This window comes from Gadus morhua, chromosome 4 (assembly GCF_902167405.1).
Source record: "Gadus morhua chromosome 4, gadMor3.0, whole genome shotgun sequence".
Taxonomy (NCBI): Eukaryota; Metazoa; Chordata; class Actinopteri; order Gadiformes; family Gadidae; genus Gadus; species Gadus morhua.
Window position 1 is genome coordinate 21608551 of NC_044051.1, and position 142490 is coordinate 21751040.

At 44.8% G+C, this 142490-nt stretch overlaps 9 protein-coding genes across 15 annotated transcripts in view; 7 read left to right on the forward strand and 2 right to left on the reverse strand.

Annotated features, from left to right (window-relative positions):
* surf2 (surfeit 2) overlaps positions 1–477 on the forward strand; it is a 2694-nt gene extending 2217 nt beyond the window's left edge. Inside the window, exon 6 of the mRNA XM_030353717.1 lies at positions 53–477. Coding sequence (XP_030209577.1) covers positions 53–124 — 72 coding nt within the window. The 3' untranslated portion in view covers positions 125–477. The remainder of the gene's footprint in view (positions 1–52) is intronic.
* Positions 1–2267, reverse strand: part of mzt2b (mitotic spindle organizing protein 2B) — an 8163-nt gene extending 5896 nt beyond the window's left edge. The window contains exon 1 of the mRNA XM_030353719.1: positions 1849–2267. The gene's annotated coding sequence lies outside the window, so the exon portion shown is untranslated. The remainder of the gene's footprint in view (positions 1–1848) is intronic.
* Positions 1392–10356, forward strand: surf4 (surfeit 4). The gene is made up of 6 exons (XM_030353716.1): positions 1392–1618; positions 3271–3457; positions 5596–5672; positions 5779–5822; positions 6046–6232; positions 9545–10356. Exons 1-6 carry the CDS (start codon positions 1571–1573, stop codon positions 9809–9811), a joined length of 810 nt encoding a protein of 269 aa, XP_030209576.1. The 5' UTR covers positions 1392–1570; the 3' UTR covers positions 9812–10356.
* A 13212-nt stretch (positions 10357–23568) lies between these two features.
* Positions 23569–48131, forward strand: ass1 (argininosuccinate synthase 1). Of its 2 annotated transcripts, none has more exons than XM_030354861.1 (15): positions 23569–23708; positions 24222–24381; positions 24997–25065; positions 26072–26260; positions 27615–27671; positions 27783–27857; positions 28236–28306; positions 30123–30153; positions 34953–35043; positions 38488–38572; positions 39713–39777; positions 42764–42895; positions 44456–44612; positions 47157–47222; positions 47780–48131. In XM_030354861.1, the coding sequence occupies exons 2-15, from the start codon at positions 24280–24282 to the stop codon at positions 47826–47828; spliced, it is 1239 nt and encodes a 412-aa protein (XP_030210721.1). In that variant the 5' UTR covers positions 23569–23708; positions 24222–24279; the 3' UTR covers positions 47829–48131. The 2 variants fall into 2 exon arrangements, with proteins under 2 accessions (XP_030210721.1, XP_030210722.1); XM_030354862.1 differs by having other exon boundaries at positions 23576–23708; positions 24259–24381.
* Positions 48132–55959: 7828 nt separating this feature from the next.
* On the forward strand, positions 55960–89561 carry fubp3 (far upstream element (FUSE) binding protein 3). Of its 2 annotated transcripts, none has more exons than XM_030354210.1 (19): positions 55960–56117; positions 63110–63221; positions 74570–74600; positions 74983–75032; positions 75109–75180; positions 75700–75757; positions 76318–76480; positions 77361–77459; positions 78709–78813; positions 78939–79041; positions 80377–80477; positions 82332–82467; positions 85301–85461; positions 86272–86342; positions 86802–86878; positions 87171–87227; positions 87438–87488; positions 87590–87732; positions 87935–89561. In XM_030354210.1, the coding sequence occupies exons 1-19, from the start codon at positions 56025–56027 to the stop codon at positions 87941–87943; spliced, it is 1692 nt and encodes a 563-aa protein (XP_030210070.1). In that variant the 5' UTR covers positions 55960–56024; the 3' UTR covers positions 87944–89561. The 2 variants fall into 2 exon arrangements, with proteins under 2 accessions (XP_030210070.1, XP_030210069.1); XM_030354209.1 differs by having other exon boundaries at positions 55962–56117; positions 74567–74600.
* Positions 89562–93841: 4280 nt separating this feature from the next.
* prdm12a (PR domain containing 12a) lies at positions 93842–98301 on the forward strand. Its single transcript, XM_030355573.1, has 5 exons — positions 93842–94166; positions 95692–95882; positions 96477–96632; positions 96965–97079; positions 97189–98301. Exons 1-5 carry the CDS (start codon positions 93947–93949, stop codon positions 97740–97742), a joined length of 1236 nt encoding a protein of 411 aa, XP_030211433.1. The 5' UTR covers positions 93842–93946; the 3' UTR covers positions 97743–98301.
* Positions 98302–99235: 934 nt separating this feature from the next.
* Positions 99236–101980, forward strand: exosc2 (exosome component 2). The gene is made up of 9 exons (XM_030353115.1): positions 99236–99421; positions 99668–99769; positions 99863–99908; positions 100033–100122; positions 100307–100372; positions 100507–100575; positions 100930–101106; positions 101522–101650; positions 101784–101980. The coding sequence occupies exons 1-9, from the start codon at positions 99294–99296 to the stop codon at positions 101862–101864; spliced, it is 888 nt and encodes a 295-aa protein (XP_030208975.1). The 5' UTR covers positions 99236–99293; the 3' UTR covers positions 101865–101980.
* Positions 101981–102049: 69 nt separating this feature from the next.
* abl1 (c-abl oncogene 1, non-receptor tyrosine kinase) lies at positions 102050–130867 on the forward strand. Of its 3 annotated transcripts, XM_030353113.1 has the most exons (12): positions 102050–102866; positions 103715–103998; positions 118438–118602; positions 119831–120126; positions 122731–123003; positions 124330–124414; positions 124910–125087; positions 126096–126280; positions 126386–126538; positions 126788–126877; positions 127000–127122; positions 127833–130867. In XM_030353113.1, exons 2-12 carry the CDS (start codon positions 103872–103874, stop codon positions 129431–129433), a joined length of 3276 nt encoding a protein of 1091 aa, XP_030208973.1. In that variant the 5' UTR covers positions 102050–102866; positions 103715–103871; the 3' UTR covers positions 129434–130867. The 3 variants fall into 3 exon arrangements, with proteins under 3 accessions (XP_030208973.1, XP_030208972.1, XP_030208974.1); XM_030353112.1 differs by having other exon boundaries at positions 102050–103998; XM_030353114.1 differs by lacking the exons at positions 102050–102866; positions 103715–103998 and adding an exon at positions 114140–115063.
* Positions 130868–131006: 139 nt separating this feature from the next.
* rab14l (RAB14, member RAS oncogene family, like) lies at positions 131007–141961 on the reverse strand. Of its 3 annotated transcripts, none has more exons than XM_030353116.1 (8): positions 141695–141961; positions 137623–137681; positions 137247–137300; positions 135571–135748; positions 135382–135448; positions 133552–133639; positions 133298–133328; positions 131007–133104 (listed from the first exon to the last, which is right to left on the reverse strand). In XM_030353116.1, exons 2-8 carry the CDS (start codon positions 137672–137674, stop codon positions 132927–132929), a joined length of 648 nt encoding a protein of 215 aa, XP_030208976.1. In that variant the 5' UTR covers positions 137675–137681; positions 141695–141961; the 3' UTR covers positions 131007–132926. The 3 variants fall into 3 exon arrangements, with proteins under 3 accessions (XP_030208976.1, XP_030208979.1, XP_030208978.1); XM_030353119.1 differs by lacking the exon at positions 141695–141961 and adding an exon at positions 141391–141676; XM_030353118.1 differs by lacking the exon at positions 141695–141961 and adding an exon at positions 141224–141676.
* Positions 141962–142490: the final 529 nt, after the last annotated feature.

Here is a 142490-nt window from a genome sequence, read left to right on the forward strand (position 1 = left end):
ATGTGTTCTGCTCTGGCATCACTTCCTGTTGATATTCTCGTTTCTCCGTTAGGCTCAGAGTGGTGGAGTCCACAAGAAATTCAAAAATAACAACTGGAAAAAAAAGAAGAGCACTGTACCTTGAAACGAAACTGTTTGGGCCGTGTCCAGATACTTTTGACTTCTTAGGATAATCACTTGGAAATCTGCATCGAATGGGACTGGCACAGACATTATGCCAGAACACTTGTGTCTGTAAAGAAGTAGTTTCTATACCCTTCACCAGTTCCATTCCCTTTGTTGGGTCTTTTTGCTACAATCGACCAGGATTGTCCTGCTTATACACAGCAGTGGTTGCAGTAGTGAAAAAAGCTTGAGGCACTTGTTTGTTAAACATGGAACAGGTGTCTGTAATTGATTCGTAATGTTGCATGGGTTTTTTTTGAGTGTAGCTTCATGCAATAAATCTATTTTGCAATAAACAGTCTCTCTCATTGACTCAGTTATATTATGGTACTAGTATCCAATATTACCTTTTAATATTCGTTCTTTGATTCCTAAAAATGAAACGTATTGTTCCATGGACCTGCTAGGTATATAGATAGATGGAGTTGGACCCCAACTGTTAAATACGTTTGATTCTTGAAGGGCTCTGTTTAATTTAAACTATTGACATTGAAACGTGCATTTAAAACATAGGATGAAGTACAACATTGTCTTTGGAACATTGGACCTTAAGCTTTTCCAGTAATGTTTTCACATTAATCCTTAATCTTTTACCCAACTTTTAGATTCATGGCAGAATTGTTCTTTATTGTTTGCAAAGTGATTCAATTTATCCTACAGGTTGTACCAGCAGCTGAAACCCATATTACACTACATCGAGGGAAGGCTTCAGGTGAATATAACCTTACATTTCATTTATTTGAAATCCTGGGTGAATGAGGTGCGCAATCTGGACACACCAATTGTCTGCTCACCAGACAGTTGCATCTCAAAGATAGTTTTAGAATGGGTTTGGGGGCCTGTCCTGAAGACAAAATGATGCTATTGTGGCTGGACACGATCCATCATGAACAGGCCCAGCTTGATTTAGAAACTGATCAATGGTCAAATTTGCATTGATACAATGAAGTTATAAATATATGCTTCGTTTAAAGTAGAGTTTGGTCAAATGCATTTTGTAGAAACACTTTTTTATCTCATGCAATGGGAACTTCCCAAATGTCTTATGTGATAGTATTTATGAATGATAGTTTTCCATTATATTGCTCTCTATAGGTAAATAGGTCGGAAGTAAAGTTCACAACATGGTTACAGGGTAGTCTCATCGCCCCCGTCCATGTTTACAAACACAGAGACAAGTAAACAATCCCCCCATGCCTCATGACAGCCCTGTGTCTCGGCCTACGTGGCATGCAGCGGCTGCAGCACCACTAGGGGGGCTGGAGGTAAACCGCGGGGCATTGTGGGGCGGAGGCGGCCTGCTCCAGAGAGCCCAGATCCTTGAGAGTAAATAACGGGGGCTACGGTGAACGCTGTTTGCAGAAGGAATTTACGGCTGTGTTTTAGGCCTCGACAACTTTACAACATGGGGCAGGAGGACCTTATGAATACAGCCGAAGACGTGGCGGACCAGGTAACTGATTCCCGTCATGTCTATAACTATGAGCGGATATGAGCTAGCTAGCTGAATAACGGTGACTGCTGAAGAGTTGGCTGGACGCAGACCGATTGAAGAGACGTCGAGGCTCAGGACGCGGTTTGGTGTTCAAAAGTTAACAGCTTGTTGCAAATCAATCACACATATCGTTATCTCAAAGGTATGCACGTCAGGGCGTTACATGAGGTGTGTGGGTTGGGTATTACCTTATGCCTTTCTGCCCCTCACTGGGTCGGGAGTACCGTTCACCTATATGCGTGGCAAAGTAGAACGGCCAAGGTTCATGTTTGGTGGTTTACTGTGTGGTGTTCTGCTTACAGGTGAGATGGCTCGACAGCTGTTCACTCTATGCTCCGAGCAGTCTTGTTCAGCTCCAGGGCTGACCATCAGAACCAGTAGTTCTTCTCCTTGTTGGTGTATTATGATCAAATCGATACCCCGCTATTCTGTGAATAGCGAAAAATTGACATTATTAAGGTGTTTGATGTTTCCCCACAATGCCCCCTAACATGTGGCTTGGGTATAAGAATGTATTAATCAAATCAAAGTTTTTGTTTGCCTAACAGTTAACTAATTGAGGTATAACGCCAGATAGAACCGGTCTCTAGGAGAGGCGTCTGTTTGTCCTGACAGTCAGAGTACGATGGGCTCTAAGCTCGAGTAATGAACCTCAATAATCTTATGTAGTGTATGTAGTCTCCTAAAACGTGTTCGTACTGGTTGAACAAAACCTATTTCATGTTGCAGAGCATTAACCATTTCCCAATTCCCACTATATAAGTAAGCTGTGACTGTAGACAACATCTGTTCGTTAATTCAGTACAATTATCGGTTATGAATGAGCTGCCATTGTTTTTGTATATTTACAATAGGTTAAACGTCTTCCTTGGTTTTAGGGAATTGTATGTGCCCATGCTTGCTGTTAAATGCATACTAATGCCCTTTGAAAGCTAATTCCCGAACAACAAGTTCAGCTCTTAGCCGATTGCAACATTTCAGCATGGCCTATTTCTATCTGTCGTTACACCCATATGCATTTTCCTCATTGGCCCGTGGTCCTCCATTCATATTCCACTGCTCTCGAAAGTGGGAGTTGGGGCTGCCTGATAGGCTAGGATAGTTTGTCAATGCTGATGTGGCCTTCTAAGTAGGAGGGCCTGAGCAGGTTATTGTTTGGTGTTTTGTTCTGAAGTTTCAATTACACTGGCTTCTATAATCTGATACAGCCAAGCCTAATCCATTTGCCTAGTTTGGGTCATTCGTAGACTTGTGCTCATATTTTGCCATGATCATCCAGGCCAAGACAAGCTTGAATTGTTGCACAACGGCTGCTGGCTTAGAGGCACACTGAAAGCCGGTCGGGAAAATGCTCTTAATCTGAATTTGATTTCTCATACAATAGTCCCATCTATAGGCTCATTCACACTTTTATAGTATATAGTTATGATCAAACACCATTGATTGTGAACAAATCTTGGTGACCCTTTTAAAAAGTACCTAAAACCACGGTACTCTCTTGCTTCGGTTGTTTCTTGTGCTGCTGCATATTGAGACCTCACAAATTTTTCACTTGCATCCGATAATCTTTTTAGCTGACGGCATGCTTCTACTGTCTTTCTGTCTTCCAGTTTCTGCGTGTAACCAAACAGTACCTGCCGCACCTTGCCCGCCTGTGTCTCATCAGCACCTTCCTGGAGGACGGCATCCGCATGTGGTTCCAGTGGAATGAGCAGCGGGACTACATCGAGGCTACCTGGAGTTGTGGCTACTTCCTGGCCACTTGCTTTGTCTTGATCAACCTCATAGGACAGCTGGGTGAGTAGAATGCCAGGCGGGTACATGGCCATGGAGGGCTGGCCCCGTGGTTCCCACAACAGACCGTACCACATTTTATGTGTGAATGTTTCCCTTCTTCCTTTCAATGCTGCTTTTCCCAGGACCTTGTAGTTGCTCTGGGTACTACAGTGCCACCAACAGATAGCTCTCGCAATGTGCATAATTTTAAATAACTCAACAGACCAACATGAAGACCAATAAATAATGGTTTTATTCCATAACAACTGGCCAGGCTTGGTGGGGTAATATTTATTTTGGGTTCTCTGAGGGTGCACTCACACTAGGCCCATCTGGCCGTGGCCGTTTTCACACCTAACCGTGCTCAAATCTGCCAGTGTGAGTGTGGCCAGTCTGGCCAGGCCAGGCCAATTTGGCCACTTGGGAGAGGTGTGCTGCTACGGTACGGGCCGCTACGGTACAGATGCTAATGAGCCGACACGCGCACACGCATGGCTACGCAACCTGAGCTGGATGACGTATAGTCCATGCAACGACCACGGACATAATAAAGGCGACGAGCCTTCTTTCCCATTAAACGGTAAACATCGCGTCAAGCGGTTCAACTGTTGGTGTGTTCTCTGTGTTGCTGTCCATTGTTGTTAAAACTCTGAATGGCGGCAGACTTTATTATGGTCCGTGCAGCGGACGCTTGGTGATGACGTGATGACGTATGTACAGCAAGAGCCTACCTTGGCCAGGCCACAGTTGCGACCGTGAACGGCCACGGTCAGATGGCCTAGTGCGAGTGCAGGCCAGAGAACAATGGGGCCATTTGAGCACGGTTAGGTGTGAAAACGGCCAACGGCCACGGCCAGATGGCCTAGTGTGAGTGCACCCTGAGACGCTGGCTTCGTACACTTTTAAGTAAATAGAGGGGTGAACTCAATGCCACCTGATATGATGCACTGCTATCGCCCTTTAGACGTCACTTCTTTCAACAGACAACTTTAAGAGTTAAGTGAATAGAAAGTACACTGTAGAAAAGTGCTCATAAACACAGCCCTTGCTTTTAATGTGAAGAACTGGATACTTTAACCCGTTCTTCATACAGATCAAGTGTATCAAGTATTTCTTTGGAAACGGATATTTATATCTGCACTTTCAGATAAGACCCTGTTTCAAACTGGCACCTTCAGTAATCTGATCACTTCTGACAAGCTAAAAATACAGTTGAGAACCAACCCAGACCAGCTAGGTCAACAAACCCACATTCAGTCCAACACTCGATCAGACTCCCATAGGACCACTCTTCTTTTGCTGTTATGGAGTCACACTTGAATGTGCTGGCGGTGCTTTATGAAGGTGACAATAGGGGAACTTGATTTTCTTCATAGTACTACAGCCAGTTTTTGTGCTTTGATTTACAGTGATAGCATCATCAGGAAACTGGTAGCCTGGTCCTACCAGACTCTCGTACTTCATTTAATTTGCACATAGAGTCTGGACCTACTCAATTGACAAACGTTAACTCACTTGAAGGCGGGTCTGTTGAAGTTTAAAACTATTGGATCTGACAAGCGCCACTCTGTATCTGCCATAACCAATCGCAAACGTTTGGCCGGGAATCGCGTTGCATGCAGGCTGTAAACAAACCAAACACCCTGCGTAAAGATGTCCGTCAACAGAGCTGACTTTAACATCATTGATCTCAGCCACTCTCTCTGTTCGCTGATTGGACACAGAAAATTTAGATCTAGAAAACCCACTAACATACCGCAGACCCAGACCTAGTACTGAAGGAAAATTCAAATTGAGCTGAAGTACTAGGAAACTGGGTCATGAAATGTAGTTCATCATGATCTGTCCCTACCACATGGGGGAACAAGTCCTCCATTGTGGAGACCTATAAACTGTAGACATGTGTGTGTATTCTTTAGCAAAACGTTTTCACTAGCTCATGTTACGGTACATTTGCATGGATTTACTTTAGTACAACCTTTTACTTCTATTTCACTGTATCCATTCAAAATGGTGGAGTATCACCTATCCCCAAGCCTTCCCATAATGCCTTCAGATGTTTGAGCCTATTATGTGTTGTAAGCTAAAAGCATTATTGTGACACAGCCTTGTTCATTGGACATCATCAACCCTATACCTTCCTCTGTCTGCTTCTACAGGTGGCTGTGTTCTTATCCTAAGTAGAAACTTTGTGCAATACGCCTGCTTTGGATTATTTAGCATCATAGCACTACAGGTAAGATGAAGATAATTAGTATTAGCAAATGCGTACATATAAAAATTCATGCCAAAATTCAGAGCAAAAATTGTAATTTGTTATTCAATCTTCTTTTGTACCCCAGACTGTTGCATATAGCATTTTATGGGATCTCAAATTTTTGATGAGGTAAGTTTTTTACTAACTAAGTTCATTGCAAAGCCTTGTATATAAATCTAATATTGTTTTTATAAGAATATTTTGCATTGATCAGTGCATTAATTTGTTTCCACATAACCACTCCTGCATATTTACATTAGGTAAAGAACCAAACAGCCTTTGTATACAAGCTGGCACATATCTCCTGTTGTCTGACTATCTGGTGGGACATGTCCCTTGACTTGTCGTTCAGGAACCTAGCACTAGGGGGCGGCCTGCTCCTACTGCTGGCGGAGTCTCGTTCGGAAGGGAAGAGCATGTTTGCGGGAGTGCCTTCCATGGGGGAGAGCTCCCCGAAGCAGTACATGCAGCTGGGAGGCCGAGTGCTGCTGGTGCTCATGTTCATGACTCTGCTGCACTTTGATGCCAATTTCTTCTCTGTGAGTATTAGCCTCACACATTCACACCAAAAACACAGCGTAGCTTAGCTTATAACCAGTTATTAGTCTACTTGAATGTACCTGCGTCCTGGTAGAAGACTAAAATTCGTGAAGATATTATACATTCACCGTGTACTGAGGGACCTGAAAGGAGCAGATCATAATAAGTGTTGTGAGGACATTTGGGACTGCTTACGATGACGTCTCTGAAAAGGCTCCATTAGGGAGAACCTTTCAAGAGGTTAATCGAATTTCGATTTCGATTTTAGCGACAAACGATCAAAAAACATATATAATCGATTTTTTCTTTGACCCTATATTTTATGTTTTATAGAAAGTGCAGAACAGCTGGATACATATCTGTACATTATTTTAGTTTTGAACATTTCCTTTTTGAACATTTTGTGTTTTTTCTTTAAGGCTAAAATACAAAGGTCTCAGTTACTAAATGTTTTTGGGAGAGACATTCTGAATAAATGCATCATATTTTCAAACTCAAAAACAATCTTGACCAAAATAATCGTGACTATGATTTTGTCCATAATCGAGCAGCCCTAGGATTCCTCATTACACCAATTATGGTACTTGGGTGTACGAGAGCAATGCTAATAGCCTTATCCAGGGCCGTAGCACCAAATCCTGGGCCCCTATACTATAGGTACTGATGGGCCCCCCTGCGCCAGGTTGTTGAGGGGGGGGGGGGGGGGGGGGGGGGGTCCGGAGCGATTGTTGACGGGGGGGGGGGGGGGAGGGGACTGGCCAAAAGGTGGTCATGGATCCCCCCTCTGCCTTGGGCCCCCCCACAACTGTTCCCTTTGTCCCCGCAGTCCGACGGCCCTGGCCTTATCTATCTTCACTAGTTCAGTCTACTAGGGCCCATGTACTAGGGGTGTAACGATTCATGTATTCGTATTGAGCCGAATCAGTACGGACGGTTCGGTGCATGGATTTACACGTAGAACACACGGTAAAGAATTAAATAAAACTGGCATGCAAATTAATTAATGTAATGCAGAACTAATGTTGCAGAACTAATGTTAGATACGCGAGTTCTTCAGGGACAACTAATGGCGCGTTTCCACCGGAGGGTGCGGGTCGAATCAGTGCGGCACAGATCGTGTTTCCACCGCCACGGGTGGGCGTGACCCGGACTGAGCCGCATTGAGCCGTACTCGTCTCGCTGTACTCCTCCGTTGGGGTACTGAGACGCGTGAAAGGGTGCCGGCAAGTTCGAGCTACAGACGCTGTCCGTTGATTGGTCAACACAATCGCACTTCCCTGGAATAATAACAAACACACTATCCGTGAGGTGTTTTTGGAACATGGCGAAAGCTTAGTTTATTGAAGAACATGTCGCACAAAAGTTTGTCGTACTTCTTGGTGTCATATATTGATCTTTTTTCATTGTGCGCGTTCATCTTTTTCCTTGGATTTATTAGCAGGCTACACTGTGTCGGGCTGCTATGAGGTCACAATGCTAACGTATCTGCTGCAGCTATCGCCATCCGGTTTAAACCCCCCCCCCCCCCGCCATAAGGGTACTGTCGGCGATCGAAACGCGAGCCATAACTGAGCTGCTCCGATCCGCACCTTCACTACTCCACCATGCGCCATAAGGGTACTGTCGGCGGTTGAAACGCGGGCCGTAACTGAGCTGCGCCAAAGCGCACCTTCACTACTCCACCAAGCCACACCGACCCGTCCCACACCCTCCGGTGGAAATGCGCTAATTCTGTGTACTTTGCACTTCCATAATTAAGGCATGCTGCATTTTCAGTTTTATAACTGATTGTCTTATTTTGTTAACAACTTACGGATGGAGTCTGGAGATGATGTGGGGTACTTATTGTTTACAGCAGATAACACAGTTCAGGCTGTTGCAGCTAGCTCAGGGGAGACTGTACGGCCATCAAAGTAAGACTGTATGACACTAGGTGGTATAACCTGAGACGTGCACAACAAATAATAATTGCCTTTTTTGTTTTTTCTTTTCCCTTCATTGTACTGAACCGTGATGTCCTAACCGAGGAATGAACCAAACCGTGACTTCAGTTTACCGTTACACCCCTATCATGTACAGATAGCAGACCCATAATCTGGACCTTTTTTTCGTTTAGGGTTGATTGAAGTCTATATTTGGTAAAAAGCCGTCGCACTACGAGGAAAGCCTCTGTTTTTGCGGGTTTGACTTTCCTTAAGGGTTTCACCTTATGAGGTGATAACCTGTCTTAAGCAATCCTGAACCAAAAACTGAATAATAGCTTGAATCAAGGTGGGGTTCTATGATTTCAAACACTGGATATAACTTTTGAGCTTTGATCTTTGGGGAGAATGAAAAGGTGGTGTTTAGGTAGAAATGAGAGTGGAATGTATCTACAAGAGCCTTGGTGTCGGTGCAAGATCCACACAAGTAACATTTTCTCAAACATTTCTTAAGTTCCAACGCAGCGGAGCTTTTTGTTGCACTCTGAAATAAAACTGCTTATGATCGTTTATTGACGCCTCCGCCAGTGTTGCCAGATCGGGACAGATTTCCCGCCCTATCTGTCAATACTGGCAATCCCCATGACGGCAGAGGGAGGGTTATTTTCATTTTGAAATAATCGTTATTATAATGTTTAATTAAACAATATATATTACTTATTAGAATATTACAAATTCTAATCTTATAGACTACAATAATGATATAGTTTTTCTCCTTTTCGGATGGGGTAAAAACTTAACCCCGGCTTCAGTCCTCGGCGGTTAGTATATCCAATCGCACAGCAACTATCTGGCAGATCCTTGATTAGGTTGCTAAAGAATGTTGTTCTTGCCCGCCAGCCAGTCGTCGTGACGTCAAGTGCAAAGTATGAATTGCTAATTGGCTTGCTGGTTATTGCAATTTTTCCCTAGATTTTTTTAGTGCTGGACCTCTCCATATTTGCCCGAGTAAACATGTTGCATGATGGCTGGGATCCAGGGGCGGACTGGCCATCGGGAGGTTCGGGAGATTTCCCGAACGGCCGGACGATTTCAGGCCGAGCCGTCCGGCCGTAATTTTTTATTTTTTTTATTTTAATTTTTTTATTATATATTTTTTTTTTTCGCACTGCTATGATGTCATGATGCTTACGTAGCTGCCGTGGCTATCACCGTCCAGCGAAAACCACACGCAACCATAAGGGTACTGTCGGCGGTGGAAAGATTTAGCTTAACCGAGCTTCCCCGATCCGATCCAAGCCGGGGCGCTGGGTAGAAACGGCCGGGTCCCAGATTTGCACCTGACTATTCCCTAACCAAGGTGCACACCGTCCTCCTGTCTCCCTGCAGATCCTGCAGAACATGGTGGGCACGGCCCTGATCGTCCTGGTGGCGGTGGGGTTCAAGACCAAGCTGGCTGCACTGACCCTGGTGGTGTGGCTGCTGGCCATCAACGTGTACTTCAACGCCTTCTGGACCATCCCCGCCTACAAGCCAATGCACGACTTCCTGAAGTATGACTTCTTCCAGACCACCTCGGTGGTAGGGGGGCTGCTGCTGGTGGTGGCACTGGGCCCGGGCGGGGTCTCAATGGATGAGAAGAAGAAGGAGTGGTAGTCCTACCAGCAGCAGTAGAAGTCATACTAGTAGCAAGCAAAGGGGGGGAGGGGGGCAAGGGGAGAGGATTAACCACCACTCACTGCCCTCCGCTCCCAACCACCACCACCCACTTCCAACTACCACATGGACTGAAATGCCCCCCCCCCCCCTCCTCATCCCCCTTCACAGGGTACAGACTTTTTTTTTCTTTTTCTTTACGTTTTTCTTTATTCATATTTTTACGAGCATATCCTGAACGGCTGTCTCCACCCTGGATCTGAGTTCTACTGCAGTGATCCCGAATTCGTGAGCCCAATCCGTATTTATGCCCACCATTTCTAACAGCTGGCCAGAGTAAAGATCCATTTAAAAAGGTTGTTTATTTAATCATTTGTCAAAGTGCAAGTTGTCTAACTTTGGATGAAGCAGTTTAGAAGAGCGAGGAATAAAGAAACCTTGTTGTATGTCAGAGTGAATATGACATTGTGTTCTGTGAAGGTTGTTCTATGACCTGCCATTGCTAAATTGTGTATTTGTGAATAAAACGGGCAAAGAAAAGAGTAGACATTGGTTTGTTCAATATTTTGATGGTTTGTAGGCTCCTGCGCGAGGTATCGTCGGCACCTTTTTACTGGGGCACATGCCCCAGTACAGGTCTTCAGTGCCCCAGTAAAATTCCAGTGGTCATTATTAAATTAATCTGCAGTAGCACCGCTCTCACTATGGAACCGGCAGCATTCATCAAGCGCATCTCCTGCTGCCTCGGTAGTACTGAGTCGAGCCTGCCACTTACCAGCCAATCAAAAAAAGAAAGGTGCTACATAATAGCCAATCTTACCCAGATACTACTGTATCTGGGTAACGCAACAACCAATGAAAATTCTGGAATCGTTCACCTGATTCTACTGAATGTTTCGTTGTAAACACGGTGGAAACCGTGGGAGCTGAAAACAGCACAGAGAAAGTCATCTTATGTTTTAATGTTACAACAAATTCACAACTTGTTAGACGCAAACAATGAAAACTTGATTGCTGTTAGAGAATGTTGACCACATAATTAGCGTCAGTTTTTCAATACTGAGCGTCTGTAGCATTAATTTGCGTGTGTGCGTGCATGCACGCACATGGAAAATGAACAATGAATGAATAATTGTCTGTTTTCAAAACTTGAGAGCCCTGTTAAAGTATAGCCCTTTGTTTTGTGAAGCTGTCCTGTAAAACTACAAATTAGCCTTCTGAAAAACGATTCAGATGGACATCAGGAAATTCTTCATGAACAGAGGGAAAGAAGGAGTGAGGAGAGCTGAGTAGGACGAGGGAGGTATGATAATTGCCCACATAAACATTAATATTTATCCTAGTCATAGCCAACAATTGCTAGTATGATGTGTTGTGTTCGCAGCATTTGAAAATGTACCTTATAATCTACATAATCATAGCGGGCTATATTAAAAGTCACTAAAAGTCAGTATGAAGGCTTTAGTATTTAAGCTACAAAGAACTGCAGTATTGCCAGGATGACTATAGGACCCTACGGTAAATTCAATAGTTTTATAATTTTCAAAAAACAACTTGTAATAGGTTATCTGACTGGTTTTGCCTTGAAGGGAAGTACATCTCAATTTTGCCTGTTCAGTTTTGTCTATCCTAAAAAAGGTCAGCTTCCTGGTTAAGTAGGAAAGCCTATGAAATGCATGCAGTGAGTATACTTAGGCCTATGTGGATGTTGCTGGCTAGTGAAGAACGAAGAGGAGGAGGGAGGGAGGCTGAGCAGTGCAGGGCCGGGGAGGAGGAGGAGAGAGAAAGGCAAGAATCGGATGAGGACATGATGGGGGCTAGATCAGAATATGGAGGAGGATATCTGTGACCTAGGGGAGATATATTTTTTGTCCATGTCGTTCTGCCATACTTATGCTGTTTCCACACAGCTTGTAAATGTGTATATGTGCATTTTATTTTACAATTTTCTTAGAGTTTGTTAGCCTAAGGCACAACTTCTCCTTAAAAGGGAGCATAATACTGCTTTAGATAAGAAGGTGAGGGTCATAAAGAGGTGAATAAGTATTTCCTGAAATACTTATTTTAAATGTGGATTGAGGTAGAGGTAGCTAAGAATCTGAGTCTTTTTTATTTTAAACGGTTGCAGTAAGAGGATCTTATTGTTTGCAAATCTTTTGAGGTGTGTATGTGTTTAAATAAATATCAATGTACGGTACTCATGAATCTTTGAATCTTTACCTTTACCAGTGCTTTAGCCTAAAGTATGACAGTGACAATAGTGCGGCAAAATGAAAAAAGCTGTTGGGTCTATAGGGCTGCTTAATAGGCACTTTGCACTATTCCTTTGACCATGGACAAACCTATAAACGATATCAGGGACCACAGTATGGAAAGGGTCCAGTGTTTGCTGAAGCTATAGATAAAGTAAAAAAAAAAAAACATCCGCCACCAGGAGAGAAGTTTCAATTTTGATAATGTATATTCATTGTATTCTAGATTTTTTTTGTCTTTTCAAGGTCCACTACAAAAAAAAATATATCCGGCCTTTGTCTTGGCCAACAGGTCGGTTTCTACCCTGTTATTAGAATTCGAAAAAAAATGATGCGTCACAAGTGTGTGAGCACTTGGCCCATCCATCTCAATGCACAAATGATTTTTAGATTAGTTACTTTTGCGACATAAAACAATATTATTCTAAGTCGTTTCTTGCCTGGATATTGTTGGAAAACTATGTTTGAAATTACAAACAGCCGGTGCAACAGGCTGATTAGCTTATTATGTATAACTTTCCTGCATTGGAAGTCTTAATGGTCTTAAGTCTGCATGGTCTAAAACCAAAGCATTGTAATTGCATAAGCACAAAAGCTTTGTAATAAACCATGCTATTTATAGGAAACCCCACAATGCAACACTTAGTATTAACTTCACAAATAAATTGCTAAATGATTGCTGTTGTCAACATTAATAAATAAAAGTATTAGCTAAAACACATGTCTTGCAATGTAGCCACACAAATATTGTCCTCTCTCTGTATCTCAAGATTTTCCAAGTGCTTCTGTTGACATGTGAATACTGTATGTTGCAGGAAGACTGATATATCCTCATTGGAAATATCAATGTCGTTGACATAGTGACGTTGACATTGTTGTGTGAACAATACCCAGACCCAAATGGCCAGCACACTGGGTTCATGGCAGCACTGTTACTGTTAGCAGCATCACACATGTTATCTTTATAAATATCATTTTTTTGTAGAAGTGAATGCTTATTTATTTTTTGTACATTTTATAATTATTGTTTTATAGTATATGGTTCCATACTGCCATCTTTATAAGACATTACGTATTCAAATAATAGTAAAATTATGAGTGATTAAAGACAGAAGCAATGATTTTTATACATAGTGTAACACATTTATATTTTTAGAAACAATTTATATTGTTTTCAGGTTCAATGTTTGCTATGCAAAGAACTTGTTTCCATTTCATGAAAAATGTTTATAAAGTGCAGCTCGTTCAGTTGACCGTTGATTATGGTTTGGCGCTCGGAAGAACAAGGTTGTAGTTTACAATTAGCTCTCGCCTCTTGTAATGTAGAGCTGGCCCCTGAGAGGTCAAAGACATTGCATTCAGATGAGTAGATATAACCATAATATACCATCTCAGAAAAATATAGACCACTGCTAATCAATCAGACAGAACAGTAGCATTTTACAGTTACATTTAGCAGACGCTTTTATCCAAAGTCACACAACAATTCACACACTGACAGCTGAGTCAACCATGCAAGGCGACAGCCAGCTCGTCGGAGAGGTTATGGTTAGGTGTCTTGCTCAGGGACACCTTGATACTTTCTCTCAAACTCGTGCTATTACAGTCTGCTGCTGGATATGTGGTCCTCATCAGAACCAATATCTTCACTGTCTGTTTGATCCTTAAGGAATGAAGTGTATAGCCTATTGTCAATTTAAAACAACCAACCACATATAAATAATACAGTTTAACGTCACCTTTCATGTAGGACCTGTGATTCAATTTCTGACATGTTTTACAATTTCAGGCTCCAGAAAACAGTTGATATCAGTCATATTCTATTAATTCTGTATTCCTTACCTTTCTGATGGTAAGTCACTGGATGGTGCTATGGTGGAGGCTGCTAGGTAGAAGGAATTGAACAGCTTTTAGAGGTCTCCTGCTAGCAGTTGATGTGGATGGTCCTCCTGCTTGGTAACTGTACAATGTGAAGTAAAAAAAAATGCATTGTGCATGTGCCACAAACTGAGAATACATAAATAGCAAAAATTAAGGCACAGGATGATTACAAACTAACGGAAAACAGTTCATACTGTTGTTCGTACTATTATTACTGTTGATAGTACTATTATTACTGTACTCTTCCTTGTTAGTACCTTTATTACAGTTGTTACTATTATTACTGTTGTTAGTACCTTTATTACAGTTGTTACTAGTATTACTGTTGTACTATTATTACTGTTTTGGTGACTATTATTACTGTTAGTGCTATACTGTCATTAGTACTATTATTACTGTTAGTAATAATATTACTGCTGTTAATACTATTATTACTGTTTTTAGTACTATTTTTACTGTAGTACTGTTAGTACTATTATTTCTGTTGTTAGTACTATTGTTGATATTATCACTGTTGTTAGTATTTTGAAAGTACTATTACTACTGTTGTTAGTACTGGTATTAGGGCCTACTATAGAATGAAACAACAGATTTGTGGATACATAGCTATTTTATTTCCATTCTCACTCTCTGTGTTTCCTGAATTTCCAGGATGTTAGGGGTTAAGTGGTTCTCAACCTTTTTTGGAGAGACGCCAAGATCGTTTATTGGCCTGTGGCATGTGCCACCGCGACCACTGACATACCAGAACGGTACCTGCCGTTCTGAAACGGTAACTGCCGTTCTGAAACGGTAACTGCCGTTCTGAAACGGTAACTGCCTTTCAGGTGGAACGGCATGCCGTTCCCAACAATGGTATGTGACACCAGCACGGCCCGCCTCCTCCGTGTAATTTCAAGACAAGCATTGCCTTAAATGTAAAGCTATATATATTTGGTCTTTATTGACGCTATATCACAACATAACGCCGTAAATAAAGCATGGTTCTTGTACCATTTTTAAAGTCAAATTTAAGACTTTTTAAGACCAACACATCCATAGATTAAGACCCAAATTATTTGATAGAAAAGGGAATTTATTGGGTCACTTATACACATCAACCGTAGCCGTAGTTCTAGCAGTAGTAGTAGTAGTAGTACTCTTGCAAAGTTATCTCGGAAGCGCGCGGACACAACGCTACACGAACACATGAACCCACCCATATATATATAGAACCCACAATACCTCGGCTTTCTGGGTTTCTGGTGGCAACACAAAGCCGGTTAACGCCGTCTGATGTGAAGTACTAGCCACGGATGCTGAACTTTTCAGTCCAGTTCCAGTTCTTTCAAATAATACGGGCATCGGTGTAGTCCCGCTAGCTGCCACGGAGTATCGGATATATTTCTGCGACCTCATGTGGGACTCAAGAGCTTTTGCTCCCATGGTCCCTATATGAAAGCCTTTCGGGATAAACGACACCTTGCCTCGTAGTCACCTGCCTTCTCCAACCGCCCCCGAAACATATCCTCCTCAAACCATTTCTCATTGAATTTGCACCGTCCTATCCTGAAAGTAGCGCAAGTTGGCCTAATGATGTCAACCGTCACTAGCTAAAAGTAGCGCCAGCAAGTTAGCCTACTGATGACTGATGTCAACGTTAACGTAACGTAAAACTCCTGAAAATGCCGTAATTAAAAGACGCACTATGTGACCTCTCCTGGAACCGTCACCTTATCGTGGTGGAGAGGTTTGCGTGTCCCTGTGAACCTGAGGGCTGTGTTGTCTGGAGCCTTGTGCTCCTGGTAGGGTCTCTCATGGCAGAGTGGTCTCAGGTGAGGGGCCAGACTAAGAATGGTTCAAAAATCTTCAATGAATAACGGAAGAAGAGGAGATGTGACGCGGCCCGGAGGAAGCCCGGGGCCCCCGTCTGGAGCCAGGCCCAGACGGAGGGCTCGATGGGGAGCGCCTGGTGGCCGGGTTTGCCACGGAGCTGGGTCGGGCACAGCCCGAACAAACTACGTGGCACCCCCCCTCTCTTCATCCCATGGGCCCACCACCTTCAACGCCCACGTGGGCAACGATGGAGACACCTGGAGAGGCATGGTGGGGAGGAACGGCCTCCCTGATCTAAACCCGAGCGGTCGTTTGTTATTGGACTTCTGTGCTAGTCATGGATTATCCATAACAAACACCATGTTCGAACATAAGGGTGCTCATAAGTGTACCTGGTACCAGAGTACCCTAGGCCGAAGATCGATGATCGATTTCGTGATCGTGTCATCTGATCTGAGGCCGCATGTTTTGGACACTCGGGTTAAGAGAGGGGCGGAACTGTCAACCGACCACCATCTGGTTGTGAGTTGGATCAGGGAATGGGGGAAATTTCCGGATAGACCTGGTAAGCCCAAACGAGTAGTGCGGGTGAACTGGGAACGTCTGGAGGAGGCCCCCGTCCTAGGTATCTTCAACTCACACCTCCGGCTGAGTTTTTCTGGAATTCCTGTGGAGGTTGGGGGCATTGAGCCGGAGTGGGCGGTGTTCAAAGCCTCCATTGCTGAAGCTGCGGGGGCTAGCTGTGGCCTCAGGGTCTTAGGCTCCTCAAGGGGCGGTAACCCTCGGACACCGTGGTGGACACCGGTGGTCAGGGAAGCCGTCCGATTGAAGAAGGAGGCCTTCCGGGATATGATATCCTGGAGGACTCCTGTCTCGGTTGCAGGGTACCGACAGGCTCGAAGGGCTGCAGCTGCTGCCGTGTCGGAGGCTAAGCAGCGGGTGTGGGAGAAGTTCGGAGAGGCCATGGAGAAGGACTTTCGGTCAGCACCAAAGTGTTTCTGGAAGACTATCCGGCACCTCAGGAGGGGGAAACGGGGAACCATCCAAGCTGTGTACAGTAAGGATCGGACTCTGTTGACCTCAACTGAGGAGGTTGTCGGACGTTGGAAGGAACACTTTGAGGAACTCCTGAATCCGAATAACACGCCCTCTATGTTGGAGGCAGAGCTCGAGGTTGATGGTGTGTCGTCGTCAATTTCCCTGGTGGAGGTCACTGAGGTAGTCAAACATCACCGCAGTGGCAAAGCCCCAGGGATTGATGAGATCCAGCCAGAAATGCTAAAGGCTCTGGGTGTTGAGGGGCTGTCATGGTTGACACGCCTATTCAATAGGAGTGTGCCAAAATATCGATACTGCGACATATCGCGATATTTCGTCTTGCGGGACGTTATCGATATGCTGACGCCAAATATCGATATTTAAAGGTCCCATGACATGAAAATCTCACTTTATGAGGTTTTCTAACATAAATATGAGTTCCCCTAGCCTGCCTATGGTCCCCCAATTGCTAAAACTTGCGTTTGGTGTAAAACGAGCGTCTCTGCTCGCCTTTGAAAAAACGGAGGCTCAAGTGCGCTGATTTGGAATGTCTGTATTCTTGACGTCATCAGGAATCTCTGCTCCTCCCCTTACTCTGCCTGGCCCGCCCAGAGACGTTGGCCCGCCAATGAGACTCGACAGTGCGAGCGCCACATGTGTGTGTGTTTGTGTGAATACACACACTGTAACGCAAGTGTTTCTTGTCGGTTCTTTGACGTGTCTTGTATTTCCACAACGAGACTGTTGTGGGGGTTATGTTATCTCAGCCATGGTTGAGAAGGAATTGGGAGAAAGGAACTTTGGCTTTGACTGGCTGAAGTACATGAACTGCGTCATGCCGCCGGTTGCCGCGAGGCACCATCGCCCGGCAGCGGGCAGCCGGCAGCAGGCAGCGCGCGGTTCAGTCGACTTCAGGTTGATGTGAAAGTGGAAGAACCAGAGACGTCGCAGAACCCGACAAAGTCGTTTGTGATTCATTATATCGTCTGGAGGCGCACACCGCTTTTGGCCGTGATAATATGTATTAAATGATATAGATTTCTATGTATTATATGATATTATTTAGATACAGAGCTCCAGGACTGTATCGCAAGTGTTGTACACCTCCTTGTTATTTGGATAACCGTTCTGTCGGACTCTCGTCTCTGATATTTCTACAACGAGACTCGTATTGGGGGTTAACTCAGCCAAGGTTGAGAATGAATTGGGGGGAAGGAACTTTGGCTTTGACTCCCTCAAGAACATGAACCACGACATGGAGGAGAAAGGGATTGTTGGCGGCGAATGTTTCCAGCTTGAGACCCGCGGCGCTGAGGGACCACCGCCGGAGGCGGAGGTGCCTAAGCGCTGCCCGGGAACAATCCCTTTCTCCTCCTGGTCGTGGTTCAGTCTACTTCACATTGATGAGGACGTTGAAGAACCAGGAACGTCGGAGAACCCAACGCGGTCGTTTGAGATTCATAATATCGGCTCACACATCTTTTGGCGGTTATAATATATATTATATGATATAGATATCTATGTAGGCTATATGATAATATTTTGATATAGAGCTCCAGGACTCCCGTGTGTTCTAGAATATTTACAGAACACGGCTAAAGGCTGTGTGCGCCTCGCCATTGCGATACATCCACTGTAAACAGAGCGAATGAAACTAAGCAATGAAATGTTTTCTGCATTTATTTTGTTTTCTAATTTTCTGTTACTTTGCATAAAATGTTTTTGTAATAAATTCTGAATTTCTTCAGTGACACAGATATCGTGATGTATCGTGGGTGAAATTTCTTGCAATATATCGATAATCGCAGAATCGCTGTTATCGTGGGTAAAATATCGTGATAGTATCGTATCGTGGGGTACCTAGTGATACCCAGCCCTACTATTCAACATTGCGTGGGAGTCGGGTACAGTGCCAAAGGAGTGGCAAACCGGGGTGGTGGTTCCCCTTTTCAAAAAAGGGGGACCAGAGAGTGTGTGCCAATTCCTGGGGTATCACACTTCTCAGCCTCCCTGGTAAAGTCTACTCCAAGGTGCTGGAAAGGAGGGTTCGGCCGATCGTCGAACCTCAGATTGAAGAGGAACAATGCGGTTTCCGCCCCGGACGTGGAACTACGGACCAGCTCTTCACTCTTGCAAGGATCCTGGAGGGGGCCTGGGAGTATGCCCATCCGGTCTACATGTGTTTTGTGGATCTGGAGAAGGCGTATGACCGACTCCCCCGGGAGAAACTGTGGGAGGTGCTGTGGGAGTATGGGGTAAGGGGGTGTATCCTCAGGGCCACCCAATCTCTGTACTCTCAAAGCGAGAGCTGTGTTCGCGTCCTCGGCAGCAAGTAATACTTGTACTTACATTTCGATATTTCGAAATTTGCGGGAGCCGCTGTTGGTGGTGTCCAGAGCTATAGAGAGAGATTTAGAGAGTTTATTTAGGGAGTTATATCAACCACTCTGGTGGTGTCGGGTCAGCCATCTCTTCTTTGTTCGTTACCAGACTCCGGTTGCATTGTGGGATAGCGTAGTGAACAACCGTTGTATACTGTGGCGGTAGCCTGCCATCGCCCACCTACCTACTTCCGCTCAATTTTCAATTCAAGCAGACCCACAGTACTGGGTCTGCTTAAAGGTTGGGTATGGAATTCTCTTTTTTGGCCATTTTTGCAAAGTTACTTGAAATCCTTATCATAACCCAATTGCAGCAACTGAGTTAGAAGTACTGACATGAAAATTAAACAAGTCAATCATCGGTTGAACGGGCAGGGCTAGAAAAACTCCAGCCAATGATTTCCAGACCCACTGAGTGGCATTGGACAGTAAGTATGTCAATCAAACGGTCGTACTGCGCGACCACTCCCCCGCTCCCCGCGCGACCCCTTCGTGCACGTACCAGAGCCCGTCTACGAAGAGCCTGGGCACTTCCTATACGCCCCATTTTACCGATCTTGGTTGTAGTTCCATCAGACATCCACTGGGGGTGATCGCGGGCGAGTCCAGATTGAATGGGAGTCTTTGGGGCTAGACGGCTAAATATGTCTCTTTCACCTGCTTGTCGTTGAAATATCGCAAATTTTATTGTAGATTCCGCAAGTTCAATATAGATTATAGGTCAAAAGTCAAATGAATGAGTACTTATGTCCTTTCGATTTCTTACAGTTTGGGTCGCTGTTGGCCGTACACGCTAGCATTCTGCTAATGAATGCTGATTGGTCAGGGACGGACTTGCGACTGATTACGACTTGCGACAGAGACTTTCCGTCTAAGTTAATTTTTGCGTACTGTATTTATATTTTCCTGCAGGCCCTTTGATTTTTTATATAGTTATGTATGTTGAAAGTATGGGCATAAATGGAATTTCTTCCATTTCTTGTGTTCAATGTTCAATGTGTTATATACAGGTATTACATGGTAGGTACGGTATGACCACCTTAAATAATACAGTCAATGTCCCGCTCCATATCATTTCATCTGTCATTGTCTATTTTTCGAAAATAAAGATAGTTTAAAAAAGAAATGCCTCGTAAATGTGCAATGATAAACTGCACAGTGGAAACGGATTGTCCGTCTTTTCGTTTCCCAAGGACAGAAAAAGGTAACGTTCTTGTTTGCTCCTGTGTGAATGGTCCTAGGCTAAGTTGATGCAGTGTTAAAATTATGACTCTAATCCAGGTTTCTACTTCAGGAGAAAGAAATAGCTCATAATCGTTACTAAAAAAAAAGATTTATCATAGCACTAGTGAGGATTAAAAAAAACACTCTCTCTATGTAAGTAACATACATATGTAAAACATTCGCGCATTTCTTTTTTTTACATCAGCTCACTAAAACTGTGCAACTAGTGTATTAAGCAAAAAAAAGCCTTACATCCAACAGCTGGTCTTACCGTTGCGGGGAATTGTCGAAGTGCTTAAGAAACTGCCGTAAAGCAGTACCTCTGACAGTATTACAATGTGTGACGTCATCGCATGTTTTTAACGCCTTTTTAGAACAGATACGTGACCTTAAAAAATGCAATATTCAGCTGAGTTTATCATCTTAGCCCCTCCTTTTGAACGCAACTTTCAAATTACTTGACAAAAAATGACATTGTGAGAAAAGTGGATTCTGAGGATAAAACCTCATAGGCTCCCATTCATTCTGGACTCGCCTGCGAGCGCCCCGCGTGGACAGAGATTATTACTGCAACCAGTCCAGAAAACCGGAACTAACCAGCGAGTGCCCATTCTCCTCATATTAGACATGCTCTGCACGTACTCAAAGCTCGTGACCCATAGCAAGCTTCTGTTGTTACCCTGCGGTAGCTACTGGAGCTAGCTAACTAGCTAATGGCTCGCTCTCGCGCATCTGTGTTCGCTCGTGCATGATTGCACGTCCATGTACTTGAAATGGATGGAGTCAGAATCAGCGTTGAAGGAGAAGGGGTAGGACCATTTGAGTTGTGTATTTTCAAAATCTGCTGGCGTTTCGCAAATCCCATACCCCACCTTTAATATGAATGTGTTTCATGGAAACCAGATTTCTGGTTGACTTGCTAAATTTTCAACCGATTTACAAACGGTTTGGTTTATTACAAACGTTATTAACGTGGTTATGATATTGTACCTATTTTAGAACATTATTCTATTTTTAATTATTCTATCAAAAGTATGCAGTGTCATAACTACATCTCTGACGTTTATAACAAACCAAACCGTTTGAAAATTGAGCAAGTTATGGTTATTTACAAATTAGGGCTGGGTATCACTAGGTACCCCACGATACGATACTATCACGATATTTTACCCACGATAACGATAATATCACGATACAGCGATTCTGCGATTATCGATATATTGCAAGAAATTTCACCCACGATACATCACGATATCTGTGTCACTGAAGAAATTCAGAATTTATTACAAAAACATTTTATGCAAAGTAACAGAAAATTAGAAAACAAAATAAATGCAGAAAACATTTCATTGCAGTGGATGTATCGCAATGGCGAGGCGCACACAGCCTTTAGCCGTGTTCTGTAAATATTCTAGAACACACGGGAGTCCTGGAGCTCTATATCAAAATATTATCATATAGCCTACATAGATATCTATATAATATATATTATATCCGCCAAAAGATGTGTGATCCGATATTATGAATCTCAAACGACCGCGTTGGGTTCTCCGACGTTCCTGGTTCTTCAACGTCCTCATCAATGTGAAGTAGACCGAACCACGACAAGGAGGAGAAAGGGATTGTTCCCGGGCAGCGCTTAGGCACCTCCGCCTCCGGCGGTGGTCCCTCAGCAGGTCTCAAGCTGGAGACATTCGCCGCCAACAATCCCTTTCTCCTCCATGTCGTAGTTCATGTTCTTGAGGGAGTCAAAGCCAAAGTTCCTTCCCCCCAATTCATTCTCAACCTTGGCTGAGATAACCCCAAATACGAGTCTCGTTGTAGAAATACCAGAGACGAGAGTCCGACAGAACGGTTATCCAAATAACAAGGAAGTGTACAACACTTGCGATACAGTCCTGGAGCTCTATATCTAAATAATATCATATAATACATAGAAATCTATATCATTTAATACATATTATCACGGCCAAAAGCGGTGTGCGCCTCCAGACGATATAATGAATCACAAACGACTTTGTCGGGTTCTGCGACGTCTCTGGTTCTTCCACTTTCACATCAACCTGAAGTCGACTGAACCGCGCGCTGCCGGCTGCCGGCTGCCCGCTGCCGGGCGATGGTGCCTCGCGGCAACCGGCGGCATGACGCAGTTCATGTACTTCAGCCAGTCAAAGCCAAAGTTCCTTTCTCCCAATTCCTTCTCAACCATGGCTGAGATAACATAACCCCCACAACAGTCTCGTTGTCGAAATACAAGACACGTCAAAGAACCGACAAGAAACACTTGCGTTACAGTGTGTGTATTCACACAAACACACACACATGTGGCGCTCGCACGGTCGAGTCTCATTGGCGGGCCAACGTCTCTGGGCGGGCCAGGCAGAGTAAGGGGAGGAGCTGAGATACCTGATGACGTCAAGAATACAGACATTCCAAATCAGCGCACTTGAGCCTCCGTTTTTTCAAAGGCGAGCAGAACAGCTAGTGCTCGTTTTACACCAAACGCAAGTTTTAGCAATTGGGGGACCATAGGCAGGCTAGGGGAACTCATATTTATGTTAGAAAACCTCATATTTTCATGTCATGGGACCTTTGAATATCGATATTTGGCGTCAGCATATCGATAACGTCCCGCAAGACGAAATATCGCGATATGTCGCAGTATCGATATTTTGGCACACCCCTATTACAAATACATGTACCACTACCAACACAATGTTATGGGTGAGCAGCTTACTGTGGTAAGATGGTCGCCAGTGGTGACGTTCGACTCCATTGGCCAGCAGCGCGGACGAGGCATCTAGTTAATATATATCTATGGTGTCGATAGTCAAGTGTCGATACGTCATCTGTAAGCGCAGGACCCCGAGCCGATCTGGCAGCCGAACACATCTGGTACTCACACCTTCATTCTGAGTGCGTCATTTTAAAATGTATCAAAAACCATCGAAGATTTCATGTAGCCTATGTAAATGTAGGTTGCCTCCAAACGTGCATATCGTGCTACATTTTTCTTGTAGACAAAATTCGCTTTCCACAAATGATCATTCACAATTCATCAAATATATATTTGATCTGTTTATCATGTATCAACGTAATAACTTTACATACACAGACACACGCACACGCGCAATGTAGTGACGCTCTATACGATCGACCAATCATAGTTGAGCTCCGCTCGACCACGCTGTCGCAGGCCACAACTGGTCGCTTTCTCCAGTCTTCACTTTATTGATGCGAAGAGTTCTGTCCTCCACCATCAAGCCCTAGAGAATAATCCGTTTGCGCCGCATCATTTTTCTATCTGTAAGTAGAATTGATTAAGTACCACTTTGTTTCGTATTTTGTCTTTCAACGTATTTCTGATTAAGAGAATATGCAGGATTATATAACAGGAATACGCACTGATTCATTCGAGCGATCTGTTGCGGCCGTCATTAACTTAGAAGAAACCTCTTTCTACATGCGTGGTTCCCCCTATATTGTTCCCCCTATATTGTGCTCTTGCTCTCTGTATAGTTCTGTCGCTCCCTATATCATGCTGTCGCTCCCTATATCATGCTGTCGCTCCCTAGTTCATGCTGTTGTTCCCTATATCATGCTGTTGTTCCCTATATCATGCTGTTGCCCAGTCCTATGAACCAGGCTGGCTGATGCAAACGCCATTTCGTCACCACGATGACTCCCTCACATCCCGATCGAATCCTCACGCATTGGACTTGTTTAAGCATGTTATTTGATATTGTTGCATTATCGTAAAATTACAGATTTGAGTACATAGTTCAATAATCATAATTTTTCCTCCAAAATGCATCCAAGGTGACACTTTTCTCGGCGCATCCCTTGGTTGTGACAGATAGAGATAACACGCAGCATCATGTCGAAGGGGACCGTGGTTCTGGCGTACAGCGGTGGATTGGACACCTCCTGTATTCTGGTGTGGCTCAAGGAGCAGGGCTACGACGTTATTGCCTACTTGGTAAGGTTGGGAAGAGTCTGGCTGTGCAACAGTTGTCTGCGTGAATGTAGGCCTACAGCCGGTGTGTACAACAGGTGTTCGTGTTTGCGTATTTTCCATTGTCACTTTTTCTTTTGACACAAAAAGACACTCGCACACAACCAAAGGATTTATCTCCATAATGCCAGTGCAAAGCTAGCTGGATTTAGGCTTTGCCCTTGAGCTTTCAGAACAGCAAAGCATTGCAGATTTTGGACAGATATTGTTTCCAACTCTTTATTCACACAGCTGTGTGTGAGCGTGTGTTTGCGGGGGGATTTCTTTGCCCGTCAGATTTGACATTGTTGGAGTCAGGAGTGGAGTAGGAAATTATTAGCCACATGTCTGAACCAACAAGCAGAGCCACTGAGACATCCTGCCGCCTGTGTATGTATGTTACAATCATGCTGTACTCAGTTTGAGAGCATAATGACTCTTCTCGGGGGTAACTTGGGTTCAAAATACTATGTCATTTCATATACATGACAGTTCTTTGCTTAATCGATTGACATCAATTGATTGTCTTAAAGCCTACTGCCATGAAAGCTCAATACTCCAGAGTTTGTTAATGTTTATTTTTTTCGCATGTCCTTTCAGGCCAATATTGGACAAGATGAAGACTTTGACGAGGCCCGCTTGAAGGCAGAGAAGCTGGGTGCCAAGAAGGTGGGTGAAGAATACACAAGTGTAATTATGAACAGTTCTCATGGTCGTGTGTGTGTATATGTCAACAATGAATACAAACATTGTTTGTATCTTGTATTGTATCTGTATGAGATATTCTGTCTTGTTGAGATGTAAAAAAGCCCACAATAGATGTATAATAATAACCTATTTCCTTGTTGCACACACCACTCTCATCCCTAGATGAGTGAGCCCTGAACACAGTTTAAAAGAGTTTGTTACACAGTCCCCCCACCCCCCAGAATGCAATTGTCCTTATATCAAAAAAGTTATCAAATGGGGTGGCTATTGAACACACCCCTAAAAATTTACACTTGAAATACTTTTTTTCCCCGAAACATAACAATTCATAACAAAAACATAACAATTCCCATTATAATGTTCCTTAAACACTATAATGTTCATGTTCCTTGAAGATATTTCAATCAGGCAATGATGCTCTCTTCGTGACCAATGCTGGTTCAGGATAGTGTTGTTTATAACGCCCCATTTTGGACATTGTTTATGACGTTGTTTGTAGATGGATAGGTAGGTAGGAACTTCAGGAAATTGCACTTCCAGCATCAGCAAATACCATGTTGCAAATCGAATAGGAGTTCAAAACAAGCATACTCCAAATGTGAAAAAGTACAAAACGCTAAAAATATATATGCAGAAATAATATACAAGAAGAATACTATACAAACCAACATTTAAAATACAATATTACAATATAAGTGAGTGCTTAAACAGTGCATATAAACAGTGCAAGAAAACAGTTGATCAAACAGCCAAGTTGTGTTTGATATTCAGTGTTATGTTATGTAGTGGGTCAGACCTGGAGCTGGTGCTTATGGCGTTGTTTATAAAGGGGGGAGACGCCTGAGCGAGAAGCCTCACCCCTGCCCTCTTGAAAGCCAAAGAAACCAAAAAGTCTCTTTGGACTCAGCTAAGAAATTAGTAAATGGACACAATCCATCCTCAGAGCAGCCCCCTCTCTCTGCCCTAGGTCTTCATCGAGGACCTGCGGGGGGAGTTCGTGGAGGAGTTCATCTGGCCGTCGGTCCAGGCCAACGCCATCTACGAGGACCGGTACCTGCTGGGCACCTCGGTGGCCCGGCCCTGCATCGCCCGCCGCCAGGTGCAGATCGCCCAGCGGGAGGGCGCGCAGTACGTATCCCACGGTGCCACGGGAAAGGTGAGCGCTTCATCCTGGCAGACAAGCACAAATCTGTTGGATAGCAATTCAAGTGGAAGCTTGAAACTCCCACCTCACCCGATGCATCCATGAACAATATAGACCTCTTATTGTTCATGGCTTGGTGATGTTGTATATGAAATGCGCCACGTTATTAAGGTTCTGAGAACCTGCCCTACGGCTTTCCGCTCCCCCCTCCCTACATTTCTCTATAATTTAGAAGATGTGAGAACGGTCACAATCTGGTGGGCGGAGGATGGCAGAGATAAACCTGTGTTTCAGCCTTGTGTGACATAGGATAATTGGCCCTCAGGCTTCCTGCCAGAAAGCTATTTCTGGCAGGAAGTGCTATTGAACTTAACCAAGTAGTTGTCTTGCCTAAACCTGAACAGAACTGTGACTAACAAAAATACAAATAATAAGTTAACTAAGTCTAAGTCCTGTGTTGGCCAATTTATGCACAATAACAATCTCCCTACAGGTACTGACACGATATAAACTACGAAGAGCCCTCTAACAGAAGGGCCCTCTAACAGAAGGGCCCTCTAACAGAAGAGCCCCTTAACAGAAGAGCCCCCTAACAGAAGAGCCCCCCTAGCAGAAGAGCACACTAGCAGAAGAGCACACTAGCAGAAGAGCACACTAGCAGAAGAGCACACTAGCAGAAGAGCCCTCTAACAGAAGAGCCCTCTAACAGAAGAGCCCTCTAACAGAAGACCACCCTAGCAGAATAGCTCTCAAGCAGGAAGGGTTGTCAAACATCTCCTTTGTGCTATGCTATTCAACTAACAGTGACCAATAGCTTACTATGTCTAAGATCATAGAAGACATTTTCAAACTAAGAAAACAGATTTTGGATTGACTGCTTAAAGGCAATTCACTTGAATTCACTTGAAGCAGGGAACACCTTCCCAGAACCTTGTTGGACCTGAAAAGCAAGAGTTTACCGAAATTCCTGTGCCTTTTAATGGAGAGGATTGCAACAGGTGCTTTTTGGGTCGACCTCAAATATTGGAGAATTAACCATCGGCAGAATACTCAAATGAGACGTTGACCTGCTTCAAACATGCCAGGGCGGATGTACGACACAGCTGCATCTCATAACGCGGTAATATTGTTTCGCCTCTAGGGGGAGACCAATACCAACTAATCAAGTTTGCACAGGACCTGTGTTTACTACGGTCTGAGATTAGATCTGCAAATAGCCATAATGCCATCTGTTATAAAATATGCTTAGAAATGCTTTCTAACGGGTCAAAGCACATAGCCATGTAAATGATTGATTGAAAATGAAATGATAATTGATCATCATTGCGATTGTTAAATTAATCAACCTTATTTACATATTTTTCAGGGTAATGACCAGGTCCGCTTTGAGCTCACATGCTACGCCCTTTACCCTGAAGTGAAGGTATGGATCTCTATTTCATGGTGGTTATGCTGATACTTGATCAAAATGTTATCACATGTTGTTGTCGTACACTCATCTTGCTAAAACACCAATATTATTTCCTGTACTTAGATAATTTCCCCTTGGAGGATCCCAGAATTCTTTAACCGGTTCCGTGGAAGAAAGGACTTGATGGAATATGCCAATGTAACTATATTTGGTTGGTATGGAGTGTGTCTGTCCACTCCCAGCATGGGTTCATCTAGTTTCATCCAGCAGAGGGCACTACTGACTCTTAGGTAGAATCTGCTACTTCAGCCTTGCCCTGAACGGACCTTAACTCATTCTGATCATGTGACAAACAAATCGCACAGCTTCTTAGACATAGTGAACCAAATTATTTTTCACTTGAAATTGAAATGAAACATGACATTTTGGTAACATAAAACACCAGGACAAAGAAGTACAGCTGCTGTTTAGTGTGGTTTACAAATACAGACGGTTTGTTTTTATCTGTTTTGAGTCTCACTCACAATTAATCTAGATGGATCTCATCTTCTTGTTCTCGTTTTTGTTGTCTGCTAGGAGCATGACATCCCAGTGCCGGTGACCCCTAAAGCTCCGTGGAGCATGGACGCCAACCTCATGCACATAAGGTGAGAGAGGATTAGATACAACCAGCTCTTTTTCCAGATCAGGGGCCGTATTCACAAAGGATCTTGGGGCTAAAAGTAGGTCTTAACTGGCGAATTTAGGAGTAACTCCTAAAAATAATGGGCGTGTCACTCTTAAATTTAGGACTCCTGACTTTTTTCACTAAGAGCAATTCACAAAGTATTTTAGGCCTAAAAGTAGCACCTAAGTCTAGGAGAGCTTAAAAGTCCTCAAGAGGACTCCTAACTCAGTAAGACCTATTCACAAAGAATCGTAAAATGGCTGCGAGACGAAATGTTAGGGCATTAAACTTGTTGTGGAGTTAGTGCACGATGTAGTAACATCCCAGACTAACAGGAATAATCCGATTAGTCCCGAAATACAATGTTTGGCCACACTACGTTATTGAGCAACAGGGGAAATGCAACTTTGCAATGCCGACGATTTAAAAATATCGCAACCATCAGTCAGCCGTGCCATAATATTTCCTTTGGACATTCAACAATTACACAGGATCAAAGCCAACTCCATGTCAATTGCAGGTATGCCCGGTGTGGTCGGTGCTATTGACGGGACGCACATACAAATAATTGCGCCATCAAAAGACGAGGACGTGTTTGTCAATAGGAAGAAAGTGCATTCCATCAACACGCAGGTTGTTTTTGATGCAAATTTTAACATAGCCTATTGGATGTTGTTGCAAAGTGGCCTGGAGCTACCCATGATTCGCGCATTTTAATGGGGAGCGGTCTGAGGTAGCTTTTTGAGATGTCCTAGTTGGGTGTCACTTCCTGGGTGACAGTGGCTATCCCTGCAAGACGTGGCTCTTGACACCCTACCTCAATCCACAACCGGGAGCACAGTTAAAGTATAACATGTAAGTGACTACGCAGATTACGCTTCGTCCTATGCGTAAAACAAATCGTATTGGCTCTTTGACGCCTTTTATTTATTTAATCCATATTTATTATTGTTTACTGTTTTCCTCCATATATGCTAGAGCACACAAACATAAACGAAATGTTGTGGAGAGAGGAATTGGGCAGATGAAACGTCGGTTTAATGTCCTCCACGGCGAAATACTTCTCACCCCAGAGAGGGCAAGCACAGTCATCACTGTATGTGCCATTCTACACAACTTCTGCAAGCGGAGGAACATTCCACAGCCAGACGATGATGATGATGATGATGATGATGGCGATCAACATGACAATGAATTTGGCCGTGTGGAACCGAGTGGACTGGCATTTAGGGATCACTTTGAATACACATTTTAGGTACCCACCTTGGCACAAAGCAGTCAACACTTGTGTAGTTCATAACATTTATTTGCTTTTTCAATTTTACGTACTTACGTTCTATTGTTTGCTTTCTCTCTCTCTTGAACGTGCAGGCTACAACGTCATTATCGTGGTCTGCACAAAAGTTTCATCATGCGTGTATTCTGCTCACTGCACTATAACTAGTTAATAGGAATTCATTTCTAGCCTAGGCTATTTCCTTGTTTTTCTGTGATTTAGTGGGATCGTCTGAACAACCATCACCGCACTGACCGCTTCTAAACTTGTGCACGAGAATCGACGTAATCCATAGCAACGGCGCGTCACTCTTAGTTCACTCTTAGTAAGAGTAGGTCTCAGCGGCTTTGTGAAAGACGTTGAAGAAAAAACTCCTACGTAAAATGTTTTAGCGCGAGTTAGGAGCACTCCTAGCGGTAAGAGAAAATGCTTTGTGAATACGGCCCCAGATTATTACCCAAATTCTATTTGTATGGTAAGATATTCACATTGTCGGCCTCCAAACTTTGTTTTAAAACAGCTACGAGTCTGGCATCCTGGAGAATCCCAAGGTAAGAGGCTGTTCTGCTGAATAATCATCAAACTATAATAGGAGGAAAATCTGTATGTCTGTCCTTTGGATTTTCTTGACAACCGTTCATCCAATCCCCTCCCTGCCTCCTGGGGAGGTGCGGATGAGGAGCCGAGGAACTCTGTGTTTGTGTGAAGTAGCTTGGTTGAGTGCTCCTCCAGAAAGCAGCGATTCAGGGGGCCGAGCGACTAGTTCAGTAGATTGACCAATTACCGAATGAGTCAACTTTAACTTCTATCCTTTGTTTGTTAATTAAATCAATAATATCAAAAATTAAATCCATTTTGCAACTTTAAAGAATACATTGTATTTAGCGATTACTTTAACAATGAATTGACTTATGCTTATTAAACACAAGTTCCTGACCTCCAATTAATTACGGTTTAATTTAATTACAATACTGACAATTGTGATTCAACCTGACCAGGTTAACTTCATTACTGATGGATAATAGGTACGATATAACTCGTATATCGTACTCACTTGGTGGTCTGCGTGGCTCAGTTCACGTGTTGGCAGCTCCTCCTACCGGCCTCTACCATAATAGTGATGGGTTTCTCTCTGTCTTTCTGTCTCTCTCTCTCTCTCTCTCTGTCTGTCTCTGTCTCTCTCTGACCCTGTCTGTCTCTCTTTCCCTTTCCCTGTGCCTCTCTCTCTGTCTGACTGTCTTGCTCTCTCCCTTTAATTCTTTCATATATATATATATATATATATATATATCTCCTTCCTCATGTCCTCCAGCAGCCATGGTGAACCTACCGGTGCAATTGCTAATGCAGTATTTGCACCAAGCCCGATGTCAAACTGAGCGTGCTCATTTAGCTCGACTTCACAGTCTGATTCTGTTTGTATTTGGGTATCGTTCTCCTTGGCCTGCGCTGTGGTACTTTCTACATCAAGAGAACAACCTGATGCTGCTCCTTGTACACGTCCCTTCACCTTCCAAGTTCCAACCTCTTCACTGTCCTCCAACTCAGTTCCTCTCTCTCTCTCTCTCTCTCTCTCTGTCTCTGTCTCTGTCTGTGTGTGCGATACAGTCAAGCTAAGTGTGATCTGAGTGCGGGTCAGGGGCCAAGGCGGTACACTCTGATCACCCTCCGACAACCTCCACGTCTCAACCCCCACTCCCCCTGTGTCCCTGCGTTTGTGAGTCTGTAAGTCCCTTCGTGCACATTTATGTGTTTTGGTGTGTGTGTGTGTGTATGTGCGCCTAACTGGGGTCTTCTGCGGGCCCTGGGAAGAGCCGGCGACACACAGACACTGACTTGTCATCAGCGACGCTTCGCTTAATTCCCAATTTCATGGGAGCGAGGGGGCGAGTGGGGGTGGGGGGAGGGGGAGGCTCCTCGGGAACCTCTATTGTCTGGGGTCCTTGCTGCGCCGCGGGCTGCGACGTGGGAGGGGAGCCGGTTGATGGTGACACCAGAATGTCAGCAGTAACAGTAAAGTACAAAGGGGGGGGGGGGGGGCTATGGTCTTGGGGGTACTGTGGGCACGGCGGGAAGAGCCACTGTAACTCACAGCCCTCTCTCACTCTCACTCTCACTCTCACTCTCACTCTGTAGCTCTAACCTCATCTGCCCCTATCGCCTCCCTTTTGTGTGTGTGTTTGTGTGTGTGTGTGTGTGTGTGTGTGTGTGTGTGTGTAATTGGTTCCATAGAACACAATAGCGCCGTTGCTGTGGTCTAACGTGTTAAGGTTTAAAAAAACAAAATGTATTTAATTTGAGCATGTTAGTCTTTATAAATAAATAACCCATCACAGCATGTAAGACAAAGATCTACATTAAACAAGCAAACTAACAACGCGAGGCACCTTGAGTGATGTAATTAGACCCCACCGGCTCTAATCCAAATACACAACATGTACGGATCTTATCTCCCTGCGAGGCCCTGAAAGAGGTCATCCTGCCCCTGGCCAGCGTCCTCCTCTGGTTACAGCCTTGAGGCCTTGCTGTGCCCCCACCCCCACCTGAGGCACAATGGGCCCTCTCTGCTGAACGCAGGCGGATAAAGGAATATCTAAATGGCCGCTCACATGTTGGCCACTGGATAAGAGTGCCGTCCTGGTGTTTCGGGTTACAGGCTAAATGCTGCCTCATCCTTCCTGACGGCCTCCAGCCGCCACGGAGCACCGGCCGGTGCAACGGCTCGTATGATATCTGCACCCAGACCAGCGTAAAGCTCAGGTGTTAAAACTAGGCTAACAAACTAATTCTGTTGATTGTCCCTCTCTCTCTGTCCCTCGGCCTCCCTCTCCCCCTGTCTCTCTATGTCTCTCTCTCCGTCCCTCTGCCTCGCTCTTCCCCCTGTCTCTCTGCCTCTCTCCCTCTCCAATATCTTCATCCTCCTCAGGGACCCCCTCCCCAGGGCCCATCCTGACACTTGTGCGGTCATTAAGACGTCTCCTCTGTCTTAATGACCCCCCTCCTGTCCCCTGGACTCCCTTGCTGAACGGCTCATCCTCCTGTTGGGGGGCTGATGCAGGTAGAGGCTGCGTGTGTTGGCCCCGCGGTTAAGGAGCGTAACGACAGCCCCGTTTAGCAACAGGAAGTGAAGCCTTGCTGTTCGGCTGGGGGCCGGGGGGAGTCGCCTGGACGACCGCCCATGGGAGGGAGGGAGGGTGAGAGGTAGTGTGTCACCTGTAGGGGGGAGGGGGTGCGCTGGTGATATGTATGTGCACACGCATATCTGGCCTTTGAACCCTGCAGGGTCTGCGTTCGCCCGTGTCAGGCCTGGCCTCCCCTGGGTCCACCTACCTGCCAATGCGGCTAGAAGTCGCTGCGGCCGGTCTCCTGTAGCCGAGCACCGTGTGTTAAGGCCGGTCAGAGCTAGGTCTCTCTCACTTCCTCCGCCTACATCATGGTGACCAGTGGGCTGTGTATGCTCACATACACTATGGATGTTATTAGGTTATTCATTGGACCTGTTTCCGTGTCATTGAATAAGGTTTGAAGTTTGATGTCACATCTTCATAGGCAGAGGATTGGCCCACCGTTTAGTTAATCTCTTTCTCTCTCCTCTCCATGTGTTTTCATGTTTTATATGTGCTTTTTTGTTGTGTTGCTAGAGGGCTTGATTGAAAGCCATGGTTCCAGAAGTTTCTCAGTGCCTCAGCCCTCCTCCACATTCTATGGGGCACTTTGAGCACAATAATGACGGCAGCAGGAGTAAGCTACTCTGTGCTACGTGATGGTGCACTTCACGCCCCATTTCTCCCCAATGTGTCCACCCACCCCTCCCTTTCACCACCTCCCTCTCCCCCTTTCAGGCCCAGGGAGTCGGGACAGGTCCACCTGCGGGGGGTTAGCATTGAAATGCATTGATATCCTGGAAACAGTACACACACACACACACACACACACACACACACACACACACACACACACACACACACACTTCGAAATGCTAAAGAAAGCAGCATTTGCTGTTGAATCATAATGCGCTAAATGTATTAAAGTAGCCTTATTCCATCCCTGCTAACTGTGAACTGACTTTATAATCCTTTGTGGCTCGTAGTGCTCCAAAGATAATACTGTCATAATGATAATTCTATTAATGCTTTTTAGTTCTTTTAACTTTTTGTTCTTCCAGATCGGAATAACAAACAGGTCTCTGAAAAAAAAAAAAAGAATCACCATGGTGACTGTCACTTAGCAAAATAATCAAAGACGACTGCAGGCCCGAAGCCCACCAGGACGCCTTGTCCTGCATTCAGGTTATCTGATGTTTATTTTCTTCTGAGACTATATGCATCAGAAGGCTTTTCATGGGCATCATTTCCCTGCTGTCCTGTTCTCTCTCATTTGGCATCTCTCGGGGCACTGAGGCAGAAAATAAAGCAGCAGAAAATAAAAAAAATCTGAGTGAGTGCGTGTGATGCTCGCCTGGTCGGCAAATGTGGTGTTTAGTTAAAGGAAGGCGAGTGATTGGCTGCTGGTTTCCTCCTCACTGCGACTGGCTCGCGGCCGCTCGACGATTAGTTATTGTATGATGATTTGGGGCGTCTGGTAAAGCTTTCCATTTAAATGCACCCGGTGGTTATTTTGCATAGTCCCAATAGTTCCCCCCCACACACACCCCCCCACACACACTCACACACCCCTGCAATTTGCCTCAGCTCAGGAGACATTGGCCATCGTCTGGTCCTAATGCCGTGTAATTGTTGTGTTGGGCCGCGTGCTACAAGGGCAGATGCAGCCGCCTTCGCCACACTGCAGTCTGAACCGTGACCTACTGGATCGGCTCTCCCCAGCTCCCTCCAACTGGAAAGATTACAAATGTCTCACGTGTGTCATGGACAAGTAATGGTATACCCCGTTTTGAGGTACGATGTCCATTAGAGGAAAAAAACATTTTTATTTAAATAGGAAACCGAAATGGCAGAGAAACATCCCTCAAATCATCCCAAATCAAACGGTGCGAGAAGCAGCGTGGTTGGTGATGTCGCACATTTCCAGCTTCTCCGGTTCATTGTGCTCAGGTCAGATGTGTTCAGCACTTGTGGTTTTGTCAACATTCTGTTCTGCAGTCTCTCTTTGACGTCCTGCCTCAGCCCGTGGTGAAGGGCCACACAGTGACAATGAAACCAAATGGAGGGGAATGATAGGAAACGTAGATTTTTGTTTTGGTCGTTATTGTTGACGGCAAACGGTCCCTCCTAGTTCCCTTCCTTTTTCATATGTCACCACGCATCCTCCGGTGAATCCCCTGTAAACCACACTCGTTTGTGTTTGTGTGATATCTCGGTGTGTTCAATTGCTTTCTCTCTCTCTTCAGACCCACGCTCCGGTGGACCTGTACCTCATGACCAAGAACCCTGAAGACTCCCCCAACACCCCGGATGTTCTGGAGATAGAGTTCCTCAAAGGTCGGTGATGGGTTCCCATGTTGATGCATTCCCTTCCCTCCACTTTGCATCCTCCTCTTATCTGCAACATCTGTACATTTACTCTGGTTTTTATGACCTTCACATCATCAGTGAGATGTGTGGGCCAGGGAGAGCTGGGCCGTAACTCTTCATCCTGCGGGCACTCTTTGCTGGTTCCTGGTTAACATGAATGGTGAGGGCCTCAGGCCATGCCGCTCTAGTTGTATTTTATCACCCTCGCTGACCACCCAGACTGAACTTCAGACTCTCACAGACATCACTCTGCCTTTAGCCTGGGGGCCACAAAAAGGCCGGAAGCATTAAGTCCAACTAATACACAGAGCCCATTAGATATATGACCACAGGGGCCAGGCCAAATAGTGGAAAGTGTCACATGTTTGCACAGAGAAACTGGCAAGAAACATCCCGGCCTGGGGCGAAGGGCCCAGATGTCCCTTCATCCCGGCCTCCCGGAGCCCGGGGCCAGAGGGGGGCATCATGACCTGAGATGTCCCTTCATCCGAGCCTCCCGGAGCTCGGGGCCAGAGGGGAGCATCATGATGGACACTAGCCCCTCTGATCCGCTGGCTGACTGGCAGCTTGACCAGCTCTAATGGTGACCCAGGAGCTCAGGAGGAGCCCGGCGCTTAATAAACGAGGCTCTCAATAAACCACTGTTTTATTCTGGGTTCTTTAATATGTTAAACTGGGCTCCAACCAAGCAGCCAGGAGGATAAACAGTTGGACTGGCGACGAGGTGTCCCTTTGTAACCGCGCCATGGCGGTAGTTAAACCTTGTCTTGTGTCGGCCGCGTCTATTGCTGGTCCAAGCCGCAGCGTTTTCACACATAGTCTGTGTGCCTTTTATTGAGCACCCGTATGACAAAAGCTGTTTTAGTTGTCCACACAAAGGGCACCGGGCCTACTCCGCCTCCTCCCATGAGCAAGATCACCACAAGAATGTTTCACTTCATTCTCCTCCCATCCACAGGCCCTTTCTCACCAGAGTTTTCTCACTGATTAAAAAAGAATATTAAACGACAGCGCTCTCTCTCTCTCTCTCTCTCTCTCTCTCTCTCTCTCTCTCTCTCTCTCTCTCTCTCTCTCTCTCTCTCTCTCTCTCTCTCTCTCTCTCTCTCTCTCTCTCTCTCTCTCTCTCTCTCAGAAGTGTAGTGGAAAAAGAGACAGAGAGGAAAAATGTAAAGCAGTAATTTTTCCTACAACTGTGTCTGGGCGGCCATTGTCTGCACTGTTTGGCTGCGAGGAGAAGAAGAAGAAAGGGATCACAGGGGAAAGAGTTCTCTGTGGATGACAGAACCCAAGTGATGGAAAGAGAGACAAGTACAAGGACAAAATACCAGCCTCTACGCGATCACACCCACAAACTTAATTTATTTGAACTTTTAATTGAATTATTAACTCTTTGGGAGGGGGGATGTTTTTGAAAACTTACCGCTAAACTGACTGCCCTCTCTCGCTTTGAGAGTAGATCTGTTCCCAGAAAGTCCCGGGATATGAGAAAGGACCGACCACAATGCTGGTGTGCAAATTGCGTGAGCTTGAAAGCTAGCTTATTATCAATGTGAGTGAAGCAGTTGAACAGAGAAACGGTTCGGCTGGTTTACTGTCGGACAGGGGGTCGAACCTGAGTCAGGGTCAGTCGCTTCTATCATCCCCCTCCACCAATTAGCGAGTGCCAACGTGCCGGTGATTGATAAGCACTTCGGTGTAAGTGGCTTAGGAGTGGAAGTGTTGACGAAGTGACCAAGTGGTGGTTTAGTAAAAGGTGTGTGTGTGTGTGTGTTGAGAGTATAGAGATATAGGGATATGGTCTCACTCCCTCTCTCTCTATCTGTATTTGTCCCATAATCTAACAGTGGCGGGAAAGTGCCGACCCTCCCTGCATGAGTGGCTTCAGGCCCCACAAAGCTGGGTGTGTAATTTAATTAGGAAAGGGCCTGTCTGTGATTTCACAGCCTTCCCACAAGCTAGGCCTTTGAATAATATTAGCGCGATTCTCACCGGATAATGTTATAACAGGCTGGCTCTGTGTGTTGTAACGGCCTAGCTCTGTTGTAAGGCCTGGCTCTGTTGTAAGGCCTGGCCCTGTTGTAACGGCCTGGCCCTGTTGTAACGGCCTGGCCCTGTTGTAACGGCCTGGCTCTGTTGTAACGGCCTGGCCCTGTTGTAACGGCCTGGCCCTGTTGTAACGGCCTGGCTCTGTTGTAACGGCCTGGCTCTGTTGTAGCGGCCTGGCTCTGTTGTAAGGCCTGGCCCTGTTGTAACGGCCTGGCCCTGTTGTAACGGCCTGGCCCTGTTGTAACGGCCTGGCCCTGTTGTAACGGCCTGGCCCTGTTGTAACGGCCTGGCCCTGTTGTAACGGCCTGGCTCTGTTGTAACGGCCTGGCTCTGTTGTAGCGGCCTGGCTCTGTTGTAACGAGGGGTCGGCTTAGCTCAGGAGGTAGAGCAGTTGTCTTGTAACCGAAAGGTTGCTATTTCAATCCCCAGCTCCTCCTATTTGAGTGTTGATGTGTCCCTGAGCAAGACACTTAACTCTAACTGCTCCTGACGAGCTGGCTATCGCCTTCCATGGTTGACTCTTCCATCAGTGTGTCAATGTGTGTAGTAACCGATGTAAGTCGCTTTGGATAAAAGCGTATGCTAAATGCCCTAATTGTAACGGCCGGGCCCTTTATAACGGCCTGGCTCTGTTGTAACGACCTGGCCCTGTTGTAAGGCCTGGCTCTGTTGTAACAGCCATGTTCAGTTGTAACAGCCAGGCTGTGGTGTAACGGCTGGGCTCTGTTGTAATGGCCGGGCTGTTGTGTAGCAGCCGGGCTCTGCTGTAACGGCCTGGCTTTCTTGTAACAGCCTGGCTCTGTTGTAACGGCCGGGCTCTGTTACAACAGGTCGCATCACAGAGAGACTGCAGGCAGCAGATTAATCTTAGTTTCTTTACACAGCATTATGCTAAGGAACAGATAGCTGACTGGTGCTGATGCCTCTATCCAGTGATTTAGGGAGATTCATTGAGGGGAAGGTGTGTGTGTGTGTGTGTGTGTGTGTGTGTGTGTGTGTGTGTGTGTGTGTGTGTGTGTGTGTGTGTGTGTGTGTGTGTGTGTGTGTGTGTGTGTGTGTGTGTGTGTGTGGAGTTTTTCTCCCCCGCATGTTTTCATGTGGTCCTTATTCCTTGGCCCTTATCGCATGTAATTGTGAAATACATCGCTTTTTACGCTATGTATAACTAAACACCACACAAAGTTCAATAATTGTATTAGTGTATAGATAAGTTGCATCTAGTTGACCTATTAATTCATGCGATTACATTTTTTTACTTACTAATTATGAGCAAATCAAACTGTTTAATGTCCCATTCAAAGGGTTCTGTGGTGGTCTTTATGAGTATGTGATTTTGTTTGTTTACCGTGGTTCTCTTACTCCTAGGAGTACCCATCAAGGTAACCAACGTAGTTGACGGCAAGGCTAAGGACAGCCCCCTGGAGATCTTCTCCTATCTCAACGAGATCGGGTAAGGCCCGTCGTTCTCGCGCTCTCAGAAACCTTCCCTGCATGATGAAGAACACCAAGCAAGCTCGTTTCCACAGAGAATTGCATTGAAGTCCAGAACGTTTAGGTGCGGTAGGTGAAGTACAGTTAGGTACGGCTCAGTTACGGCTTGCGTTTCCACCACCAAGTGGTAGGTACCCTTATGGTAGGGCGGGGTTTAAGCCGGATGGCGATAGCCACAGCAGCTATGTAAGCATCGTGACATCATAGCAGCCGAACCCAGTATAGCCTGCAAAAAAATAAAAAGAAGAACGCAACACATTAAAACAAAGAGCAACAATGGAGGACGTCCAAGAAGGATGGCAAACTTTTCCGCAACATTTTCCTCAATAAACGAAGCTTTCGCCGTTGTTCAGAAATTCCTGGCAAGTACACATTTTGTTGTTGTGAAAAAGCGAAGCGCACCAAACCTGACCGTACTGCACTGCTCGGTGGGAACGCGCCATTAGAGAAGTTGCCGCTAAGGGGCCACTCACACTAGGGCCGTGCCCCGTGCCCGAGCTCATTTGCATACTAAAGTCTAGAACTTTTGGCAATTGTGACCACAATCATTTTAAACAATGGCGGTAAGCGGTTCCCGAGTGGGTTTACGTTGGTGCGATAGTGAAGTCGAGTGTTTACTTGAAATTTGGGCCGACGACAGCTTTCAGTCGCAGCTGGACACCACGCTTGGTGATGACGTATTTATCGTATTATGACGTATGTATGAAGGAGCAATCGTGCCCAGGCCACGGCCTTTGGGAGCAGTGTGACCACGGGCCGGCGGGGGTAGTGGGGAGGGGGGGAATCGTGCTGAATCTTCCTGCAGCACGGAACAGGCAAACGGCCCTAGTGGGGTGGCCCCTAAGAGAATTTGTTTCTGCGTTTTTTTGCTCCATGTGAAACTGCTTATTTTTCTGTTCCTGAGACTGCCTCCCATAGCCGGCAATGCAAGCGGAGCCACCGTCAGCCCTGATGCATTTCTCCTACTTCTTCCTCTGAAAGTACATGCCCACTTCACAGCTGGGGGTATTCCAACCTGTGTAAAGGTGGACTCACTAAAAGTGATCTATGGATCTATTGTCAATTTAATTTGCATGATTTCTCTCTTTTACCTGAACAGCGGCAAGCACGGCGTGGGTCGGATCGACATTGTGGAGAACCGTTTCATCGGCATGAAGTCCAGAGGTACACATTTCTCCTTTTTCATTAGTTGTCATGTTTCTTGCACACCATTTACCTTTCAATCCAACCAGGCCTTCGCCGACACACCGCGCCGAGGCAGAGTTTACAAACGCCCCGATTGACGTGCGGTGCAAACCTCCGAGCGGTTATATCTTAATCCATTCATTCAACAATTTTCTTTTGAAAAAAATCAAGCCCAGTGCTTTCAGGGGTGCTGTCAGTTAAAGTGTAGCGCGTCCCTCCCGCCCGCATGCAAAGTGGGCTGAGAAGCTGTTGAACACAACATGATGTTGCTCTGGCTGCCGTGCACTCACAAGAAATCACTTTTTCTCTTAAGTCTCACCTGGAAAGCGAAGCACCGAGGTTACTTGCGTTTACTTATGCATGTACACTCGTTGAGAAAACACACACACAAACTCACACTGAGTGATTAATTGTGCATATGCTTCGCTGGATACACACAAATGCACACACAGTTGTTTCACATGTGCGCGCGCACATACACACACGTGTCAGCCACCTCTCAACACAGGCGTCTATCTTGTTGTTTTTCTTCTTATTGTCAGTGCTAGCCGCGGGTGACTCCCATTGCCTCTTTGTCACCTCTCTGCGTGTGTCACACCACTACGCTTACGAGGCCGGGTGGTCGCATGTGCCCCCCCCTCCCCCTTCTGCTACACCACCGCACAGCGCCTTGATTGACAGATTGACTGGCCAACAGACTGGGGCTTGTGGCGCCACTTGGCAGGTAGAAATTGGAAAATGGGTAGACCAATTTTCTCTTCCCTCGATTGGACAAAAGATCGAAGCGCTTTCTCTCTCGCTCTCCACTGAAGCAATCGGAGGAGGAGGAGGAGAACGAGGTGTCCAAGTGGTCGAATAACTCCCGTTCGGTTTATGTGTGTGTCTTTGTTTGTGTCTCTTTTTTTGCCGTGACAATGGCGTTGCCAGAAAGGACGCTGGGTATGTCATGCTGGGGTCGGTGTATTTGTGTCGGGTCAGGTACAGGCTGGCAGTTGGAAATGGTTTTGTCAGAAAGACTACAAAGCCGTCAGCATCCAGCCTGTCAGAGCCCCAACACACGCCCGGAGACATTGATGGAGCCGTAGTGCTTGCTTGCTTGAATCGGAAGAAAACATGAAATTGCTCTCTCTCACTCGCTTTCTCACAACGAAAAGAGGACCTCATCTCCACTCTGATGTCAAACGGCCCAAAATACAGCAAATAGCAGAAGCCGTCAAAGCATGCCCCTGGGGAAAAAAGCTTTCCAGAAGTTACTTCCTGGGAAATCACTTTGCAACTGACTCACCTCCCCCAATTCACAGCATAAAGTGTTCTTCCACGCCGACGCGACAGAACCTACTACCTGCTATGTGAACGTTTTGGCTCTCTCTCCCTCTAAGTATTCCTGTTTATCCTGATCTCTCTTCTGATGTTCTTCTCCTTTTGTTTACCTGGTCTTAATGCAGTGGCGACCTAGTGGACATGCATTAACCCACGTGCTCATGGGCCAATGGGAGTCCCCCTGGCTAGGATTTATTCCTGCTGCTAACTCTCTCCATGGCCTGCAGCCCCGTCCGTCCCACCAGAGACACGGCGACTGCATAAAAGATTAATGCCTCCAAACCCACCAGGGGGGCCGTTGTCTCAGCTTAACTAAGCGCTGCTTTTTAGGCTCACCAGCATTCTGTTTTTGCTTCTTTATTGTTGACTTGTCTCTTGTTGAGCCATTTCTGTCTGACTTAATCCTCATTCAGTTGCAGGGCGTTCTAACAGAGTTATCTGATGGAGCTGTTGTTGTTTCTGTTTTTTCTCCTCAGTGACCCTCCAAACCCCTAACACCCGCCAGCATTCCTAGCTAGCTCAGGTTTACCTTGCAGGCTCTGTATGTGATGACCAGCTTGGCTGAGCTCTGCTCTGCCGCTTGATAGATGAGCGCTCTTGATCAGGAGGTGGCCTTTTTAAGTTAGCTAGTTATTGAGTAAAAGAGGATGAAGATTAGCTTGGATTAATGTTCAATGGTAAACATAACGTCAATCCAGAATGCAGTGGCTGATGGTGAGAGCAGGTTCCGAGCTGAGGGGTTGATGACTTAATCTGTCTCTGGGCATTCTGATCCCCTTTGTTCCTACTCCAGCTGAGTGACAGCTTGATTTTGTTCCTGTTATCTGTCCTTTCTGTCGCTGACTGTCTTTTTTTTTTTCTCCTTCAAAGCCTCCTCCTTCCCATCCAGTGAGGGTAAATTGTAGGGTACTAAGAGCCCTGGTCTGGGCTGCTGGTTGGCAGGACCCCGTACCCCGTCATTAACCCGGGATTCATCCACGTCAGACAGGATGCAGCTGTCAGTCAAACCCTGGCTCGGGGTGGGGGGCCTAATAGAGCTGTCTCTGTCTGGTGCCGTGTGATGGAGGCTTTGGAACCACCGATACCCTCATGAAGTTGATTGTTTTATTTATTTACCAGAGGTCTGACGCTTGTCGCCCTGCTCCACGTCGTCCTCTCACCCCCTCTGTCCCCAGTCTCAAATGCTGCTTCACAACACGGTTCTGATGTACAGAACAGGGTTCTGATCTACTCAGTACATCAGAACCGTGTTCTAATGTTCTCTGTACAGAACAAGGTTCTAATGTTCTCTTTACAGAACAGGGTTCGAATGTTCTCTGTGCAAACCACGGTTCTCATGATCTCTGTACAGAACAGGGTTCTAATGTACTCAGTGCATCAGAACCATGTTCTAATGTTCTCTGTATGAATGAATGAATGAATTATTTTTATTCACATACATCATATGTAGACATTAGAGACAATAAAGAAATGTCTATGCATGTGAACTGGTCCCTAAAGAAGCTACCTAAAGCGTATGCTAGGGGGCCTACTGTGCAGAACAGGGTTCTAATGTTCTCTGTACAGAGCAGGGTTCTAATGTACTGACTACATTATAAACCGGTTCCAATGTCCTGTTCCCCTATACCATGCTCCTCTCCCCCAGGGATCTACGAGACCCCGGGAGGAACCATCCTGTACCAGGCCCACCTGGACATTGAGACCTTCACCATGGATAAGGAGGTGCGCCGCATCAAGCAAGGCCTGGGGATCACCTTCTCTGAGCTCATCTACAACGGTGAGACGCTCCCGCACGGCTCCTGATCAGAATGGATCGCTGATCATAACCACTGAATAGAAGAAGTACTCATGAAATCTGTTGTAAACGTTCTAGTGCTTTTTATCCAAAAATGGCGCAGCGCCCCTGTTTGCTCGCGGTTCTTTACAGAAATACACACCTGAAGAGACCTCAGTAGACACATGCCAGTCACCAGTGTGTGTGAATCACACGTTCAAAGGAGAAAGAGACTCAATGTCTAAATACTACTTCACTTGATCCACAAACACAGGTTCAAGGGTTCCCAAGACGATTTTAGATTTGAAACTTATTGCAACTAATGTAAGGACATAAAAAAAATCAATAGTTCATTTTTGATGATATAATTTATAAGACACAAGTTGTATTGTGAAGAGGAATAACTGAAGATCACAAATTTAAAGATACCTCTGACTCAGATGAGAGCGGACCACATGCAGGAAGTACTCCCTGCTGCGTACTCTGTGCGACTGAGAGAGGTCTGTGTGTGTTTGTGCGTGAGGTGTGTGAGCGTGAGTGTGGGTATTACCTGGCTCAGGTGTCCCACCCCGCCCTCCTGTCCTCCTCCTGCGTTTCATCCCCATAATAGGATCAGCCCCATTAGAGGCTGATTACTGCGACCCTCCAGAGGGTTAGGAGGCATCATAGGAGACTGAGGCTGGCTTGAAGCCGGCCAAGTACCTCCTCTACACACAGACACCTCGGTGGCTCAGAGTAAGGACCAGACATTAGCTTGAGAGTGGAGTTAATATACAAAGAACTCAGAATTCAACCCACATCCGGAACATGTTTGGACGTCCGGTGATGCACTCTAAATAAAAAGGGTTTCCTTCCTCCATTGATAAAGTCCCAACATATCAATCAATGAAATCAGTCCCTCTGCTGCAGATGTGACTCTCTGTAACACAAAGGTCTGACTTCAGATTTTCCATTTTACGGTGAACTTGAGAAAATAGATTAGTTTGCGAGATAGAGTGTTTATATATAATAGAGTGTTTGTGAACCTGGCCAGACGGAGAGGTGGAGGTCACCCATTAGCACAGAGAGGGGGCTCCCCGCTGTGAGGGGAGGGACTGACCCTCTGACACACACACACACACACACACACACACACACACACACACACACACACACACACACACACACACACACACACACACACACACACACACACACACACACACACACACACACACACACACACACACACACACACCATCTGTCTCTAAAGAGCCAATGCAAGTCTCACCTGGACCTGAAAGCCCAGCCCATAGGGCTGAGAGGTCGGGGGGCATATGTCCAATTGATCCGTCGTGACCAATCAAAGAGCTTAGTCTTCCCCTAGGCTAATGGCCGTTTATTTTCATGTTTCAGTGGGACAGGGGTCTTTGAAGTCATTGATTTTCCTTTCCTTGTCATCATGGTCTGTGTGTTTGTTTTTATTTGTTGTGGCATACCTTTAAGTCCTGAAGAACAGAGGAACGGTACATGTAGTAGATTGTTTGTTTCAGCTAACACCTCTACAAACTCTGTCCCACCCAGGTTTCTGGTTCAGTCCAGAGTGTGCGTTTGTGCGCGACTGCATCGCCAGGTCCCAGGAGAACGTGGAGGGCAAGGTCCAGCTGTCTGTCTTCAAGGGCCAGGTGTATATGCTTGGGCGGGAGTCCCCCAAGTCCCTGTACAACGAGGAGCTGGTCAGGTGAGGCTGAGGAAGAGGGCACCATGGCAACGGGCAAAGCGGGGCATGAGCAAGGGTCAGGTGTTGACCTCCTGGACAACTGAAGGATCGCGTGTCGAGGTCTCCCGCAGCAGGATGCCTCACCCTGACTGGTCCTGACGAGCTGGCTGTCGCCCTGCGTGGTTGACTCCGCCGTCGGTGTGTGAATGTGTGAATGAATGGTCGTAAGTCACTTTGGATAAAAGCCTCAGCAAAGTCCCCTAAATGTAAGTAAAAATATAGTCATGACATGGGCGGTGCCTGTGAATAACGGTGCTTTGAGCCGACATCAGTTATCAGTAAGCGCCATTCTGACGGTCCGATCGGTGCTATACCGTTAATGTACGAGGTAGTCGGCGCAGCGTTTTGAAGGTCCTCTAGTGGTCCGCCTGGAGTTTCTGATTGATGCGGTACACAGCAGCAGGGTCCTGCCCACATGTTGACCAGGCGGACGGCATTAGGGTCCTGCCCACATGTTGACCAGGGGGACGGCCGCAGCAGCCGGTCCTCCGCAGGCCGCCCAGTGGAGACCCCACTAGACAAAGACATCAGAGCTCTTTTTCCTGAGGGGGTCGGACCCCTCCGCCACCCCCTCCCCAACCGTGGCCTCATCGCCGGATAACAGTAGGCTGATTCAGGGCTCTGACCCCCAGGCCCTCCAGGCAGGCTCAGCACTGACCGATTAGAGCTCCTCCATATGCCCACGTCTCCCCCATGATGCTCCCACACAGACCCCCGAGTCACGGGGGGGGGGGGGGGGGAGAGAAGAGGACGAGAAAGGGAGGGTGAGGGGGGGGAGAGACAACAAGATAATTTTTTGAAGAGGAAACTGCCACAGTGTCGTGCTAGTCGGCAGGTCAGGCAGAGAGAGGGGGAGCGCCAGGTAAGAGGTCATGGATGCTTTGACTCCCAGCCAAAAAGTGAGTTCAAACCCCTGTGTCCAAGTTAAGTCTACCTGTCGGCATAACCCCTACCCCTACTTGCCTGCGTGCCTTGTTGACATGTAGCTAAATAGATTAGCTTTGGATAAAAGCAACCACTGAAGGCCTGAATAGTAAGCAGGAATATGGCAAGGGAGAGAACCGGTCCAACAATATACCAGAATACATTTCTTATCTGTCTCTCCATCTATATTTCTCTGCCTCCCTTTCTCTAGGTCTCTTTTCCTCCTGTCTCTTTCCCAAGCATTCTCCCGTATCACTTTCACTGATAAACACTTGTTCTCCATCTCTCACGTCGCCTTGTCGGCCGCTAACAGCAGCACACAGGTGTTGTGTTACCGTGCCGCTGCCAGCTCCTCGGGGCCCTGGACAGATGGCCCCGCGGGGGGCTCTACGTGGCTGACCACGGCCCCCCTCCCGGGACCACTCCCCCCGCTCGCACAGCCCCCTGCTTTTAAATTTGAAGATATTTCCATTAAGCATTCAAGCCATTTCCAGAACTCTCTGAATGGAAGCATCGGCTATGTCGGCGCATAGCAATGTTTAAACACACACGCGCGCGCGCGCACACACACACACACACATATATACACACACACACACACACACACACACACACACACACACACACACACACACACACACACACACACACACACACACACACACACACACACACACACACACACACACACACACACACACACACAGTGTATTGTGGCCCTTGCGTGTCCCTGTGTGTATAATGGCAGTAAGGTGTTAGGTAGCGCGTCTTGTGTTGAGAGTTGATGATTTAGTCGTCAATCATTCTTTTCACAAGTGTTTATTCTATGGTTTGTTGGCAATTTTCTCTGTTGCTAAGAGCTATTTCTCTCCTTCTAAGACTGCGTGTGTGCCTCGCACTGGTCGAGAGAGCCTAGGTGGCTGTGAGCGAGGGAGCACTGCAGGTAGAAACTGCTGTAATTATAGAGCACAAACAGTCTTTTGTGAGACACTCACACTCATTTAGAGTAGAGGAAATCACAGCGGCGCACACACACATAAAGCCAAGGACACGCTGGGCAAACATGCACAGGCAACAGTTTGAGGCAGAATTCTTTAAAGAAATAAAATGTCGGGTAACAAAATGTACCTCCTTTTTTTCCTTCGTTTTTTATGGGGGGGGTTGTTCTTAATCTGGTGTCGATACAATAGCGTTGTTTTGAAGGTGTGTGTGTGTGTGTGTGTGTGTGTGTGTGTGTGTGTGTGTGTGTGTGTGTGTGTGTGTGTGTGTGTGTGTGTGTGTGTGTGTGTGTGTGTGTGTGTGTGTGTGTGTGTGTGTGGTGCATATCTTCGTCTGTATTGATTCCTTATTATTTATGCGGAAATGCCCGCTAACCACGGCATTCACAAATTTATTGATACAAATATTTTCTTCTAAAGGTCACCTTTTCAACGATTCAATTTTCCAAGCAGTTGATCCATACTCCCTCACTCTTTATCCCTGTTTACTCTGCACCGTTTTATCAGTAAATCCACTGCACATCCGTCTCTTGCCAAGTGTGTATTATTGTCTTGAACGGGTGTCCTCTGTCCTTCCTTGCAGCATGGACGTACAGGGAGACTACGACCCATGTGACGCCTCAGGGTTCATCAAGATCAACGCTGTCCGGTAAGAACTCGGCCCAAGCATTGTTTCATTAGATGACATTGATTAAAGCAAAATGTAAAGTACGAAGGGTTTTCAAAATGGAAAAGAATAACACTAAGATCCTTTCATCAAAGTATTTCTTTCATACTATGTACCAGTGTTCAGTCTTACCCAGACTGATTGTTTTGTTCTCGAGCGTGGGGTCATATCTGACACAAACGCATCCAGTCACCATTTTAAATCAAATCAAAAAAATCAAATAAATGTAAGGCTAAAATGTGTAAGACTTAAAATCAACATAACCTACCACAACATATCGTGGGGAGTGGAACATGTCTTGAAATTAATAGTGCAATGGCAGCGGATCAGGAAGTGTCAGAGTTGTCGGATATCAGGAGTTAATAGTCCTAAAAAGTCTGGGTTTCAGGCTAAATTCCCATTATCTTCCTGCAAGACTCATAACCCTCTACCCCTGTCGTAAATGGCATGTATTCAGTGCAAGTCGCTGTCAATGCAAGCATGTGTTAAGCTCCTAAATGGTTAAACACTGACACGCTCTTCTTGTTTCTGTTGTTCAGGCTGAGAGAGCACCACCGTCTGCAGGGGCTGTCCGGAAGCAAGAAATGAAGACCTGCTGTGGACCTCTGCTGTGTCTCTTCAGCAGCAGGGCTCCAGACTTATGTCTTTAGCATCCCTGTTTACTCTAACGCCCACCTAGGTGCCTATATGTCAGAGATCACAGGTAGTTCTATCGTTTTTAGGATTTAACATTTCCTTTTAATAGAGCATTGATACTTGCATTTGATGTGGGGAAATGTTCCATTTGTAGAGTCATTTCTTGTATTGCTTGGGGAGTAATCACTACATAAGAAAAATGACTCTCACTTACTACTCTGTTGCCATCAATAAACTAGATGCCAATATGTTGCAGCTCTTCGTCCTTTTCCTGTAACACACACACACACACACACACACACACACACACACACACACACACACACACACACACACACACACACACACACACCGTTGCTGCTAACACTTTATCATCACCCCATCGATGATGTGTGTTGGTGATTCATCTTTGTGTGGCTGAGCACCCTGGGTCTGTGGTTACCGACGGCCGCTTGTTTAACTCTGGGGACAACAGCGAGCCAGAGGTAAGGGAACACCGGGGCACCATCTTGGTTCTGACATTTTTAATATGGAGATGAAGGCTGTGTGATGGCAAGAGTTTCGCATTAATCAAAGTCTGGCCAGGGTGGCTTGCTGAGGGTTGCTGGAGCATAAATGATGGCGCTATTTCCCAGCTTAAATGGCACAAGTCAGCCGGAAGAGAAGCCGATTGCGCACATATGTATATTGCCCAACGTGGGGTATCTAGGCGTTAACGAAGGAAGAAACAGGAGTTGCGGGAGACCGGGAGATCTTGTATTTGCAAGGGAACATTCTACCTCATTGTTATGTCTCGGGTCATCTCTGGTGTTGTCACGTGTCCCAGAACGAAGTACTTAACACGGTTTGGTGTTCTTTTAAGTAATGGGGAAAATGGTTTCATCCATTCATTCAACGCAGCAGGAGTCTGAAACATTTCTCTGAGTGGCATTGAACTGCCAACCACAAACCTACGGCGTCAACCTCAGAACCTTTTGTTGAGGAGTGTGTATCTGCTTCCTCACTTCAAAACGCTTCTCTCCATCTGTGAAGTTCAGGACATCGCCTCTGACGATGACCCCCCCCCCCCCCCGGCTGGAGGAGCTGCAGCCCTCCCTGTGGGGGGAGGGGGGGTTGTGTGTAAGAGCTGGGCCTCCTGGTAAAATTGCATAGGCATAGGAGACCCCCTGCCAGGCATAATGGGCATGGAGGGGTCTTCGGACCCTTTCAGTCCCCAACCCCCCAACACAATTATTCTGCAGGCGTCTCATTTTTTTTTTTTTTGCCTGGTCAATTACCAGCCAGCCAGCCCCAGCGTTTACAGGCGTGTGCATACAGGTTACTGGATAATCAGCATCCTAAATTGCCCCATGAATGAAGGGATGGGGGGGTGTTGAGATTAGTCAGTCAAGCTGAAAAGAGAGAGGGGTGGGGCCAGCTATCACTCTCAGCATGCCCAGGTTGTAGGGGGGAGGGTTAAGGTCTATCAACTTTGTTGGGCTTCTGATAAGATATGACCCTGCGGAATGTTGTTGACGGATGTGATCATTGTTTCCCAGTGTTCCTGTCTGTGTGTGTCCCTACATATGCGCTCACGATAGTGACAACATGTCTATTGCCACTGTCGCGATTTCAAATCCATCTTAATTCTTCGTCCTTGCAACTGCGTACGCGAGGCAGCTCATCCATCTCACTTCTGACTTTGCAGCCGCCGCCACCAGTGAAGTCATCAGCACTGCCACCTCCTCCTCCTTCCCCCTGCCTGCCCCGGCAGTCTCCCTCTTCCACTCAGCCAGGTATGAAAGCGGGCAGACACCTGACCAAGGGGATTAATGATCCTTGACCCCCACACATCAATTACCCCTCATTACCTGCTCTGTGGCCCCTCTCAGGAGAGAGCAGTGTAACAATAGTACAACATGAAAGTCAGCCGTGACTCTGAATGGATCTCTAATGGGCTCTGCTTTGTGTGTGTGTGTGTGTGCGTGTCCTCAGGAGCTGTGCTCAGCCAACCTTTCAGTCCCTGTCATTCTCTCACAGCACACGTACAATGGACAATTGTCCACGCTTTGCTTTGCCCTATCGAGTGGAGGAACCGTCGGCTGGAGGAACCTAAGGGCAGCCCAGCGGTGCGGCTCAGAGGAGCTCAGGATGCGTCAAGAAGGAGGTTGGGCAGAGCTTCTGTGCTGTCTTTTGGGCTTATTTTGGGTTCTTGGACTGAAGCCTTTTAATTTTGTCATTCCCCTATTCAGAACAGAATGTCGACTTGTTCAGACAAGCACATCATCTCTATCCCTGATGTCATACCGGGCCGGTTTTATTGGTTCTGTCGAAGTCCAGGGAGGATAAACAGCGGAACACGCAACATGTTGTAGCGGACCTCTGGCAGAAGAAGAGAAGACGGACGCGTCTCAGTTGTCATTCAATCCCCCCGGCCTCGCCGTCTGGTCTCGCCGTCTTACCTGTGGACTTGGGGAAGTTCTCTTGCAGGTCACGTGACCTCTGCTCCACGCCAGACTGCACAATAAGAGACAGAAGTAATGACCATGAGGGGAGGGAAAGGCAAGATGGAGGCGGGGGGCAATTACCAGCAATTAGAAGCCGAAGTGGTGCCCCCATCATCCCTTCATTATGGGGGCTGTGTAACCCAAGCCCAGGGTACCATATGGGGGGGGGGCTATTGTGGTCCCCCACTCCTTGTGTCTGCTCTCCACCCTGGGATCTGGGATCAGACCCCTATATGGGCCGAGGTCTTTCTCTGGAGAGCCGGGCGGGAGGAGGGTCTGAAGTCCTCTGAATTCAGCTTTGACATCCTTAGGTGGGTGGGGGTGTGAATGCATTATTTAGCCTGGGGGGAGGGGGGGGACTTAAGAAGTCAAGATACGTTGTGTCTTAAGATGGTGCCCACGTTAACCTCACATCATCTCCCATCGCAGCGCCAGAATCATGCTTCATGGGTGCAAGGGGATTCAATGCGGCAAAAATACTACTTGCTACTTTTTCCTCTTTACTACGAATGTTTTCACTAGATGCTGCTCCTGCCTCACCCAGCGGGCCAGGGGTTAATGGATTCCTCTTCTGAGGACCGGTCAGGAAGCTAATGGGAACGGGAAGATGATGAGGTCACTCTTACTGGTCAAAGACAAGGGAGGTTTACAATATGTGTGGGTCACTAGACACCAAGTAGATTCCTGTACAATCGGTTCGGTTTGTCTGGCCCGTTCTGGTGGACAGAGCATCTAGGGACTCGTACCTGGAGTCATTACAGAGAGGATCACTGTTGATATAGGGCTAACCACGTAGAATATAACCCACATCTGAAACGGGCCTTGGGATGAGATTTGTTCTGGAAATAGGCAAGTTGCAGATTTTGAAAGTTCACAACCATCTGCACATCCAGAGTTGGTCCAACACACACAATGCCTGCTCTATCAGACTCTTTGGTAACCTGACCTTTTGGTGGAACATGGCCATCTGTGTGTTACTGTAGAAAGGCCAGTGAAATACGCTTTGCCTTCCAGGCTGCAGCTATCATCCATAGATCCAGTGTGTTTGGGTGAGAGTGTGCGTCTGTGTGTGTTCCTTGATGTCGAAGTCAATGTTCTGGTGTCAAAGGACAGCCCGACAGTGATATCCATACGATCCATAGACAGATGGAGGGCCATTACGGTCAAGCCCATGGCTTTGTTTTGCCTGAGCCTGTGATGAAATATTGATGGAAAAATATAAATATTTTGCCTGCTGCTCAGTGGTGCTCGTCTAAAAGGGTTAATGAGTGTGAGGACTTACCTTCCTCCTGTTACCCCAAGACAAAGCCCTACCAGGACTTACATTGACCTGTCGGTAGTCCGGGGCCTCTGAGGACATACGACTAATCGATAGCTTCTTACAATGCCAGATTGCATTACCTATACTCTTCACAGGTCGGTTTGTGTGAATGTACAGGAAGTGCTGGACCACCCTTTTGTTGAAGGTATCCAGCTGGGTAACATAGTTATTCTTTAACATAGAGGCCTTCAGTTGATTATACAGCATGCTGCTGCTACTGTAAATACTCACTAACGACCCACCACAACGGATAACGTAATTATCACTCAACTTGCTGTTTTAGTTGTGCTACGGTCTTGGGATCCAGCTCAATAGCTTTGTTATTTGTGAGCTTTGTTTTATTCTGAAATACATTCACATTTGTTTTCCCACCAATATAATAAAGTGTTTATTGTTCAAAGATGCATACATGTCGAAAAAAATATTATCTGTCCCTTGACAGATTAAACGTACAAATTACTGAACTGAATGCAGCTCCCCCATTTCCACTTTAACATGCAGACTCTGAATGAAAGTGTTGAACGTTGACAGTACATTGATTCAACGTTTGTTTGCTTTAATGCAGGTCTAGGTACATACAACATCTTCTTTGGATCCTTAACATACCAGGTTACTATACCCCCCTCCCACACACATACACACACACACTCCCCCCCGGATCAGTGGTAATACAGCATGTTTATTTCCGATCAATACATTTATCTCCTCTCCTTATCGGAGAGTCTTCCCTTTCACTTTGCCCCTCCCAGGGGTGTGCTGGTTGGGCTTGTTTTGCTGGCGCGCGCACACACACACACACACACACACACACACACACACACACACACACACACACACACACACACACACACACACACACACACACACACACACACACACACACACACACACACACACACACACACACACACACACACACTCATTAAGTCGGTTCGATCTATTGCCTCACTAGGTGGTGAGAGTGGATGAGTGGGCCTATCAGGTTCAGCCGGGTAGCCCAGCCCTCTCATGCCAGCCTCTCAGCAGATTATTTGGGAGATGTAAATGTTTAATGGTACTACTGGTTATTTGGTTGTTGTTGATGTTTGTTGTGATGAATGGTAATGCTGCAAGTCTGGGATTGTCTCTTCCTCTGCACACAAACTACTCAAGAGGGTGTGTGTGTGTGTGTGTGTGTGTGTGTGTGTGTGTGTGTGTGTGTGTGTGTGTGTGTGTGTGTGTGTGTGTGTGTGTGTGTGTGTGTGTGTGTGTGTGTGTGTGTGTGTGTGTATTTATGTGTTCGATGCTTCTTTGGTTTCAGGGCATTCACCGTACACGCAAAAGTAATGAATAGGTCTAGTTATTCAAAAAAATTTGGTGACCAAAGACATGATCGTTCAAACTGTGGTTAGCACCAATATGTTGAGCCATAACAGGGATCACACATATTTTCTTTGCTGTGTACATGTGTCTATGCTATTAGCACAACTCGTGCCAGCAGATTAATGTTGCACTCATGGTAATGTATTTGTTATTCAATTTGACACAAAGCCGTAAATTTCACGGAAGCATTTTACTTCCAAGAGAGTATAACGTTGTATAGCCTTATACTTAAATATTTCAATGGAGAATTTTTTTATCTTTCACTGTAAAATATGTCTTTAGACACGATAATATGCGGCTCTACGGTGCTCCGTTGGGGAAACTGAAACTAGTGAAACTGTTTGATTTGGAGAATGAAAAAAAGATTGCCCGATTAACAATGAATGACTGTGAGATGCTTTCATTTTTGTCATAACCGACACTCAGATTTGAATAGAACCCCTGTGTCATTTCACGATCTCGGCGCGCGGTGGTGACAGCAATGAAATTACACGCAGAGTACACTTGTGTCTACCAGTGCCAGGAAGCCTAGAAACACTCCATTTAACCATTATTTCCTTTCAGGCGCCGATGTTGCCTACGCAGGAGTCGGGCAAAACAGTTTCCAAGGTGAATTGGTGACTCTGGGAGAGGAGGGGCGAGAACGGGACAGGTGGAGAGGGACGCCAGGAGAAAGGAGCGATAAAGAAATAGTAGAGGGGAGGGGGGGGCTAAGAGGGTTAGTGGAGACAGGGAGGGGTCACAGTCCCAGCGGAGAGAGAAAGTGAAAAACATCCGTAATTTTCACGACAGGGTCCCGCATAATTGAGTCATTTAAAGTACGGATACAGAGCTGAATCAAAGCAAAGTGGCAGAACGGAGGAGGAGGTAGCAGGTAGAGGCAGAAAAAATAAAAAAGTAGACTAGGGTGTCGAATTGGACTGTTTTATAAAGGATGAAGGATTCTCTTTGTCTTCTATTTCAGTGTAAACTGTCGTAGGCTATATCTTTCTGCTTTTGATTTCCCTTTCCACTATCCATTTCCCTTCATCCCTTTCAATGGAGAGAATCTACCTTCCCAAATCATCCCTAGAATAAATCTGATGTTTGTATGTATTAATTCTGTTGGCTTTATTATTTTCCAGAAATTGGAGCTCTTCCTTTTAACACACACACACTCACACGGACACACACAGGCACACATGCGCACAGTGAGTCAGAGGAGTTGCAGAACAGGTTGAATACTGACCCCAGGGAGATGACCATGTTGTGAGAGACAATGCCACGTAGAGGAAATGGTATCAATGACATTTGATAACCCACCCTGTCCCACTTGCACGCACGCACACACGCAAGCATACACATTGGCAGTCGTCCAGAGACTCACACCTGTGCAACCTCACTCTGTCAGACTATTTCTGGACACAAGTGGTGAATTTGTGTATGCATGTCTCACCGTTGCCATTTTTTTCTCCTTCAGAATTGTCTTGAAACCCACCCAGGTCTTTGATGATTTCATCATTTCCCCACACAGCCACCTCTCGCTCCGAATACATTTGCTGCCACATGGTTGCAATATGCAACAGGGTGTGTGTAGTGTCTGCTGCTCCAGTCGGGCTACATTAGGGGTTGGCGGGCAGCGGGCCCCCGGCTCCTGCTTAATGTTCCCCTCGTCCTCCTCAGAGGTGATAACATGCCCCCGGGCCGACGCGGCTGGGAAATGGATATCTCTAGGAGTTAATGTCAGACAGAGCACATCGGAGTGGGATGTCAATCCACTTGTCTGGAAGACAGGGTCAACTGCATTAGTGTTGCATGTGGTGGGAAGCTATACGTGGTATATGCATCTAGAATCTCCTGTTTGGATTGATGATGTAAGATTTGTTACAGCCCAAGGTTTGATCAGGGTAATAATTGTGTCTACAATAATCAGAACTGCCCTCTACTTTACATTTTTTATCTGTTTAGTCTATCTATTTGTACTGACCATTTACAATAAAGGCAGAATATTTTGCTAATAATGCATTTTTTGATTAACATATCACTTATGTGACATAAGAGAGATAGTTTGAATGTGTCTCTCTGTTTTAAGTGTTCTCTCTGGGCAACAGATGGGCCGATCACTCTGATTGAGCTTGGGATACATTTTCAGGAACAGGAACAGATTTGCATTAACCATTTGAAAATTTGCAGCAATTTTACTCTCCTCTGTCTAGCTGCCGACATTTTCCAGATGTGGACGAAAAATATGTTTCCACATGTGCAGATAGTGGGAAAGCCAATATATGTATCTATCATGTCCGTCAGGAAGTGTTAGGTATCTTGCGAGAAAGGTTGCTGTATTTGCAAGGGTTCAACACTCACTATTTAATTATGTTTAGGGCACTTTTATTGCAACTTTAATGAATACTTATAGAGAGTTATGTCGAGTGAGCTGTTGAATATGTCCAAGGTTTTAAGTTTAATAGAAGTGAAAACATATAGCATAGGCCCGTGGGTAAATCCAATAGCCAATGATTCTCAGGGACTTCATATCTTATAAAATAACAACCATTAGATATACTCAACTCAACCCAACAAGAACTCAAGTTATCACGGTAGAAAAATAATACATATATAGCTGGCAAACCTTAACAGATAGTCACCTCATACACCACTTAATTAATTGGCAACATTACGTGTTCTGATGTAATACACCTCCAGAATATGGGGGAAAAGGAAGTTCATTGCTGCATTTGGAGATGTGTGCAGGGAAGGTGACTTGCCAGAGCAGCTGTTATTTTCATCTCTTCTTTTTTTGTATAAGATATCTGCATCGAACCATCAATTTTATTTTATAGGCTTCAGTTTTATCATCATGCGCCGCAGACCGCTGAACTCCAGCCTGTCAAGTGGATCCGACTCTCGTCGCTGTATTCCCGCGAGATCGTCCGAGAAGCGACGGCCATGCACGTGTGCTGTTTTTTTTAAAGCGTGATTCTGAGCCGCCTTGTACGGAGGATGATGATGGCGGAGCTGGTGCAGGGACAGGGCCGGGTGGCTCATCCTGGATCCAAAGATGACTTCGCAGAAGCGATACGCCGGATACGACAGGTAACTAATCCACCAATGAGAAATCCTCCGCTTTCTTGCGACGAGACAGACATTTCCTGGATGTTGAAGTGCCTTTAGACCCCCCCCCCCCCCCCCCCCCCCCCCACACACACACACACACACACTGAAAACACTCCTCATGCAAAGCTCGCTAGCAAGCTACATAGCCTACAGCTCCCAGGAAGCAGAGACTATCTCCACTTTGCGGGTTGCTTATTTAAAAACACAGCAGGGAACGCGGTGGTGGGAATGACAACGAGTACAGGAAACTATATAAATCGGGTTGCCGCTATCCCAGTAAACCCATCAGCCGGCCAGCCCGAGTGAAACTTTAACAACACAACACCAGCAACACAGTGCAACCTGTTGTCAGTCCACATAAGTTGGCTGTAGCTTTCAGGAACCCGACATGATGGCTTCTCGTTGAATGCCAAGCTCACTGACGGTTCTGGCGGTTCACCACGACACTCTCCGAATACTGTCGACCCGGAATTAAAGTTAGCTTGAGGGGTGTAAGATGGAGCAGAGCACCCTTGCCAGAGCGCCCTGGTGCTCCTCCGGTGGGGGGACGTGGAGCGCCCTGGTGCTCCTCTGGGCGCCCAGGTGCTCCTCCGGGCGCCCAGGTGCTCCTCCGGGGGGGGGGGGGGGGGGGGGGGGGGGGGCAGAAGGGCACTGGTGCTTCTCCAGTGGAGGGTCGTGGGACAGCTGACCAGTGGGGGGCTTGGTGAGCTGCTACGCGAGCTCATGGCGCACCTTTAAAGTTTGGCAGTTAGCACACACAAAGTGTACACAACTCCCTGAACACATGCCATGAATACTAAGTTCTCGGCTTGAAGTGTCATTCCCTGAATCGCCTTGTCATGTCAGCGTCCCCTTTTGAGATGAGCGACTGATATCTGGGCAAGTGGATCACTAGCAACCAAAGTGCCTTTTTGTTTACTACGGTAGTTTCACTCAAGCCATTACTGTTTGGTTTCAAAGTGCATGTTTACTATATTGAACATGGTGTGTAGTGGCTCCTTACTTCCCCTCTACCCATAAAGTAGGCCTATTTTAAGATGTTTTCCGAGCCACATTATTTCTTTACAACCGGGGATTCTCACATGGCACACATGCATTTTTCAAATGCTTTTCCTGAATTTGTTGTAGAATTCAAATATCAATATCATGTGGCATTATTCGTAACTGGGTTTAAGGGCACTTTGCAATTCTTGCTATTAGGTGAGTGCAGCGCTCAACTATTGTTCTTAATAAGTTGTATTCTTTCTTTCTTATTCTCTACAAACTTTGATACCTATCTCCTTCCTAAAATTTTCACCTAGAGACTCCATTCAAATTTTTAAATATTCAGAATAGCTTGGAATCGTGGGCTTTTCAGATTTTTAAGATATTCTACTTTTACAATATTATCTTTTTTCTTAACATGGGAGTCAATGGGAGGCCTCTGGTACTTCAATTGTTTTAAGTCGTAACTAAATCAATTTTCAACCGTTTATCTTCGTTCAAACCATTTAACAGATCTACACACTTGTATCTTCAAACCGTCATATTCTACAGTTGGTCCCATTGAAGCCGTCTGCCCATTCTTAAGCTTAAATAACTTAAGACATCGTATCTCGGTCAAATTTCAACCGTTTACCTTCGTTCAAACCATTTAACAAATCTACACACTTGTATCTTCAATAATACCGAAAAGGAATTTCGATATCATTTAAACTTTATTCCGAATCACACTTTAGTTTCATACCGGCTTCGTTTCAGTTGGTCTCATTGATTTACGTTGACTCTGGAGCGTGATGACGTTCAGCAGTGTGGCCGGATTGGGTGGTTTTTCCTGTCAGATTGGGCTACTTTTGGATGATGTTCAGGCAGTGTTGCCAGATTGGGCAGTTTTTCCCACTCTATTGAGCAACTTTTAATCACGCACCTGCTCGCTATTCTCTTAAACACACAGAGACGGAGAGCAGGGCAATACATTTGACGTTTCAGATTCTTCAGTTCAATTCATTTTACATTTTTAGCAATGCGTTGTGCTTTTCATTCAGCGGTAACTATTTGTTTCCAACCATTTACTTTTTCTTAAAGGTCCCGTGACATGAAAATCTCACTTTTTGAGGTTTTCTAACATAAATATGAGTTCCCCTAGCCTGCCTATGGTCCCCCAGTGGCTAGAACTTGCGTTGGGTGTAAAACGAGCACTAGCTGTTCTGCTCGCCTTTGAAAAAACGGAGGCTCAAGCGCGCTGATTTGGAATGTCTTTATTTAGGACGTCATAAAGCATCTAAGCTCCTCCCCTTACTCTGCCTGGCCCGCCCAGAGACGTTGGCCCGCCAATGAGACACAACCGTGTGTGTGTGTGTGTGTGTGTGTGTGTGTGTGTGTGTGTGAGAATACACGCACTGTAACGCAAGTGTTTCTTGTCGGTTCTTTGAAGTCTCTTGTATTTCCACAACAAGACTGTCGTGGGGGTTATCTGAGCCATGGTTGAGAAGGAATTGGGGGAAAGGAACTTTGGCTTTGACTCGCTGAAGTACATGAACTGCGACATGCCGCCGGTTGCCGTGAGGCACCATCGCCCGGCAGCGGGCAGCCGGCGGCAGGCAGCGCGCGGTTCAGTCTACTACAGGTTGATGTGAAGGTGGAAGAACCAGAGACGTGGCAGAACCCGACAAAGTCGTTTGTGATTCATAATATCGTCTGGAGGCGCACACAGCTTTTGGCCGTAATAATATGTATTATATGATAGAGATATCTATGTATTACATGATATTATTTAGATATAGAGCTCCAGGACTGTAACGCAAGTGTTGTACACTTCCTTGTTATTTGGATAACCGTTCTGCTTTTGGTGTTATGGCGCATAACACATCGGACTCTCGTCTCTGGTATTTCTACAACGAGACTCTTAGTGGGGGTTATCTCAGCCAAGGTTGAGAATGAATTTGGGGGAAGGAACTTTGGCTTTGACTCCCTCAAGAACATGAACCACGACATGGAGGAGAAAGGGATTGTTGGCGGTGAATGTCTCCCGCTTGAGCCCCGCTGAGGAGCCCAAGCGCTGCCCGGCAACAATCCCTTTCTCCTCCTTGTCGCGGTTCAGTCTACTTCACATCAATGGTCGATTTAATGATTCGTTTCCGTGACCCAGTTCGCGTGATTCAGTTCGCCACGAGGAGTTCTTCGCGAATCGTTCGTTCAGTCGAGTTTCCGGTAGCACTAACTCCACTGAGTCTGACTGACTTAGCTGAGAACCGTGCAATGGGGTCCATTCCATGATGCGATTTACCGCTACCGGAAACCAGGCTGAACGAACATACGATTCGTGAACGACCCTTCCCAGTTCAGTCGAGTTTCCGGTGAATCGATTCACCGGAAACTCGACTGAACGTGGAGGAGTCGTTCGCGATTCAGCCTAGTTTCCGGTAACGGTGAATCGCATCATGGAATGCACGCCATTGCACGGTTCTCAGCTGAGTGAGTCAGACTCAGTGGAGTTATGCTGCTATCCATTTGGATGGTACGCTGGTACGAACGACCAGCTTCAGCGAGAACGTGACGTATTTCCCTTGCTCCAGCCTTCCAGTTTGTCATTTGTGTTTCTGTCGAGCCACGAGGGGGAGTAGTAGCAGGCTAGTCATCATTAGCAACATAGCCTCTTTAGCAAACCAGCTTGAAAACACAACTTTACATTGAATTGCATGCAAAGCATGACCGTGCAATGCATAAATTGGTGACCGGATTACAGCAGCAATGAAATCCAGTGTGTAAGAGGATTTAAAAACGACATTAAAACCTCCAACGTGGTACAAAAACAAAGAAAATACATCTCAACCCCCATTAACTATGGGCGCAGCCATCTTCTTTACAAGTTGTACAGCCCTGCTCGCTCTACTTTGAAAGCGACGAGATACTACGAAGAAATACTCCCAGAAAGCTGGGAGATTTGCGACTTTACCACTTTGTACATCCAAATGGATAGCAGCATTAGTGCTACCGGAAACTCGTTCGTTCGTTCAGTCGAGTTTCCGGTGAATCGAATGGTGAACGAGACGACCGAACGAACGAGAGAGATGAACCAGTTCGGTTCGTTCGTCCTAAAGACTCGGTCATTCGAACCGGTTCGCGAACGAACGAGCCAACACTACTTAACATTGATGTGGACGTTGAAGAACCAGGAACGTCGGAGAACCCAACGCGGTCGTTTGAGATTCATAATATCGGCTCACACAGCTTTTGGCTGTGATAATATATATTATATGATATAGATATCTATGTAGGCTATATGATAATATTTAGATATAGAGCTCCAGGACTCCTGTGTGTTCTAGAATATTTACAGAACACGGCTAATGGCTGTGTGCGCCTCGCCATTGCGATACATCCAGTGTAAACAGAGCGCATGGTAGGGTGGCTGCAAGCTGCTCAGGGCCACACCCCCACCCTCCTCCTTGACCCGCCTCGCTCCTCATTTGCATTATTGCTACAGACTAGAGATGCGCGGTTGGCGGTTGCAACCGCGGACTCCGCGGTTAAACCGCGGATCGGGCGGGTGACGTGACAAAAAATAATATTTTAATTAAATTCGGGCGGTTGGCGGTTTAACCAACGAAATTCAAAAATATATACACATTGTTAAATGTCGTTACCTACTTCCAAGCACATTTTGAAATAATCCAATTCTCATCAGGCAGTAAATTGGCCTCTCTGTCTCTCACACACACGCGCTCGCTCGCGCGCGCGCGCTCTCGCTCTCTAACGGAAGCAAAATAGTTTAAATTAAGTGACGATCCGTCCCATGTCGCGTCTCCACAAACCTGCAAGTTATGAGACAGTAGATGAAACTGCCTGGGTTATTTTGTTTCGTATAAGTTATATTTTAAAACAGCCAGTCATTGTAGCCTACCACTCGTGGAATATGGAATTTCAAAGAGATGATGGAGTGATTTGACTCAGAAGTGACATCAGGCATTGGCAGCACGAGATGTGCAGAACAAGTTAAACTTCTAGCTCAGTAACATCAACACCTAAGAAAGAAGGTAAGAAAAATAGTCGGAAAACTTTGATTTGCAAGGCAAGCAGGCAAGTGTTGGGCTTGTTACAGTAGCCTATATAGCCTTCAATGCGGTGACATTTCGGAATGAATAGGCTTGAGTCGGCGTTTCCTTAAAAGGCTATCTTTCATTTTGCAAAAAAAACAACACAGTAGGCTATATTACCATATTAAAATGGTGTACCAAATTGCGTTTTATTACAATGATAAAAAAGTGTAGGCCTACTAGCCTATGGTAAGGTCAGGTTTGCCGATGTGCTTGGCTATTTTAAAGTTTCTCCCTGTGCATCGATCGGAGACGGACGTCACTTCACTGATAATATTCTGCGGATAGGCTACAACATAGCCAATAGGCTTTCATTCTAGGGACTTTATCCTTTAAATATCTTTGCGGCATTGGATCAGTCTCCTTTCAAGAACAGGCAAGAACTTTCTAGCCTCGCGTCAGCAGCGCATATACCTAAAAACAACAGGCGGATGGCGGGCGGGTGCGGTTTTGAAAATTGGTCAAAAAAATTGTTGCGGATGGATGGCGGGCGGATCAAGCGTTTTGTGATGCGGTTGCGGATGAAATAATAGCCCATCCGCGCATCTCTACTACAGACGTCAAAACAGCGCATTTGGGGGAAGCTCAATGTGCGACTGGCTCGGAGTGGCTGTAACTCTGCACCACGGCTGAATTTCGGGAACGTCTTTGAATACTGTTAGTTGCCCACTAATACCTATATTAAAGAATACATAAAATAGCATGTCATGGGACCTTTAAATGGTGTGCATGTTTACATTGTTTACTCCATTTAGACTTTATAACTTTTGTTCAAATCCCTTCACATGATTTAAGCCATTTCACGTTTCTTTATGTCTTCATCTATGGCTTTGTACTACAGCATTCACCGCATTTTCTGCAGGAAATGCATTTTCTAGTTATTAGATGACATGTTTATATACTTCAAACTAGTTGATGGCTAATCGTATAGCTCATTGCACTGTTAATGTTTGTGTTGTGATCACTCTGTTGATCAGAGCTTTATAAATGATGTTATAAATGTGGCTGTTTTTCACCGGTCACATTCTTCACTGCTATCCTGTGTGGTACAATTTCACATGAGGCCTGCCACATTTGTCATGTACTCCATTTGAAATGTGTTTCACGTATTTAAATGCACCTTCGTCCATTCCAGCACTTCAGCAGTATTCTCAAACGGCTCTAATTGGTATCATTGTATCTTTTCCGTTGAAGAAATCTTCAGTCAGATCTCAATTAAGTGTAATTTTCTTGAATATACATTTCAGTGGAAGAGGTTGCTGATTAAAAGAGGAAAACAGGAAAACAGCACAATTAAATATTTAAATGCCATCCATGCTGAAGATACAAGGACAAATTTTGCAACTGCAATTGTATGTAGTGCTCAATTATGGATGAAAATTGTTCTCTAACTAGACTATGATGCACGGAACACAGTTAATTTAAACTGGAGACATTTTCGAATTTGGGGACTTTTAAAACATTACGAATAAATGAAATGGTATGTGGGACATGTTTCTGTCGGTCCAACACTAGTTCTCTTAAAGGAAAGTGACATTCTGTTAACCATAGAAGATAGAAAACTAGTTGGACAAGTTCAACGTGGATTGACTATACAGTCACCGAACCTTAAACGCATTCCAGTTAACGATATGAATGTTGGAAATAATGTGTTCTCAGGATATTTATATTATGGTAGCTCAGAATGGGTCATTTGCTGGGAAGTGGCTTTAAATTTACCAAATTAATACTGCGGCCTCCCCGCTGGCGTTAATCATCAAATCAATGCAAAGTGATAACTTTAATCGTATTTGATGTGTCAAAGGGATATACATTGAAGCAGATGAGTTGCAATATATGACACTTGTCAACACTTGATGCTGCATTACATTTTATTTTCTCTCCCTGTCTCTGCAGATGGCAGCTAAGGTTGGAGGTGATCAGAAGCTGAGTCTTATCAATTCCTCTGCAGTCATAGATCCTTCTCTCTACAGCTATGAAGGCCAAAAGCGCTCATTGGACAATGGAGGTAAACAATCTACATGCCCATTCACAAATAATGTTCTCATAAATCGAGTATTTCTAATTAATTAATTTATTTGAACAAGTAAATGATGACTTGATATCGCCAGAAATATTGCAAAGAAACAACACTTGCAATGTTGCTAACTTGCCACCTCTGGCTACGTAGCAAATCTACGTAGGGTGACCAAAGTGGATGCCACAGCGTTCAGACTAAGAGGAAGTATAAACTAACTTTAACAACATGAGAAGGAGCCGTGACGTGAGATTCAGAGCACACCCCTACTATCCTGACTCCTCCTCAGACCGTTTATTAGCGGACTTTGAGATATTGGTAGACACATCCCTCTGTGATAAATCATGGTTATTTATTGTTTCAAGTCCTGTTGTCCATCACGGTAGATGATCTAATGAGCTCTGTGTACCTTCTACCTTTACCGCCAGGAAATTTGTTTGATCTGTAATTCAGTGGAAAACAAAACTTATTCCCAATTGCATTTAACAATTTGGTTAATGACCTTGCAGCCAACAGGACAGGACTCTAGCAGTACACATTTGTTTATTTTTCTCAATTTGATTGAAGCTCTAAGTTACTCATATTATTCTCCGGTTTATGTTACTCTATTATGTCTGCTTTATGTTACTCTATTGTATTCAAATAATTTTAAGTTATGTGCTTGGAGCTCAGCATTCATGTGAGATGTCTCCTATTCAGAGTATAATTACTAGAGATGTATGCTATATCGGCATTGATATCGATATCGGCCGATGTTCGTCATTTTTTAACCGGCATCGGTCCAATGAGTAAAATTGGGCCGATATCCACAACCGATAGAGGGAGGGGGAGGGGGATTTGGCCATGTGTAAAGGAGGATTATTTATCAACACGGCGGATGCGCGCGCAGAATGATCGCAAAAAGAAAATTAGTTTGACCAGTTGCCATCGTTATTTCCGTGTGGTTGCGGTGTTAATTAGCGATGTTGTCAGCTTACTGTTACATTAAACTGTAATCTGAAAACGCGGTTATATGCTCTAGACCCTATAGTATCTGTGGTATAAAGGCTGGGACGAATTTCGAATTATAAATATGTACACTTAATGATGAAAATATAGACCGTCGCGATTCCCATTGAAACGAATGGCGCGTGATTATTCTTCAAAACGAGAGCTGGTAAATTGTGAAAAGTGAATTAAACTAATCAGACAATGCATTTATATGCTATAGACCCTAGAATATCTGTGGTATAAAGGCTGGGACGAATTTTGAATTACAAATATGTACACTTTATGTTGAAATTATAGACCGTCGCGATTCCAATTGAAACAAATGGCGCGGTAATTATTCTTCAAAATGAGAGCTGGTAAATTGTGAAAAATTAATTAAACTGTAATCAGACATCGTGTTTATATGCTATAGACCCTAGAGTATAGGTTGTTTGGTAAAGGTTGGTTACTTTTGTTTTATTGGTAGCCCTGTAATGCCCTGTTTACACCTACCCGATAGTGGGCCCCGATGGTGCCCGATGGCTAAATCAGCAGCTATCGTTATAACATCGGCAAATAGCGTGGTTGCATCGGGAAACACCGTTACTCTTCCCGGGAACATCGTTAGACAACGGGAAGAAACGGGAAGAAATGCTCAATGATCGGGCAACATCGGCAAAGAACGAACATGTTTGTTAATTTTGGGTCTATCGGGGTAGAATCGGTTACCAGGTGTTGCTATGGGCTAATCGGGAATAGAACGGGAGTATAACGTAAGACATCGCAAATCGTTCGGGAATTTTCCTGGGCACATCGGCTATATTCGTTAATCTTCCGCGCTTTATCGTCTTTATATCGGCAACCTCAACACACGAAAGACCCTCGAGAACCCTAGACTAATAACTAGTGGTGCAACGGTTCACGGGTTTCCCGTGATCCGTACGGATCAACCATCACGGTTCGGGACACAAGTGATCCGCGGATTGGCTGATTAAAAAAAAAGTTGTGCGTAGACGTGATCAGCGCATGTTTAGAGGACAATTCCGGTATTAACAACATCATCAAGTATCGTAGCGAAATACAGTTTCTGTTGTGTTTTATTTGGCGTTCCGTAAATCCCATTGAACCGGAACCGGACGTCTTTAGGTTTGGTTGTAGTCTTTTCGCGTATCAACAGTAAGGCTAGAACCGAGCGAAAAGACTACAACCAACCCCCCTTGCAATGAGCATGAGTCTCCCAACCGAAATCAATGGATTTACAAAATGCCAAATAAAACGCCACAGAAACTGTATTTCGCTACCAAACAAAAAAAAAGAAGATAAGGATGTCTGCATTGCCTCTCCCCAGGCAATGCAGACATCCTGAATTGTAAATCCAGGGTTAGGGATTATTTACTATCCTATCCATGTTAAAAAGAAGAAGGAATAATGGTGCCTCAAATTGCAATTTTTTCAAATATTGACCATGCTTAAAGGAAGCAGGATTATTACCTAATTTTTCACTTTATTTTGTTTTTACACAGTTAAAAGATTTTATTTATTTATTATTTTTTATTTAAAGTCACATTTGTCTCGTTATCTTTATTGTTGTTGTTGATCCGAAAATGATCCGACCCATGACTCAAAAACCGTGATCCGAACCGTGAGCTTTGTGATCCGTTGCACCCCTACTAATAACGATGTGAGTGACCAGATTGTGTTAACGAAGACCCTCAATCTGCCACTTGGGTATAAATAGGGGGTGATGGATGGATGTCCTACTTTTATAATTACAGGGTACTTCGCCCATTTAGAACCGGTGTTCTATTATTATAAAATCGCTATTGTAATATAAATAAATATATAAATAAATATCAGTCTAAACCAGTCTCCCCTTTGCCTTCTCCCGAAATGACGCCAAATGACGCCAAACGCGTCATTTGACGTGTTTGGCGTCATTCGAAATGACGTCAAATGACGCCAAACGCACTTCGGGTGTCTTCCCTGGCATAAATCGTTATGTTATCGTTATAACATCGGGTATGTGTAAATGCTACCCTGATAAATTGACCCGATCATACATTTTTAGCCCGATGTCACCCGAATCACCCCGACTTCCACATCGGTGGTCCATCGGCCATTAGCGGCCATTAGCGGGATGGTGTAAACGGGGCATAACCTTGTTATTTGGAAGTTAAATACGTTCTGAAAATAAAGGAAGACATTCAAAAATTCAGTTTGCATGATTTTCAGACCGAATTAATATCGGGTATCGGCCAAAATTTTCAAATCGGTGCAACCCTAATAATTATTAAGATCCTGTGTACTGAAAGTTCAAGGACAACCCTTCTAGGTGTTTGCACTTATGTGTTGACGATAATGTTGTTCAAAGAATTAAATGTGACATTTGAAGTGAGTTGAGCAGGCTTTTTTCCTCATTTTTTTGTAATGCCATTGAATAATAAGGGGGACATGAATCCCAATATATCAAGAATCGAATTGCAATACTTGCTTTATAGCTAAATCGCAATATTCAATGCCCAATTATCGCAATACTATCGAATCGTCATATTTTTTGGCAATTCCCACCCCTAGTTCTGCGTAGTGGCAGGTCCTCCCCATGCAGTTTGTTTTTTAAGTTGATTTTAATGTGATCTTGCTGTGGCCTGACGCATTAGTGGTGAGGCTGTTTTATCTATATGGTGAACATCAGTCGACGTATCGATATCTATAATTGCTTATGGCCTGGCTCTCAATTTGACCTATTCAGTCCCTCCTACTGTTACCCGTTCCAGGCCTAGTTGGTATACAGAATGCTTGTACCAAACAGGTCTTCAATGTTGTATATTCACAGTTGAAACTTTGGCATTTTATGCACTGGCATAGAACTATACTGAGTATAGATCTTTAGTTCATGAGCATTGTTGCACCCCAACGTCTGAACTTGTACACACTCTTATGGCTGCCAAGGGTCTAGATCACGGCAATTAAATTACAAATTCAGTTGGGACAGATTTCAAACAAAGAAATTTTGCTGGGCAGGACATTTTTAGCACCTGGTAAAAGACAGGTAATGACAAACCTTAAACCAACACAAATGAATGTCTTGAAAATTAGTAATGTTTATTCATCACTTCCCTTGAAACATCTGTGACGGGCACTTATACAAAAAAAAACAACTATTAAAAACAAAACAATAAAGCTTATCTGAATAGAATCTGAGGTAGTAGCAATATATCACTTTAAAAAATTTGGTCTGACATAGGTACAACTCGCATTGCATGAACAAAATGGTGCACAGTGTGAGCAATAACTTGTTACCCTTTTTTAATTAAAATAAATATTTTGGTAATATACCCAGGCAAATCACAAAGTTCATTTAAAAGAATAAACCCATAACAAGTGCTAATGGTAACTTGCCACGGATTGATACAATTCTACTTCTGATGGCTTTGTTACACATCCCACATAATGTGTATTTAGGCTGTAGTAACCCTGCCGAGTTTCTAAGTGGGAGAAGTGACAAATTGTTTCTAAACGAGAGCGGTTACTTTTTGCCCATGAGACATCAATGTAATCTCGGGATTGGTGGAGTAGCGTCAGTCAGGGAGCATCAAGAGCTGCTTTTCATTGAGTTCATGTGTGAACAGCTTGATTCACATGTGTTTGTTGATTAGGGATGGGAATCGAGAACCGGTTCTTGTTCAGAACCGGTTCCGAGACAACCGATTCATTGGAATCATTAGCAAGCCTGCTTAACGATTCCGCTTATCGGTTCCGGTCGCGGCAAATGCGTTGTGACGTCACACACGCGCTGCTTTGATTTGGTTCAGAACGCAGCAAACATGTCGCCGCCGAGGTAGAATCGCATTGTGCGTTCACACCAAACGCGACGGGGCGACAAGATCCCATACAAAGTGAACGTAGAGATGCGTATAAGGTCGAATTTTTCACGGGAGAAAACCGGCGACAAGTTTTTGTCGTGATGACAGCCAATCAGCATTCAACAGCGTGATAACTGAGTGACATGTGTAACGTAACAGCCAATCAGCGTTCAGCCGTCAAACTCATTGCAGTGCAGTCCGGGATGAACTGCGGCATGGAGGAGAAAGTGATTGTTGCAGTTTGCGACTCCGGAGCTCTATATATAATAGTATATAATATATTATAATTGTATGTATAATATCACGGCCAACAGCTCTGTCGCCTCCGGATGGCCGTAGCGTGGGGAGCTCTCATAGGGATTGGGCTTCTCGGGGTTTGTTTACCGGCATTGCTATGGTATCCGGTCTTGTTTGTTCCAACGGTTTATTAGGTAGGCCCATCTAATAAATCTCTGTCTAATCAATGCTTCATTTTGTTTATGTCAGTTGAATTTTGTTACAAGTTGAATGCAAATGAGCACTGTTAGCATTCCAAAAGGCACAAGCTCTTACTTGGCTGTTTTCAGTCTGTTTTTAGTTGTATGGCACATAATGATGGCATTTGGGCTTAAAAAGCCAAACATATATTTTTTCGTCTAGACCATTTGATTTGAAAGTGTACAATTTCCTAATACTAGAAGCACTTCTGATCAGATATTAAAGAGATTTAATACAAACAAACACATTTATACCTATTTTCTCACCCAATGAGAAACGATAAGAGAATCGATAAGGAATCGGATCGATAAGCAGAATCGGAATCGTGAAATTCTTATCAATTCCCATCCCTATTGTTGATCCCAACATATTGAGCACGATAAGGGGAGCAGATGCAGCATTCGGCCTGTGCTCAGGTCAGTCGCAAAAAGGTCCACTGTGACTCGGAATGCACTCATCTGTTCCACAATTTCAAAGATGGTTTATTCTTGGCTTTGTAGCCCTACGTTTCGGCTACTCGGGTGCCTTTGAATATATCGCTCGCAAAGCAGACATCGGCCATGAAGTGGTCGTCCAGTCTGCGATTCAAGCGGGCTTCTGCATTTTTCTGCTTGGTGCTGTGGAGAAAGGTGGTGATCTCCTCTGAGATCATAAACGGTCCAGTGCACTGCCTTTGGAAGGCCACCTGACGTCCCTGTTCTAAATCAGTTTGCGGGGCTCAGCAGACGTTACTGAAGGCAGTATGCGAAATAAGCGGTGTTGGAGGCAGCAAATAAATAAATTGTGGATGGAGTCCCGTCCGTCACAATGTGCTCTCACCCCTCGTATCCAGACCATTTCACCAGTTGTGCTTCATTCTGACGACGGTAAGCCGAGCACCTCTCGGAAGCATTTGCCGTAAAAAAAACTGACATGTGCACAATTGTACAGTATCAGTTTTATCTGTGTTCTCATCTACTTCTATAAATATGAAATCAACTTTCTTCAGGACTTCTAACATTTCAACAGATTTGTAGCAAAAATTTCAGTCCCATTTTTAATGACAGAGGGCACACTTGTTTTTTTTTATTTGGTCATCATTTATAACGTCATTCACGACAGCCAGCATGCAGTCTGTAAATGGCCTTTTTTTCTTCTTCGCCAAGACCCAGGAAACACGAAGGGTAGCTGCTGTACTCTCTTGGGCTGTGCATTACCGCACCGTAGTAGTACTGCTCCAGTTGTAAGATGCACTCAAACTCTGCATCTTTGCAGCCCTCTCCTGAGATCCATTGGGAAAGTTTGAGCAGAAAGTCTGGTGCTTCACAATGTGGTGTCCCCGCACATTATAATCAAATTAAACACATCGGTTTGGATTTGGTGCTAAAATACACAAATATTCAGTGCAGGCAGGGTTTTTATTGTAAATTTTACATTTCTTGGTTGAGGAAGTCATGTTTGGTTGTAGACCAATATCAGCACTTCTGACAGACGTGTGTGTATAGAGAACACCGGTGTGAATTGGCGCTACTGTAGCGATTTTGATGTCACCGTGTGACCGGTAGACAACGCGACACAAAGTAACGCAAATACTTTTTCGGGTAAAAAATAAAGCTGAAAATGTAGTAACGAAACGTAGCTCCTTTTTTCAATTCGGTGCAACGTTACTTTTCCCAGGGACAGATTTGACGGCGACACTGCCTTCTCAGGCAGTCTGCTATTTTGTGTGGAATGAGAGCCCTTGAAAGGATTAGTGTGCAAGCATGTGCACATTAAAGCTTTCTCACTAGTCCTGTCACAAGCTCTCCTTCCACACTGTATGTGGCAGAGGCTGGTAGCATGAAGAGCAATCATGGCAAGCGAGAAGCAGCCAGCACAAACTTTTAGGAACGGAGGTATTCCTATTACTTCGAACTTGTTGAAACTAAGGGGAGAAATGTGAGTAAGGGGTACACTGTGCCCCGGCCACAAACTTCCAACATGGAGATAGGGCTGAATCCATACCATTAAACATTAGTGATTTTCAGAGAGGGAAGTAAGGAAGATGAGTGTTTCTTGTCGGTTCTTTGACGTCTCTTGTATTTCAACAACAAGACTGTAGTGGGGGTTATCTGAGCCATGGTTGAGAAGGAATTGGGGGGGAAAGGAACTTTGGCTTTGACTCGCTGAAGTACATGAACTGCGACATGCTGCCGGTTGCCGCGAGGCACCATCGCCCGGCAGCGGGCAGCCGGCAGCAGACAGCGCGCGGTTCAGTCTACTTCAGATTGGTGTGAAAGTGGAAGAACCAGAGACGTCGCAGAACCCGACAAAGTCGTTTGTGATTCATAATATCGTCTGGAGGCGTACACAGCTTTTGGCTGTGATAATATGTATTATATGATATAGATATCTATGTATTATATGATATTATTTAGATGTAGAGCTCCAGGACTGTAACGCAAGTGTTGTACACTTCCTTGTTATTTGGATAACCGTTCTGCTTTCGGTGTCAAGGGCTGATTCCACCGGACGCGTTACGGCAACGTTACGGCTGCGGCACGTCTTGGCCGCGGTCACCGCAGCAGATAGGTTCCATTCTAATCAATGAGACCATTTCCACCGGGCGCGGCTGCGGAACGTCTCAGCAACGTCCCAGGAGCGGCTCGCCATGCCGCAGCGCTATCATTCCATAGCATTTCTATTTTTGCCGCAAGCCGTTGCTGAACCGCGTCAATTTCAACAGAGCAGATCGAGCAGGGCAGGAAGTGAAAAAGTAAAAGCCATAGAGCATCCGGTCAATTTTCAAAATAAAACGCAATACTCAGCTCATGTAGCCTATCACAACGTCATTTATGTACCAAATCATTATTTTTATAAGGGCAATGGCCGGAAGGACAAAGCGTGGCATTTAATTGCAGACGTTTTAGGAGTGGAAGTTAAGTACATTAGGTTTAGGATTATCGCGTGATCTCGTGATCTCGCGTGAATACGGCTGGCTCGCAGCGCACGTTGCGCTGCCGTAACGCGCCCGGTGGAAATGCAAGCAGGGCAGAGTCGCAGACGTTCCGTGCTGCAGCAGTAACGTTGCCGTAACGCGTCCGGTGGAATCCCCGGGTTATGGGGCATAACACGTAGGACTCTCGTCTCTGGTATTTCTACAACGAGACTCGTAGTGGGGGTTATCTCAGCCAAGGTTGAGAATGAATTGGGGGGAAGGAACTTTGGCTTTGACTCCCTCAAGAACATGAACCACGACAAGGAGCAGAAAGGGATTGTTGGCGGCGAATGTCTCCCGCTTGAGCTCCGCTGAGGGACTACCGCCGGAATCGGAGGTGCCTAAGCGCTGCCCGGCAACAATCCCTTTCTCCTCCTTGTCGCGGTTCAGTCTACATCACATTGATGTGGAAGAACCAGGAACGTCGGAGAACCCAACGCGGTAGTTTGAGATTCATAATATCGGCCTCGCCATTAAACAGAGCGCATGGAACCGTGGCTGCAAGCTGTTCAGGGCCACACCCCCAGCCTCCTCCTTGATCCGCCTCGCACCTCCTCATTTGCATTATAGCTACAGACACCAAAACAGTGCATTTGGGGGAAGCTCAATGTGCGACTGGCTCGTTGCCCACTAATACCTATATTAAAGAATACATAAGCTAGCATGTCATGGGACCTTTAAAATAAAAACCAATCGGTAGACTGTAAAAAATCCTCTACAAAACATGGCACTTTTAAAACCGAATCGTTAATCTATTTGAATATACGGATATTTCACGCCATGTTTGAATATTGAATAAAAAGTGACTGTATTTTACCGCTTCAGAAGCATTTTGTGTCCATGTAAACACATTTGGTGTTTTGTCCAGTAATCCATGCGGTACCGCCCATGCATTGTTGTAAAATTAATTTCAATCATTTGCTAAAAAATAATAGTTGCCTTCTTAAACTTTATATCGGTGATTCTAGGCCGAAGCATAAATTAGCACATTCTGATCTTTCCGCACGATCCGCTAGCTGCCCGACCCATAAGCAGGCCGTCAAAAAAACGGTGCTACTGTAGGCAGCCTATGCTCCGAGATCATAGACAAAAACAAATTGTACTACCAAACCACTGAAAACCAAATAAAATAGTAATGCAACCAATCACCGACAAGGGGTGGGTGTTGTGGGGTTTTGCGTTGCGTTCATGAAGGTTTTTACTGGATGCAAAAAGCACGGAAGGAAGGGGCGAGCTGGCTGTTTGTATGGGGTCTTGGTTCAAATACATTGATGTCAACCAACATCGCTAATGCAACCTTTAAATGAATATCCAAACATCAAATAACTAATATTAGTTACTGAATTAATTTTGATATAATTTAAGAAAACAAAATACCTGTGGTAATTTTTCAAATCGCTAATGTGCTTCAAACCCCTCTTAAAACAAACTAGTGGACGTGGGGCCTTGCTTGTTCCTAGTGGTTCTTTACAGTAGCAGGCCAAACCACCACTGCTCTGCAAAACGATCCTTGTGATTTAGCATAAGCCTCGACACTTATCCCTGGTGCTGTTGGAACAAGATACTCTAAATAGCGCCACTCTGCTGCTTTGGGCTCTCCTAGGCATCTATAACCACTTCGTCACCACCCTTCAGTCCTTACACCAACCCAGCCAGTCATTACTTTCATTCTCATTGATGGATTATTTGTTCAACCATTTTATCACTACACATTGCATTATTTGCAATCATTTTAAATGCTGGAATGTTGTGGTCGAATGTTGTATTGTTTGAGTTCCAAATCATTGAAATCAATAATTCTATAGCAACTGTCAATCAACATTGGTGGCTAGCTAGTCGCTATTACATGAGGAATCACTGTGCTGATGCTGTCATCTGCCTAACACCATTACATAACACACAGCCTGCTTTAGCCTCCCGAGACACCAGCCTCTTCTTTATGTCCCTTCTAGACGGTTGACAAACAAACCATTTCAAATCAGGCAGATATTAGTTCTTCAACCTTTTAGTATCAAACTGGATCTGCTCTGGGACGTGGCAGGCTAGTTCTCCTCTGTAGTAAGTGTTATTCTATGAGAACTTCCTGAACACCATCAGATTGGGTGTTTTAGCATGCTCAAGTATTTGAAGCTTGAATGTTTTGGAACGCTCAGTATTATAATGGATATTCACATGCTGGAGATACAGAACTAATGATTTTAAAGACTACAAAGTATTACCTTCAGATTATTGGGCAATTTTTACATTTATTGTACTCATTTTATTCATGTTCAAATTGTTTGTTTACTCAAATTCACATTCATATTTGTTCGTCTTCCCTTGAAGTGCAAACAACCGAGTCATTTATTCAGCTCTTATCCTGTCACTATATGTTATTTGAGCTCCTCTGAATGCATGGTTGGATAAATTGTAGTCGATGCTAGTTAAGATTTCGATGGTACACTGTTATCCTTTTGAGCACGCATTGTTTTGTCCTAGTTTCATCACCCTCAAGGTTATACTTCAATACAAAAAATAAACAAAATTATAGTCTTTTCTTCCTGTGAAGTCATTTCCATCCTCGCAAAACCATGGCTTTACAATCAAGTGTGATCCACAAACCTTGATGGTTGATGTGAGCTCAGGAAATCTGTTTCTATATTCATAGCCAGTCCATTCCCCAGCTTTGACCCCAATGCTGGGCCCAGGCGTCGGTGAGCCACTCAATTGATTTGAACCTGTAGATATCCACTGAGCCACCCTGCGGGGGTTCCCTGGACCCCTGCTAGTGCTGCTGTAAACATTCAATTCACCAGCAACAACTGACCCGAACGCTACCCATCTTTTTGGATGGATCAAAATGACGAACACTGGTAGGCCCGATGCCTCTACGCTGGTCCGACCACCTGCTGGGGGTCAGACAGGAACACACACGCCCAGTGTTGGACCGCTCCCATCTCCTGCCCCTCCGTCAAGCTCATTCCCCCGGCTCCATTCTCCTGGTTCACTGCATAGCATTTGGATTAGCAAAGCTGACTTGGCAATTCCCTTTCCTCGGTGCTAATTGGTTTTCCTCCCATGTCTCCTCTCAGCAGGTAACCAGCTCGGCGTCATGGTGCATCAAAGGTGAGCTCCAATGAAATTCATATTGTGCTGCTTCGTAAGGCGGCAGCTATTGCCGTAGAAAAAGTGTGTTTGGGATCATTTGACATCCGTGTGACCGTGTGCTTCAGAGTGTTGTCTAAATCTGGGTTTCTAAACCAGTTCAAGACTGTATCCTACAATGCCGTGGGCTTTCACACGCTGATTTCATTTGTTCATTTTGATTCATTGATCATTTGGAAATTGCCCACGTTGCTTTGCTCGTTGCGGATTACGTACAAATTGCATAATGAGGGGTTTAAATTAGTTTGAGGCTCAAATTCTTGATTTGCATTTTTGAAGTCATTGGAAAACATCCTTGCTCAGAAATCCTATCGAAACAGTGTCTTGGTCATGTCTGTCATAGGGCCATCACAACAGAAGACTTCAAAGTGCCTGACAAGATGGTGGGATTCAGTAAGTAGCATCTCTCCACTGTGATGGTGTTGAGTCACCAACAGGATCTTGACCTGCTCCCTCCTCCCCTTCTCAGTCATAGGAAAAGGAGGAGAGCAGATCTCCAGAATCCAGTTGGAGTCTGGTTGTAAGATCCAGATCGCTCCAGGTGAGATGCAGCCCGCTGGCCCGTACTTCTGATCCTTCACACAGTCTAGTTATTATGTTCCAGGATGTCACCCAGTTGTAGCAGTTTCTGGGAGCTCAAATTCTTGTCTTGTATTATTATTTTGGTAGTGCTGTGCTGGTTTCCGGAATGGCAACCATATGCAGATGCAGTTCTATCTAAATGACCGTAGGCTAATGGCCATGATGTCTTTATCATTTCTAAACTGGACACATTGAAAGTAAATTAATACAAATACAAAGCCCATCAGTGTATTCTTTCTCGTTGCGCACAAAACCATCATTTTGTATATTTTTATTGTTTTATTAAAATGATGTTTCTATCGTTTGGTTGGCACTGTGTAGAAAAGCGTCAGCTGTAACCCTAGTGTACCCATCTTAACCCCTGAAGAGGGACTGTGTGCTTCCCCTGCTACACAAAACCTCCTCATGGGGTGGATGTGGAGGCCCTGGTCCCCCTGGCCATTGTATAACCACAAGTTTATTACTTGTGTTTTCAAAGAAAGTGGTGGCTTGTTGGACAGACCCTGCACTCTGACTGGAACCCCGGAGAACATTGAGTAAGCTCTGCCACTATTATACCATACCATGTTTATTCAAATGCGTTTTGAATGAAGACCTCGGTCTATATGCAATACATTAATCTTTTGCACAAACAGTTTATCTCTTGTCTTATAATGGTTGAATATTAAAAATCTTCAAAATCTGATAAGAAATACTACATTTCAATATTTCCTCATTGTATATTTCCTCATACTGTTCTTGAATTTGACATACGAGTATTTATTCTGGCCATGTTTGGAAGTGATAATAGCCTCTTTATTCTTTACCAGGTCATTAGCTTTTGTTTGTGAAAGCAATCAGCCTTCCTATTGCTAATTGTTGAAAAAGCAAACCTCAGTCCTTTTTTTTGTATTATTTTTTAAGCTAATATATTGAAATGTTTTTCATTTACTGATGTCATAGTCCCTGGATTTATAATGAAGTTATGCGTGTGTGGATTACGTAATTTAGCATAAATGTAAACACTGTAATCCATTCGTCATGTCCAATGCAGACAGCCAGGCCTCGGTGCTGTTTGCTCTGACTGAAGAGGGGTTAATCTGGCTCTCCCTCCCAGGCAGGCCAGGCGGCTCCTGAGCGAGATCGTGGAGCAGTGTCGCTACGGGCCCGGCTTCCACACGGACATGGACGGTAACAGCTCCATCCAGCAGATCCTCATCCCGGCCAACAAAGTGGGCCTGGTCATTGGCAAGGGAGGGGACACTATCAAACAGCTGCAGGTAGGATGCCAAGACGGTAATACCATCTGTGAATAATTCATGGGCAATAGTGAATGGAGCCGCCGTGCTAATCGAGTAAATGGCTTTAACATCAGCCATGAATGAATATTTCATTCTCAATAAGTGTTGGCTGTCCTGGCGGAGCAATGGAGAACGAGGGGAACTGGATTTGAAGGATTTGTATCCTTTTTGAATCTATACTTCAAAAGTGGGGAGCTTTTTAAATCTACATTTTAAATGAGGGAAGGAAAAGTTATTAAGAAAGTAGAAATATTTGATTCCATCTATGAGCACTAAACGTACGTTGCAGTCAATAGTTGTACCTCAACCTCGTTCCTAATGTTGATGAAGCAGAGTCTACACTGTTGTAGAATCTACACAGGGCTATGTGTCCTATGTCCTCCTGTCCTCAGGTTGGCCCAGGGTGCTGGGTCCTAGGGCCTCCTGTCCTCAGGTTGGCCCAGGGCCTCCTGTCCTCAGGTTGGCCCAGGGTTCTAGGGCCTCCTGTCCTCATGTTGGCCCAGGGCCCTGGGTCCTAGGGCCTCATGTTGGCCCAGGGCCCTGGGTCCTGGGGCCTCCTGTCCTCATGTTGGCCCAGGGCCCTGGGTCCTAGGGCCTCATGTTTGCCCAGGGCCGTGGGTCCAAGGCCCTTGTGTCCTCATGTTTCTCCAGGGCCGTGTGTCCTGGGGCCTCCTGTCCTCATGTTGGCCCAGGGCCCTGGGGCCTCCTGTCCTCATGTTGGCCCAGGGCCGTGGGTTCTAGGCCCTTGTGTCCTCATGTAGCTCCAGGGCCGTGTGTCCTAGGGCCTCCTGTCCTCGTGTTGGGCCAGGGCCGTGGGTTCTAGGCCCTTGTGTCCTAATGTCTGCTCGTCATCCTGCAGGAACGGACTGGTGTGCAGATGATCATGATTCAGAATGACCCCTTGCCCACTGGGGCAGACAAGCCCCTGAGAATCACTGGGGACCCCTACAAAGTACAGGTTTGTGTATACATGAACCCCCCCCCCTCCTTCTTATAGCCTCTATTTTACTAATTTCAGTGTGGCTTTCAATTAAATGAGATGGGCAACATTTTGCATAATCCGTCGACTGATATTCGAGCAACTTTACAACCAAGCGTTTTGGCGATGGGATAAAATGATAATAAAAATAATCGACCACGTTATTTCTAGGTAAATTTAGTCGTTATTCTACTCTACCTGCTAACCTAAATATAATGCCAGGGCTGTTTCTGAAAAAGTCAGTCTGTTTCAGATCCAATCCTGGTCAGAGTCCGAATCTGTTACGGACAGTAGAGCTTCGTCATGAAGAGAGACAAAACGGACGAGCAACGGAGCGCTGCGCTGGGCAGTGTAGCTTATAGACCACAAACATCGGAAGATAGGAGTTTAGGTTTTGATCTGTGTTAATATAGTGGGTCTCACCGGATGGCACTGTGATTCGTTACGCGTCAATTCTGATGTGTTCACCTTCAAAGCCTATTGAGCGTTTACCATGGAAGTAGACGGATAATCCCAGACAACATGACCAATCACAGAACCTATTTTTTATGCTTTTAGATGGTATGCCTTCATACTTTCAATAACTAATAATTATTATAGTTTCCAAAACCATATTATTATTAAAACAAACTACATATACTTCAATATAAATTGTCTTCATAATAAATGTTATTTCTAACCAAATTGAGCCCACCACTTAGACGAAGACATCGGTCTCCATGTCCCTACCACCCCTCAAATTCATGGATTCAGCAGTGCTTTTTTACTGATGAAATTAACGCCAGCAATAATCCAATTTATAAAGATTTGGTCGAAGAAGTGCGTTCGTCCAGAACTTTGCAGCCCAACTAGTTAGCTTAAAATGTAATTGATAGTCACTCTGCGTTTACCAACCAAAGATGCTGCATGAAGGCCCATGTGCAGGTTTAGTGCGAAGATTGGTGGCGAGTCATGCACCTGGTATTTTAATCTCCGCCAGCCGAGTGCGTGAACTGGTCTTCCATAGCAACCGGCCAATCAGAAACGATGAACTCTTAATATTCCTTTCATTAGGCCGGTATCTGACTCATAGAATGGAGATCCAGTACCTGGGACTAGTTTTACATTCCAACCTGACACAAAAAGCATATGGCAGATCGGTTCGTGAGGACATGAAACGGAGCGGGTGGAGCTGATGTCAGTCTGTCCCTTGCTGCATGACGCTAATGTCCGTCTGTCCCCTCCCCAGGTAGCCCGGGAGCTGGTGGCCAAGCTGATCCGGGACAAAGACCTGGGGGACTTCAGGGTCGGCAAGGCAGAGTTTGGATCCAAACTGGGGGGAAACAGCCTTGATGTGAGGATATTATGCGTTTTTTTGTTTGTCTAATTATCTGCTTGGCCAGGGAATGAAGAGATTGGATACATTATACCTCGTTGGGCTAGGTTTCAAAGTCTACATGTTGTTTGTGTGTTGCGCAGGTGGCGGTTCCTAGATTTGCTGTTGGTATCATCATCGGTCGGAATGGAGAAATGATCAAGAAGATACAGAATGATACAGGAGTCAGGATCCAGTTCAAACAAGGTGTGTGGGTGTGGGGGTGTGGCAATTTATACACACCATTACAAGAAAGGATCAAAAAGTGGGATTCCTCTCAGAACTCTCAGCCCAAAAAATAGTTTATATGTAATAGAATTCCAGCTGAAGCAGTGATTCAGCTGCTCTTCAAAAAGTGAATTGGCCCTTTGCCACAGCATTAATCATTAAAGTAATCATTATTTAAAGAACATCCTGAAGTGTGATTTCATGCATGACATCGTTGGTCTACAATGAAGGATGCGCTACTCTGCGGATGCGCTTTATCACTGGTCAGGATGGACTACTTCGTTTGGCGCGTCCCATCTCATCGTTAATGGCCACTTTAACAACGAGACGGGATCCTAATGTGTGCGATTTTATTTTTGGATAGTTACGTGGCTGGATTTTGGAAGAAAATGCCAATTTGTGATCAAGTAAAAGCTGACTCTGGTGGACTATTTTCTTGCATGTCTTTTGTATTGTGCAGAACGAGCTGATGTGTCATGTTATATATTTGAGAGATAACTTTTGTGAGAAGTCAACTGAAAATTATTCCGATATGACTTGGCCTCACTAAGAAATCAGCTGGACCAACATTTTTCCTGGGGCCGCCAGGTTTGGCCCACATCTTCTAACCATCGCCAGAATAATGCCTTGAAGCTTTTTTCAAGGAGTGGAGCATTTCTTTCTGATAAAGAAAATCTCTAAAATAGTCTACATTGAAAAACATATCAAGTCTGACAACATGTATGGCTGCGCCACTCCTGGTCAGGTCAACAACTAGAACAGTGGTGCGCTGCATCGGAAACTATCGAGCTAAGTCCCGCCCATAACCATAGTTTAGGGTTTGGGTTGTAATACATATGTGTTGAATAATAATAAATAAATAATAAACAGTCAACCTCTAGTTTAACAGAGAGGGAAAGATTTACAACACAAATGATGTCCCCTCCCTCCTAATGTTTAGCCACCAAAAGGGATTCCCCAAACCAATCAAGGAGGAGATGCCCCCGGACTGGCCAGACTAGAATCTAAACACTCTCATACCAAGAAAGACGCAGTCAACTAGAATCAGATTCTCAGCACTCACTATTGCTTGCTGTTGGCTGGGCCATTTCTTACAATTTAAATTCACATTTAAGCTCTTAAATGTTATCTTCAGCACTTTTATTTTTTTAATGCAACATTTACAAACGCATACTTGCATTGCTCAGTATAAAACAATAAGTGCTAAAATTGCACTTTATAATGTAGAACTTTAACTTTATTATGTTTTTTTTTAGATATAATTATTAGAAATGAACCATTAATTGGTACCACTGTGCCCTCCCTCCCTTTCAGATGACGGTGTCAGTACGGACCGCGTGGCCCAGGTGACGGGCCAGCCAAACCAATGCCAGCTAGCTATCCACCTCATCCACGAGCTGGTACACACAGCACAGGTAACGATTTACCAAACCAAGGGCCTAGCTCTAAGGCAGTGTCTACGACCTGTGGTATGAGTCCCACTGATGCTACTACATTTGATCTAGAAATAGACAAAAAAGGAAAATGTTGAATGGATAATTATAAAAAATATATACGTTATATATTGATTTGTCATTATTGTGTTTTTGCTTATTTAAAAAATAGTGTTGCATTCTGCATTCCAGCACGTTTTCCCTTGTTTTATGTAATAAATAAACACACATTAGCATTAAAATTGTATCATTTGCTCAACTACTGCATGGGTCTTTATTTATGTTTTCATATGAGGTGGTCCGCAAAATGTCTTGATGACAATTTTATGGTACCCCTAAAGTCAAACCACTGCTCTAAAGCACATGGGTGCACAATGAAAGGTGATTCCAAACGGCGCCCTGTTTAATCATTTAATTGACAGGCCATATAAATTTACATTTAGGGCGTTTAGCAGATGTCTTTAATCCAAAGCGACTTACAATAAGGACATTTGTCAGAAGAAAGTGAGACGATATATTAGGGTATCGACCCTTTATGTATTTTTTAGGGCCGATACCGATTTCATTTTTCATCAGCCTTAGCCAATAACCGATACGACAACACCGATTTTCTAGAGCCGATGCTATCATGGACATCCAAAGTTCTCGCGAGAGAACAATTAGAATTTGCTCAGCGAGTCACTCTTGGAACGAGCAATATACTCGCACCCCGATTTGCCTGTCCCGGATCATTAACCAATCGCATCGGTGTATCTAAAATAGGCGGCCCAAAAGTGTTGCTGTTTTACCGACTGAATACAGCAAGAGTCTTATCTATTGGTTAGCTACGTTGGTCTCGATACGTCAGCCCTTGAATTCTCTGATTGCTCTTAGTGTTATCCAATGTGTGTTATCCAACATTGATTGAACTGTTTGTAAATCATGCCAAAATCATGCCAAAAAAAAACCTAACCCCATGGCAATGACTATTCCACTTTGAGACCTGCAGTGGATCGTTGGGGGTTATGAGACAAAGTGTTGTTTAAATGAATCGTTCTGATTGCATTCAAAGTATTGATGAGAGCTCCCAGAGGAGCCTGGCTCTCCCAAATAAATCCCAAGCAGATGCTGGGAGGGTACAGGTTCATTGATGATACTGGTAGAAGTGGTAGCACAGATCTGATCAACAGATTGCTGTTTCATTGGAACTTTTATTCAAAGATGATTATAAAAAGAACTATTTTACTTCAATGCTTGTAATATGTTTTATTAATTTCTGTTTTCGTTTTTTTTAAGGTAATTGATCTAATCAACAGACTCCAGTGGGATTATATGTAATATTTATTTGCTTCTGTTGCTGACTGACTTAGTCCTGTTCACCTCGTTGCAGGATCTCTAGTATAGAAGCGATCCATACATCATCTCTATAAGTCAGGCGATTCTGTGTCATTATATTCATACGCAAGCTGACTCAATGATCGTCTCCATTGATACCCGTGTGGGTGCTTAGATCAGTGTTCCCTTCAATGTGCATTAGACCTTCATCTGACAAGTGTTGTAAAAAATAAGGCATGTTGGTTTCATAACTTAGTTTTAATGTAGCCACGTGTCTTTTTGTTGACATGAGCAGTAGCTAGCTTGTTTGCATGCTATCTGCCTCCCCATCACCTCCATCTCCGTCTCCTCTCCCCTCCCCTCCCTCTCCTCATCAGTCTCCCCTCCTCTCTTCTGCTCTCCCCTCCTCTCCCCCTCCCCATCTCCCACTCCTCTCCCCCTCACCTGCTCCATCGTCTCCCTCTCCTCTCCCCATCACCTCCTCACTCTCCTCTTCATCACCTTCCTCTTCTCTGTCTCCAGGAGCGCGATGGCTTCAGCGGCCTGATGAGCCGCCGCGGTCGTGGTGACGGCGGTGGCGGCCCCGGGGCGTCGAGCGACCTGCAGGAGATCACCTACGCCGTGCCGGCGGACAAGTGCGGCCTGGTCATCGGAAAAGGTGAGTGAGGAGCTCCAGGCGAGGAGGTTTACCACTCCTCCATACTCCATAGGTTCGGCATCAGGAAGGATGTACTGGATATACAAACAGTCTAATATTATACAGACTAGCGAATGTGTACTAGAGTGCAAACACATTTTGACCTTTTCATAACTGCAAGCCAGTATCTTTTTTGTTTTGTTTCCTTTTTCTTTTCGATTGCTGAATACTGATGGAAAGAGTGCGTTCCCCCCCGGCCCAGCCGCATGTATACAGCACAAGTGGCATTCATTGGCTTCACTAAGGGCTTAATGATGGGGATAATGCGTGTAATGTGACATTAATTGTTAAAGGTGCATAATAACAGCCCTCAATCATGTGGAAGGCTGCCTGGCATCTAATGAGGCCTTTTTAGTCCAATAGAGTGCAGCAAGGGAATGAATAGGAGGAATTAGCTTATTGGCTATTCATGCCCACTCTATTGCCAGCTATTTAAAAGTCATTGACCATTGGTGTGTGTGTGTGTGTGTGTGTGTGTGTGCCTCTTCAGTGTCTATGTGCATGCTTGCGCTGGTGGGTGTGGTCCAGGGGGGGCTCTTTACCTAAGATAAAAACACGGCAATAGAAATGTCAAGGAGCTTTTGTCCGTGTAGCGGGGTGCGGGAAACAAATAAACCGGGGCGGTGCCCCCCCCCCCTCCTCATTACCATATGAACTGGGCCAATATGGTGGCGGTGCTGAGGTCTGGCTGCTGTCACCCGTTTCTTACACCGCGTAGTGATTAATATCTTTACGATGCCATATGCAGACACACACACACACACACACACACACACACACACACACACACACACACACACACACACACACACACACACACACACACACACACCCCCCTCTCTCTCTGTTGATGGGCTGAGCCACCCACCATCCTGCGCTGACTTTAATGCAGGCTAAATTGAGCACAAAAGGAGCAAGAAAAGCCAAACTTCAGGCAGTCTAATCCAGCCGTTAGCCAAAGTGCAATGACTTTAAGTCAAGCATGGATGTTAATCCACAGTAAAGAGCTTCCTAGACGAGGTCTAACCCTAGTTTTATAAACGGGCCTAACTCCGTATGAGGCCAGTGCCTTGTAGTGGTCGTAGGTGAAGAGATGCAGAAACCAGCGCGTTTAATTTAAATGCCACATTGATGTAACAAAGTGGTTTGTGTTCAATAATGCACGGCAGCATCGGCTTCCGCTTAACGTGTCGGTTAAAACAAGAAAACGGCATGCGTGTTTCTGATGCCCGCATGTAGCGCTCGCTGCTTTCTCTCCATTTAGCCTAAAGTGTTTTGTCTGAGTTCCCCAGCAGCCGCTAACCAGTCCCCTGGCGCGGCCTGGATATGGTCACCCGTTGCACTTTTGTACCCCCCTCCCTTTCTCCTGCTCAGTAAACCAGTCTCATTAATAAGGCCGTATTATCTGTCGGCACTAAAGCCCAGTCCATGAAGTGAATGGGCTGGGTCTTCATTGCTCTGCGCTGTCTGAGTGGAGGAGCTCATAATGGCTTCATTAAGGCAGAAGTTTCATTTGGTTGACAATGGCTTAATGGTCCGTGTGCAGTCTATTGGCGCGGGAGGAGGAGAGCTTTTTTTGATGAGCGTTTTCATTCTGGGGTCAGCTGGGGTCGTCCCAAGTGTCAGCGACCAGCGAACAAATGTGTAATTGATGTTGGGACAACCCCAATGTGGCCCCGCCCCCTCCCCAGAAGGGAAGCACCCCCTGGGCTATTTTCTTCTCTTCAGCGGGCGTGATGGGAGTTGTCCCACCACCACCGCACCGCCTCATCACCGGAGACAACAGAGTCAAGACTGAAAGGAGGAGGGGGTGGGCAGGGGGGGGGGACCAACCATACCGCAGAAGAAGGATACGCTTCAATTTTGGCCCTTTTCTCCACAGCGCTCTGTTTCACTTCTCCCTGCTGGTTTAATTGCTTTCCCCACACGTCGCCAAGCTGGCGTCTGATTGGTCAGTGTTTGTCTCTGTGTGCGTGTGTGCTGCAGTGGGGGGGGCGCCTTTGTCTCGTCATTTTTCACGGATGTTAAGGGAAAGTGGTCCGACACATGCCCAATGCTGAGAAGGCGGTGACAAGCTGGTGGAGGTTCGGACGAGGGAAGGATGTCTCAAGAGATGAGTGGGGAAGAGTCTGTAGCAATGGTGGTCTTAAGATAGAGGGCAGTTATTCCAAAGGTTTAATTTCCTGTTTAGTGGTTTTCTCTTTCTTTGAATTATGCTGAAGGAGTGTGGTGTAAGATGGTAAACACAAGAGATGCAACGTGTTTGAGGCAATCAGAAGAGATGTGACTGTTTTAGGGAATCAGAGATTCTACTCTGTTTATTTAAGATAAACAGAAGAGATGTAACAAGATAATTTGAGCATGCTTGGTGGCATTTAGGTTTAAGATGCATTGTTGTCTAAGGGCCGTTTGCAGGTATTATGTTCTGATTGGTTGTGTACTTTAGGTCATGCAAGTATCTGAATCGTCAAATTAGTATATTTTATTTATAAAGAAAATTATAAAATGTAAGCCAGAAATGTTATCTTAGTGGAAGCAAAACGTTAGAACAGTCGTATAGAGGCCGCTATACAGCATTAACCAGTTGTCAATTTGCCCACAACAACGTTGTGTTTTTGTTCGGCCATATTAATCCAAAAAACCAATGGTTGGACCTTTGAAACCCGAACCCTATCTTAAACCTAGCTCATACCATAAACCATAAAACCAGACAAATACATCTTGATATCGTATCGCAATATCTTTAGAATGGTGATACATTTTGTATCTACCCTAACAATGTGTTTGTCTGCAGGTGGGGAGACGATCAAGAACATCAAGGAGCAGTCCTGCGCCCACGTGGAGCTGCAAAGGAACCCGCCCCCCAACACGGACCCCAACGTGCGCATCTTCTCCCTGCGCGGCACCCCCCAGCAGCTGGACAAGGCCCGGCAGCTCATCGACGAGAGAGTCGGGGTATGCCTCAAGGACAGGAGATTCATATTTAAACGAGAGTCGGGGTACACCTAGCCTCAAGGACAGGAGATTCATATTTAATAGAGAGTCGGGGTACACCTAGCCTTGAGGACAGGAGATTCATATTTAATAGAGAGTCGGGGTACACCTAGCCTTAAGGACAGGAGATTCATATTTAATAGAGAGTCGGGGTACACCTAGCCTCGAGGACATGATTCATATCTTAAACCTGTGGCAGACCGGATCAGGGTGACCGGGGAGTTTCACTTTATTTTGCCTCATATTTGTTTCAAACTAGGCCAGCAGTAGTGAACTGCAGTGGTTTGAAACCGACACCGTGTAGACTGGCCACTGTAGAAATAGACTTACTAAAACACCCTCCTGAAAGCCTCACCCACTCACACAGATGAGTTTCCCTTCGGTAGAATATCTGTCATGAAGCCGGAATAAGGTCTGACTCCGCCCCCCTGCAGTAGTTGGTTTCCTGGGCTCTGTGCAGTCTCCCCCAGAAGTGATGCTCTAACACAGTAGGGCTGTGGGTCCCAGATGAGGGTAGGTGGTCCCCCCTCAAAGCCTTTGTCCAGCCTGATATTCATGAGTGCACATGTCAATGTGGGGAGCTGCTGAGGTTAGCGGGGTGGTGGTGGCTCTCAGTGGCAGCGGGGGTTAAACATGAAGAATCTTCAAATGGACTTAATGGAGTGCACCGGCGGCCCTGCCCTCTGACCGCAACACTGGGGCCCTTTAAACAAAAAGTGTGGTCCCTCAACTGTCCTCCTCAGTGTCTCTGTGTCCGTCTGTCTGCTGCAGGCTGCAGCGTTGGTAAACAGTGGCTTTGGGATGAATCTCTTCAGCCAGGGACAGACCACCCCTCCACAACAGTAAGGCTCTGAGCTGGAGAAAGTTGTTTTCTCTGTTTGCAGCTCGCTGTTGCTCTTCACGCTGATGTAGATGACACCGATTTTCATCAACGATGAACAAGTTTTTCTTTAACACCGATCAAAAAAACATTTGAGAACAAAATCTTTTTTTTTTTTTTTTGGGCTGAAGTAGTTTTGCACATCACTGCCAAAAATTGATAAATAATGGGATTAGGGTTAATAAAGTGAATAAATTAAATGGAGCCTTCTCTTAGCCATTACCTGAGCAAATAGGGCTCTTAAACCAGCAATTGCCTACCTCCTGCTGATGGCACACAGCAAACGAGTTATTATCACACATGTTTGACTTTTTCCTTTTGTAAATGAGTTGCTTTGATCCAGTTATTTTTCACGCGTTTCTTTTTCATGATGTTGAGTCACTGAGCCCCTCCTCAGTGTGCCTCTGTGTTGTCTCTACAGAGGGCCTCAGGCCTTCGTGGCTGGAGGGTGGGGAACAACGTTTCAGATATGGCAGCCTCCAGGCCAGCAGGATCAAAGTAAGAAGCACAAGTGTACGTGTGTGAATGTGGCTGGTTGGGTGTATGTGGGTTGGTATGTATGTGGCTGGGTGTGTAGCTGTGTGGGTGTGTGTATATAATGTGTCGCTTAACACCCTTACAGTATTGACGGCCACAATTAAATTGCGGACCTGTGGTCCCGATGGAAGTGGTTCTAGGGGAAGAGTTTGGCCCTGAGAACAGAAGGTGATGCATTTGGGAGGTCTGTGGCGGCTCTTAAGCCACAGCCAGGGCTGATAGTGATGCTGATTGAGCCTCCGCCTGCTTTCAGATCACAATGGATCCCAGGCGGGCCAGATGGACTGGGAGCAGTACTACAAAAAGCTTGGCAAGTGTCACTGAAATAAAATGTTTCAGGCAATTCCCACTTTGTAGCCAATTTACCAACCTACGGCTGACTGGTTTGAAATGACCTCACGTACTTGTTGCTGGAGATTCTGTTCCTTGGAGCACATACGTATTTCTGTGTGCGACATAAAGGGGTTGTGGTGTGAGCATTGTCCCTGTAGGCCAGCAGTCAATGTTGTTCCGTCAACAGGTCAGCAGAGCCAAGTACAAAACACAGGGCCCGAGTTCAGCAAACCCTGGGGTGAGTCCAGCCAGGTTATCCCCCATGTTGCTCTGCCCTTTATAATGTGAGCCTTGTACTCTCAGAGCTTAAAGACTGATTGTCCCCACACTCCCCTGTAGGCCAGACAGCGGGGTCGGCTTCCCAGCAGAACTACATCTCCGCCCCGGGCTTGGACCTGTGCTACTGGGACCAGGGCTACAACCAGCCTACCGTCAGCTACTGCAACCAAGACGGGCCGGACAGCCAGAGCAGCGGGCTGCAGGTGAGATCCTGTTTACTAGGAGGGTGTTGTGATGGAGTGGCCTCCTTCAACATATAGTTATTTAGTCTTTTCATCAATGACTCGTCCTTGTGTGATTCTACCTCTCAGAACGGTCATTTTAAATATGTTCTCTTGTCCTTGTGAGGCATCTAGTGTTGCTGTTCTGTCTGCATGGTTGTTGACGAGTGTTTATCATTCACAGGACGATTAAAGGAGAGGACCTTGATGTGACTTGAATGACTTCAAGGATTGAAACTAATAATTGATAACGAAACAGTTTCTATATTTGCCTCAAATATGTTTTACTTTCTTTATTTTGTTCTTGGTGGGAAATGGTAGTGGTATAATTACATATACTTTAAAAGAATGTCTAAATCAGGAACTTTTAATTTGTTACTTACTACTTGTATCCACCTGTATTTTTCTTGTGGTGCCCTGGGGGTCGCTCCCTTGAACTCCAGAGCTGTGTTTTCTAGAAGGTTCTCTTTTTATGATTTAGCTTTGATCTATGATTATATTATTTAGATATTGCCAAAATGAATCCAGGGCTTGTAACCGTTGAATGCTTATTATTATTATTATTATTATTATTTTCTAATGGTGGGGCTTGGCAGTCTTGAAGAGGTTCTGGGCATGTCCTGAGATGTTTATGGTGTATCTGAAATGTTATTTTTACAGAATTCAATGAAATTAAGCTGTGATATTTGTGGTTTTTCTTTTGTTACAGGTAATGTTTTGTTACATGGTAAATTTAATTGTGTGGACAAATTCAAGATTTAATTCATTTTGTGTTTTGTATGCAGTTTTTCACGGTCATTTTATTGTTCACTGGTTTATAAAAGGTGCAATATCTTATTTCAGTTTCGGAACAAAGATAGATTATCTAATATTTTGACAGACTTTTTAACTTTTTAGATAATTTTAGTTTTACATGTATATTTTTTTTGGCATAGTGCATTGTAATGGATAATTTATTTACACAGATCTTATAGTAGTTAGGGGGATGTTGCATATAGTTTGAGTTATTTGCTATCTTGTAAAACTATGTATATATGCTAAGATATTTGATAAATAGTTTATTTAAAAAATTGTTTTTGGTGTCATTTTTGCAGGACTTTGTATCCCTCGTTTTTTCTTTTTCATAATGAAAATGAAGATCATGAATGTATCATTTGAAATTTGATGTTGCATCTTGCTATTGACAAAAATGATGAGATAGATTTCTGTGTATGATGATTTTTCGGTACCTGGACTATTCAAGACTGCAAAGCCTCCTTATAATTCTATCTGTAATTTTTTATTAATGAAATATTTTAAGTTAAGTGATAAAAAAAAAGTTTAATTTGGTACACCGTTATTAATACCCACCTTTTGAGTCCACTGTGTGAAATCAATGTATTGTTGGACTTGCTAATTACATGTTTTTCTCTGTAATGTGACCTAAAGAAGTTCCATTTTGTAAAAATACATAGTATTAACTACATTTATCAATGAAAAGGGATATAATTTAAAAATGTCCAATTTAGTTTTTTTCCCCTTGTGTTCAGTTAACAAATGTATTAAAACAGAATCCACACTATACCTTTTATTATGTACTGATAATCAAATCTTTTTCTTATGCCATTATGTTTAGTTTTTTGAAGATACAAAATGTTAGTTATCTTGCATAGCATCTAAAAACTTTAACGGTACTGTTGTTTATACTAACAGATTGTGTTCTATACATAAAGAATATAAAGGTTAATGGTCTTTGTTTTATAAACGGAAAATATATATTTTCTTTAGCACGTTGCCATATGAAAAATTCCAATAAATTTTCCGCAAGCATCGGTTGTGGGTCAAGTAATTATCTGATCAACTATAATGCTGACCGCAACACACCATCTCTACAAGTCATTGTATGTAGGCCGCAAGGAGACTAGGGGTTGTTGTAATGTTTGACCAAAAAAATCAATCAATATTCTACTAAATGCTCAGTATAGATAAGATGGTCTATATTGTGATTGCAGGAAATACAACTTGGACATTATTTGCACAATCACTCAAATCCACCTTTGTCTCTGTGGATTGATAAAGTATTAGTTTCTCCTCCATCAAATACTGTTACAATTATTTCCCAAATGGCTAATCATTATTTGCATTTCCGAATGCAAAGTTGGTAAACGTCCCCATTTCCCTAGAAGTCTAAGCTTCTGCCTCATGAATAATTCCCCTTGTCCAATCACATGAGCGTAATCAGCATCACAACCCTGGCTGTTTGATCATAGATTATACCTCGAACCCCAGCATGAATCCCATGCTGTCCATGCTCCTTCTCCTACACAAAGGTGCAGGCTGATAACTACTTATTTATTGGTCGGTTTTAAAGGTTTTCCAATGCCCATCCACTGGTATCCTCTCCTCTCCTCCAGGTGGGCGACAGGTCCCGCCTGTATCCCTGCGAGCAGTTTCTTTATTATCTCCATCACGGCTCTCAGCAGGGGGGGGGGGGGCTCGAGCCTCACTCGGACCTTCTCATTGATGCCCCGCAGCTGTTTCCAAATCCACGCTTGATTCTGATCCTCTTCCCCGGTAACGTGTTGTCGGTCCAGCGAACGGCCCGGTAGTCCCCGGTGGGGGTCACTCGGTCTCTGCCAAGCCCGGCTCCCACACCGGGACGGATGATTTACGTTTGTTTACTTAATTATCCGGTCAATTTGTATCTTTTTAGATCGGACATTGGCCTGCATAATATGATCAAAGACAGTTTTTAGGCCTACGTTATTTGTTTCAGATTTTGAAAAAATGAGTTAAAATCTCACTTGTATTCAAAACGATATCCCATTACGCGCTTGCATCAACTGTGACGCTGGTAAATTGCCCTTGATTATTGTATGTGTGAGGGGGGGGGGGAGGTCTTTACCAAGCAAATAATTAACGTTTGCCTTTCATATGTTCAGTTTTATACGCTCGTGGTTTAAGATAAATGTTTCATTGCACTACCTGTCATTATTTGAGGCCTTATTAAATACTTCACAATAAAGGTATGAACTCTGCTGTCGTTGTACATTAGACGAATATCAGTTAGTGTATAGGTCTACTGTTTAGGGCGATGAATTGCTGTTGTCGATTCAATAATCTTTATTGATCCATTAAGTGTCTTCCTGTGCATTAACTATACGTCGATGAGCTCCGATGCATCCATCTTCAAATGCACTATTTTCAGTGGCAGACATTTTATTAAAGAATTTTCCATTTAGCCTTCAGCTTAGTTTTTATTAACATTCATCGCCATTTAAAAATAAAAGTTGAAACATATATAGCCTATAGGCCTAGTTTTATTTAGCCGCAAGAAACCCAGATGTAAGTGAATGTCCTTGCATATCCGCAGCCTCTCTGTCCCGACATAGCCTACAAACTATTGACGAGGTGGCCCTCAGCCTCTCTCTGTCCCGACATATACCCCCCAAACTATAGACGAGGTGGCCCTCAACCACTCTCTGTCCCGACATATAGCCCACATCCTACAATGCGGCCCTTAGCATCTCTTTGTCCCTTCAGACAAGTTGGCCCTCAGACTCTCTCTGTCCCTTCAGACAGACAAGGTGGCCCTCAGCCTCCGACTGTCCTGCAGAGCACAGGGGGTCCCCTTCAGGGAGGGTCTACTCTGCACCTCTCACCTCTGCAACAGATAAGCCGATCTACAGTATCCAACACCCTGTCACATCTAACTTAATCTCTTTTTAATGGGCCTTACGTTGGTCCCGCGAGACTTCCCTGCCATAGACTTCCAGCTGTTCGAAAGAGGAAGTGAGTGACGTGGGGTTGTTTTAGGGACCGAGAGCCTTTGTAGACGGGAGACGTCCCCTTTAGTGATCCTCAAAAGGGGAAGGAAATGCCCGCTTGTGCCTCTGCCTTATATTGTATTATTCATTATTTTATTCCTATAATTGTAAACATTTGGGGAAAAGAAAGTCTTCAACAACTAAAATGCTTTTGGAAACAAAATCATGGCCTATTTTAGTTCGTGCGTATTACAAATGTTTATTTTAATTGTATTTACTTGAGGCAAAATAAGCCTAACAATACTGTGTTGAGTTTTTTTATTCGAATATTGTATTTCGATTTATAAAGGTCGACGCAAGCAGCGATGAATGGGCCAGGAATTACTCAAAGCCGTGGCTATTTTCTCTCTTTTATTTAATGTTAATAAGCCTTGATAAGCATAAGCTCTGTAATTTATTCATAATCAAACGCTTTTCTTTGATACATTTCCCACCGACTCTTTGAAATAATACAATTACTACATTCTTTGTGCAATAATTGTCAATCATCCAAAATAAATTGATAAGCTTTAAATAGAGAGAATAATAGTTTAAATGGTGTTACAATGGGACGGCTAAGCGGGTGATTTGCTATTGCTGACATGCCTCAGGCTTTACCAGATAGAAATAATACCATAGGTTAATGCCTAAATAAGCAAATCAAATTCATGCGTTACCTCAATTCAATTCATTTAATTCATCTTTAATAAAGAGCGGTCCAGCCCCCTGGCCCCGCCATTTAGCGGGGATTTGTGCAATGAATGCAATAAATGTAAATCAATCTAGATGAGAAATCCCATTCACACACCAGAGATATTTATTGGGAAAAAGGAGACCGATGTAGGAGGAGCCCAGTCATAAAAAGCAGCTGTTTCACAGTAATCTTTTTTCGTGCCCTGTCACTCACCTTGGCTTTTCACACTTATCTGCGCTCCAAGAAACTCTCGTCTATTGTATTTAGTTGTGCCATATCTTCTTTCCCATTACATTGCCATAGTCCATATTCGTCCAGAGAGAACTTGCCCATTTCTTCGGACAATCCCCCTTGTAGTCGTTGGAGTGAAAGAGGAGTGCATGGATGTCAAATTGGCCTCAGAACACCATGAAAGATTGATTTGCAGCACTTTTCAGGCCCCTGACATTACTGGGAGGGGAGCTGAATAGGAAACCCGCGAGCCCGCGATGAAATAAAGATGTCCTCTCTGCTGGAAGAGGAGGAAAACTACCCATTTAGCCCCAGTCCATCAAGCCCGGAAAATAGGCAAGAGAGGAAAAAACACAGAGGACTGTGACTATTGAGAAGAAAAGAGCCGTATATACTCATCTAAACGTTGTCACAATACCGGGGCACTAAGAACAGCCATGAATAATAAACCGCTTACCTCAGGGCGGCAGAAGTGAACCACGTCCAAGCAGCTTTGCATTTTTTGCATGGGAACAATGCTGTAAAAGCACGCTGGCCTTGTTTCTATTCTGCTGTTCCCGCGCTAACTCCTCACAAAAAATTAATATTGCCCCCACTTGAATAAGAAATGCCTGAGAAAAAAACTTGGGAGCTTCTCCCAGAACCGATGACATCATTTTGTTGACAAACCCTCCGGATCCTGTTGTGAGTCCTCAGCTCTGGGCCGTTGGCTTCTCCCCAAACGATCACTGTTAACATTTAGATGAGATAATTTTAAAGTTGTATTTTGAGATGCAGGTATTACGAGGCATTTTAACGATAAGGCAACAATGAGATAAATAGCGATATTTGGTGTGGCTTTTATTCAACAGTTGTATGCATTTAATTGAATTACAACATCTAAAACTCATTCCATCCACACATCATGTCAGCGCGCTGCGTTTGATTTACAAAAAAATAAAAGCCAATGTTGTGGACCCGTATTGTTTGTTGAAGAACTCTCTCTCTCTCTCTCTCTCTCTCTCTCTCTCTCTCTCTCTCTCTCTCTCTCTCTCTCTCTCTCTCTCTCTCTCTCTCTCTCTCTCTCTCTCTCTCTCTCTCTCTCTCTCTCTCTCTCTCTCTCTCTCTCTCTCTCTCTCTCTCTCTATCACCCCTCTCTCTCTTTCTCCCCCCCTCTCTCTCTCCCCCATTTCTCTCTCTCTCCCCCCTCTCTCTCTCCCCCCCCCCCCCCCCCCCCCCCCCCCCCCCCCCCCCCCCCTCTCTCTCTAACACAGAGCGGAGCGAGGGGCCTGGGCGTTTTTCCTAGTGGTGCAACAGGAAGGTTCAGGCGATAAGGGGAGTGTCATTAATAAGTAATTAGACAGGGGGTCACACAGCCACTTATATAAGAGAGGCTCGCCGCGAGGCACCACAACATTCTCCAGCACACCGTCGGAGGGGGAAGGACCGGAGCCCCTTTTACGCACACAGCCTGTACGTTCCATTTAGCAACAGACGCATTTGAAACATGGGCTCCGTGCTGCCAGTCGATGCTCTGGTGCTCAAGTCTGGATTTAAGTGTCAGAGTCACTCGCTGTCAGACATCATCACCTCCGACATTCTGCACAGCTTCCTTTACGGGAGGTGGAGGAACGTGTTGGGGGAGCATCTGATGGAGGAGAGACACAACACCATCAGCCCCAAAACAGCCTTCACGGCCGAGGTGCTGGCCCAGTCCTTCGCTGGAGGTAAGACCCGACGTCTGCACACGATATCTGGCATTGGGCCAAAGTTGTGGACAGTTTACTTTGGTTCTGGATTAACTTAGTATGTCGCCTGTTGCCAGATACACGCGTTAGGTTGTTTAAATGTTATACCTTGGATCCTTAAGGTTTTAGTCTATTCAGTTTCAACATTTATAAATAATTATTTGTGTAGACTATATCTATTATTTAGTTGCAGGAATACAATTTAGGCCTTAATATAAGAATATATGACGTGGTTTTTTTTATGTGCAGGCATGGCTTATGTGACAGAAACGAAATATCAATTAGGCCTAAATATAAAAATGCTGCTTATTGTAATTATATTATTTAAATTGGATTTAGGCATATAGATAAATTGTTTATTTTCTATGCTTTTTTTCCTGTGTTATTCTCTAATTTCGCACTGTGCGTTGTTCGACTCGGGTTCTCGGGAGCTGCTTAGCGCGTAACCGGGGCCGACCGAAGGATGGAGAGTATTAAATGAATTTGGTTAACTTTGTGCTTGACCTGGGAAAGTTTCCACTTAAACCTCGCGGAGAGAAAGGTCCCCTTTCTTTGAGATGTCCTGGGTTTTTCTCGGGCATTCATCAATCTCCGGCCCGTCTCTCTCCTGCGCTGGCAGCTATGGGGCTCCCCAGCCTCCCCTTTCTCTGGCCTGAAGAGATGCTGTTCCCCGCATAATGCACCGTGAAGGCTAATTCTAATGCTATTCATAGCATGTCAACCATCTAATCGCCTTTCCATTTTTTTGTTTAAGAAATTCCTTGGTCTTTTTTTAACAAGTCCAGGTTTCATTCACTGCAAATTTATTGCTACAAAGTTCTTAAAAGGATAATGAATTTGGAATTAGCCGTTTCTTTTGCAGTGCGCTTTAATGAATATCACATCTGAAGCATGACAAATTGCTGGACCCTTGGAAATAGAAGACCATTTAACCCGCGTTTGGTCAGTCTTTTCGCAGTCCACCCCCAGAAATATCTTTGATTTCAACATTTAAGAAGCGCATGAGAATTTTTTTCTTTCTCGTCTGAATTCGGATGAAAACGCTTTCGGAAGGGGGTTTCTCTGTTGAAAAAAAACGTCCACTTCACAGGGCCTATAGCTAATCGAATTAAACGGGGGATCGGGTGTTCAGCTTAATATTTGGACAAAATAATATCCAGTCCATTTACCTCTTTCAGGACTTTTCTAAAATCCCATTTCCCCCAAAAAAGCTCCGGGGCCTTTTCACCCTGCCGAATCTCTCCGAATCTTATTCACACAATCTTCATTTAACGGTTTAAAGGTCATGAGACCTTATTATGTCATGCCAAATTAAATAAATAAATATATACATGTAGGCCTATGTATAGGCCTATTTAGGCCTTTATTTATTTATTTTTGTTTTAAGATAAAAAACACGTTTACGAAACGTAATTCAACAAGTTTACCCTACAGGCCTGTTGTAATAATTATAATAATAATAATTGTAACGCTAATATTAATGATTTCCCTTTTTCTCCCCCAGAGGTGCAGAAGCTGTCCAGCCTGGTGCTGCCCAGCGAGGTGGTCATCGCCCAAAGCTCCATCCCCGGCGAGGGCCTCGGCATCTTCTCCAAGACCTGGATCAAGGCCGGCACTGAGATGGGCCCCTTCACGGGCCGAGTGCTGTCCCCTGAGCACGTGGACCTGCTGAAGAACAACAACCTCATGTGGGAGGTGAGCTACGACCCTCCCCGACTCAGAACTTTAGAATCTCAGACAGTTTGATTCAACAGGCTGCGTCTGACACCAGCAGGTATAGTTTGTTTGAATCAGAATTAGAATCAGAATGACTTTTATTACATCTCATTGTACAAGTAGGCCTACACAAGAGTGGAATTATTATGCTGGGTTCTTCAACAGCCAGCAGCAACATTACAAGATAAAGTAAATAAAGATAAGTAAAAATAAATAAATAAATAGAAGTAGCAGCATAGATCCCAATAACAAATAATAATAATAATAATAATAATAATAATAATAATAATAATAATAATAATAATAAACATAATAATAATAATAATAATAATAATAATAATAATAATAATAATAATAATAATAATAATAATATAAAATAAAGTAGGCTAAGCCTACTGTGGTAATAAGTAACAATAATTAATGAGGTGTAAATGTATGTTATTGTATAGTGTAAGTGTAAAATGTTTTTTGGTGTTTGATGTCAAATTGTCCAAAGTCCATCGCCCACACTAAACACTGTCTCCAAACGTCCTAACGAACCCACTAACCCTAGACTTGCCCCCTCCCTCCAAGGTTTTCAATGAGGACGGCTCGGTGCGCTACTTCATCGACGCCAGCCAGGAGGATCAGCGCAGCTGGATGACGTACATCAAGTGCGCGCGCAACGAGCAGGAGCAGAATCTGGAAGTTGTGCAAATCGGCAGCAGCATCTTCTACAAGGCGGTGGAGGTAGGCGTCTGCACAACTCTTATTTTCTAAAACTGCATACAAAAGGTTCCATCCGAGACTAGAACGACCCGCATTATAACTAGTATGTAACAAGATGAACACACCAACACTATGTGTATTGTTGAAATGTGTTGTAGGCTGCCAACGACAACAACGGGCAACGTGTAGCATGTGGCTTTTTCAGTAAACAACCTCTGTCTCGCTGTATAACAGCGTAACCTGTTGGCCAGGGACGGGAACGGCAGATACAAGGTCCCGACGCACTGTGCTTTAAAAACCTCTTCCTAATAGTAACTTTGTTTTTTTTCTTCTTCTTTTTATTTTTTCCCCAGACCATCCCTCCCGACCAGGAACTCCTCGTCTGGTACGGTAACACCCACAACACATTCCTGGGCATCCCTGGTGTCCCGACCATCGAGGAGGAACAGCAGAAGAAGACTCGAAACGGTGAGACATTTTCCAATCTAGGGGATACTTCACTGTTAGTCGAATGTCTTCTCAACTTGTCCAGTTGAGTTAACGTGTGTCTAACATGTGTCTTAATACATATTTCCAGAGGACTCTCATTCCTGCGATGGCTCCACCTCATCATGCTCCCCATCCTCCTCCTCTTCCTCGTCCTCCTCCTCTTCCTCCTCCTCATCCTCCACTCTGCTAACCAGCAGTGGTCGCATGCGCTGCGTGATCTGCCACCGGGGCTTCAACTCGCGTAGCAACCTGCGCTCCCACATGCGCATCCACACGCTTGACAAGCCCTTCGTCTGCCGCTTCTGCAACCGCCGCTTCAGCCAGTCATCCACGCTGCGCAACCACGTGCGCCTGCACACGGGTGAGCGTCCCTACAAGTGCCACGTGTGCCAGAGCGCCTACTCCCAGCTGGCCGGGCTGCGCGCGCACCAGAAGAGCGCCCGGCACAAGCCTGCCGCGGCAGCGGCGGCGGTGGCCCTGTCGGACCAGCCCACCCGGGCGTCCCCACCTCCTCCTCCACCCCAGCTCACGAGCAGCATGAGCAGCAACCTCCATCACCCCCACCACAACCACCACCACCGTCACCCCCAGATACCCATGGTGCACCACCACCACCACCACATCCCCACCTTGGTGCTCTGATCACCCCCACCATGGTGCTCTGATCCCCCCCACGGAGACAGAGTTGTTCGAGACAACATTGCACTTTAGGGCTGTAGGCAGTGACAAAGAGGAGGAGCTGTCATGAGAGAAGGACCGATGTGATACGTCCATCGGTGGTTCAAAACATTCTAATTGGTTGCCTTATTTGTTTTCCAAGTTTGTTGTTTTTTATTATTTCTAATTTCCCCCAAAAAACTAAAACGTATTTGATCGATTCATTTTACGTCCACGCAGTATAACAACTCGGGAATATTTTTTAAGATGTTTTTGTACAGTCTATTTGGTATTCAAAATGTGTTTATAAAAAAGCATATGAAATATGAGATATTTTTGAATTTTAAATCGTCTTTCCCAACTCAGGCAAATTGTACATTGTTCCAAACTGAAGGAAGGAACAGGCAGCAGATGGTAGAAGCCCAGTGTAGTGCATTCATATCGCATCATTCCACCACGTGAAAAACGGTCACTTTATCTTTGTACAGTCTGCATTCGGATTGCAGGATTAATGGCATTTCAAAACTTTATTGTAATGTACATATGAATGTAAATATATTTGTGCTTTCCTATATTTTAAATAAATCATGATATAAACAAAAAAGGTGTGTATTTCATCATGGAAGAGAATAACAGGAAATATAAAAAAAGACGAGAATTTATTCAACACGCAGCAAAGAACTTGGAATGATGTATTGTATGATTGATAGTCATACACAGTTGTATTGAGAGATTAATTGACGTGTGTGTGTGTTAGATAGGCATTATTTATGATAACTATTTGGATTTACATCAACACCTTTTAACAGGACAAACAAACACTTGTCTCTTCATCAACCAAAGTATAATTTAGTTATTTTTCCAACAACGACAAAATATGATTGATTTTCCATTGTTAAGTGGGTTTAATGCTTTGAACTGATCATTACTCATGAACTGATCATATATTTTTTACTCTATATTATTTAGTAAGATATGAATCTCTCTCTAAATGTATAGATTTTCTTTAATCTCTATAATCTTCATTAATTAAATATGTTAGAGGTTAAAAGATACAAACAGAAAATAAACAAACGTGAATTAACGTTTAAAAGGACAGATAAACGTCCTTTTTTATTTATTTAATTCCATGGCGTTAGCCAAATAAGCACACGTGTAGGCTTCCTCTCATTAATACTTACCTCAAAAAAAAATGTTGCTTGTGTAAAAACACAAAGTGTTTTTGTCATAAATATAAGGCTACTGTGAAGCGCCTTTGAGTTCCACTAGAGGTCACCAGAGAGATGAACAAGGGGCCGACGGGAAGACACTCGAGCCACGGTAAAACTAACGGATGTTAATTGTTGCTTTGGTTGTTGAAGTTGTGGTTTTTTATGTTGAAATATACATTTTTAACGATTTACGATTTACAAAAATATGTAAATAAATAAATGCAAATGTTTAAGTACTTCAGGATGTTGACGTCGCTTTGCGGGATTGCGTCACTCTCAAGCGCCAATACAACTCATCTGAGGAACACTTAACGGAGGCATAAGCATGGCAGTGGACATGAGATTGCCAACTTTTCGCAGTGATTCGCGCTCTGTTTCTCTTTTTGATCGTAAAGGGAGTAAAGACCTTGTCGTCCCAGGGGATGTTATCACAACAGATACAGGCTTCATGAGGTTCGTAGCAATTAGTAACTTATATACGTATGGTGATGGATGGAGCTGCTAACATTATCAGCTCCAATTCCTTTTTTTTTTTTTTGGCACGTACCTGGACGATGATAATCTGATGTTTTCTCCCTAATTTCCAGGGGCCATGGCACGTACCTGGACGATGATAACCTGATGTTTTCTCCCTAATTTCCAGGGGCCATGGCACGTACCTGGACGATGATAACCTGATGTTTTCTCCCTGATTTCCAGGGGCCATGGCACGTACCTGGACGATGATAACCTGACAGCTTCAGTGGCCGGAGAGGTAGAGAGGGTAGACAAACTGATCTGTGTGAAACCTCTAAAGACCAGGTAAGTGAACCATTGGTGATTGTCCTACATATGTACTTAGCTACCAGGGCATGATACTTGTACTTTGGGTTAAGTCTCCATTTTAAACCACAGATTCAATGGAGAGGTTGGAGATGTCGTTGTTGGTCGAATCACTGAGGTACATTTCCTCTTTAATTGTATAATTTATAATAACAAAAAAGGTTTGTGAGTTAGTGTGGTGGAACGTTATATATGTACTGTCATGAGCTGTCTCAAAGTGTTGTTTGAAAATGTGTTTTCAGGTGCAACAGAAACGGTGGAAGGTGGAGACAAACTCCCGCCTGGACTCAGTTCTTCTGCTGTCGTCGGTCAATCTGCCCGGTGGAGAGCTGGTTAGTCGCTCAACTTGTAAAACACATATGAGTTACTGTACTTGGGTTATTTAGAGGCAGAGTTTTATGGAGAGCTAGAACATTGAAAAGTCTATATTGTGATCTTGAGGGGCAGATTTGGACAAGCGGGCTTGGGTTAGAGAAAATAATGATGTCATCGTTGGCTGGTTATTTATTCACTTAGAGACGAAGATGTGCAGAGGACGAGCTGACCATGAGATCATATCTCCAGGAAGGAGATCTCATCAGTGTAAGCTCCCGTTCCTTCACTATAAACCACGATATGATAAAGTAGTGTACAATATACTGTTAAAGTTGTCATGCTGTATAGGTGTTGTTCCAGCCCCTGACTTCATAATCCTATCTGCTTGGTCTGTTTTTCAGGCGGAGGTGCAGTCGGTTTATGCAGACGGAGCACTGCTGCTCCACACTCGAAGTTTAAAGTATGGAAAAGTAAGTTGTTTCAATTATAGAGTTATTATTTAATATTGTAATTCAATGAATCCATAAATCAATCTGCATGATACAAACTCTGTTTTGCAAATAAATTCATGAGTTGAACTCAATACAAATTTCCCACATATATGATTTTCTGGATTCATTTCCAACTTGGATGTTTATAACTTCTTTTGGTATTTATGTTTCTCTCTTGTAAAATGTTGTGTGATAAAGATTTTTCATACAGACAACACTGAATGCAAAGTAACCCCTGATTTACTATTGAGCCACTGTAAATAAAATGAGTCCTTGTTTGAGTATATCAAATGAAACACAAATCTATCCTTTTCATGTTCTCCTCACCGTTAGCTGGGGCAAGGAGTGCTTGTTCAGATCTCTCCATCGCTGATTAAAAGACAGAAGACTCATTTCCACCACCTTCCGTGCGGAGCCTCCATCATCCTGGGCAACAACGGCTTTGTGTGGCTGTACCCCACCCCGGGCCAGCAGGACGAGGAGGCCGGGGGCTTCTTCACCAGCCTGGAGGTGAGGTCCTGTGAACCACCAAAAATCATCCCCATCAAAGTCATTATATAATAGCGAGCAAAACCAAGAAATGTTTGATTAAATGCAAGTAGTTTCAATGTTATTGACATGTAGTGGGACCAGAATGTCTGGTTTTGACGTTGGGATAAAATGATATCCAGATGGCTGATATCGGTTTGTAATATTGTTTTTGGTAGATGGCGGAAAATATTCGGTCCCATGCTGATGAATTTATATGTAAAGAAAAATAAATATGATGCATACAGATCTATGTTGTTGTTGTTGATGTAATGACTCTGTAACAAATACAATATCTGCCAGTAAATTCACATCTGTGGCAGTATATGCAGTAGTTTAGCGTTAGGGTTAGTAGTTTAAATCCTTGCAATGACCTTCTGTGTTCTCCTCCCTTTAGCCCATCTCCCTGTCTGACCGGGAGGTGATCTCCCGACTGAGGAACTGTCTCCTGGCGCTGTCGGCACATAAAGTCCTCCTGTATGACACCAGTGTGCTCTACTGCTATGAGGTCTCTCTGTCACAGCAGGTGAGGGATCCAACACTCGCTGGACGATTTTGAATAATAATCCACTTGTCTTTTTGTGCTCCAAAATGTTAAAACCAAATTGTACCAAAGGTCAGGTCACTTATATGCATGTCATGTTGACTTGTCTCCGCAGGTCAAGGACATCCTGAAACCAGAAGTGATGGAGGAGATAGTGATGATGACGCAGCAGAAACTCGTGGAACACGAGGGTTAAACATGGACCCTCTGCCCACATCATATCTCGGATTCATTGTCCCAAAACTCTGCATTCTGAGATTGGGAAACCACTCAACCCTAGATGACCAGTAATAAATTGTTATTCCAATTCAACATGTGCTGAATTTGGTTGATGACCAGAAGTTTTCAAGGATATACAGTTTTGAAAGATAATTTCAAAACAAATGAATCGTGTAGGTTTTTTTTATGTATGAAAACGATTTCTCTTTCCTGATTTGTTTGTAAGCAATATATATGTTATCATTTAATGCATTTGTGAAACGTGAAAAATCTCAAGAACTACAGAAATCAGTTTTTACTTTTTCCAAGAAATATTAATCAATATCGGAATTGCTTGTTTGTTTTGATAACCATTTACAAATTCAAGATTTTACTTTGTCACTGTGGAGCCACTGTCAGGATGCACATCGAATCATTGATGCAATCCCAAGATCCAATGGATTCCAATGGCTAACAAAAATGTTCCCACCGCGCTCCAGGCGCACACGGTACTAGCCCACGCACGTTCTGTGACGTAGAGCGTAGCCCCGCCCACATAGTTCGCTAAACCAGCATATGGAAACATGGCGGCCCTGGCGACAACTATTCGGCCAAACTTTATCACTTATTTACACGTGAGTCGAATGAACACCTTTTAGACCCGAGAGGGTTCTCAAGAATAGTTTGTCAACTGTATACGTGGGGAACGTTCTGCACGAACAGCCCACACAGCGCTGTAGCGGACCCCAGAGTGGCTACCCCCGAGCCGAGCCGTGATTCGGGACCGGGTGCCTGGTCCGGGGCTCCGCAGGACGGGGAGAGGGGACACGGAAGTCTGCAAACTAATTGAACGCTTGTGTTTGATGGTCAGAATAAAACTGCTTCTTCATGACGGGATGCTGACATGTTCCAAGGGATATCGCCATGGTTATACATGGTTAGTGTCTTGATGGCGACGCATCGGTAGCCAACTGTTGACTGTTCCGAAGTGCCTTTTAAAGTGAGTCGCGGTGCATACCTCCAGCTAACGTTAGCTCCTAGTGCTATCCCCGTTATTAGCTTTAAGTAGCCCACTTCGCAATAATGTAAACAAATGGTTGGTTTTTAATTGTCTTTTCATATTATTTAGTCAGTACACAGAACTAACTTAATCTGTGTTTAGGGAATGTTTTACAACTTCAGATGTGGCCACCATCAGCAGGGATTTGATATAGCGAGCAGAGATGTAGTTTTCTTTAATGTAGTGTTTTTTTCAGGGTTATTTATTAAAAGCTATAGTTATTAAGTCCACAGCTCTGAATGCCATACTTGCCAAACAGCCAAACTCTTCACATTTGTAAGTATGATCTGCAATGCAGCATTTAGCAAAATCTGTTACCTTTACATGTTTATTTTATTGATTATATAGAGAAAAGTAAAGAATAACGTTAGTCAAATCCAATAGCAAAAAACTTGGGCAACCATGGGCAATTTAGAACCAGCATTGCAGTATCTGGTCCTAAATGTGACTATGTCGAAGCAGAGTCACTCCTGTAGCGGTTGTTCTGTGTCACTGATGGGTATTGCTTGGTAATTGGCCTTTCCTTTACTGTAGCTATATTTCAACATTGTGCAAAAGTACTGTGCTCTTATTTTCCAAAAGCCATGTCTTTGGAGAACAGGCATTCATTCCTACCTTACGCTCATCCCGGTCTTGAATGCATTTGCACTCTTGGAAAGCCATACAGCGGTCGTGTCGGACATCATCCCTGAACCTGGATGCTTTTCTCCCAGATGCAAAGACTCAGTAGCCCTCCTCCTCTATATGCCACTAATGTTTGACTAAAAAAGTACAACCACACCGTGCAGGATTGATCCTCACTACCTGGACCCAGGAGAGCCTAGACCAAGCCAGGGAAGGAACTTTGGTTTCCCCCAGAACCCCCCCCCCCCGGGCCTAGTGCCTGTCAGACTGTGAGCAGGAGCGCAGGTTGGAGTCCCGGCTGCCGCCTGGCATCCTGCCCTTATGGGGCAGCAGCCGGGGAAGTTTGTCGGGGAACAGAGGAGACCCAGTCTGCCTGCCTTCATCAAGAGCGGGAAGAGGGAGTCGTCACGCCATGGGCCTCACCATTGTAACGTGTTTGCTGTGCATGGTAAGTGAAAGCTTCTGATCCTGATGCATTACTGTATACAGAATAACCTCTTTAAATCTCTCTTTATTGCCGGTTTTAATGTTCCTCTGAGCTGTGCTCTCAAGGGGGTTCATTAGACTTTACACAAGTCAAAGAGTCTATTAAAATGGACTTCTATAAACTACAGTATTGCCAATTGCAGTGCTATTGCAATACTTTTACTCACTAACACTCGACCACTTCCTTGAGATAACCGGAGCAGTGTTTATGCTAGTCAGAGCCTGAGCTTATGGTAAAGGCCCCAATACAGCCCGCAAAGCTGTGTCAAGATAATCTTTAAAAGTACTGATTTCACTCATTAGCCGTATATAAAGAAGAAGTAATGATTTCTTCTTCTTTGTATACTGCTGAAGTGCGATAACTGATGTTTCTAAAATGGAACCCTTAAGTTCCATCCCCTGAGGATGAAACCGATGTCTGATAATTAAAGTTGATGCTTCAGCGTTTTAAAGACATACTCTCCAATCAATGCCATTGTAAATACGGTTTATCCGTTCATCCTTGGCAAAGTGGAACGTGACACAAAATGGTAAAATATAACAGTGTTCAATGTACATCACTAAACACGGTCGTCAGGATAAACCTAATAATGATCCATAAATTGATTTACACCCTTTTTGTGTAATTGGAGCTGTATTTACCATCACCCCCAACTACAATTTGCTGAGCAGGATGAGCTATAAAACGGGATGCGAGTCACAGCACAAGCTGAGGACAATGTCAGCACATGCTCAAAGATATTTGCAGTTGCCTAGCTCTTCCTGGTGAGTATAGCATGGGACTGACTAGGCTAGAGCTATAGGCTAGGCTAGGCTAACCAGCGACATGAGCATTCTCACCCGGCAGGTTTTGATCTTTACTTGCAGCCGCTTGAGAGAAAGACAGAGGCACTGTTGGGCAAGCAAAGACCTGTCCTGCATCTGGCCTTGGGCCCAGGTGCCTAAACTGTAAAGTATAGTTGGGCTTTCTCTCTCTTGGTTATACAATGGTTCAGGTTCAAGACCTTGTGTCTTCTTAGCCTGCGTGGCAGACTGTAGAGTATTATAATATTTAGTTAATAGTGTTTATAGCAGTAGTAGTCGTATTTTAGTAGCTTAAGTCATACACACATTATTATAGACCATAAAGAGGCAATGATTTCTTAAAAATGTGTATTAATGTAAATCGCCATAATCTAATTATGTAATTTTAGTGCACACCAATAGGTAAAACTAAATAGAAGTAGAGTTAGACTAAATCCGACGGTAGGAGCGTAGAAAATGTTGTCAAAACCCACTTCACACTAGAAGTAGAAAGCCTGTTTTTTTTTTACAGGGAACTCCGCCATTAAACTTTACTTTCTTATCAACTTTATACATTTTAGTGAAGAAATATTACCCAAACATTTTTTAACTGTAAAAATATGATGTTAGTTGATGTTTGTCTCAGTAAAGTGGCAGGTCAATAAACCATACCATTTAAAATAATGTAAGTGTTCCGTCCCTATGCATGATTACCGGTAAACGTTTTGTAACGGATGAAGAAATTAATGTGCTGTTAAAGTGTTTTTATGTAAACGGTAGTGATCCTCATTCACTTCCTGCCGTCAGCTGGAACCGGCTGACACAAGGAATAGGAAGTGAGATTAGGATTTGAGGATTGATGGCCGAAGGACAGAAAGCTCTGTTTTGAAAACTAAAATTGTGATGTTTTAAATGTACTAAGCAATAATGATCATGTTGTGATCCAGTCATTAACCTAACAATAGCAAACAATATGCAGTGGAACAGTTTTTCTGAAGAACTGATATTAGTGTGTATTGGCCTATATTAAGTTTGACGGAGATAAAATGTCAATGTTGGACCAGCCACACTATTAAAGAGGACTGGAATCAACCCATTGGACTGCATTGTTATTTAGCTATCTAGATATTTAGGTTAAACTAATTTACTAATGAGTTGTTGCTGGATGTTGCTTAAACGGATGGACTGATGTTATGTTATTATGTTCACAAATGTTGTTTAAAATAAACGATTATAGGATTTTGAGGGTGAAGGGCCAAGGGCAGAGAATAATGCAAATCGTGTTATTGCATTGAAGGAACAATTATGAAATGTTTGTTTAGGATTCAAGCAAACCTGTGTAGTTGTTATCAATTTGTCTGTTCATTGAGTGGGTTTCTGTTGACTGAATGTTTAGTTGGAGCAGTTGATAAGGAGGAAGAATGGAATAGAACCACCCACTGCTCTGCTTTAATGAGCTACAATAATGCCAGTTTCTCTTTAAAATATCTTGCAATAAACAGCACAGAAAATATTAATAGTACAGAGAAAATTGCTCCTTTTGCACTTCAGCGTCTTCTACAAGCTAAGTAAAAGTCTTGGAGGTTTGGACAATAAGGAGTTTGACCTTTCCTTACCAAATGTCTGTGTGTGTGTGTGTGTGTGTGTGTGTGTGTGTGTGTGTGTGTGTGTGTGTGTGTGTGTGTGTGTGTGTGTGTGTGTGTGTGTGTGTGTGTGTGTGTGTGTGTGTGTGTGTGTGTGTGTGTTAATGGCTACAGTATTCGTGGCTGAAGTGGCAGGCAGCAAGAAGACTCCTTTAAAACATGATTGATGTGCATCACCCTGTTTGAAGGAAAAAGGTTTTAGGGTCTAGTTTATAGAGCTCATTTATTTGCATCATTCAAAGGAGGTCACTGACTGTTCAAATTAACAAAACCTGTATATTTATCTTTTAATTGCTCAGAATTAATTATGTCTTACCAGTTACCATATCTAGTCAATTAAACTGAACATGTAAAGTAAAACAGACTATTGAACTGGAGATAGATGTTCACTTTCATTGGTCTAGATGGTGTTTTTTTTTTTATTTATGAAGGGGGTTCTAGGCGGTATTGTCACTTGGCCGCACTTGATTGAGAGGTTGGTGAGCGATGGTTTTTCAAAGGGTTTTGGTTGCACACTCCCTCCGAAGGTGTTTTTGATAATATCAGTTGAAAGTGTCTTTCAAGAAATCGAAACACATTTCTTTCTGTCTAATGCGTCATCAGAGGAAATTGTAACCAAATCAAGCAAGCCACTAGCTACAGTCAAAGTGTTCAACAGAGTACATATTTCACCTGTACCGTTTCAGTATTTGTAATCCGCTGCAAGATACAGAAGAATCACGTCCTCTCCGCAGATATCTTCTGGCTCGTGACTGTTTTAGCCAGTGAACTAACATAGGTACAGACATGGCTACATTAATGCAGGAATCCAGTGACCAGCCACAAGGACAATAGTGCCCTCTTGTGGATATTAGATATTGATAAACAAACTGCCGTGTGTTTGTTTTATGTTTTCTTTACAAAGCTTTGCGCTACTATTGCATATTTAACAATTATTCGCCAGAGGCGAAGTGAATAGTGGGGAATAGGTGTTCCCCACCATTCACGGAGCCTAAAGTGAATAATTGTTTAGTTTATACTACACGTGAACACTCCAAAAATAAACAAGATTACACCTTTTGCCGGGATTTTTTTGTTTTTATTTGCATGACGAGACGACCGTCATGCGATAAAAAAAAACTATCCAGAGTTTGAGAACTCAATCATGGGATATTGCCCAATATTGCATACACTAAACACTTTTATATCCATTATCCAAGATATGTTTTGATTATGCAAGGCTTTGATTGCGCCGTATGAACTTAACTTGTAACGTCATTACAAGTCAACTCCTTATTCCCAATGGGTAATTCTTTAGTGCATTTATTTTATTGTCCTTTTTTTTGAGGTATTTGTGTTTGTGTCTTTGTTTGCGGGACTTTGTGGAATCGATAAAGTCTAGACACTAGAGCTACCCCAAGATCCCTGTGGGTCATGGAGACATGGAGGAGGCAGGGTCTGCCTTTTCAGGCGTCTCCACTGCTGCTCATCTAGGCCAGCTGTTGGGAACCTGGTGGTTACAGCCTGGCAATGGCCAGCCACGTCGACACACACACACACACACACACACACACACACACACACACACACACACACACACACACACACACACACACACACACACACACACACACACACACACTGCTAGAGACAAACAACAAACAGAAAAACGCAGAAAGTTTGAGTCTGTTTACAGGCTGCTGAATTTTAACTCCTGAATTCTTTATCTAGTGTGTGTGTGTCTGATTGCAAAAGATGAGATTAGTTATGCTGAAGCAGTCAATATTTTGATAAGGTGGATGTTTCAAAGGCTAGGTGTGATTAGGATGATGCCATCCGTTTCTGTTTGAGTGGTTTCGGTATACCAGAGGAGGTTTGAGTAAGGTTCTCTATTTTACAACGGGACAGAGTTGAATATAAGGCAAGACTCAGTAGTGCAGTCAGGAATGTGACCTCTTGCACATTCTTCTTCTCTCAAATAGTAAAACCCCTCTTTCTTCTCCTCCTCCCAGGCCATTGAACTTTTTACTTTCTTTCTTTTATTTTAGCTTTCTTTCTCTCCGACCTCACAAACAAAGCATGATCACTCAATGCCATTTCAAATCTGCACTTAAATGGATATTACAGGGGTGAAAAAGCTATAGTAGACTGTATGAAAGCTACATTTAGTTGAGTCTTGGGGTAGAATTTGTAGATTCAAGCCTTACAAGTGGCTTTAGTTCCAGGAAAGACAAATCACACGGAGCATCCTAATGTAAGGCTACCTTTGAACCTCAGGTTGTCACTGATTGGAAAGACTAGGAAAGGGGCTCTTGGTGTTTGTGTGTGTCTGTCGTTGCTCTGGTGTTTTGCTGGTTCATGAAAGCCCAGGCAGATGCAGCTGTCCAACACACATAGACAGACCGACAGACAGACAGACGCACAGTGTTATGGCCACATAACAGAGCTCAGGAAACTCAAAGCGTTGTGAACACAAGCGTAAAGTCAGAGTGGAATGTTGTGTGGGAGCCTGCTGCCACACAACAGACAGAACCTGTTTCCCTCTCAGGGTGCTAGCAGGCACCCCAGACGCAGCTGTTGTCTCCGCACAAAACCTGCTACCTAGAATGTCTATGTAGGTAATAGTCAAATTCTCACCATTTACGGCATGCTCGGTCCAGAAAGTCTTTGTACAGCAAATCTCTGTTTGGCGGTAATTAGGATTGTGAGGACTTCTATTCCATTTCAGATTTTGACTTGCATTTTGTTAAGAAACAAGATACCATTTATTTGGGTTGTTTGACATCGGTATTGTTCCCTGATCCTCTAGAGCTAAACAATTTTCAGTTCTGCCTCAGCACTTGCAGGCATCAAAGGCAATTTTCATGAATTAAAATCATGTAAACTTTTGATAGTCAGCTGTTCGACAGCTAAATCCAACATTGGGTTCTATTTTCCTGTCCAGCTCCTATAGGCTGCTGATCTTCTCCTGTCCCCTTTGTGTTTTGCTAAGCTCCTCTTCATAACACTGTACGAGGGAGGGGGCTTGCTATGCTCACTGCATCTGGATCCACTTTAACACAGTTCAGCTCTGGCTGCTGCACTCGTGTAGCAGTACACCAAACTCACTGGTGTTTGCATCCGTCTATTGTCCCTACATAGATGACTACATGGGCCTTCGCGGACCATGATATCTGTTGGAATTTAAAGGTTACAGTATTCAATACGCACCAACTGACAATCCTGCCAGGTAAATGTAAAACAGTTAATAAACATCTCAAAGTCAGCTAATAAAGTCAGTCATTGGTCATAATAATTGGTCCCCTGCTTGGCTATGTGGCCAAGAGGGTAAATAAACTCCACCTATACATCAACCCATATTGGGTTGAAGAAATAGAGTGAAATCGATATACTGAAACTTACATGGATTTCATGGAGAAGGATTTCATTGAACAATTTTCAGAATTTTGATGCACACCTTGATAAACCTTAGCAACATAATTAGAAGTAAATCACAGGTTTCTGTTCCTCGTATGGAACAGAAATCAGAGTATGCTCGTATGGGCTCCATCTCTGTTGTTTGTCTGATCTGCTGAGTGCAAACAACTGGAATCAGTTATTAGCTGTCCACGGCTGCCACCATGGCCTTCTTAACAAATTTGAAAACCTTGTTTTAATGCTCCTTAATGACAAAATAATCTTTCAGTAATGGTAGCAACATAGCTGTAATTATTTTCCTTGGCAGCATTACATGTGTAACACCTTGAGCTTGCATGTTGTCCTGTGTGACGTATCACAGCGAATACTTCCATTTTCATTCTTCCGTTCTCTGCATGTGCGCCTACTGCTGTTGACTACATTCCTCTCTGGGCCCCTAGAACCCCACTGTGAAGCACAGGTGCAGGCTTACTGCACAATTTATCTGGCTCAGATTGTCCCGTCTTGTCACTGTCATTTAAGGTGTGTGTGTGTGTGTGTGTGTGTGTGTGTGTGTGTGTGTGTGTGTGTGTGTGTGTGTGTGTGTGTGTGTGTGTGTGTGTGTGTGTGTGTGTGTGTGTGTGTGTGTGTGTGTGTGTGTGTGTGCAAGCAATATTGCTTGCATCATGTCATCTTCAAATGACTAGTGTCAGTCCCAGTGTCTGCCATGTCCAAGACTTACGACCATGTTCCTGAATTAAGTATAAGTGTCATTCCTAGCCCTGCAAATGCTTAGGTCCTTCCCCTGGTGGACCCCACGTCTGCGTCCTGCTGATGGCCATGCCAAGAGAAGTACTATGCAGAACCCTAAACCCTCTCATCCAATCTATTCTTCAGTTTGACTGAGACTCTCTGGCTGCATTCTCCTGAGCAGCCTGAGTAAACAACCCCATGCACACTCCGATCAGTTCTGTCTGGGTCCTGATTGTCTGACATGCCAGGAAGCTGTGCTGATGTGGGCGGTGGTGGCTGCCAGGCACAGTTGCCAATTCGAGTGTGGTGGTAAATGCACTCATATGAACACAGCTGGGTAGCTCCCTCTCTGTGTATCACCCTTCATAATGAGATAGCCCTCTGGTTTTAGCACAAGATCTTGTTTCATGAGCCAAACATAAGCTGCCATACAAAACCTTTCAATGAAGAACATGCTAGTAGCAGATGATAGTAATTCATGGCCCTCTACCACATTTGACCTGCATATAGTATGCATGAGCTAGTGATGCGAGCAACATTACATAAGGGTTTGACTATAAGGCTCAGGACAATCACATTGCAGGGTGTGATTTTCAAATGTTTTTCAAACAAAGTGGACCTGGGAAGATAGAACACTGGATGTAACCACTCCTGTGCTGGTTTGTTCTGATGTAAAAATTGAGGAAAACAGGAGGGGTTATGCAGGAGAAGGCCAAAACCCATGCTCTACGCCCGTCAGCTAACTGTTAACATACCGAAAGGCTGGATTATAAAAAAAATTCTCCTATGAGCTCACCGCAGAGCAATGTGCTTCATGTTTCTCCATCTGCATCATTTTTTCTGTTTTCTTCTTATTTTTATGGACCCTACTTACTCGACTGCGCCTCCTTTTCCCCATACCACGTTGTGACTTCATCCAGGGGTGATGTGTGTGTCTGTCTGTGGGAGTGGAGGAGATGGAAACACAAACATACACTCACAGTCGCCCTGCTTCTTCCACGGGGATGATGTAGAGCTTGGCCGGGCTGGATGCCATGGATACAGAGGACATTCCTCAAACCACTGGAATGACTGTGCCATGTGCAAGGGTGTGAATGGCAGCCTGCTAAACACGTCGGCAGCAACTGTCATTTGTGCAGATTTTAGGATTGGGAATATAACATTCAAAATGTCATTTTGGTTGGGGGACAACACTATAAAAGGCCTACATCTTGTCAATTCAGACTTGGACCGCAGCTCCTCTGGCCTGAGAGCCAGATGAATTACCAGAAGTCTGAAGTTCATGACGCCATGCTCATCTCAATCTGTGACTCATCTACAAACCATTCAACAAGCCATTTATTTGCACTCTCTCACTTTTTAACAACTCTTGAGCGTTAATGCTAACTTGTTTCCGATTGTTGTTGAGGCTCGCAGGCTACATGGTCATCAGGGACAACAGATGTAAATTAGCCTTGTGGCTATAATCTGGCTCAATTATATATTGTGCATTGTCCCTATCAAATAAACGTAAAGTAAAATAAAAATACATATGGTAAAGGTTTTCCCATTCTGTCCTGCTTTTGGATGCCATTTCAAGCAGCGAAGCTGCGAGACAACCTTTTTGTTTCGTACGTTTTCCTATTATCTTCCCAAGGAAGTCTATGGCAGCCCATAGAACGCCATGGTCAAAAGTTGTGAAATTTGGCACATAGATTCAGGACAGTCCCATGATACCCCACAGCAAATTTGTGGTCGCTAGCTCATGAGCTCTAGCGCCACCAACAGGTCAGAGTTGGACATGCATTCATGTTTATAACTTTTGACCCATTCATCCAATATTCAGAAACAAGGTAACATTGGAATCCTTGGTCCAAGCGGAGTTCTACGCACCCTATGTGGTCATTTTGCGCCATGATGGATTCTCCGCCATCTTGGTTTATGTCAAAAACCTTCAAAACCTTCAGGGCGTTGTTGGCAGCAAGTCTATTCCAGCCCTTAAAAGCAACTTCAATGTATTTTCATTGCGATAACCATTTGCCAATAGCTTTCATTGTAGGTGAAATCACTAAGACGGTCATCATGTAGCCACCTAACCGATTATGTCTGTCCAGCAAAATTAGTTTATAGAGTCCTATTCTGCTTGATCCCCACATTGCTGCTCCCAGCTATATTTACAAGTTAAAATTAGAGGCATTTACAAGGATGTCATAGCAACACATGGGTATTACGTTTGATGCTTAATGAAATCATGGGTCGTAGATAATTATGAATCGTATACTGTCTTCCTCATGCTTTTTTATTAATCTGACCTCCCCCCTTTAAGTGTCAATAGTATTCATCGGTTTGATCACCAAGTCCATGCATGTAACTGGGCATAATGAACCTGTTGATAACTGTATACCTTTAGTCTATCCTTCTACATAGTGGGCATCTCTGAAAGCATAATAGTCTTCACTGTCACAATTGAAATGATCAAGGATCCACTAGCGTCCATTGTGACATTCAGAATCCTTGTCTTCAAAAGCGTTTTTGATTATATTCTTCACAAATCAAGGATCCATGGCTGTTACACGGTGGTCTGTCCGGTTCTGTGTTTAAGAAGCGTTCAAGCATGCCTTCATTGACCTGGGTTGACAGCAACACAACTTGTGCTCAATGCTTCAAACCATTCAATAGCACCTTTTTACATTGTTTCTATTATTGTAAATGGTATTGGTTGGTGAGTCTATTTACCAAGAAGTAGTTGCATGATGCAATTAAGAGAAGGGACTAGGGCAGACACAAGGGACTTAAACATGTTGCATGTTTAGTTGAGCCGGCAACAAATATGACAAAGTGAACAATTTACATTTGTATTTAACATTGTCTTTCAAGAGATTACTTGTTTTATACTTTGGTATGATCATTGCTATATTTTCTAAGACAGCATTTGAAACTGCAGCAGCCATTGATTCTGTTTACTTTGAGAGGTTTTGAAATAATTTTTTGTTTGATTATAAATGGAACAGCAGGACAGTAAGTGGTGACGATGGCTCTCTGGATACCTCAACACAATCCTCCATAGTTACACGAAAACCTTTTCCACCACTTCCTGGAGTGAGTTGAATCAATCCCAAGAGAAGTAAACAGTTTGTGTCTTCCAGCGATCCTGCATGACTACTCACAGGGACAGCCGAGACCAAACAGGGAAAGGATGTTCAGAGTCATGTTGCAAGACTCTCTGACTCTGACTTTGTTTTGTTCCAGACATCGCCAATACAATGGCGACTCTGGAAATCACATGGCTTAAGTCTTACTCTGGAAGAGAAGCCTTAATACTTCTGGCTTTTTCGAGTTCATTTAAACAATTGTATTGACCAATTTAAATACAACTTGATGGATCTATAAGCAAAAGTAGATGGAATGATTCATATGGCTCGACTTCTCTGGGAATGATGTGTCTTTAAAATAAGTACTCTGAATCCCCCTCCCCTCTCTTTACCCTGTCAACATTTGAGAAGTGAGTGTGCAATAGGCCACGGCTGGAAAGGAGAGCACAGTGGAGCAGAAAAGGTGGAGGGGCTGTGGGTTAGAGGTGTGTCTTCTCCTAATCCTTTGGTCCAACTAAAGTGCTGCAGGGTTTGCTGTAGCTTTTTCGGTGAAAACCTTCTAAAGTTTTACTTTGGAGGCTTTTGTCACTCTCGTCTGAGTTTTGTATTGTGGAATCAGTTGAGGGCTTCAGTGGGTGAGTTTTTTCCTCTCTCCCTCCCTCTAAGTGTGAGTGTTTGGGGGATGTAGGAGGTCCTTGCCTGCTGATGTCATTGAGTGCAGTGGGCCCGGGCTGAAAGGGGCCCTTTGTTGGCAGCTTGTAGCAGGAGCAACTCCCCGTGCTTCGGACACACACACACTCACGCAGGGCAAAAGAGAGAGAGAGAGGGAGAGAGAGGGGAATGGCACTATTTTGTCCTTGCCGCTGCCCACTCAACTGACACATCTGCATGTCTAACACGCGCTTCAAACGAAATACACACTTTTGGATGTATCTGTTTCATCTCTGCGTGGCGCTGAGGATATCCAGGGAGGAAAACAAGATGGAGCTTCTCCGAGCGGAGAGTTTGTAACAGTCGTCGGGACGGAGGAGCCAAGTACACTTTTCCTTTTGAGTTTGAGCGTGAGGTGAAGTGCAGATCGCGGACTGACGACTGTTGCCGGGACCTGTGTGAGGAAGGCTTTCCCATGTTTGCTTCCTATTATTCCATGTGCTTATAGGCCTATGCCTTTTTTTTATTTATTTTTTACTATTCCCCCCCTCCTCTTGATGATCCCGTTTCTCTCCTGCTATTCGAATGTCGAAGGAAAACAGTTGAGCGACTTTGGATATCGTCAAGGAAAAACTTATTTTGGAAGCAGGAAGTGAAAGAAAGCAAATGAAAATGTTGGAGATTTGCCTGAAATTGGTGGGGTGTAAATCTAAGAAGGGCCTGTCGTCTTCCTCCAGCTGTTACTTGGAAGGTAAGAATACCTCTGTCTGGGGAGATGTTTACCGTCTACAGGATCATGTTTGAAAATTCAAGTTTTGCTTTTGAAGTAACGGTAACAGCCCATAATAATGGGTCTGTAACAAGAGTAGGGGACAAAGTTTGAACTAGAAGGTAGGCTATCTCTGTGAAGCTCTGGTGGTATCCTTTCTCTGGAAAGTGAGGGGGGAGGAGAGTGCTGGGGAGGGACGGGAGGCTAGACAGACTGGCTCGCTGCAAAGAGAAGAAGTGGAAAAGAGAGGGAGAGGAGAATATAAGGAAATCTGAATCCTGGCCATATGCCACTCCATTACTGTTTAGGAGGAGTAGGGATTGTATTCCAATCCTAACAACCCATCTTAACTTTGTTTACTTTCTACTTGAAACTGGTTTGGTTAAATACTGTGACTTATCCAATGCAGTGAATATCCTGGTGCATTTGTTATTTTGTATTCCAAGCATTGCACATTACCTTTTCACCATAATATGGATTCAAATTAGCGGTAGCTGACGTAGCCTTAATCAAAGTAAGGTAAATATGGTTTCTCTCATCCAACTGGATGATCTGTAAAACAAAATAAAATCCGAGACACGTTGAACTCGTGAATGACAAGAGAGCAGTTGATGTGTAATGGAAGACCTGGTCAATTCCTAGATGTTCCAAAGGCTGTTCAACCCCATGAGTTAATAGAGAAACAGCTCTGGATCGCTGCCCATAGATGACTGATTATCAGCTTTAGTAATGTCCCTGAATCCTGTCCGGAGTTAATACATGGCACAGATATCTGAGGATAATTAGTGTTTTCCATTGGACTTCTGTTGGTCAAGCTTAAAGGCCAAACTTTGTTAAAGCTTTGACATTGTTTAACCCAGATGTACATGTCGTCTAACAGAACTTATCCACGACACTGCAAAACTGAGTGAATAGCACATGAAAGCTGAACAAGGATCCATAATAACAGGCCTCCAGTACCCTTCCCTTCCCAGTGGCCATGTGACTGCGTCTATTCCTTAGCGTTACTTGATACCCTGTTCTGAGCAAGTTCTCGGCAAAGAAATATGTCCCAACTGTGCTCAGAACCTCTGGATCTGTAGTTAGGTGGAGGTCTTTGTTCAACTGCTTTCTGCTCAAGACATTGTTGGCAGGTTCAACTTAAGCTACATTAATATGCTGGATACTTCCTCTGACTTTGAAGAGGAACCTAAAGGAAGAAAGCAGGCCAAGGTATTGTCGTTTTGCTCTGGGCATTCTGGATCTAGTCTAGCTGCTCTACAGAGTCCCTTAGTTTTGCACTGGGCCTGATCCGAGTGCATTACGATTGCTCATAGCACTGCAGTGGGCCTGAGTGCACTAAGATTGCTCATAACAATGGCGTCATGGCCTTGAACGGCTCATGCGTTCTTCTTGTGCTCCATCATGTCGGGTCCTTCCATGAAGCCGGGGACCACTCATCTGTTTCCCCCTGTTCTGAGGTCGAAGAGATGTCTGCTCGGCCTCCGTCTTCAGCTCTCAGACTCTTATGACTTATCTTTTTTCAAATTACTGATAATTCCTCTCCTGAGGGTATATAAACGTTGGACTCTCTGTTTAGGAGTTCTGACACTTTCCAGGTGGCGGTCCCTTCTAACCCCTTAGACTTCTTATAAACACTCCAGAGCAATTTGTTTCACAAACAAATAGTGTTATCCCCCTTTTGTTGATATCCTGGTTCTGTATCCAAGGTGATCATATTTCACTTGGCATTCTTGCTCCTAAAAAACCTATTACCAGCGCTCAGAAAAACAACTTGGAGATGTGTGTGTGTGTGTGTGTGTGTTTGTGTTTGTGACCCTTGACGACCAAGTGAAGCTCCGCTCAAATAGCAACAACAATTGCAGTTGGAATAATGCAATTCTTTCTGGCGTTCTCTCAAATTTCTGTGAGTCACGCTGAAAACTATAACATCTGTGCAGTGTTGGATTTCACATCCAAACACAGGCTGTAACCTGGATCTAAATCAGCTCTATCAGTAACCAATCCCTGTCCCGGTTACATTCTAGTATGCTCTTGAGTAAATTAATGTCCTATCCTGACCCAGCTGCCTGAATCAGTATTCCTTACCTTCCGTATACCAAACCTGTCTGTATGAAGCGTCCAAAACATGTTATCTCTGTGCGTATCATCTTCAATGCTCGTGGATTCACAACCCTCGTTAGACTTCAGAGTTTGCATATTTTACCATTCAGAAGCATTAAGTGACCTCTTCCTTCCTCCCCTGGAACCAGGCTTCAATACCCTGTCCCATAATTGCTAAATGTATAATGGTAGTATCAGGTTTATTACCTTACCTTAACTACAGCCATAATCCTCGACAGCCCAAAATGGTTTTTTTGAATAATTTGTGAGGGAAATATGTTTCACATGTGATTGCTTTTGGAAAATATGCCACAGCATTTTGAATTGACTGATATTAATTTGATGATATGGTGATCCTTGTTTTGTAATTGGGTCCTCTAAAGACACATATATAATCTCAGTGGAAAGCAAGTTCTTGACATTAGCTTGTACCAATTTTGACGTTACGTTTCACATCGGAAGTAAGAAACAAGTGCTGACAGTAGAGGTTTCACTGGGACCCTGGCCTGTGGTGCAAGGTGGAGAGGGGTTTTGTATAGAAGAGGGGTCTAATGGGTGTGGACAGCGGCTGTCTGAATCTCTTTATTTGTTGGCAATACAAGGCGCCCCCTGAGCTATATATAGGCCTGTAACAGCTGAACAGGAAACAACATTTATCTTCTGTAAATACCTAATTGTGGTTGACCATCCTTGCCTCCCTATGGTTAAATAAGGTTGCCATTGGTTAACTCATCCTATATTGTGGTGTTGTTTGAAATATTTCTACATTGTGTTTTTAAGAAATGTCTTTGAATTGTGCTGCAAAAGCCTATACTTAGTATACCCATGCATAACACAAATCTATGTCATCTGAACATGCTGAAACACAGAAAAAGTTTAGCACATCATTTGAAATGACAAAAACATTAACATAAAATAAATGGGAAGATAACCTTGAAATTTACCATCTTGTTGACCAATGTTATTTTAATCTAATGGAGCTTTTTCCCTCGTTACCTTTATTTTTTTCATTAAAAAATATCAAAGAAACTTGTTGTTCTGTTGCTATCACTATGACATCAGCAATTCAAAGTTCAAATTTTATTTCTCAAATGCAAAGTATAAGACTTTTCTGCACTTAGAAACTATGACAAATTTTGTGCATTCCGCACTATGAAATTGTCATTGCAAGGTTCAAGTACCATACACTACTATGATACAGGATATATCCAATAGATGTGAATATCTGATATGTTTATTGTGTTGTGTTTCAGAAGCTCTGCAGAGACCAGACTTTGAGCCCCAGGGTCTGACTGAAGCGGCCCGCTGGAACTCCAAGGAGAACCTTCTGTCCTGTCCCAGTGAGAATGACCCCAACCTCTTCGTTGCCCTCTACGACTTTGTTGCTAGTGGCGACAACACCCTCAGCATCACTAAAGGTGAGCACAAAGCAAAGTTGGCTTTTTCTAGTCATGGCTGAAGTAAAATCCATTCACAAATCACCCTGCAGAACTTACATAAGTGTTATTTTGAAGTGATTCAAGTTATTAGAGGATGCGGCTGCAAAATAACGTAGGTGGATTTCATAATGAGAGGGAATCTTGCTAAATGCTAAATCAGTCTCCAGCTTAATTAAAGGTTTAATCAGAAAGTCAATGCTAGAGTCATCTAAAATGTCCCAATTAAAAAACCAAAAGTTAAGTGACACATAATCTCTGATGCTCATCAAAGATGAGAAACAGTCTGGCCGTTTCAAAGGGATTTTCAGGCATAAGAAGAAATCTTGAATTATGTAATCACTATCCTTAAAGGGGTTCTCTGTATGATTTGGGCATGCAAACACGTATCCAATACAAAGCAAAACCCAACCCACTTTGACTACTTTCAGCTCAATCTAACTCGAACATCATTGCAATAGTGTGTGGTTATGTTGCTGTCGTCATCAGATATCATCGTTATTTTGACTGATTTGTAGGGGGATTTCATAAAATGTCAATCTAAACTCCTACTGGAGATTGACTCTGACTACATGATACTGTTGTTATCTGGTGCAGTGTTTGAAACGTCCAATTACTCCTCAGCAGGGGGTTGCATATTGTATGTTGTTTATTGTAAATCAGATTCCATTTTGCGTCTTTTTTCCTCATTGTTGCCTCATGATACTATAGTCTCTTAACGGCAGATCCATCGTGGTTCACTTCTGAGTTAACACCCTAGGTAGACTCGGTGAGGGCAGAACTCATCATCAACTGTATGCTTTATCTCTGTGCAGCCCTGCGGGTTATGTTGATGTACACTATTTCAATTATGTCATTGCGACAAAAATCCATGCTAAACAAGTAGCCATTGTATTAGAATGTGAGTGTTAATTCATGCCTGATACTACCGTGTTTCAATACCTTGACACATTATGCTCCACATCCTTTTATCTTTATATAGACCGTACAAAGTGGCCTTTCCTGTTTTATGCAGACTAAATTAGTTGCTTCAATATTTAGTTAAATCAACAACTTGCCTAACTATCGACTCTTCTCTCCCCCTCTGCTCCTCCCCCCAATTGGCTCCTCCCTCCCTCTGCCCCTTCCTCCCTCGGCTCCTCCCTCCCTCGGCCCCTTCCTCCCTCGGCTCCTCCCCCATTGGCTCCTCCCTCCCTCGGCCCCTCCCTAGGGGAGAAGCTGCGCGTGCTGGGCTACAACCACAATGGCGAGTGGTGCGAGGCGCAGACGAAGAACGGCCAAGGCTGGGTGCCGTCCAACTACATCACCCCCGTCAACAGCCTGGAGAAGCACAGCTGGTACCACGGGCCTGTGTCGCGCAACGCCGCTGAGTACCTGCTCAGCTCGGGCATCAACGGCAGCTTCCTGGTGCGGGAGAGTGAGAGCAGCCCGGGTCAGAGGTCCATCTCCCTGCGCTACGAGGGCCGCGTCTACCACTACCGCATAAACACGGCGTCCGACAGCAAGGTACGCCCACGTCTCAGCGGGCTTCCACCCTTCCTGGAATCTGGACACACTTCTCTCTTCCTCCTAGTTACACTCTGTAATTCACAGGCACACTTTGTGCCCTGCTTGTGACTACTTGATCCACTCCTCATCTGTTTACTGTTGGGTCATTGGATCAGGTATGCCAAGTTGGGGTTTGGTTTGAAATTGGGGTTCAGACTCAAGGCCTTTGGGCTGGGCCTCCCCTAACCACGTGTAGACTGGTCCGTACTTTCTGCCACCCGTCTCCCAAAAACCTTTACAATTAGTGTTTCAAGTCCTTTATCCCTAACTCTTTGTGTTATAATGGGGGATATCGGGTACAGAACTAGTGTAGCATTGTGGGTCTAGTAACAGAAACAGTGCAAGAGTCGATCGGACTAGACCTGGTGACCATATGTAACAGGCCTATTGATTAATGAGGTGATAGGTGGATTAAAGTCACAACACTGGCAAAGCAACACTTTCAACATGCACACCACATGCTTCACTATATAACAGGGCCTCTACCGCCTCCCTGGCTTCAAGCACATCTGGAAGGTTTTATTCCTATGACACATTGGGTATAATAAAACAACGCTATGCAGAATCCTTAGCAGGAAATCCTGGTGATTATTATATTGTTAATTGTATTGTATTGTTAATGTAAATTGCAGTCACCTCTGCATCGATGGACCATACTTGCATTGTGAATATGATCACTAGTTGAGTCATTTTGTATTCAATTAGAGGTGAACTGAGCCAGCAGGGCAGTGCTGTTGTAAAGAGGGCTGTTCTACCTTCAGGAACACAAGGCATAAAGGCAGAAATGCCTCTTCAGTATCTTTGAACTACTGATAAGCGAGCGTAGTACAGGGGCAAGGCCTGGCCAATCATATGATGAAACATGGCCACCTCCTCACATAATAAAAACACAGCCAACGCCTCTGAAGGCTTTTTTTGTTGTGGATCTTCGATTCAATTATACCGTCACCTATGCGATATGTATGACAAATGGGTGGAAAAGACTGGTTTCAACCTAACTGTACAAGAAGTTTACCCTGAATGCCATCATGCGGACACGATAATTATTATCGTCCAGTTGATAGATCTGATCACCCAGCTGATATGGGTGGTTATTGAGATGAATTCAACTAACTTAAAATGTCCCTCCTCATTGTCTCTTACATGGCTAATATGTTTTTCCCTGTTTGTCGTTAAAAAGAAAATCACAATATGTGTCATTCTTCCATTCATGGCTAAAGACAGACTATGCATACATGTCAAACAGATTAAGTGATGGAGGAAGTTGCGTAAGACCTGGGACAATGGGATAGTGTGAGAATGTAGATTAACATTTAAAGTCTTGATTGCAGACCAGGTCAAATCCGAGTGATTTTCACGTATTTTTCCCCTGTATAGTTATTTGACCAATCATTTAGTTGGAGGCAGGGCTGTGTAAGCGTGTTGTTGTTCAAACAGCCAGCAGAAGTTAACTGTAACAAATTGTCTGTAAAGGTTTCAAATCAGGCCTAAAAAATTTTTTTGTTTGGTTCCGGTGTCCGACCGACCCTGTCAATTTATGTGCGACCCAAATTATTTTATGAGTTTTATAAAAAAAAAAAAAAAAAAAAAACTTTTTTTTTTTTTAATGTAATTACGTTTTGGTACAGCACCTCTATAATTACGTTTTGGTACAGCACCTCTTCATTCTGTACAAGGATGAGCGAATTTTCTTGTTTTTAAATGAAAACAACCTACCTATCATTCGCTGCCGCTGGAAAAAATAAAATAAAAAAATAAAATAAATTCCCTACCTACCCATGACCTCAACTGACAACCAACAGGAACCAAACTTTTTTTTTTTTTAGGCCTCAACAACCGGTAGACTTGCGAATGTAGATATGCACATATTGGAGTCCCATTCCAAAAGGATGTACTCGCAAATCAGTTTTCTATGGTATAATATCCAGCATAGCTCCTTCCCTGCCAGTAGAATATCCAGCGTAGCTCCTCCCCTGTCAGTCGAATATCCAGCGAAGCTCCTCCCCTGTCAGTAGAATATCCAGCGTAGCTCCTCCCCTGCCAGTAGAATATCCAGCGTAGCTCCTCCCCTGTCAGTCGAATATCCAGCGAAGCTCCTCCCCTGTCAGTAGAATATCCAGCGTAGCTCCGCCCTGGTCAGAAGAAATTTCACCATAGCTCTGCCCCCGTCAGTAGAATATCCAGTCAGTAGAATATCCTGCTAAGGCTTGGAGCCATCTCCCCCAGCGTTTCTACTCCCCCTAAATAGGATCACTGGATCCCAGATTAATCGTACGCAAAATGATTGTTTCTCAACAGTCAATAGCAAGCAAAAAATATTTATATTTTCATGCACTATTTGACATTAGAGCACCAGTATTTGTTCATAATTAGTTAGGTCAGAGGTAAAATCCCCAGCCACAAATTTGACATGACATCTATATCCCCCAATTTTCCACCCTCCACATCCAATCCATCGCCTCCTCCACCACAGGGTGGAGGAGGCGAACTAAACATCCCTTTCACGGTCATGTATTTAACGACTGTTTCCATCTACCTCCATCCCCCCCCCCCCCTCCCCAGCTGTACGTGTCGTCAGAGAGCCGCTTCAACACGTTGGCAGAGCTGGTGCACCACCACTCAACGGTGGCGGACGGCCTCATCACCACCCTGCACTACCCGGCGCCCAAACGCAACAAGCCCACCGTGTACGGCGTGTCGCCCAACTACGACAAGTGGGAGATGGAGCGCACCGACATCACCATGAAGCACAAGCTGGGCGGCGGGCAGTACGGCGAGGTGTACGAGGGGGTCTGGAAGAAGTATAACCTCACCGTGGCCGTCAAGACGCTCAAGGTGGGAGGAGGGATGACTGGAAATGTACTGCCTTTATACAGCGCTTTTCTAACCATTGGCTACTCCAAAGCGCTTTACAATATCGCCTCACATTCAGCCATTAATGCTCACATTCACACACTGATGCCGCTGTCAGCCATGCAGGGTGACAGCCAGCTCGTCAGGAGCAGTTACGGTGAGGTGTCTTGCTCAGGGACACCTCGACCCTCAGCTAGGAGGAGCCGGGGATCGAACTAGCAACCTTCCGGTTCCTAGCCGACCTGCTCTACCTCCTGAGCCACGTGCCGCAAATGAGGAACCGCTGAGCGTTGGAGCTTTTATGCCTATCTAGTTTTATTTTAGCCTACCATAAAGTTGGATTGATTTGTTTAAGACACATTTAATATATTTGGGTTGTTCGGCGTCACACACAATGATATCCACCATTAAGGATTCAGTTTGACCTTCAATATTCATCCTTTTTGCTTCCTATTCTCGATAAGTCATTGCACCGATGAAGTTCATATTAGTCCTGTGTACACATTGGAAAAAATTTCCCGAGGGCCACACGATGTCCTTGATATTAGGAAAGAAATGTGTTGAACATCGATATCGGTGATCTAATAGTGTGAAAAATGGTCCAATATCCAGTCTTTACACCGAGGTTAATCGGAACAAATCTGTCCTATTATAACAAGCTATTTTGTTCTCTCATCGCCACAGTGCGCTTCTATTAAACCTGTTATCTTTTTAAGCATAAATGCAGGAGCCTTTAATTAGGCTTCTATCATTAAAGGAACGAAGGAATAAAAAAGCTTCAAGCTCTAGCCATACTCCTCGAGAATGGCGATGCGTCTCAAATAAGAACACACCGTCTATTGTATTTGTTTAGGTCTATATTTCGACAAATTAAGAGACAACTTCTTACCCGAACGGAACCAGCGCTGCTGTCCCCGCAGCCCTCTAGAGTCGGGGGGCTCACTGTGGGCCGACCTTTGAGACCCTCCATCTCGAGGCAGCGTGTACTCTTCGGTACGGCAAAAAGGGCCAATGGAAAAGCGCTATTGGTGCTGTGACAGACATAAATAAAGTGGACCTGATCGTAACCGTATTATCCACCAGGTCGAGGTTATGCACCGGCACATGTACAACCTGTAGAGGGGTCATCTACAATGTGAACCCATCTACAAGGGACATGTGGTTGGGTCTCTTTATGGCCCGTAGGAGCTGAGATCTTCACAGCATATGTGGCACTATCTGTCAAAATGCCATGTTAAGTCCCTTTTTTGTGTGTGTGCGTGTGCGTGTGCATGTGCGTGTGTGTGTTTGTGTGTGTGTGTTGTTCAGGAGGACACGATGGAAGTGGAGGAGTTTCTGAAGGAGGCGGCGGTGATGAAAGAAATCAAACACCCCAACCTGGTCCAGCTCCTGGGTACGACACCACAATTCATTATAAACATGGAGCTTATCCATGCTAATTATACGTTCAACTGGAATATTCATTAGGGCAGCGGATGTGCAGGGAACCTATGATATACACTGCCGTCTAAAAGTTTAGGGGGTCCCAGACAATTTCCTGTCTTCCATGAAAACTCACACATTTATTCAACAGTTTTCAGCTGTGCTAACATAATTGCACAAGGGTTTTCTAATCAACAAATAGCCTTGACACAATGAGCTAAACAATGTACCTTTAGAACAGGAGTGATGGTTGCTGAAAATGGGCCTACGGTGTTTCATAAAAATCCAGCTAGAATAGCCATTTACCACATACAAATTGTCTAGACTATTACTTTAATGTTATCTTCATCGACCTAGAGATTGCTTTTTTTTTTTTTTTTTTAATAATGACATTTCTAAATGCCCCTAAACTTTTTAACGTCATCTAATCCCAACGGGACTAACGTGTTGTGTGGTGTCAACACAGGGGTCTGCACACGAGAGCCCCCGTTCTACATCATCACAGAGTTCATGACCCACGGCAACCTGCTGGACTACCTGAGGGAGTGCAACCGCGAGGAGGTGAACGCTGTGGTGCTGCTGTACATGGCCACGCAGATCTCCTCCGCCATGGAGTACCTGGAGAGGAAGAACTTCATCCATCGGTGGGTGGCTCTCCTGGCTCCTCTCATGGGGCCTCTCATGGGGCCTTTTCTTGCTTCCTCCTGGGGCCTCTCCTTGGGCCTCTCTTGGCCCCTCTCATGGGGCCTCTACTGGCTCCTCTCCTGGCCCCTCTCCTGGCTCCTCTCCTGGGGCCTCTCCTGGCTCCTCTCCTGGGGCGTCTCCTGCGGCGTCTTCTGGGGGCCTCTGCTGGGTTCTGAGACCATGGCTCATATTTTCTCACCAGCAAAATTTAAGAAACGTGGATAAGTTGGACCATTCCCATCATTGGCCCAGGATCTGCATTTTCCGTCGGTCGGTTTGGAAATGTTTTTAACGGGTATGGCGAAATTGTGCCGGTACAGAGTTGAACGTGCAGACCCTAGGCTTATGAAGCAGCACTCTTATATCAGAGAGGAGCTGCGCTTGCCGTGGCCCTCGTCCCTTCTAAGGTGTGCTGCTCAAAAGAGTGTTTTATGGGTCCATGCTGAGAAGAGATGCCGTGCCATATTATCAACGCATAAAGGATGTATGACTAGTAGCTACCACAGTCGGGTTTATGTGATGATGCACGTCCGACCACTCATCATGGTTTCTGTCTTACTGTGGCTGTGACTGTACTTGTAATGCATTACTCAGTCTTCCCCCATCAAAGTATTGTAAGTAACTGTCCCCTGGCGTTCTCACTGCTCTCCTAACCAGAGCTGCTGTTGTAACACGGCCGTCTCTGCTCTGGCACGTCTAACTGTTATCTTATCGGGCGGCTGTGTCATGCAGGCCGGCTGCGTTGGCCTCACTAATTGTCTGCCAGATTATGTGTTGAGACCGGTTGTGCACAAACGGGGTGCCAACAATATAGGCATGCAACGTTAGGGGGAATACCGCGTAAAGGGATGAGTTGTCCTTTACAGTCTGTGAGTGAAAGTAATCCTAGAGAAAAGGCCCCTATGCCCTATACCTGAATCTCTAAGTCTCTCCCCCACCCTGTCTCACCCCGTGTTGTCTTCCCCCAGGGACTTGGCGGCCCGGAACTGCCTGGTGGGGGAGAACCACCTGGTGAAGGTGGCGGACTTCGGTCTGAGCCGGCTGATGACCGGGGACACGTACACGGCCCACGCCGGGGCCAAGTTCCCCATCAAGTGGACCGCCCCCGAGAGCCTGGCCTACAACAAGTTCTCCATCAAGTCTGATGTGTGGGGTAAGGTCCTCGTTTTGGGTTTAGTGTCTCTATCCAGGTAAGGGATTAGGCTCCTTATTCAACGTATGATTTTACTTGATGACGAATGCCATTGGACCTCCACAGCGTTTGGCGTGCTGCTGTGGGAGATCGCCACCTACGGGATGTCCCCATATCCGGGCATAGACCTGTCCCAGGTGTATGAGCTCCTGGAGAAGGACTACCGCATGGACCGACCCGAGGGATGCCCTGAGAAGGTCTACGAGCTCATGAGAGCCTGTGAGTCCAGGATCCACCCACGCACCAATAGAGAGTGGATCACATTGTCATGGAGTATAGGATCCACCCACGCACCAATAAAGATTGGATCAAGTTGTCATTGAGTATAGGACCCAGCCATGCAGCAATAGAGAGTGGATCATGTTGTCATGGAGATCAAGCTCCACCCACGCACCAATAGAGAGTGGATCACCTTGTCATTGGAACTTGTTGTATTGTTTGTTATGTAATGATTTGTTCCTTCTGAAGGCTGGAAGTGGATCCCTGCAGAGCGTCCATCCTTTGCTGAGACCCATCAGGCGTTTGAGACCATGTTCCAGGAATCCAGCATCTCTGACGGTCAGTGATGGGACTAAAGAGACCCGCCGTGGAGCAGGACCCAAGTACCATTGGTTGAGGTCGCCCTGATGTCGTCCTTGGCTAACGTGTGTGTGTGTGTGCGCATGTGTGTGTGTGTTTAGAGGTGGAGAAAGAGCTGGGGAAGAAGGGGAAGAAGTTGACCCTGGGGCCCCTCCAGCAGGCCCCCGAGCTGCCTACCAAGACCAGGACGCTGCGCAGGAACCACCGGGATGGAGACAGCCCAGGTAGAGGGGGTTCTGTGTTCCTCTCTTTGCCCGAGTACAGCCGCACAACACTTGCCGGCAGTGTTTGGATGCCAGCACTATTAGTTGTATCCAGTTGTTTACGTGTTCAGCTCTTAACTTTGAGAGTTCCAGCTTGTTGATGTTGGGGTCGACTCTGGGCTAAAAACCCAGCGTCTGGTGGGCTAAAAGCCCAGAAGACTCACCACTGTGTCACTGTCGACAGGGAGGATCAGGGGTGAAACTGGAGAACACATCGATCTCATGTGGATAGAAACAGGATAGGAGAGAAATAATTTTCTTTAGTATAGAGAACGTAGATAATGGAGACAAGTTTCCGCAGGTTCTGCCCGCTGTGTCCCCTAACGGAGCTGAAACTGCATGGGACAGAGCGTACAGTAGGTCCTCAAGCAGTTTGGGAGGCATGTGGCTCAGGAGGTAGAGCGAGTTGGCTGGTAACCGGAAGGTTGCGAGTTCTATCCTCGGCTCCTCCTAGCTAGAGTGTCGAGGTGTCCCTGAGCAAGACGCCTCACCCTGACTGCTCTTGACGAGCTGGCTGTTGCCCTGCATGGCTGACGCCGCTGTCGGGAGTGTGAATGTGTACATGAATGGGTGAATGTTAGGAAATATTGTAAAGAGCTTCGAGTGGCCACTGGTTAGAGAAACGTTGTACAAATGCAGAGGAGAATTGACCATTCTCCGCTCCTTCCCAGACCCGCTGGACCCCGACGGGGCGGTGTCGTCCCCCATGCTGCCCAGGAAGGAGCGGCCTGCGGTGGACGGCCCGCTGAACGAGGACGACCGCCTGCTGCCCAAGGACAAGACACGAAGCAGCGGCTTCCTCAGCCTCATCAAGAAGAAGAAGAAGAACGCCCCGGCCCCGCCCAAACGCAGCTCCTCCTTCCGGGAGATGGACGCCCACGTGGAGAGGCGGGGCCAGACGGCCGACCAGGCCCGCGACACCGACGGCTTCAGCAGTGACCATGACCCCCTGAGGTTATTGTCGCTGAACAACAACGGCTCGCCCGGCTGTGTCACCAACGGGGCCCCCTCCTACCCCGGGCCCCTGTTCCCCAGGAAGAAGGGGGGCCCTGCAGCACCCGGCCAGGCCGTCAAGGGGCCCGGAACGCCCCCTGGCGAGGAGGAGCTGGTGTCCAACTCCAAGCGCTTCCTGCGCTCCTCCTCGACCTCCGGCCTGCAGCCCGGCCCCCCGGGGAGTGAGTGGCGGTCAGTCACGCTGCCCCGGGACCCCGGCCACCGCCACTTCGACTCGTGCACGCTGGGGGGCAAGCCGGCACTGCCCAGGAAGAGGGCCAGCGAGCAGAAGGGGGAGGGGGACCCTAGGAGGGGCGCCCTCACCCCTCCTCCCCGCCTGCCCAAGAAGGGGGAGGAGCCGGGGGAGGAGGTGTTCAAGGAGCCGGACCCCGGCGCCTGCCCCCCCCACGCGCTGACGCCCAAGCCGGTGCGGCGGCCGGGGGGGCTGGATTGCTCCCGGACCAGCGCCCTGCAGGCGGAGCTGCTGAAGCCCAACGTCTTCCCCGCGCTGGGCGCCGCCGCCGACGAGTGCCGTCTCCGCAGGAACAGACACGGGGACGCCTCCCTCAGGGAGAGGGGCAAGTTCAGCAAGCCCAAGCCGGCGCCTCCCCCTCCCCCGGCGTCCAGCTCAAAACCGGGCAGGGCCCCGCGGAGCCCCAACCAGGAGCCCCCGTCCCCCTCGGAGGGCAAACCCAGGAGCCCTCTCTTGGAGGCCTCCCCTTTTACCGACCCACCCCGCACCAAACTGCCCCTGGGCTCCGGCGGCGCCAAACCCCAGACCTCCAGGAGCTCCTCCGCCTCGGTGTCGGCCTCCGTCTCCTCCCAGAGCCTGGGGGGCTTCTCCTCCTCCCCGCCGGGCGAGCCGCCCAGCGGCCCCACGCCCGCCTTCATCCCCCTCATCACCACGCGCCGCTCCCTCCGCAAGACGGCGCCGCGGCAGCCAGTGGAGCGGGCGGCCAGCTGGGCGGTGACCCGGGACATGGTGCTGGAGGGCACGGAGCTGCTGCGCTGCGCCATCGGACGCAACTCGGAGCAGACGGGCAGCCACGGCGCCGTGCTGGAGGCGGGCAAGAACCTCTCCAAGCACTGCATCAGCTACGTGGAGTCCATCCAGCAGATGCGGAACAAGTTTGCGTTCCGCGAGGCTATCAACAAGCTGGAGGGCAGCCTGCGCGAGCTGCAGATCTGCCCCGCTGCCTCCGGGGGCGCCAGCGGGCAGCAGGACTTCAGCAAGCTGCTGTCCTCCGTCAAGGAGATCAGCGACATCGTGCAGAGGTAGCGCTCAGCCCGGGGAGGGGCCGCAGCCGCACGCAGGGGAAGACCACGGGAAACTTGAACGCTGGGCGCTAGCGGCTAACTGTATGCAACGCCCCCCCCCCCCTTTCTGTTGGCTAGCTGTGTTTACTAGTGTCGGTTTCCGTCTGAGAGTGGGGGCCTGTGCTCACATAATGGTGGAGGGGAGGGGGAAGAGTGTCAACAGAACAAGGAACACCAAAACATGTCTGCTGTGGTACTGTGTGTGGGAACCAGTCCCCCTGAGGGGGTCAGAGTCATGAGAGCTTTAACTATGAATGGACCTCACATCCTCTTGATCATTAGGTGATCATTGAGGGTCAATCAATGTTTCTTAGAAGGTTTAGGTCGTTCCTCCAGGGAGCCCAGTGCCGTTCTGTTTCAATGTGCAAACACAACCCTGAACCTCCGAGCAATGAGATAGACTTGTGACATTCAAACGCTGTTTGAGTTTTTAGTTCTTTCAAACCTGGGAGATGTCCTGATGTCATGAGCTACTCTTAGATTATTGTTTTTTATATTTGCATATTTTTATTTTACAACTTCCCCTGACTTTGTACCCTGTCCCCTCCTCGTGTGGTCAGAGATGTCCAGCCAGTATTCGGTGCTCATTGCACCATCATCCATCAAGGGTTGATGGACAGATGCAAACAAGGTGTATTGACACCTTTGGGGGAAAAAACCAACGTATATAGATATATCGCTGCACAATATGGAAATGATTAGAGCCAAATAGAGCAGTGGTGTTAACCATTCTAGCGATGAGGGAGCAGAGCTCCACCACTGACTGTCAAAGTGCCTGATTGATGTTCTCCGACTGAATCTCCTGTTTTACAACTTTTAACTTTTGTTTTATTTTTAGTTTTTTTACGAAACTAGCCACTTCGAGCCGAAAGTAGCAGAGTCGGTGAGGTGGCTGCATTCCAGTGTCTCATAACAGAGCAGGTGGTCAACCGAGGATGACCGGACATCACGTGGCCTTAATGCTGTTTCTACCCCAGCAGACTGGACAGAAATTAACCTTAAATGATGACACGTACGTGTCACTCGCTGTCTTAAAGACTGAACCTTAAAGTGAGAAGCTCACCGGCAGACTCAACATAAACTCATTCCACTGTAACGTCAAACTTTCCTTTTTGTACTGCATCTCCTGTCTGAACCATGATGTTGTACGTATTGATGCTGTAACACACGTGCCCTCTCTGACTGCGATGCCTCTGGACGGACCAGCTGCCCGGCCCTGGTCAACGTGGACCTATGGTATTGATTGCCTTTACCAATAATGCCACTATTTTTGTTTAGTAACCGAGCCTCCTCACTTACTCGTTTTCTCTGTAAATAGTTTTTGCTTTGTTCCCTTTTAGCCTTTGTGCAATTTTTGTTGCAATAAAGTAAACATGAACTGTTACTTGAAAACCAACATTGTGGTGGCTCTTTCTCCGTCTGTATATAATATATATTCAGCATGGTGCGGGTACGGCCTGGCTTATTCTCTCCCAGTATCTAAACTCTTGAGTGGTGTCCAGGTGTAAGCAGATGCAATAAACCCCCATGTCTCATGTATTTCAGTATTTTATTGTCATTATTAAAATCAAAAGGTATTTTTTGTATCATATACACAAGAATGTATTTAAATGTTAGCCCAGTCACAATTTATACATATGTACTTTTTGTACTATTGAAAGAAAAGCAGGAAGTTTTGAAAAGGTGGTAGAAATAAATGGTTGACTTAACCCCTCCCAGAACAGAAAACGGTCCCAATTCAGGACTGCAATGGAGAGTTTCCATTGGATTATACGACATACAGAATAATCAAACCAAACCCGGAAAACATGAAACGCGTGACATTCCCTGTCACCGCCTACTAGAATAAAATAAACTAGGTGACAAATACTAATTTGCATATCACCCAACTTTTACCCAAATTGTTTGGAAATAACTGGTTGAGTTGCACTTAAGTCTGTTTGTTAATTCATAAACTATTTTACAGTAGCCAACCCCCTCCTGAAAGCATGACTTCTAGGCAACCTCTCAGCACAACTGTACAGGCCACAGCTTTCTCTACGCCCACCCAGTAGCATTGTCATCAATAATTAAAGAAGCAAATATATATATACAGCCATCAAATCAGAATTCACTATTATACAGAACATGGAAAAACTTTCAAATAGAATCAGATGCCTCCCGAAGTTTCTTGTTGGGGTTCTGCTGAGGCCAAACAAGAGATGAAATCAATCACTGATTATATATAATCAGTGATTGATTTCATCTCTTGTTTGGCCTCAGATTGTTAGGGGACAGCCAACATTGCATTATTTTACATGTATGAATCCTAATTTGATAAAGGTTGGTTAATTTAACAATAAAAAGACAGTGTAGCAAAAAAATTACATTCAAAACAGGAAGTTAACATTAGTCATGATAAGGCAACCAACAATGATAAGATCCATGGTTAAACATTAGTCTGGGGGAGGACCGGGGGGAGAGAGTGGATCCCTCCATTCAAATGGAAAACTAAAACACATTGAATCTTAAGTGTCTTTTAAGTCCAAGTCAAAAAGGAATTCCTTATTTGACACCACACACACACACACACACACACACACACACACACACACACACACACACACACACACACACACACACACACACACACACACACACACACACACACACACACACACACACACACACACACGTTACCATAATACCAGCGTTGCCAAATCAGATGACACAACCGGTAACTAATCAAATAAATACCAAATTAGATGCGGCCGCCTGGGAGGTTTTCAGAGTGAGAAATTAAACATGAAACAGGAATGCAGTCCTCACCGTGACATAATAGACTCAACAGGCCTTGCTTGACCCTAGCAGGCCTCGGTTCAGGGGTTAAGGGTCAAAGGTCAGGACAGGTCCTCATCTATTGAGCCATACTAGTGTTTCAGCATAGATTATAAAAAGAATGAAGGATGGTTAAAAATGATGGGTTTCGTTATGTTAAACCTGCCAGTCGCATGTTGATGTGATCTGTGGTACAAATGGTGCCAGGCTACCAGAGCATGTGATGCTTGGGGGCAGCTAACGGACAACACTGAAAAGTGTTCAGTGAGGAAGAGGAGGGGGAGCAAGGGGAAGAGGAGGAGGGGGGGTGGGGGCAGGGGGGGCACAGAGAGATTACGACGTTGGAGAGAAACTGCTGCGAGTCGATTCGGGGATTGTGTGTGTGGGTTCATAGTGTGTGTGTGGGGGGGGGGGGGGGGGGGGGGGACCAGCCAGATGAAACAAGCGGAAAGTCCACACGCAGACACTTCAGCATCTTCACCCCCTCTGCCACCAACCCGTCCCCTTCTTTAGCCCCTCCCACTCAGCTAAGACAGTGGTAGAACAGCTGAGGGTCCGAGGGGGGGGGGGGGGGGTGACAAAGGAAGAGGGGTGATAGAGATATACAGAAGGAGCCAGAAACAGAGGTGCGGCGGTCATTAGCAGCCACAGCCTTCCCTCTGGGGTGTTGGCTCACTGGTGAGCCGGCCCCCCTGCGGGGCCGAGGGCTTATGCTGGACCCCCGACTCAGCGGCGTTCAGGTCCAGGCTGCCGTCCTGGATGTTCTGGTAGATCTTCTTAGCGGCCTCCAGGAATGCATCCTCCACGTTTTCACCGCTGCACACACACACACACACACACACACACACACACACACACACACACACACACACACACACACACACACACACACACACACACACACACACACACACACACACACACACACTTTGTAAAGTCACCGGAATACATTTGCGGGTAACAGAAATCATTCAATTTAGAAACGAGGACCAATGGAGAAGAGCCTTACGTTTTTGCACTGGCCTCCAGGAATAACAGACCTGTGGGTTGATACAGAACATAACTTTAATGTCAACACTGCATCTCACCCCGTCAGCCTGTTTGAGGCCTCGTCTGTTTATGTTGAGGTTTAATGATCGCACAATGCTGTCATTGTTCTGTCTCTCTTTGGATTACATGTTGCTTTGGTGTCACATGACCACAAAATACAAGTTTCATATATGTCGAAACAGATTCAACACACACACACACACACACACACACCGTTCTCCTCAGCAAACTGCTTGGCCTCGTCGTAGGTGACGTCTCTCTGGGCCTCCAGGTCGGCCTTGTTACCTATCAGGATGATCACCTGAGGACACACGGACAAACGGTCAACACTGAACCGCTCGACTTGTTATTCATAGAGAAAAAGAGGATCATTTTAGTTTCCTAAATCAATGACTGGTAAGGAGTCTGTGTTAAATAAGACATCAATAGCACCATCTTGTGGCATTTCTATATAATCATGACATTAAGGACCATTGTTTTAAGCAATGACTACGGTTATCTTTTTCATTCTCTGTAAACATCTGGACAGTTAATCCCTGTAACTGAATAATTACTTATTAAGAACACTAAAGTGAGTATTCAATTGACTGAGGTCCATTTGATTTCAGAAAATTTACAGCCTTCATCAGGAGCAAGCTCCTGGACGTGTTGTGAACTACTTTGAAGGCTCGCAACATTCAGAGTCGTTTGATTTACAGTTCAAAATCAAATTCACAATAAAGCCAATCGACGGCATTGGGAGGAGATTCTAAGGACAACTAACTAACATGGTGATTTAATAGAGTCGGATACAAAAGCAAGAATAAAATAAAAAAACAGATCAAGGTTTATGATGTCGTCCTCGTACGACACAGGCTCATCCAACACCACAGCCTGGAGGACATGAGCTTAGTAAAGTAGAGACAGGAGCTTACTGTATTGTTAGTTAGGTTAGTACAGTAGAGACAGCTTACTGTACTCACTGTATTGGGGTTGGTGAGGTTAGTACAGCAGCTTACTGTACTCACTGTAGTGGGGTTGGTGAGGTTAGTACAGTATAGAGGCAGCTTACTGTACTCACTGTAGTGGGGTTAGTGAGGTCAGTACAGTAAAGAGGCAGCTTACTGTACTCAATGTATTGGGTTGGTGAGGTTAGCACAGCAGCTTACTGTACTTACTGTATTGGGGTTGGTGAGGTTAGTACAGCAGCTTACTGTACACAATGTATTGGGTTGGTGAGGTTAGTACAGCAGCTTACTGTACTCACTGTATTGGGGTTGGTGAGGTTAGTACAGCAGCTTACTGTACACAATGTATTGGGTTGGTGAGGTTAGTACAGCAGCTTACTGTACTCACTGTATTGGGGTTGGTGAGGTTAGTACAGCAGCTTACTGTACACAATGTATTGGGTTGGTGAGGTTAGTACAGTAGCTTACTGTACTCACTGTATTGGGTTGGTGAGGTTAGTACAGCAGCTTACTGTACTCACTGTATTGGGGTTGGTGAGGTTAGTACAGCAGCTTACTGTACTCACTGTATTGGGGTTGGTGAGTTTAGTACAGCAGCTTACTGTACACAATGTATTGGGTTGGTGAGGTTAGTACAGCAGCTTACTGTACACAATGTATTGGGTTGGTGAGGTTAGTACAGCAGCTTACTGTACTCACTGTATTGGGGTTGGTGAGTTTAGTACAGCAGCTTACTGTACACAATGTATTGGGTTGGTGAGGTTAGTACAGCAGCTTACTGTACACAATGTATTGGGTTGGTGAGGTTAGTACAGCAGCTTACTGTACTCAATGTATTGGGTTGGTGAGGTTAGTACAGCAGCTTACTGTACACAATGTATTGGGTTGGTGAGGTTAGTACAGTAGCTTACTGTACTCATTGTGTTGGGTTGGTGAGGTTAGTACAGCAGCTTACTGTACTCACTGTATTGGGTTGGTGAGGTTAGTACAGTAGCTTACTGTACTCACTGTATTGGGTTGGTGAGGTTAGTACAGCAGCTAAATGTACACAATGTTTTGGGTTGGTGAGGTTAGTACAGCAGCTTACTGTACTCACTGTATTGGGGTTGGTGAGGTTCCTGGCGTCAGTCAGCCAGCTGCTGAGATGGTTGTAGGTGCTTCTCCTGTGCGACAGCAAACAGAACAAACCGTTACTCTGACCGCACACCACCTCACTCCAGATAAGAATGCCATGAAACCCCATGCCCAGTCTGATGGTGTGGTGTGAGCGTGTCATTGTGGTTACCTGGTGATGTCGTAGACCATGAGAGCTCCGGCAGCCCCCCGGTAGTAAGAGCGCGTGACGGCCCTGAAGCGCTCCTGGCCTGCCGTGTCCCAGATCTGGAGCTTGATCTTCTGCCCGCTCACCTCCATGATCCGCGTCCCGAACTCAACGCCAATGGTGTGAGGGCAGTCCGCCATGACTGGAGACAGCAGGGGGTACCGGGCTCACACCTTACACTCACACTGAGGTCTGAAGGCAGACCTCTGGGCTCAGAACCTAACACCCAGACTGAGGTTTGACAGCAGACACACTCAGGTCTGGGTGACAAGGTGTTCACTTTCCTTCATAGTCATTTAGAACCATCATGTTCAGACTTAACCTAGACTCCACAAAGCCACCCCCTCCCACCCCTCCTACTTATTGCAAGTTGTACTTCCTGGCACTTAATGTACACATTTATTGCATGTAGTAACTTTAGTTATAGTACTTAGTTGTGTAGCCTCTTATCATAGCTATCTTTGTTGTACACAGGGAATGGGTCAACCTAGAAATGGTTAGTGCTTGGTTCTATGAACTTACTGTACCGACAGCAATATACTGTTGTTTCTCTTTCTTCTGAGAAATGTATCTATTGTAAGTCGCTTTGGACAAAAGATTCCAAATCCCCTAAATGTAATGTTGCTGTAAGCATGGCTCGCTGTTGACCACTGTAAAAAGACACTTATTACAATGATCCTGAAAGCTTCATCCACATGTTGTTTCATGTTCTGGTTTATTCTGGTGGTTTCCTGCTGCTAGTGGAGCGTGTCCACTAGCACCAGACCCATCACCTTTCTTCATGTTGAGTTTTTGCTTGCCTTAATGCCTTCATTATTCTCCCTACATTATGATTCACATAGTTGGCAAGGATAGAGTGAAACACTCACTATGCATAATGAAAATACCCGCAAAGTTATATATTTATTATGAAATATGAATCGGAATGTAATCTATACGTTAAACCACTCTATTCAATATAAAAAAAACAATGAATCAATAAAATAAATCAAGCCAACAAGGCCCAGGTGTCATTTAACAACAGATCAACCTCATGCCTTCAGCGTTCTGAAGTCCACCCCGAGAGCAAGATGCAGGGCTCATGTCAGCCACAGCTGGTGAACATCATTCAGTCAAGGATCCCAAATCACACATCCCACTCCTTACAATGTATTAATGATAACCACAACGCATCCAATCAACGCACATTCAAAAGCAGGTTCTAACGCAGCCGTGTGTGTGTGTGTGTGTGTGTGTGTGTGTGTGTGTGTGTGTGTGTGTGTGTGTGTGTGTGTGTGTGTGTGTGTGTGTGTGTGTGTGTGTGTGTGTGTGTGTGTGTGTGTGTGTGTTGTTCCTGGTCTGAAGCGGATGAACACATCCTCTGCGCTACCTCCTTAATGGAGGCGGTAAATAACACTCAGCTGAATGGTAATTGGGCTGCTGCAGCTGACACACACGCACACACACACACGGGTGAGCCAGGGACACAGAGGAGGGAGTGTGATGCCATACTGAGAGGATCTTCTCCTGTGTGTGTGTGTGTGTGTGTGTGTGTGTGTGTGTGTGTGTGTGTGTGTGTGTGTGTGTGTGTGTGTGTGTGTGTGTGTGTGTGTGTGTGTGTGTGTGTGTGTGTGTAGGCAGGGAGTAAAGGCAGTACTTACATTTCTTCTCTGTGAACTGATGGAGCAAACATGACTTCCCTACCCCCATGTCACCTGCAGGGAAGGAGAGGGAGAGTGAGAGAGGGTCTACAAATATTCTCAACCCGTTATCTGAATGGTTGAACTGAAAAGCATTAGATGCTTAAATTGACATCACAACAAAATGATAAATTATGTACATACATTTTTTTCGATTCGATACGTTTGCGTAAAAAGCTGAAATATAATTTTGTTTTATTTAGCTGACATTATCTTTTATGTGTCTTGGAGACGCTGTTATGAATATTAACCTGCTTCAGCAGATAGCCATAAGTAGCACAAGTCCAATACTATCATAAGTCCATTCCGATCACTGTTTCTTGCTGGGTTCACTTACCGATGATGATGTATTTGAAGATGTAGGAGTAATTGTACGGGGCGGTGGCCATCGTGGCTCTGAAACAGATATAGGGAAAACTGATGTCAGATAAAAAATACCATCAGGTTGTGGTGGTTGTGTTCCAGAATGTCAGGCCTGAATAACAAAGCTTCCTCAGGTGATGAGGGGCTAATCAACACGGGGGGGGGGGGGGAAGACATATAGCAGTAGGGTTCAATCGATGCACTTAATATGTGAATGGCGTGGGAGTGCTTTTTTTTCTGGAAGCAAGTTGACCACCCTGCTGACACCCTGTAGCTTGAAACTACCGTACAAAGCTCCCATCCGGAATTTGTTTTGAAACGTACAGCCTAAACTGACATTACACCGCTGCGGTGGGTAAGGGTAATAAAAACTTGCTACTCTGTCATTTCTTTTTACCAATTGTTGTGTATTGTTAGACATCTCATAGCAGTCGAGGAAGGCACTGTGTTTAACAGACATGTTACACCAAAGAACCAGGTGTTTAGGAGGAGATGCTTTTAGGGGTAATGGCTTTTTGGCAAAGATTGAGTTAATTAAGTCGACAATAGAGTTGCAGATATTGGGGATCACACCCAGAACCTATGACTAAGGCTACAGTTCCTGCAACCTGCTCTCCCTGTTGAACTGAACAACATCCCACTACTTACACAGAATGATGGAAACCCGATCGAAGGGACATACACTGTGGAACTCCCCAGAGGGTCCGATAATGTTTTCAAACTGTAGGATAGGACGCGAGACGACCCTAACCTAGCATGTGAGTCCCTTGGAAAATCAGTGTATCACATTAATAAATTATGGTGAACATCCACTAAATACCTATTGCTCCTTCCGCTTGTCTTGCAGGTACATTTTCAACCTCAATTCAAAGCCATTATGGTTTCCAGGTAAATCAACTAGACTAAAGATCTTTAAATGTATTAATTTGTAGGCCTTTGAGATTACTTAAGTTATAATGGGACCAGTATGTCAGCTGACAGACACCTGATGGTTTTGAGAGGAACTGAGACCTTTGAGTGAACATCTTTCCATGTTGATGTTAGCTCAAACATCAAGGTTCTAATTAACGGTTTGTAACTGCTAGGGTTAAAGGGTAATTCCAGTGTAAAATGGATTTGGGATATGTTTTGTATGATAACGAGTTGAAACGTCGTTTTGGAGCACAAAAACCGCATATAGACGCTTTCTTCGGTTGGCTGCATTTAGCCGATTCTATAACGCTATAAACTTGGAACGATGGGGGCACTGGTTATGGTAAAAACTAAATCGCTCTTTTTAAACCACTTAAAAGGCAAAAAGTAGCCTGACACTTCATTGGTAGGATAATAAGGGTTTTTAACATATACAACGATGCATTGAGAACTTTGTAAGTGTACAGATTGTTTATTAAAAAGGACATTTTATACACATAATACCATCAGTAGATCACCCGTCGACGCCATTTTATTTTTAAGACTCAATAAGTAGATTGGCGAACAATGATGTCACAATCTCTGTGTTCGTCAATCTACCTATCGAGTCTTAAAAACAAAATAATGGATAAGTTACCGGACTACTTGCGGAGTGATACGACAGAAAAAGAAAAAAAAAACACTTTCCTTGACAGCGGTCATTATATGCTTAGCAAGGGTGAATTATCAGAGAAATATTCACCACCGGAAGTTGTGAAGGCTCATGCAAGTGAACGGAGCGTTCAACAGCATTGAGAAGAGCCGTAAATAAATAACGATTCATTAAACCATTTTCTACGTGACCACGACTATTCGACTATTCAACGATCGTTGCCCATGCCCATCCCTAATGAACCTTAGTGAGGCTGCTCTAATGAACCAGTCCTTAGTGAGGCTGCTCTAATGAACCAGTCCTTAGTGAGGCTGCTCTAATGAACCAGTCCTTAGTGAGGCTGCTCTAATGAACCAGTCCTTAGTGAGGCTGCTCTAATGAACCAGTCCTTAGTGAGGCTGCTCTAATGAACCAGTCCTTAGTGAGGCTGCTCTGCATGAGGTTGTTCTTATGAACCCGTCCTTAGTTAGGCTACTCTGAGGTTGTGTGCTCGTGGCAGCACCACGAACAAACTAAAGAGCGCTGTACACAACATCACAGAACCTCAACATGTGTGCAGCAGGTGAGAGGAACCGGCTGGCCCAAGGAGCGCTCTTCTTTCAGTTCATATTCCCCATCAGCCCCCACCCACCATTGTAAAGGTCAGCCTTTAGGGATCACTTCCCCTCACACGACTGTCATGTGGTGTCTACGAATGATCCCAACACCTGCAGGGCACCGTCTGCCTGCACTCACACAGGGGGAACCGACCCATGCTAACAGGTGGAGCAACAAAACCAGGTCGCCTGAATAAAATAAAAAAAATATTCAGGATCGGCAAATGGTTATGTGCAGAAGATGCGGCGGGAAGTAGTGTATCTGAAGAGGAACAATGAGTGTCACATGACGACTTGTGACTGCAGCCTCAGCACTTCTTTCATACACTCCATCGCCTCTTGGCCAAATACGGAAACAGTGCCGCAGATTTTGCAATGAAAACTCTTTTTAAGGATGCATATGATAGATACATAATGCCATCCTGATTAATAAAGCAACACTGGGAACTACGGTAACTTATAAACTAATAAAAACTATTGCTACCTGACAAAATGATTATCATGAAGTAAACATCGTAAATATTATACTCTAAAATGCCCTTAAATTTAGATTGTAATGGTCTATTGCACCACTTGCCACCATGTGTACCATTACTGCTTTGCCATGGGGAGGGCAAAGTTCCTCTGGGATCATGGACTTTTTATCTGATACAGGTCTGATGCATGTTGTCATCTAGATATATCACGATTGACTAACAAATCCAGGCTAACTGGGGTAAACATTGTTTTATTATTATCCTAGCAAGACTATCTACACATCCTAGTGTATACCAAGTATGCCTATAGTTTTAGCAAGCAACATTTATAACTGCTTTCTTTGTGTGCACAACATTTGCTAGAGATAAGAAGCATGGTTGTGAAATAAATAGAAAGATATTACTAGCAAGGTATCAAGATCACCAAGTTAAACAGATACTTTCCAATAAGGGCACATTAATTAACCATCATGGACACCATTACCTTAGTTAAAATGAACACCATTCGTTAACATGAACACCATTACCTTGGTTAACATGAACACCATAAGTTAATATGAACACCATTACCTTGGTTAACATGAACACCATAAGTTAACATACACCATTACCTTGGTTAACATGAATACCATTAGTTAACATGAACAACATTACCATAGTTAACATGAACACCATTACCTTATTTAACATGAACACCATTACCTTATTGAACATGATTTCCATTACCTTAGTTAACATGAACACCATTACCTTAGTTAACATGACAACCATTAGTAAACATCAAAACCATTAACAAATGATGACAAGACTAATAATTAACTGTAAATTAACTGTTACCTGATTATTACTGCATAAACTAATGCTAATAAATGGTTAATTGATGCACCCTTATTGTAAAGTGTTACGGATCAACCTAATCAAGCAGCCTCCAACCCTAACCTGAAAGCTGGACTCCTGCCCCGCTCCTCTTCCCACTACCGGCACTGAGGCGAGCCACTGATATCCATCAGGTCCAACCTGGTGAATTCTTCATGTTGTTGTGGTTTAAGTTGACATTTGACTGCAGTCGACTCAACAAATGCGTGGTTATAAGCTGTTTACAATACCGTGACTGGGCTGGCTAACGTCAGCCGTTTACTCGCGGGTTGTTAGTTCCGAAGCGGGGTCTGTCTTGTCAGGTGTGGGGCTGCTGTTTGTAGTTAAGCTGAAGGTGGTTGTCTTATCCTCGACTGTTCATCCCTTAACCTCACTTATCCAGGTTAGCATCCTTAGCTCACGTATTAGCCTGCTGAGTGCCTGCTAACGTCAGTGAGCATAACAGTTACAGTCGGCCTCCCGGCTCACAAACTGAACGGTGTTATTCTGACAGGCTCTGCCGTTACTATGCACACGTCGTCCCAGTTTCCTTACCGTATGATGTTGTTGCTTTGTATTCCTGTGTGGGTCTTCTTCACCAGAGCTCTGCAGGTTATCCTGTCTACTGATCCAATATGGCGGCTCCCTCTTCCGCCAGTGTTGCCAGATCGGATTGGCAATTTCCAGCCCAACCATAGACTAAAAACCGCTCAATCAACCAACAACCCGCTCAATACAACCGATTTATCATATACTTCTGCAATGGAAACTAAACGAATACACACCTTAACGCAACAGGATTATTAACTATGACGTTATGTGCTATACAAGGAACCTCTCGTCTGTCTCTCACCCACACAAACCTCACAAGGCCTGTGAAAAGAACACACTGACAGCAGCAGAAAATGGGTCTTCAATGATATAAGACATTAATGCACAACACACAAAATAGGCATGTAAAAGACAAATGGAGGGCACAATAAACACCTAATTGATCTAATAGCTTTAATAATGCTACTTTTTTTTACCAGCCTAACGAGATTAAAAGTAGCCAAATTGGGAGGGTAACCGCCCAATCTGGCAACACCGTAACCCCTGTCTGCAGGGCTGCTGATCCAATATGGCGGCCATGGCAGGGCTGCTGCCAGGACAAAAGACCCGAGGATATGCGGCGATTCATTATTGTTTACCCATGTAGTAGGCTATCGCATAGGAGGCAATACCTGCACAGGTGGGTTTATTTAATGCTTTTTTTGTATTGAACAAAATCCAGCCTTTCTATATTTGATTTAGCAAAATCAAGTAGCATAGCTATTTGGCAAGTATACATTGAATAATGGTTTTGTAAAAT

Excerpts from the sequence above, each read along its gene's own strand:
- exosc2 (XM_030353115.1), top strand. The coding sequence starts at position 99,294 with ATGGCAGTGGACATGAGATTGCCAACTTTTCGCAGTGATTCGCGCTCT. Across the intron at positions 100,373-100,506 it reads AGGAAGGAGATCTCATCAGT|GCGGAGGTGCAGTCGGTTTA; the intron begins GTAAGCTCCCGT and ends TCTGTTTTTCAG. Across the intron at positions 101,107-101,521 it reads GCTTCTTCACCAGCCTGGAG|CCCATCTCCCTGTCTGACCG; the intron begins GTGAGGTCCTGT and ends TCCTCCCTTTAG.
- abl1 (XM_030353112.1), top strand. The coding sequence starts at position 103,872 with ATGGGGCAGCAGCCGGGGAAGTTTGTCGGGGAACAGAGGAGACCCAGT. Across the intron at positions 120,127-122,730 it reads ACACGGCGTCCGACAGCAAG|CTGTACGTGTCGTCAGAGAG; the intron begins GTACGCCCACGT and ends CCCCCTCCCCAG. Across the intron at positions 127,123-127,832 it reads CCGGGATGGAGACAGCCCAG|ACCCGCTGGACCCCGACGGG; the intron begins GTAGAGGGGGTT and ends GCTCCTTCCCAG.
- ass1 (XM_030354861.1), top strand. The coding sequence starts at position 24,280 with ATGTCGAAGGGGACCGTGGTTCTGGCGTACAGCGGTGGATTGGACACC. Across the intron at positions 35,044-38,487 it reads GGAGATAGAGTTCCTCAAAG|GAGTACCCATCAAGGTAACC; the intron begins GTCGGTGATGGG and ends TCTTACTCCTAG. Across the intron at positions 38,573-39,712 it reads TCCTATCTCAACGAGATCGG|CGGCAAGCACGGCGTGGGTC; the intron begins GTAAGGCCCGTC and ends TTACCTGAACAG.
- fubp3 (XM_030354209.1), top strand. The coding sequence starts at position 56,025 with ATGATGATGGCGGAGCTGGTGCAGGGACAGGGCCGGGTGGCTCATCCT. Across the intron at positions 85,462-86,271 it reads TCATCGACGAGAGAGTCGGG|GCTGCAGCGTTGGTAAACAG; the intron begins GTATGCCTCAAG and ends TGTCTGCTGCAG. Across the intron at positions 86,343-86,801 it reads CAGACCACCCCTCCACAACA|AGGGCCTCAGGCCTTCGTGG; the intron begins GTAAGGCTCTGA and ends TTGTCTCTACAG.
- rab14l (XM_030353116.1), bottom strand. The coding sequence starts at position 137,674 with ATGGCCACCGCCCCGTACAATTACTCCTACATCTTCAAATACATCATC. Across the intron at positions 135,449-135,570 it reads ATGGTCTACGACATCACCAG|GAGAAGCACCTACAACCATC; the intron begins GTAACCACAATG and ends GCTGTCGCACAG. Across the intron at positions 133,640-135,381 it reads ACCTCACCAACCCCAATACA|GTGATCATCCTGATAGGTAA; the intron begins GTGAGTACAGTA and ends GTGTGTCCTCAG.
- surf4 (XM_030353716.1), top strand. The coding sequence starts at position 1,571 with ATGGGGCAGGAGGACCTTATGAATACAGCCGAAGACGTGGCGGACCAG. Across the intron at positions 1,619-3,270 it reads CCGAAGACGTGGCGGACCAG|TTTCTGCGTGTAACCAAACA; the intron begins GTAACTGATTCC and ends TCTGTCTTCCAG. Across the intron at positions 3,458-5,595 it reads CAACCTCATAGGACAGCTGG|GTGGCTGTGTTCTTATCCTA; the intron begins GTGAGTAGAATG and ends CTGCTTCTACAG.
- prdm12a (XM_030355573.1), top strand. The coding sequence starts at position 93,947 with ATGGGCTCCGTGCTGCCAGTCGATGCTCTGGTGCTCAAGTCTGGATTT. Across the intron at positions 95,883-96,476 it reads ACAACAACCTCATGTGGGAG|GTTTTCAATGAGGACGGCTC; the intron begins GTGAGCTACGAC and ends CCTCCCTCCAAG. Across the intron at positions 96,633-96,964 it reads TCTTCTACAAGGCGGTGGAG|ACCATCCCTCCCGACCAGGA; the intron begins GTAGGCGTCTGC and ends TTTTTTCCCCAG.